Here is a 141,159-nt window from a genome sequence, read left to right as displayed (position 1 = left end):
AAGGAGGATGAAAGTCTCAAGGGAACAGAGCATTCAATGGGAGCAGAGGGAAACCATCCCGTAGTTGGGACCCTCCTCCCAGGGGATGTTGGGGTTTCCTCTCGCACTGGAACAGGCAGAGGAGGCAGAGGGAAGGCAAATGTGCCTGTCGATAGCAGGGCAGGTGCTGAGGAGGCTGCGTGGGCCGGAAGTGTCCCACACTTTGCTGTGGATGCCAATGGAGTGTTAAATGGGAGGGAGGGAGATGCTCTGTTACCACCTCAGCCCCCGAGTTCCCTTCCCCTCCTCCTGACAGGGCAGAGTGGGGTAAGGGCCCAGCCGGCTACAGTGATGGAGCCAGCTCCCTGCCGGGCACAAGGCTTCCCCTGCTTCCTGAGAGAAGATGCCTAGGCCCAGCCCCTGAGGAGCCAGCCCCTCCCCCTTCCCTTCCCAGGTGCAGAGGTGACAGCTCTCTGGAGACTTCCAGCAGGCTCCTAATTTCTGTGGGTCACCCTTCCCCCCCCCCCACTTCCTGCCAGCTCCACTAGAGGGGCAGAATAAGGCTTTGGGGATCATCCCTGCGTCATGATGTCTGGCTGCTCCTTATTGAGTGGGGGTGTGTCTACACTTGTCCCCTAGTTCCGACGAGGGAGGCAAATGAAGCATACCCAAGTTGCTAATGAAGCGCGAGATTTAACTGTTACTCCTCGTACAATGAGGAGTAACAGTGAAATCGAGGGAAGGGTTTTAAATCGAACTAATGTGTCTACACACGGTGAGTTAAATCCGGCGACTGGCATTTTAAAATGGCGACCGGCTGCAAATATGCTAATCAAGCACGGGATATTTAAATCCCACACTTCATTAGCAACTTCGGTATGCTTCATTTGCCTCCCTACTCCGAACTAGGGGGCAAATGTAGACATCCCCTGAGAGAAGTAGAAACAGCAGCAGCAGAAGAAGAAAGAAAACAGAAGCAGCCACAGAAGAAGCAGAAGCACAAACAGAAGAAGGAGAAGCAGAAAAACAAATAGGAGCAGCCACAGAAGGAACCATAGAAGCAGATGAAGCAGCAGAAACAGCAGCACTGCAGAAGAAGCAACAGCAGCAGCAGAAGGAGCAGCAGAAGAAGGAACAGAAAAAGAAGTAGCAGCAGCAGAAAGAGTAGCAGCAGGAAACAAACACCAGATGGAGAAGAAGAAGTAGCACAATAGCAGCAACAGCAGAAGTATCCACAGAAAAAGAAGGAGCAGCAGCAGCCAGAGAAGCAGCAGCAGCTGCAGAAGCAGTAGAAGAAACAGAGAAGAAAAGAGGCAGCAGCAGCAGAAGAAGAAAAGAGCAGCAGGAACAGCAGAAGAAGAGGCAGGAATAGGAGAAGCTGAAGAAGCAGCAGCAGAAGAAAGAGGAATTAGCAGCAGCAGCAGGGCTGTGTCCTGATTTTAAGAGGAATAAGGGACCTTTCGGAAAAGGCTTTTTTTCCCAAAAGATCCCTGTCTAGACTGGCCCTTTTTTCCGGCAGAGCCCCGAGCCGGAAAAAAGCGGCAGCCATGTTCATGCAAATGGAGCGGGGAAAATTTAAATCCCCGCTGCATTTGCAATTCCGACTTGTCTCATCTGCATCCCTTTCCGGAAAAGGGGTGCAGTGTAGACACAGCCCAGAAGAAGAAGAAAAGCAGCAGCAGAAGAGGCAAGAGCAGAGTAAGTAGCAGCCACAGAGGAAGAAGGAGCAAAAGCAGAAGAAGAATCAGCAAAAGAAACAACAGAAGAAAAAGTAGCCAAAGAAGCAGCAGCACAAACAGAAGAAGAAACATGAAAACAAGCAGGGGCAGGAGAAGGAGCAGCGACAGAAGAAGCGGCAGCAGCAGAAATAGTCGAGCAGTGGTCACCGAGCAGTGGATCGGGGTCTAATGACAGATCTCAGAGCCTCTGGCCGATGATCCTGGCTGGTTTGTCCAGGAAGCTCTCAAGGGCTAACGCTTCAGTTGCTCCTCTCCCCATTTTCATGCTGCTCCTGCCTTCTGCATTGAAGCTGCCCCCTTGGTATCCTCCTGCTTGCTGTGCAGGGTGTGGGAAGGAGAAGGGGGGGGCTCTGATGTCAGGGTGTTCCTCCCTCCCTCTACTCTTATGCCCTATCTCCACACAGAGAGCAGGGGATGGAGGGAGCTCGGCAATGCACAAATCTCTGTCACTCTCAGTGTGTGTCTCTGTCATTCTCACAAACACACACTGTCCGGTCTGACCTGGCTTTACCTCAGAAGTTCACACACAGGGTCTCCCTAGCAGGGGCAGACTCTGAGGGGTTTCCCTCGCAGGGTTTTCCCACCTGAGACGGGATAAAAGGCCGATAGCTGGACAGTTTGGGGATGTCCGTCCCAGAGGCAGGGTGCGCGGGGTTTTCCTCACAGGACATCAGACTCCGGATCAAGACAACTGCAGCCTTACGGGAGACTCCACTGAAGACCATCGCCAGCCACCCTGAGAACTACTTACCATCGGCAGGGAAGAGGACTCGGAGGGCTCTTCTCAGGGCTTCTCTCAAAGCTCTCGGTGAGCTGCCTGATTTGAGCTCCTGAGCGACAGTCTGGGAACTTTCAAGAAGGCTGCTATAAACTTTGGTTATTACACGGACCATGCCAATTGGACTCAGCCGAAATTTTCCTTTTCCTTGTGATTTTTGGAAATTGATTACTGTACTGTTTGCATCTGACAAAGTGGGTCTTTGCCCACGAAAGCTTATGCTCCTACACTTCAGTTAGTCTATAAGGTGCCGCAGGACTCCTCGTCGCTTGTACTGTTTATTGGTTGTCGTTAAACATTTTTTAATATCCGCTGAATCCCCTATTTTGTAAATTTACCCTTCATAAATTGGTCATATGTTCGATTCACCTTAATTGGCCCTTTGATGAATAAAAACGCGCCACCAGATGATAGTATCATAGAATTCAAGGACTGGGAGGGACCTCGAGAGGTCAGTGAGTCCAGTCCCCTGCCCTCATGGCAGGACCAAATACTGTCTAAACCATCCCTGATAGACATTTATCTAACCTACTCTGAAATATTCCCAGCGATGGGGATTCCACAACCTCCCTGGGCAATTTATTCCAGTGTTTAACCACTCTGATAGCTAGGAACCTTTTCCTAATGTCCAACTAAAAGCTGCCTTGCTGCAGTTTAAGGCCATTGCTTCTTGTTCTATCCTCAGAGGCAAAGATGAACAAGTTTTCTCTCTCCTCCTTATGACACCCTTTTAGATACCTGAAAACGGCTATCCTGTCCCCCCCACAATCTTCTCTTTTCTAAACTAAACAAACCCAATTCTTTCAGCCTTCCCTCATAGGTCATGTTCTCTAGACCTTTAACTATTCTTGTTGCTCTTCTCAAGACCCTCTCCAATTTCTCCACATCTTTCTTGAAATGTGATGCCCAGAACTGGACACAATACTCCAACCCTTAGATAGCTATTTGGGCGGCTCTGACAGTGTAACCGACCACTCTCCCCTCACCTGGCTGCACCAGAGGAAAGGGGCCAATGCCAAACTGCTGAGCTCTACGACATGGAGGCGGGCCCATGGGAAGGTGTCATGAACAGGAGGAGTGCTGACCAGCACCCGCTGATTAAAGGGTTAATTCAGGTACCTAGCAAAGGTGTCAGCCAGGGGGCCAGGAGAACCAATCGAGACAGAGGGTTGAAATGTGAATTGGATTTAGGTTCCCTGCCTGCTCTCTTTGGCTACGTCCATACCGCAACCTTTTTCCGCAAAAGCTTGTGCAAATGAAGCGCAGAGTAGACTATCGCCACGCTTCATTTGCATAATTAATTAGCAACAGTTGTTGCACGAGAGGCTTTTACACAAAAAGGAGCTGTGTAGATGTGAAATGCCTCCCCCCCTCTTGCGCAAGAGCCATTCTTCCGAAAAAAATGAGCATTGTGCCAGAGTGTTTTTTCTGTTTTAATTCGGTTTCCTCAGTTACTCTGTAACATCAAGGAAACAAGTACTCTTTATCACGTTTCTCTCCTGTTTTGTAACAAAAATCACTTCTTGTAAGGTGAGGATTTGATTCCTGTGTCCTGGAAGGTAGGTCTGTGGATCTGTGAGAGGCAGCCGTGGTGGGCGGGGCTGTGAGAGGCAGATGTAGTAAGCTGAGGGTCAGTGATATGGAGTCAGCAGGCCTAAGGCCTGCAACACGGAAACAGCAACAGGCCTGCAATCTAGTGAGCAAGACTTTGGTTCAGTAACACAGGAGCCAAGAAAGAAGCCCTATTGATAACTGTGGGATTGTGTAAGTTAGGTCGAGCATGGAAGGACACAGGGAGGCACTGGGTACAGACTGTGAGCCAAAGGGGAGTAATGGAACATCTGAAAAAGAAATGTCTTGGTACGAAAACTCCCTAAAAACTAATGCACAGACCGACCTAGGTTCAGGACCGGGTCGAGATTGACAGCATGAAGGATAGTAAGTGAGCCCCCCTTCCATACAGTGAGGGGTGGTAACTAGGCAACAGAGGGTGGTAACCTGGTACGTAAAGAAATGATGTAAGTTGTTTGTACCTGTCTATAAAAGGACACCGCAGAGGGTGCTCTCCGGCCGACCTTGGGGGGGGCGCACTAGGAGCCTGAACGGCAGGTGTCATTGCCTAAACTTACAGAGTGCACAGTAACTTAACTTTGACTAAGTGCTGTTAATATCTGTTATATGGCAATAGGCCTGCCCGGTGTTGGTACCGTGTCAACGCGGGCCATAGTGCCCAGTGGTGTCACATTGTACTGATCTGTGTTATCAACTGGTAGAGCTTCACATCTGACAATAAACCCGCTCAACTGATTTCAAACCTTGCCTGCATCTGTCGTTTCCGGGGCCTCTCAGAGATCTCTTGTGTTGACCCAAGTGCACGGGGTCTAACACGCTAGATAAAGGGAGTACCGATTGTTACGCACGCAGCCGAGAGTTTATTATCACCGACGGAGTAGAGGTCCTGTCAGGAGCGTGCCAGGACGACCCTGACCAGACGACGCTGACACTGACAGTCCAGACCACCGAAGGTACCGAGGTACAAAACACCGAGGTAGGACAGCAGACATGGCAGGCTGGGAGGGCTTGGGCCGGGGAAGCCCCAGGCCGTAAGGCCTGAAGACAGGGTTGCAGAGGTAGCAGGTCCGCACCCTTTGCCAGGGAGGAGTGGCCAGGAGGGACTGCAGTCTGCCCAGAAACAGGCTAGAGAGAGGGACTGGCAGCGGCCAGCTGAGGTCTGGAGAGTGCAAGGGAACTGGGTGTTCCTGGGGGGAGCTGGGTGCTCTCCAGTCCCCACGGCCCAGGGTGGGAGGCTTCAGGAACGTCTGTGAAGTGCTGGGGGATCATGAGCTGGGAGATGTCACCCCCCCACACACACATGGTCAGCTGTCTGGCCCAGGACGCCTGGGTTCTTGTGTGGCTCAGGCCGGGAGGGAGCTGGCCAGGGGCTGCAGGAGGGAGTTGCCTGTCCTATGGCCAGAGGCTGCGTTGCCCACGCTCACGGCTGTTCACGGCTTGTTGCAGGATACAGCTGCTGAGAGGTTCCTGGGGAGACAGGCCGGGCGGGTCCCCAGGCAGAGAGCTGCCTCCCCCCCCCCCACTGGGGCAGAAGCGTCCCCACGTCGCGCAGGAGCTGCTGTGCCTGGCATTGCTGGGCCTCTGCCCTGCTGAGACAATAGCTTCTGCAGATACAGTCAGCAATGCCTATTAATCCGTTTCTGCCTAACGCGGGATTTGTGTTTAACACAATACAGCACAAGGCAGCAATAAGACAAACCCCACAAGACAAACAAACATCAAACACAATCTTTGTCGCGACAGAGGAATTCACAGCCACGCAGGGTCTACAGCAGAGATACATTTATTAGTGCAGGAGTTCAGATAATTCCCCCGCGCCGCATATCCTCCATCCCCGGCCGCGCCCCGAGGCTGCCCCCAGCCAGAACAAGTACCGCTGCCCCTGCCCTGTGCCCCCTGCCGCACCTAACAAAGGTCATTCTGCACCTGAGAGGGAACGTGGCCCCGTAGCGCCGCCCCGAGAGTGGGTTTGACCGATGGGCCGGATCCTAACTGGCTCCCACCCTAACCCCTTTGCGGCGTCGTGCGTGGGAGTCAGCCCTGTCTAAGCGGAGCGCGCTGTGACTGCGGGTCTGTCCTCAGTGACTGGTGTAACGCAGCCAGGCTGGGAGTTGTCCCTCCGACGGGGGGCAGAGTGTCCCATTGGGAAGTGGGTCACAGGACCCCTCTGAGGACTCCTCTCCCCCCTCCACCAGTCACTGTGGCCCCTGCCTGTAGGACCAGCAAGGGAGGGGACTGCACCACATGGGGGAAGTGCCACGGTCTGGGTCCCTGCCCGCAAGAGGGTCCTGTGACTCCTCCAAGGAGTCTCTCCACCGTCCCCTCCCTACCAGTGAGGGTCACCCCCTCCCCCAGGCCAGCTCGGAAGGGAAACGTGCACCAGTCAGAGGGGCAGCCCGAAGGGCCAGGCGCTGAGTTCTGGAAAGACGTCCAGGGAGCGAGACGGGCTCTTCCTCGCACTGTTGCGCTGGGGCGTCCAGGGCGATGGTGCCGGCCGGCTGCTCAGCTCCAGAGATGGAGGCTTCTGGCCTAGGCTGTCGGGCACTGGCTGCTCTGACTGGTGCACGTTTCCCTTCTGAGCTGGCCTGAGGGGAGAGAGGGGGTGACCCTCACTGGTAGGGAGGGGACGGTGGAGAGACTCCTTGGAGGGGTCACAGGACCCTCTTGCGGGCAGGGCCCCAGACGGCGGCACTTCCCCCATGTGGTGCAGTCCCCTCCCTCGCTGGTCCTACGGGCAGGGGCCACAGTGACTGGTGGAGGGCGGGAGAGGAGTCCTCAGAGGGGTCCCCTGCCCCACTTCCAGATGGGTCCCTGCCCCGCACCCGTCACCAATCGGTGAAATCCATTCCCGAGGCAGATCCACGGGGATAAAACCACAAGAGTGTCCAAGACCCCTCCAAGAATTCCCCACGTGGCCTTCTGAGATGGGGGAGGGGTGAAACCCGCCCCAGTTGGCAGAGGGCTCTGTGGGGTTTCTTGGGGGTCAGAGGAGTCTCTTGTGGCCGGGGCACCTGACCAGAGCACTTCTGTGCCTGGGCACGTCCCCTCTCTCCAGGGCCTCTACCCGACTGGCAGAGAGCAGTGGGAGGCATGGGCAGCGGGCGAACGGCTGACGAGGGAAGGCAAACCTCAGCCCCGCCCCTTCTTCCCAAGGCTCCACCCCCTCAACCCCCCAGGCTGCAGCCCCTGCCCTGCCCTGCCCTCTCCTCCCCACACTGGTGGCTGCCCAGCCCCAGATTTCTACCCTCCCACACCAGCCCCCAGGCTGCCCGGTGCCCTGGCATCCCCGCAAGCCCCAGAGCAGCCGGGCAGCCTCAGCTTCCCACCCCAGTCCCAGAATGCTGGGCAGCCCCAGCCCCTCCCCCACCGCGGACCCCAGAACGCGCAACCCCAACCCCTCCCCCACGGCGGACCCCACAACGCGCAACCCCAACCCCTCCCCCACCGCGGACCCCAGAACGCGCAACCCCAACCCCTCCCCCACCGCGGACCCCAGAACGCTGGGAAGCCCCAACCCCTCCCCCACCGCGCACCCCAGAACGCGTGCAGTCCCAGTGCCCCCCAGGAGAGTGGTCCCACGCTGGTCTTTGTGGGAAGGCAGACGGACGACGAGAGAGACCCACCCAGATGGGCAGAGGCCGGTGGGAAGGGCCCGGAGATGGGTGGGTCTGATGGTGACTCACAAGCCATGTCCTGGGGTGTCGGGCAGGACAAATGTTGGGGAACAAGCAAAAGTCCACGACAGCTGCAAGTCTCTGGGCCAGGAGCGGATCCTCGGTTCTTGTGGACGCGCCGCAGGGCCGGGGAGGGGCTTGGCGTCCTCTGGCCTGTGGGTTGAACGGCTCCTGGTCCCGGTCGCGGCTGGTTCCCCGTCACGTGCAGCTCTGCCCCTTCTGGATCCTTGTGGTGTCCCAGCTGCTTGGTCTCCCGGCCAGGCCGGGGAGCGGTGGGCTCAGCCGGTGTCTGTCAGAGGAGACAGGGCAGGAGCACAGATGAGAAGGACACAATTGTCAAGTGGGAGAATCTGGACCAGGGCAGGTTCCCCCTTCTCTCCCCCTTTGCCATTTCCCTGAGAGCCGGCATCCCTGAGAGAGCCCAGCCCCTCCCCCGGCCGCTGCTCCCCTGGGGCTGGCGATGGCCGAAGGGAGTCCTGGAGAATCCCCCTCTCTCTGCGCGCTGCTGACCGAGGGGATCCCATGGAGAAGCTGTGGCTGGGGGGCTGGGCCATCGCGCATGGAGCCCAAAGGCGGGGGAGGGCTCTCTGGGGGGCTGGGCCATCACGCATGGAACCCAAAGGCGGGGGGGGGGGTCGTTTGTGGCAGGGCCGTGGTAGGAACAGTTTCCCTCAGCTCCAGCCCCCAGGCGAGAGGCCCCCGGTGACTCCAGGACGCCGCGTCGCTCCTGTCGCCCCTCACGGCCCCTCTCGCCCCACGGAACCTGCCTCCCTGCTCCAAAGAGCTGCTCCCGTCTGTGGTACCTACCGTGGCAGGAGGAAGAGTCCTTCTGTGTCGGTGCCGCTCCCAAGTCGTAAGAAGCACCCAACACGCGGTTCGCAAGCTTCTGCAGCCATTTGCGATGTTCATTCAGGATGAGCCACGTGTCCCTGTCCGATTTTAAAGGCTGTTGCTGAAAAGCTGAAACAAAGAGGAAACAGGTTGGAAACCCCACAGAGCTGCTGTAACTGATGCCTGGGAAACCTCTGCTTCCCAATGGCCTTTGCCCCGGGAACACGACAACAACCGTGACTCTGACATTCAGGCGCCGATCCGCAGAAAGGGTTTAGGCTCCTCACTTCTACTGAACCCTTTGTGCATTTGTGCCGCCTTCAGTGCTCCAGAGGTGGCAGGGAAAGGAGTTCCCAGGGGGCCTGGCAGGATACCGTAGGAGCTAAGAATCAATCTCTGGGTGAAGGTCCTTGGGGAGGAGACAATGCAAACTTTTCTGACAGGGTAAGAATCCTTCTCCTCCTACTAATGCCTCGTCATAGTGAGGGTCCTTTTCCGTTCTGGCCAGCTGTCCTTGAGGGCCTTTCTGTTCTTACCCCCATTTCATGGATGGGGAAGGTGAGGCACAGAGTTGCTCCTGGTGGCTCAAAGCTCCCGACTCCCATTCTTATGTCCTACCAGCAAGACCACTCTTCTCCCTTCAGCACTGTCCTCAGACCCAGAGGGACACTGTGACATCTGTGTTCAGGCCTCATACTGCCCACAGATGCCCAAACGCCCAGAGGTATTTCCTTACCTTCACACAGGCGGGTGACACCAGCTGCAGTCACTCTTTTTGACAACAGGTCACAGTAATGGTGGATGGTTTCTCCTACACAGACAAGGAATAGAATGGAGCTCACACTGTTTCAGTGTCATCCCTGCAAATTACTAAAGAGTCAGCCATTCCCATAAGACAGCCCTTGGGAAATTCAAGACAGTCCTTCAGTGTGATGCAAAACACAATGGAGAAAGCATCCGACCCCTGGAATCACTGAAAGGCCGATTAGGGAAGGAGATTGAACTCCATGGGGAGGTGCACACAGTTAAGCCTGCGATTAATCGCCATTGAATTTTTTAATCGTTCCCATAATTCTTCAAACAAGAGTGCAAATCTGAGCAGTAAAACAGAGAACTTTGGAATTCAAAGGGACCTTGAGACGCCATCAGGTCCGGCCCCCTGCCCTGCAGCAGGACCAAGCACCATCCCTGACAGATTTTCCCCAGATTCCTAAACGGTCCCCTCAAAGACTGACTCATAACCCTGGGTTCAGTAAGACAATGCTCGAAGCACTGAGCTCTCCCTCCCCCGTAATGTTCATTGAGAGCTCGGAGCAGCATTTCACGCCGTCCCAGAGGGCACACCGGGTGCAATTCTTTTAGACAACTTGACTTCTAGTCATTTAGGAAAGAGCACGTGATACTCCTTACCTGGGCAAGCTGCAGACCTAGCAGCAGTACGCCAGGGACGGGAGGAACGAAATCACACACCCAAACACAATAGCACTGATATTTTATTCAACTAACTCGTCTATGTTCCCTCCATGTTTCACAGCTGCAGTTGCAGCAGGCGCCTGAGGTGCTGGCTGATGCTTGTCCTGAAACCCCTTTTTGTTCGTGTGCAGATTTTATTAACTCTAACAGCCCCAGAAAAGTTCCCGGGGGCTGCTTTGCTTACCGATGAAGAGGGCTGCAGAATGTCTGATGGACACCTGGGAGCTTTCCAGATACTCTAAGGCCTGGAACAGGAACCTGGGGAAGTTCCTCTTGTAATTTTTCATCTAGGAGCAGAGCAGGAGACATGCTCAGACCAGACAAAGTGATCAACCTACAGCTGACAGGCCAGGGTCGCTGAAGCACAGAGGGAAGCCAGGGCAAGAGCCAGCAGGAGCCCAGATGTCTGGAGTCGGGCCCTTGGGGAAGAGCATTTCCAAGCTGGGCACAGGCAGACGGGCAGGAGCCCACGGGCAGGAGGCAGGGGCAGCGCTAAGTTTGGGAGATGGGGGCAGTGGAAAGGGTGGGATTGGAAAACAACTGAGGAAATGCCGAGCCCCTCTGGGGGGGCTGCCTCTGCTCCCTGCGTGACGAGCGGGGGAGAATCCCCCTGGGCACTCGGGGTGGGGGTAGAAAGGTCTCCCTGAGCTCCCCGGTCACCGCTCCCCGGGCCCACAGAATTCACCTACCAGGCACTTCCCGACGCCGGGCAAGAGCCGCGAGGAGCCATCCCAGGCCAGGCTGCAGAAGAGACTCTTGAGATGGGCCCAGCCGAGGAACACGGCGCAGCGGAAGAGCGTCGCTTTGCAGCTCTGCAGCACGAGGGAAGAGCGAGAGGGGCCTCGCTGAGAGAGGGAGCGTCTGGGGCGCGTCCCCTCCTCCCTGCCCCTTGGGCTCCTACTCTGCCTGCCTGGGAAGCCTCCTGCCCCTTGTTCTGCAGGGGACGCTGCTCGGGGGGGGGGCGGGGCTGAGCATTGGCTGGCGAGAGCCAGACGGGATCTCCACAGCTCGGCCCTTCTGCGCTGAGACGGCAGCGCCGGGGCTCTGGAATCCCAGAGAGTCAGAGCCAAGGGGCCCCCCTCAGGCCTCCCTGCACGTCCCCAATGGCCCTGGCTGGGCAGGGGCTCTGGAGAGGGGTGGGGCCCGGGGGACTCTGGCGCTTTGCTCTCCGGGACATACCGAGGGGGCACTTACCAGGATCACTCTCTGCTCCTCGTCTGCCAGGTGGAGCAGCAGCGGGAGCAGGCAGCGGGTGAGTTCCTGCCGCACGCGGGGTCTGTCCGGGCCCTTCACCCCGCCCAGCATTGTGCCCAGCAGTGAGATGGCGGCTGAGCGGACATTGCCCCTCTCCTGGTAAGGACACGCGGGGCGGGGAAGCCCGTGAGAGCCAGGCCGTGTCCCAGGCTCAGGGGCCTGACGGCCGCAAATCGCACACGGCTCCAGCACCCCGACCGGGACCCGCCCTGGCCCGCGGAAGCCGCAACCACCAGGCAGCCCCACAGACACTGTGCGCTGGCCAGGGCTGAGACCCAGAGGTCCATGGTGCAATGTGTGTGGAGAGCTTCCTGCACCCAGCCCCCCAGCCGCCTGGAGTCCAGAGAGGGGCCAATCTCTCCATGTTCTTCTCCCCCGTCCGCCCGGCCTGGAGAGACCCAGCCCACCCCTGTGCAGTGCCAGGCAGGAGAGCCACTGAGCATGGGGGGGGTGAAGGGTGGAAAGGGGCAAGTTACGAGGAATCTCCATCCTCACCTCATTCCTGCTGCACTTCCCGGGTCCCTCCGTCCCCGTCCCTCTTCCCCATCCCTCCCCTGCCCTCCCATCGCCCCTTCCCTGCTTCCTTCCCCAGCAAGGCCTGAGGGGGCTGAGGGAAGGCCCAGGTCCCTGGCCACAGAGGCTGCTCTGGCCTCCCCTCCCGGGGCACTGGGACCTGAGGCTCCCGCCTGCCTCCTTGGGGCTTGGGGAGGGGCTGGGCACAGGAGGGTGGGAGGGGAGGCTGCAGCAGGGCTGGGAGCTTGGCGCCCCCTTTCCCAGAAGGGCTCTTCCAGGGAGGGGCTGAGTAGGAGACTCCCCACCCTTGGCAAGGGCCCCCTTGGGTGCTGTGTGGCTGGCCTGGGGGGCGGGGAGGGGCTGGGCAGGGTCATACCAGGACATCAGGGGAGGGGGAATGTGCTTCTCCGGGGTCCCGGCCTTACGTGGTCAATGAGCGGGCGCAGGCTGACTGCCATGTCCTGGGAGATGGAGCCAAGCCCCTCCCCGGCGAGCAGGTAGCTGGCGTCTGCCGCGTCCTTCAGGGCCTCCAGGACAGTCCATGCGTTCCTGGCGCAGAACATGGCGATGGTCCCTGGCAGCTGGGCCCGTAACAACTGCCCCTGCAGGAAGGCAGAAGGCAGCTCACGCCTGGCCTGGGACAGAGCCTGGGCAGGGGCTGGACCATCCCCCCATCGGCCAGCCCCCAGCGGGGGAGAAAGTCGTTCTCCTGCCGCTCTGGCAGGTGCTTTGCACCCCTGGCCCTTGGGCAGAGTCGCCCTGTCGCCTGCCTGGAGCCGCTCCAGGCCCCGCCCCCCCAGCTCTGACCCCGCCCCCCGACTCGTCTGTCCTTGCCGAGCTTGGGCTTGTTGTCAGCCGACACTCTCCCCCCATTGCCCTGAGCGACACCCTGAGTCTCCTTCCCCTCCCCCACTGACTCCACCGACCATGCTCTGCCGCACCAGGGAGCAGGGACACCTCACGCCTGGCTTGCTCAGTAACGGCATAGAACAGGGGTTGCAACAGTGATGTGTCTGTTACCTCCCAGTGCAGCAACGTCTCACCTGGGCAAGCCCTGCCCCTCACCTTCTCTGGCTGGAAGATGATACTGCCCAGGCCCTGCAGACAGAGCCTCCGTATCTCCGGATTGGGATCTTTGGTCCATTCCATCAGCTGTTCCTGGAGCTCCGATCTGGTGACTGTGGTGAGGATGGAAGGACTCCGGAGAAACTGGAAAGAGAAAATCAACATCAGCTGCAGGAGCAGAAATCTGCCTCTCGGTCTGTTCGTGCACCAGCATCTTTGCCAGCTGGTCACTTCCTGCCACACAAAATCTCTGGGGGTAAGGAGCCAGCGGCTGGTGTTTGACATGGTCCATTCCCAGAGGGGCGACTAATGCACAAGCCCCTAATGAAGCCCAGGGAAAGGGGAATCTCTGGGCATCGCAACGTGTCCTGGAGCGAGCCGTGGCAGAAGAAAATGAAACCCCAGGCAAAGGAGAGGAGAGAGGCCCGGCCTCAGGGCGCTGGAGAAACATCGTCTCTTGTCACATGGTCCCACGGAGGCACATCCAGCCAGGAGCAATCTCACCCTGCCCCCCACCACTCTGCCCGGCCCCACTAGGATCCACGTGGGCAGAGGAGCCGGCTGGCTGTTGCGTTGCCGAGCTGCTGGCGATGGGCCCCGGTGCCTGCCTGCCTGCCTGGGACGGGACTGAGCTGCTCTGCATAAGCCCACATGTGCCTGGTGGCTCCGGAATCTCACCTCGGTGCAGAAAGTCAGGGCGATATTTCTCTGGGGCTGCTCCTCCTGACTCTGCATGATGTCAATGGCCTCTCTGAGCACCGCAGGGAGCTGTGGGGTCTGGTGCTCCACCATGGCCCTGGAACAGGACAGAGAAAATGCCCGGAGTTACCAAGGGGAGAGAGCGTCGCTCTCCCATGGCGGGGCTGAGAGGGCCGGCGGGGGCAGGGGAGGGTCTCCCACTGAGCTCCCATTGCCCAGACTCTACCTTGCGATCAAGCCCACCCCTTGGGAGAAGCGCTGGCGGGAGGCCATCATGTCCCAGCCCTGCTGCAACTGGATACTGGCAAATTCCTTCCAGTATCTGGGCATGGAGAAAAGGGTCTTCACGGCCTCCAGGGAGGTGCTAGAGGCAATAAAAAGTCCGGGTGTCAGAACTCGACCCCAGCCCCACGCAGCGCAAACCGCACAAGGCCTGGGACACCCGGCGTGGTCAGCAGCAGCCGGCCTCCCCCGGGATGGACCCAGCACCGTGTGAGGGCACGGCCCTGCCCAACGGGCCCTGGCCATGCCACAGACTCATCGAGTTTCTAGCCAGGTGGTTCCCTGGTTGTCCCCGTGGAATCAGCGTCACGGGCCCCTCCTCGTCCTGCCTGCCTGTGACACGGCCCCCCCGCTGGTCTTGTGCACTCTGTGTGTGCTCTGGCCACGCTGTCCTGGGGTGGGGTCTTGTGGGACAGAGGCCCAGCGGGCTCAACAGGCACGGAGAAAAGCCCTGACCCCTCGGCCGGGAGCACATGGGGACGTGCCGACGTGGCCCCTGGCCTGTGGTCGGAGTCAGAGGAGCAAGTGTGGCTCACACGCACACGGGCGCCCAGCACCGCTCCCTCCACACAGACCTGCCCAGAACTGCCCCTGGGTTGTAGGGACACGCACAGCAGAGGGCCAGGCAGGTCCCACAGGGGCTGAGCAGAACAAATCTGTCCTTCCCCTTCCTTTCCGCCGTTACCTCAAGGGGCTGAGGCGGCTGGATCCCTCCGGGCTGGATGTCTTCTGGGCCCTCCAAGTCCCTGGCAGGCACAGGTCCAGCACGTACTGCACCTGCCTGACGCAGACGAGGAGGAGCTGGGGAAACATTTCGAGGATGGCTTCTCGGTATCCCCAGAGGAAAAGGATCTCGTACAGCGTGTCCATTGCCTGGAGACAGGAGACAGAAATGTCACTGAGCTGTCCCCACCTGCCCATCCGCTCCCATGGCTTTGGCTGTCATCCTGCTTCCATTTTCCATTTCCTTGCGGCTTATGAGGAAGGAGGGTGAGATCCTCTGGGGGGAAGGGAGATGTGATGGCCCCTGAACCGTCTCCTGTTCTAGAATGGACGCAGATGGGAACCTCCTGGAAAGGTGGGAAGAGTCCGGGTGACGTTATTTCCCGTTCTCTGTCTTCATGGCCTAGCCCCGCCCGTCAGCTTGCCAGACGTGACCGGGGGGGCATCACTGCCCCTCTGCCGCCTGAGTAACTCCAGCGCCACAAGCAGCAGGGAGCCGGGGCGATGCCGGGAGGTCGAAGCGGTGTCGGTGCAGACCCCACGTTGCTCCCGGCGACTGGCTTTCCATCACATCCCGGGTTTCTGGTCCTCGTTTTCGCTCCCCCGTTGTACTGGGCTGCTTGTGCGTTCTGGGCTAATGCTCATGAGGAAGGTCCTTGCTGATCTGAAACCGGGATCCCTGGGTCCGGCTCTGGGGTTGACCATCTGTCTGGCTCGTGCCTGTCACTTGCTCCCAGGCCTTCCGAAGGTTGGATCGCTCCTTTGCTCTTCCACGAAATCCCCCCAAGATCCCAAACTACTTGACCTGGGTCAATGGGAACTTCTGTCGGGTCAGTTCCGATCCTCGTGACCCATTTGTAGGGACCCCGGCCGTGCTGCTTGTGTCACTCTCTCGGATGCTCCGGCTTCGGGTCTGGCTTCCCTGGCTCCTCTGCCACCATGTAGTCCTCAGTAGGGAGACAGTTTGGCTACGTCTAGACTACATCCCTTTTTCGTAAAAGGGATGTAAATTAGACGTATCGCAATTGCTAATGAAGTGGGGATTTAACTCTCCCCCGTTTCATTAGCATAAAAATGGCTGCCGCTTTTTTTCCGCACGGAGCTTTGTCGGAAAAAAGCGCCAGTCTAGACGCTGATCTTGTGGAAAATAAAGCCTTTTCCGAAAGATCCCTTATCCCTCTATGACAGAGGACTCCTTGGGGTGCTTCCCAGAGTGCTGGGAAAGCCACTGACACTTTCCTCTTGGCTCTACGGCAGGCATGTCCAAAGTCCGGCCCGCGGGCCAATTGCGGCTGTCGGATTTAATACGGCCCCCGCTTCTCCCGGCTCCCTGGTGCTCCTTTTTTTTTCATCTGGCCTTCAGATATGAAAGGCAGAGTGATTTAACACCTGTTTAGATTTGTCATCCATGTGACGAAATGAAAAGTATGCCGTTTGCAATAAACTTTGCATAAAATAGTTAATTTGCATTTAATTTTAATGGTTCAAAGAATGTCAGGCAAAATGGTCGGCCCTCACGCATGTTCACTTCTTCAAATCTGGCCCTCTTTGAAAAAAGTTTGGACACCCCTGCTCTATGGGGTTTCTCACCACCCCGTCCTCTGGGCCAGATCTCCTGGTCTCGCCCAGCCAAGGCACAGGAGCCCTCCCTCCCATCCACCCAAGAGCAATACAGACACTGAATCCCTGCGGGTCTGAGGAGAGTGCAGTTTCAGGCACAGCTTCTGGGACTCCAACCCCCAAATAAATTGTTCCCGCGAGCCCCCTTTAGCAGTGAAAGGAGGATGGACACACTGATTGCTCCCCAGGTCACAATTGTTCACACAACGCTTGCTAGTAAATACAAGTGAGTTTATTAAGTACACGCCGTGGGATTTTAGTGGTTGCAGGTGAGAAAGGGCAGAACAAAGTGAATTGCAAATAACGAGAAGCACATCGGTCGTTCTCACACACTCGAGCTTCTTACAAACTCACCCTCCAACTGTTCTTATTTCAGAAAAACTGGGGTATTTCTCTTTATTTTTTGTTTTGGTTTGAATTGCTCTGTGTGAATCTCTGCTTCCCCTCTGAAAACTGTTCCTAGAGATTTTCTCTGTGTTTTCATTTGTTTTCCTTACTTGCTCTGTCACAGCGCAACCAAGTCTGTGTTATCCAGTGTAGCTTTTCTTTGGTAAAAAAAATCACTTTTTTTAGGCCAATATTTGCTTCTTGTGTCCTGGAAGGTCAGCAGCTCTGTCTGTGTCTCTGTCAGTTAGTAAATCTTTGACCCTGGGGAGTTCTGGAAGCAGAGCCTGTAGAGACAACTTTTTCTTTCCGGCCTCCAAATTCTGCACTCAGAGCGGGGATCAGCCCCTGACACGGAGTGTCCCATCTCTGCACTAGAGCTGCAGAGGTGCAGCCTGGCTACCTGGCTGAGACAGTCCTACCCCACAGGCCTGCTGGGCAGGCGCCAGCTGGAGGTGGCTAGAAAGGCCGGTGGCGAGCTCAGTCAGGGCTGACAGACGGGGACGGAGGTGCTGCTGGGGCTCCTGAGGAGCAGCGCAGGGGCACCCAGACGCCATCGCCAGTCAGCAGGGAACCGCAGCAGATGCCCCAGTTTGGAGGAAAGAGACGGCGCAGACAACAAGAGAGGAGCTGGCAGAAAGCAGCTCAGGCGGGGAGTTGAACCCCAGGTGCTCGGCGAGCTTCTACTTGATTCCCCCAGAGCTAGTGGTGCCCCCTCCAATGCTGACAGGACGCTGGACTGGGACCCGGTGGAGAGGGCGCCCTAGGTCCCCTACCCCTCCGCACCAATCCCACTAGGAGTTATTGCTTCTGGCTGCTAGGCCACACTGCCCTGTGTGAAGGGAGCTGCAGTGCTGACTTGGAGCATCGTGGTGCATGCGGGGTTGACCACGAAGTGAGGGGCCTCAGAGGCCGGACACCCCCTCCGGAGGGGAGCAGGGGGGCTCTCCCCGTGACACGGCTGTGTGCCCAGTGCGCAGTGGGGCCGTGGCCTGACACTAAGAGGGGTTGAAGCCCCCTTCCCCCCCACAGATGCAGCATCCTCCCTGTAGTGGTGAGTTCCCTGCGGGACAGCTCCAGTGTCACTTACAGCCAGAGACACGCTGTGGCTCCTCTCCTCCCGGTGGCTCTTCCGGAGCGCGTCCAGCAGCTGCTGCAGCACCTGCCGGGGGAGCTGTGGTTCTTCCCCCACGGCCTTCCACAGCTCCCTGGCACCTCTGCAAGGTCAGAAACCAAAATCAGAACCTCCCTGCTTGGCCCCCTCCTGCCTCCCCAGGGAGAGGCTGGGAAGGGGGAGGGAAAGGGGCTCTCAAAAGAGACCCTGGGGGGCAGGGAAGCTGAGGCAGGAGAGTTCCTTCCACAAGCTCTGCATTTATTCCCTTCCCTTAGCAGCCGTCCCCTCGGGAGCTGGGCCTGGGCATCTTCTCTTAGGAGGCTGGGACAGCCCTGTGCCCAGCAGGGAGCTGGATCCATCCCTGTCTCCGGCCAGGCCCTTCCTGCGCTCTGCCCTGGCAGGAGGGGGGGAAGGGAAATCAGGGACTGAGGTGGTAACAGCCTCTCCCTACCTGTCCCATGGCAGCGCGTGGGCCACACAGGCGGGAACCACGTCCCGGGGGTGGGCGCGAGCCAGCAGGGCGATGGTCCCCAGCGCGGCTCCTCTGGCTCTGGGATCCCCGACGTCGCGCAGCCAGCTGAAAATCTTTCCCACGACGTATCCAATCTGGAGGGAGCCACACAGCTGAGGGGGGATTGATCGAGAGCGGCCTCCTGCCAGGCCGCCCCCCCGGCAGACGGCGCTGGGGGAAGGGCAGGAGTGTCGCCGGCGTGGGGCCGAGGGAGAAAAGGTCCCCTTGAGAGGCCTGTCGGGAACGTGACCCCTGAGTCTTTTCCCCAAGAGACCTGCCTGGCGAAGGGCCCAGGGCTCTGCCTGGCTGAGAATTCCCAGCACAGCCAACTGCAGCAATGCGGCCGCACGCCCCACGAGGCAGGTTGGTTCTAGGGGCCCTGGACAAGGCCTTCTCCTGGGGTCATTTGCTGACCCTGCCGCTGCCCCCAGCGCAGCCTTGGGAAGTCAACAAGCCGCTCTGGGCTCCAGTTCCCGGGTGTCTCGCGGGTCGAATTCCTGCCTCCCCGGCGGGCGATGGGGCTTAATTGAGCAGGGGAGCGACTGATGCTCAGAGTCTCCTAGAAAGGGGCTGAGCCGACCTGCCCCTCACCCTGACCCTGTGCCCCAGGGCCGGTTTCCTCAGAGCCAGTTCTCCCAGCCCCTGTCTCCACACGCCCTGCCCCTCGCCGGGCGTCTCTTACTCGCTCCATGCGGGCGCTGTGCTGGGACACGGTGGCTCTCGGCGCCTCCTCTGCCGCCTGAAAGCTCTCCAGGGCGGGGGCCGTCAGAGCCTTCAAGGCTTCCAGCAGCAGGGCTGTGGGCTGGGCTGAGGCAGGCGGCTCCCCGAGGGTCTGCAATGAACAGGGACAGAGCCTGTTGGGACTGAGCATTTCCACTGGGCAGCTGCCCTGGGACACTCGCTCCCTGGGGGCTGGCAGGGCCTAGTGAGCACGGAGGAGCCACCTGAGACCTTTTGTGGAGCAGCCTCACCCGGTGCCGAGGGTTCTCCCATCTCTCAGCCCTTCCCTGGTCCCCTCTGCCTGAGGAGAGATGGGAGCCTCTCAGCGGGGCAGGGACCCCAAGGGCCACCCCACTTCCTCCATTCCCTGCATCCCCCTCCATAGAGCCCCTTGTCCTAGGCAGGTTTCTCCCCTAAGTGACCGGGGAATTGTGACTGGTTCTTTGGGACTGGAAAGACCCGTTCGGGGTAGGTGGGATTGGGTTCTAGATGCCCTCACCTGTGTGTTAGGCCCAGGGCTGATTGGGGCACAGAGGGAACTGTGGTGTCTGAGGGGTTTTGCGCGGTCTGACTGGTTTGTGACCTGTTTGGGAAGGTCTCTGGTCTGGGGCTGTAAAGCGTCCTTGTGTTGAGCAATTCACCCTGAGCCAACACCCTTAGCAGTGCCCAGACCTGGCCTGGTCCGTCACAGTGGTATAGTCGGCAGGATCCTCAGATCTTGGTCAATTAAGCTTTGGATCAGAACCTCAAGCGGTTCTAAATTTTATTTTTGGGTGTAGAGAGTTTGATTGGTTAAAGAGCAGCTGCAATGAGTCAGCAACTACATGAGAGTCTTGACCGAAAGGCTCTAGAAGATTTGTGATTGGAGCCAATCACTGAATTCAGAGAGAAAGCTTTTAAGCCGGAACTGAGGTCTTTGCTAATACAAAATGACCTGCAGGGAAGGGAGCAGTGCCCACCCGGTGCCAGGGATGCTGTTGCAGATGAAATTAGAAAGCAGCAGGCATTGAAGGAATACAGCTGGAACATGGGAAGGCCCTTGCCGACGTGCGTCGAAAGGCGAGGGAGGCGGATGCCGAAGTGGAGCGAAAGGTGAAGGAGGCAGATGCTGAGAGGGAGCGAAAGGTGAAGGAGGCCAGGGCTCGCTGACAGGACATCGCATTCCATCCTCACTAGGCCCTGCCTTGCCCAGCGCCTAGCAGAGCCTATGGGGCCAAGGGGGAGATGCAGAGGCAGATTCAGGAGGCTGTGGAGAGCATGCTGGCCATGGGCATCCCCTATTGTGATGGTGCCTAAAAAGGACAGGACCACGAGGCTCTGCATGGACTAGAGGAAGCTGAATGCTGTCACGCAGCCTGACCCCTTCCCCACACTCAGAATAGAGGATCTGTTGGACACGCTGGGGGGAGGGGACTGTGTTTATAAGTACTCTGGTCCTGACTAGGGGTTACTGGCAGATTCCCCTAGATGCTGATGCATGGGACAAATCTGCGCTCATAGTGGAGTCGGGCCTGTGTGAGTTCAAGGTGCTGCCCTTTGGCATGCGGAATTCCAGGGCCACCTTCCTGGGGCTGATCACGGAGGTCCTGCAGAGCCCATTCCAGCACTTATTTTGATGACCTGGCCATCTTTAGTAACTCCTGGCGGGATCACCTCAGTCACATAGGGCCGGTGCTGCGGCGGCTCGGGGAAGCCAACCTGATTGTCAAGGTGTCCAAATGCAGGATGGGGGCTGCCGAAGTGACTGTCTAGGGCACAGGGTGGGCAGTGAGTTGGTGCGCCCTGAACCCCTGAGGGTGGAGGCCATTAAGAACTGGCCTATCCCCCAAATGAAAACGCAGCTCCAGTCATTTGTGAGCCTGGCCAGCTACTACAGGAGGTTTGTGAGAGGGGTCAGAGACGTCATAGCTCCGATCACAGACCTCACAAAGCAGGAGAGGCCGGACCGGGTGGTGTGGTCGGAGGCCCGTGAACAGGGGTTCCAAAGCATAAAGAATGTCTTGGCCAAGGAACCTGTGCTGGCCAGCCCGGACTTCAACATCCGAAATCGGGCTGGGGGCGGTGCTGATGCAGGATGGGGTAGGTGACAAAAGGCACCTCGTGACCTTCCTCAGCAAAAAGCTGTGCCCCCCGGAGAAGCATTATGCTACAATTGAGAAGGAGAGTTATGCCATCGTGTGGGCTGTCAAGCAACTCAAACCCTATCTGGACAACAGGAGGTTCACTGTGCTGAGCAGCCATGCCTCGCTGGCTTGCCTGCAGAAGGCCAACGGCACCAACTCTAGGTTGCTCCACTGGAGTCTGATCCTTCAGGAGTACGACACGGACATAGTCCACGTAAACGGGAAGGAGAATACTGTGGCAGAAGCCTTGTCTAAGGCGGGGGGACCCATGTGATGCCCTCACTGATGTTACTGGCATCACTTCCTGCATCAGTTTTGTGTTGGGGGTTTCACGGTACTGGATTTTAAGGTCACTGTGGCACCCAAGGGCAGGGGGAGGGGATGTCCCAAAGTCTGTACCAAGGAGGCCATGTGAGATGTCAAATGAAAGCTTGTGCTCTACTGATTGTGTTTATGTTATTCATCTACTTGTGTGATATCTGTAAGTGGATTTATAAATATGTAACCTGTGTTGATGCCGGAAGATTCTCTCTCTGAGAAAGAGCAATGGGCCAGAAATGGTCAGTCAGTGACTATGCTAATTAGCAAGTCTCCGGGGATAAGGCTCTCTGGGTATGTCTACACTACAAAGTTAGTTCGAACTAACGGACGTTAGTTCGAACTAACTTTCCTAGGCGCTACACTAGCGCTCCGTTAGTTCGAACTTAATTCGAACTAGCGGAGCGCTTAGTTCGAACTAGGTAAACCTCATTTTACGAGGACTAACGCCTAGTTCGAACTAGCTAGTTCGAACTAAGGGCTGTGTAGCCCTTTAGTTCGAACTAGTGGGAGGCTAGCCCTCCCCAGGTTTCCCTGGTGGCCACTCTGGCCAACACCAGGGAAACTCTATGCCCCCCTCCCGGCCCCGGACCTCTTAAAGGGGCACGGGCTGGCTACGGTGCCCGTGCCAGGTGCAAGCCTGCCAGCACCCAGCTAGCAGACCCTGCACCTGGCACGGCACAGAACCACCCACCCGATGCCCCCCAGCCCACCCCCTCTTGCCAGGACCAGGCTGGCGGCTCCCGGGAGCTTGCCCTGGACCGCAAGAGGCGGGCACCTTCCTGGGCTAGTGCGGACATCGTGGACCTCGTCCACGATCTCCGCACTAGGCACAGGAAAGTGGCCGGCTAGGGCAGGATAGCTGCCAGCCTGGCCACCCAGGAGCAGGTGTGCATGAAAATCAAGGGGGTCCACTGAGACCCCCGACCCTGAGCCCTGAGCTTACAATGGCCGTCCTGGGTCAGACCAAAGGTCCATCTAGCCCAGTAGCCTGTCTGCCGACAGCGGCCAACCCTAGGGACCTTGGAGGGGATGGACCGAAGACAGTGACCAAGCCATTTGTCTCGTGCCATCCATCTCCAGCCTTCCACAAACCTTGGGCAGGGACACCACTCCTACCCCCTGGCTAATACCACTCCATAGACCCAACCTCCATGACTTGATCTCACGTCCCTTTAAACTCTGTTCTAGTTGTAGCCTTCACAGCCTCCTGCAGCAAGGAGTTCCACAGGTTAACTATTTGCTTTGTCAAGAAGAACAACTCTCTCTTACTAGTTTCAAGCCTGCTACCCATTCCTTTCCTTTGCTGTCCTCTAGTCCTTCTTTATGGGAACTCAGGAAGAACTTTTCTGAATGCACCCTCTCCACCCAACCCCTGCTTTTAGAGACCTCTATTCTGTCCCCCCTCCGTCTCCTCTTTTCTAAGCTGAACAGTCCCAGTCTCTGTAGCCTCTCTTCACCTGGGACCTGTTCCCAACCCCTGATCGTGTTAGTTGCCCTCCCCTCTCCCAGCCTTTCTCTTCCCCTCTCCCACCTCCTTTTCCCAGTCTCCCCCAGTTTTGTTCAATAAAGACAGATTCCATTTTTGAATACAATTGTCCTTTATTTCGTACATCAAGAAAAGGGGCTAGGGAAGGGTAAGTGGAAGGAGGTGAGGGAGGAATGGGGTACGAGCCCCCGATGGGGAGGACTGGGCTGGCTCTGCGGGCTTCTGGGGGTGGAAGCTCTCCTGCAGCCCCCCAATTGCCCCCTCTCCCCAGATGGCAGCCTGCGGCAAGTGCAGCCGGGCTGATGGCTGAGTGGTGTGATGTGCCCAGTGTGGGTACTCCGGGCACTCCAAGCCAGAACTTCTTTGCAAGCGGGGCACCCCTTAGAACTGTCTGTCCGGGGTGGGGGTCGGGACCCTTTAAGCGCAGCCCTCGGCTAGCCTGAGACAGCATCTCCACGCTCTAAGTCCTCCTCTGATGCCCTGCCGGCACTGCTTCCGGCCATCCTTAAGCCCTGTTCAGAGTCCACTCAATGTGGACTTGCTAGTTCGAATTAGCAAAACGCTAATTCGAACTAGTTTCTAGTTCTAGACGCGTTAGTTCGAATTAGCTTAGTTCGAATTAACTAATTCGAACTAAGTTAGTTCGAACTAGCGCTGTAGTGTAGACGTAGCCTCAGAGAGGCTAATACACACCTGAGGAATGTGTCTGCAAACCAGCTAATATCATGACTGCTGACATGGGACACAGGGATAGGTCACTGGGCCATGTGACCTGCTCCAGCTTGGAAGAGACCAGGAATGGATATAAAGTGCTATGAGGCAGACTCCATCTTGCCTTCAATTCTGCTACTAATTCCAGATGCAGCCTTGCGAGGAACAGCGCGCCGGGAAAATCATTGGCCTATCCTGACATAGGATGTACTCCAGAGACTTTTAAGATAGCAGTTTGTAACATCTCTGCTAAGAGCCTGCGTCGAGAACTTGGTGATTCAGTGCATGTCATGTATTCTCCTTCACAGCCTTACGCTCGTGCTTTAGATTCTAAAGGATTGGCCCAGTGCGTTCTTGTGGGTAGATCCAAAGTGTAAAGTGACTGGGGATTTGTGGCTGGTTCCTTGAGAGAGGAAGACCCATTCAGAGTAGGTGGGATTGGGTACTGTAACCCCTCACCTGTGTGTTAGGCCCGGTGCTCATTGGGGCACAGTGGGAGCTGGGGTGTCTGAGGGGTTTTGCACGGTGTGACCAGTTTGTGACCTGTTTGGGAAGGTCTCCAGTCTGGGGCTGTAAAGAACATAAGAACATAAGAACGGCCATGTCACGTTGCTGGATCTTGAGGGGAGCAGCCAGATCACTGATGCACCCATAGGTGGGGGTGTTGGCCCCAAAAATGGTATAGGAGGGGGCCATGTGAGGTATTGAATAGAAGCTTATTATCTGATACTTCTATGTATGCTGTTCTTGTGTTTGTATAATGTCTGTGTGTGCAATTATTAGCATGTACTTGTGTGGACACTGAAGATTTCCCTGCATGTGGTTAAGCATTGGGCAGGGCCGACATGCTAATTACTGAGGCCCTGTGGAACAATGGCTCTCAATGGGCCAAGCACACACCCAAAGAATGGGGGCTGTCACCTGAGAGCAGCCAGCAGGGAACACGGAGATTGGCCTCTGACCAGGTGACCTGCTACATACTAGAAGAGGCCAGGAAGGAGGTATAAAGAGGCCATGTGGTCGATGCCATTTTGTTCTCAGCTCAGCACTTCATCCCAGAGGCAGCATTGCAGGGATCGAAGAGCCAGGAAGACCTGTGAACCCATCCTGATTGTAGGATGTGCAACAAGAACTTTTAAACCAGCAGCTGCAACACCTCTGCTAGAGCCTGCATCGGGGACTGGGAGATTCGGTGCATGTAATGTACTATCTGTCACGTTGCTGAATTGGAGGGAAGCAGCCAGATCGCTGCTGCACCCCTAGGTGGGGGTGTTGGCACCAGAAATTGGTGTGGGGGGAGCCATGTAGGGTATTGAATGGGAGATTATTGTTTGTTGATCTTATGTACGCTATTTATGTGAGTGTATAATGTCTATGTGTGTAGGTAGGAATCTGTAATCTGTGTGGAAGCTGAATATTTCTGTGAATGTGGTTGAGCATTGCTATAGACAGGCTGAGTAGTGAAGCCCTGTGGAACAATGGCACTTGATGGCCCAAAGACACACCTAAAGCAGGAGGGCGGAGACCCAAGAGCTGCCAGCAGAGAGAGGCTGAGGACCAGGTGACCGGCTGAGACCAGAAGAGGCCAGGAAGGAGGTATAAAGAGGCCATGCGGTCGATGCCATTTTGTTCTCAGCTCAGCACTTCATCCCAGAGGCAGCACTGCAGGGATTGAAGAGCCCGGAAGACCTGTGAACCCATCCTGATCGTAGGATGTGCAATAAGAACTTTTAAACCAGCAGCTGCAACATCTCTGCTAGAGCCTGCATCGAGAACTGGGAGATTCGGTGCATGTAACGTACTGTACTTTAATAACCTTACTCTCAGGCTTTCCTTCTTGTAATAATAAACCTTTAGATATAGATTCTAAAGGATTGGCCCAGCGTGATTTGTGGGTAAGGTCCAGAGGGTAAATTGACCAGGGATCTGTGGCTGGTTTCTTGGAACCGGACAGAACTTTTTCGGGGTAGGTGGGATTGGGTGCTAGGACCCTGCACCTATGTATAGGCCCGGGGCCATCTGGGGCACGGATATTGCTGGGGTGTCAGAGGGGTTTTGCTCGGGAGGGTTCAGGCAGGCTGCTGAAGCGCTCTGTGGGACGGGTTTGTGGCCTGTTTGGAGAGGTCACCAGTCTGGGGGCTGTAAGGAGCCCCGGATATGAGCAATTCGCCCTGAGCGGACGCCCTCAGCTGTGCCCAGACACGGCCCGGTCTGTCACAGGCCGTACTGGGTCAGACCAAAGGTCCATCTAGCCCTGTATCCTGTCTGCCAATAGTGGCCAGCACCAGGTGCCCCAGAAGATAATGATCAAGCGATCTGTCTCATGCCATCCTTCTCCAGCCTCTGACAAATAGAGGCCAGGGACACCAATTCTATCCTCTGGATAATAGCCTTTTATGGATCTAACCTCCATGAAATTATCTAGCTTCTCTTTAAACTCTGTTATAGTCCTAGCCTTCACAGCCTCCTCTGGCAAGGAGTTCCACAGGTTGACTTCGTGCTGTGTGAAGAACTTTCTTTTATTAGTTTTAAACCTGCTACCCATTAATTTCATTTGGTGTCCTCTAGTTCTTCTATTATGGGAACTAATTTGCTCTTGTTCTGAGCAGTTCGCCCTCAGCCAATGCTCTCAGTGGTGACCAGACCCGGCCCGGTCCTCCATTTTTGTCTTCATTCCTGTCTTCACTCTGGCAAATCCACGATGAAGGATCTCGGCCACAAACTGAAGCCTGAAGTGGCCCCAGAGTCGTCGGCAGGGAGACTCGCTCCTTCAGTCTCAACTACTTCCTGTCCTGCCCGTGATTCCTGCCAGTTCGGTGGTAGCGCCACACGCTGCCGGGTGGGGAAGGCAGAGGGCGCTTCAGAAATACATCCAGCCTAGGAGAGGACGTATTCCTGAAACTTGCCCTAAGACAGCCGTTCATTTCATCTCCTACACGCCGGCACAAAGAGCTTTGCAGTCGGTGAATGTAATTTGAGTCCTTTAACAATATTAGGCTCAACCTTTTTTTTCTTTCTTTTATTAATAAACCTTCCTATTTTCAATTCTATGGGATGGGCACTGCAAGCTCTTTTCGGTAAGCTCTGAGGGTTCAATTGACCTGGGCGGGTGACTGGCTCTTAAGGATCAGAGGAACCTGTTTGGATTTGATGGGATTTCTTTTCATAACCTCTCACCTGTATGTAGTAACAAAAGGGCCTGACCGTGGAGGCCTAGTGTGAGGCCTAAGGCCTGAGCAACCGTCAATGCTTTGCTAACATAAAGCAAAGCTAAGCAGTGAGCAAAAGGCAGGTCCTACAGACAGAAGCTTGGGAAGGACAGGGCTGCCGACATTGCAGAGGTCCGAGGCACAGGCCATGCCCGCAAACATTCCGGGAGGATGGTAACAGAACATTTCCCTGCAGAAACAGCTCGGTCCCAGCACACTCCCCGTAGACAAGGGACTTACCGACCCAGGTTCAGCACAGGGTCGGGATGACAGCACTATGGATAGGGATGTTTGGATCAAACCACCAGGTACAAGGTAATTGGTTGTGTCTAGTAGGTTCGTCTGGAGGTGTCAACCTAATACCTTTAAGGGTGGCAGCCTGGTACATAAAGAAGTGACGTGAGGGCTACTAACTGTGAGGGCGTCGCATTTGACAATAAACCTGCTGGTCTGATTGCAAACCTTGCCTGCATCTGTCGTTTCTGGGGGCTCGTGGAGATCTCCTGTGTTGACCCAAGTGCACGGGGTCTACCGCTCTAGATTAGTGGTTCCCAAACTTTTCAGCATCACGCCCTCTTTTTGATTTTTGAGAAACCCTCATGCGTCCCCCAATAGCAGAAAAACTTATGGGGGCAGAGGTTGATGGGGGGCTGGGTCGCCTTGTGCCCCCCCTTGGAATTTCTTCACCCCCCTAGGAGGGCATGACCCCGCAGTTTGGGAACTCACATCTAGATGACGGGAGCACAGGCACCCACACACGCAGCCGAAAGTTTGTCATCACCAACGGAGAAGGGGACCTGTCAGGAGCGCCCCGGGACAACCCTGACCAGACGACACTGAAATCTGGCAGTACGAGCCCTGGCACATACGACGCTGCAGAAGGGGCGGTGCGGCTGGTGGCCCAGAGGGCAGGAGTGTCTAAGGGGGTTGCTTGCAGGGCTTCTTACTAGCCAGGGTGGGGAACAGAAGTGCCGTTTGGGGCTGGTTTGGATCCTTGCAATGGAGAACCCCCCGTTCTGGGCTCTCAGTAGCCCTGTCTCTGAGCAAAGTGCCCTGACTGGCCCCTCGGTGCGGTGCCCCCATAATCCCCCGTGTTACAAGGCTTTATTCAGGGGAGCTGGTCACAAGGGTGAGTGTTTCCTTTCGGTCCCTGGGCCGGAGGGGGGCAGGTCATTCTCCTCTGAGAGACACCGGCTGGGGAGATAGTCACACGCCCCGCAGGGGACGCTTTCCACTGGCTCAGCCACAAGCCTCATTTGTGAGTGTTTCCTGTTACAGACTGGCTCGGCTATCCCTTTGAGACTTATCTACCCAATGTCCTCTTCCCCCCTACCCCTCAATTTTTTTCCTCCGCTCCGTCCCTTATTTGTTCTTGGCTCTGAACTTCCCACACGCTGGTCATCTGAACAAGTGGGCTGTGCCCCGAAAGCCCATGATCCCATCTACATGGTTTGTGAGTCTAGAACGTGCTACCGGACTCTGTTGTTTTTTAAGTTTTTACCATAGTCGTGTGGGAGCTGCTCCTTTCTAATGGGATGGGCTGGGGGGCTGGTTCCTCCTCTTCGCTCTGCTCTGCCTGGCTCCTCGTCGTCTCGGAGAGCTCCGTCTGCATCCCTGGAGCAGAAGGAAACACTGGTTTGAATGTGGTATCCCTGGGCGACAGGGAAGGGAACTGGGCCCAGAGCCCTGACGTGACTTGCCCAGGGTCACACACAAGGTGCTTGCAGGGCCGAGCAGAGAGCGCCGCTCTCATGACTCTGAGCTGGGTGCTCTCCCCACTGGGCTTCCTCTAACCTAGGGGCAGCGTCTCTCCCATGGCGTGTTCTGCTCTCCCAGCCCTCGCCCCCTTCCTGGCAGGGACGGGAACAGGCCTCATTTCGCCTGTGAGCCCCCAGGAAGTGATGGCCCAGCCCAGCCCAGTTCCCAGCTGTGAGCTGCTGAGCTGTGGGATGGGGTGACCCTCTGGCTCCTTTGTAATGGTTTTGTTCATTATATAAGCTCAGTTGCTGGTGTCCACACTCAGTACCCAGCACCCCCAGGCTGAAGCCTCGATCCCCAGCACGGGCTGAAGTCCCAAGGCCTGGGAACCCCTCGGGGCTCAAAGCAGAGGTTGAGGGGCTGAAGCCAAACGGGAGCTGGGATTGGCAGGGCTGGATCCCGAATCCCCAGTGCTCACCGTGCAGCAGAAGCCGCCTGAGCCCCTGGGCAGACCTGGGGATGGTGCCCCCGAACGTCAGTGGAAGTGCAGGGCAGTCGCAGGGACAGACCCACCCTCCTCTCTCCCTGCCCCTGGCAGTTTGGAGCCGGGAAGCCAGAGCCGGGCAGGGCAGGGCGGCTTCTCCTCTGTCTGGTGCCATGGTGCAGGCAGCCTGGCTGTTCCCTCCTCTCCAGCAGCTGCTGCTGGTGCAGGGGTTGGAGCTGCCCCTCAGCTCCCATGCAAGGTTCCCTGGAAGTCGCGTCCCTGCGCGGGCGCGAATCCCTTTTCTGCTCTCTGAGCCCCTCACGATCCAACCTGCAGCCCCTGACAAGTGTCGCATGGGCTGCCAAGAGAAGCACATGTCCCCCAAGCACCCTGGGCAGGGAGGCCAAGGGCCCGAGCTGGGGATGCCGCTGCCAGTGAGTGTGGGGGGCCATGGCCCTGCTGCCAGCCCCGGACCCTGCCCCACTAGTTCCCCAGGCCCCATCGGATGGAGAAAGCGGTGGGGCAAGGGCAGGGCAAGGTCACGGAGGAGGTGGGGCCTGGGGCAGAGGGCGGTTCTGTCCCTTTTACAGGCTGGGGAAAGGTCACGTGGCTGGTGGCCCCCGTGTCACCCTCACTGGTCACCCTGATTACGCCTGTACCTTAGGGACCCCCTTAGCCAGGCCCCCAGGACCCCCTTTCTCCCGCTGGGCCTGGCAGTTTTTACAGCACACGGGGTGGGGGAGGGGGAAGAACCCGCATCATTTTTATTAATTTCCTTGACTCGCTTGAATTTGAGCGATTTTACCAGGTGTCCCGCACTCCCCACAGGGCAATTGGTTCTCAAAGGTTTTGACCCTGGACCCATCCCCCTCAACGCACAACTTTCCCTGGATCACCAGCCACCCCCCCCAGGGGAACAAAATGCTTTCGCTTCGCTCTAAAAACCTTAACTACTCAATTATTCATATTAAACGACTGGAGCTATAATATGGGGGGGAGTGTTGGGGGGAGTATAACCGGTAAGAAAGGAGACTTTATTAATGAAAATCAAAATAAGTAACCAAATCAGGAGCTTTAACTTTATCATGTTAGTTCACCAAACATCAATTTATATAACTAAAATATTAATTTATGTCCAAATCAAGTGGCTTCAATATTCTCTTTATTTATGGCAGGGGTGGGGAAACTTCTCTGGGTTGGGGGCCATTGATCCCCAGAAAAATCAGTCGGGGACCAGAAAAAAGTGAGAGGGAAAAACCCTCCAAACAAGAAAAGCAATAAAACATCCCCCACTGCTGTGGCCACCACTGCAACACTTCACTCCTCTGCCGCTCCAGCCCCAAGGGGAGCAGGGGAGAGAAGAGAGGAGCAAGCGTCAAGGCTTCCCATGGGGCAGATTAACTCTTTTGACCGGGGATAGGAGATTTTGTGCTCCCTAGGCTTTGGGTGAGGCCAAAATGAGGGGTTCAGTGAGTGGGAGGTGGCTGCCAGGGCATGGGATGAGGACAGTGGTGCAGGCGGGCGTGCGTGGGAGGTAGAGTGCTGGAGCGTGCTGGGAGATTGGGTGAGGTCTGACCAGGCGAGAGGGTGCAGGAGACAGCTGGGAGGGAGGGTGTGCAAGGGGGCCAGCCCCTCTCTGCCAGAGCATCAGACACTCGCTGGATTCCAGCGTCTGAGGAGCCCATGGCTGCCCCATGAGAAGCCCTAACGCTCCAGGCTTGTAGAGTGACTGGTGGGAGTGTCCCTCACATGCTCCCCAGTCACCAGGCGGGTTGTAGACTCACCTGTGAGATCTTCCTGGCTGTTGTCTGGGCTCTCCTGCAGCTTGTCCTCCTCTCGCTCTTCCTGGTCCTCCACTGAGTTCTTCGTCTTCCTGGTCTTCTTCAGGGAGAAGTGTGTCCATCTTGTGGGCGAGGAAGCTGTTGTCTCCTCCTTAGCCTCTGCCAGGGAGCTGCCACACTGGCCACAGACACAGAGTTTTTTCAGGCCAGATAGGAGCTTCCAGGAGCCTCTGGTTTTCTTGGGCTCCTCTGGCAAGGCCTGCTCCTCCTGGCTGAGGCCGGAGCATGCCTCGGCTGCTGCAGGTTGGACCACCACCCTGAGCACCTGGCTGTGTCTGTGCTCCCTTGAGGTGAGTCTTCGCAAGAGGCAACGCAGCCTGGAAGAAAAAGAAGGAGCCAGTGGGGTTTTTCTGTCCTTCCGGAAAGGCAGGGAAATAGTCTGCCCAGGAGTCACACATAAGAGCGGTCTCCTGAACCCATCCGCTCCTGTAAGAGCCACAACTCGTCCATAGAACCCAGCCAAAGGTGAAGACACATGGGGCCGGCAGTGACACAGGGATTCTTGTGGGGAATTTCTAGGGCCTGTGTTGTGCAGGAGGTGAAACTCGGGGAGCAGGGCTGTGCCTTCCGGCCTTACAGCCTGGGACTCTAGGAGCTGATGACCCTAAAGTTGTCTTGAAGTGCTGGTGAGAAGGTTGCTGTTCATACGATAGGAGGGGCTTTGTCTGAGGTCTGTCTATCTGTTTGTTTGTTTGCTTGTTTGTTTGTTTGTTTGTTTATAAAAAGGGGATTTTCTACTGAAATGCTGTTATAGAAGTGGCTGAAGTTCATCCTACATTTATTCTTAAGCTTTGTCTAGACTACAGGCTTCTTGCGTAAGAAGCTTTTTGTGGAAGAGATTGTCTGCAAAAACTTCTTGCACAAGAGAGCATTGCTTTTTCACTACTCTTTTGGAGTAGGTCTACACTAGCCACCCTAGTTCGAACCAGGGTGGCTAATGTAGTCATTCGAACTTGCAAATGAAGCCCGGGATTTAAATATCCCAGGCTTGATTTACATGTTCCCGGGCGCCGCCATATTTAAATGCCCGGTAGTTCGAACTACCTGCCCGGGACCACAAGAGGCGGGCACCCACCTGGGCTAGTGCGGACATCGTGGACCTCGTCCACGATCTCCACACTAGGCACAGGAAAGTGGCCGGCTTGGGCAGGAGAGCTGCCAGCCTGGCCACCCAGGAGCAGGTGTGCATGAAAATCAAGGGGGTCCACTGAGACCCCCGACCCTGAGCTTACAATGGCCGTCCTGGGTCAGACCAAAGGTCCATTTAGCCCAGTAGCCTGTCTGCTGACAGCGGCCAACCCTAGGGACCTTGGAGGGGATGGACCGAAGACAGTGACCAAGCCATTTGTCTCGTGCCATCCCTCTCCAGCCTTCCACAAACCTTGGGCAGGGACACCACTCCTACCCCCTGGCTAATAGCACTCCATGGACCCAACCTCCATGACTTGATCTCACGTCCCTTTAAACTCTGTTCTAGTTGTAGCCTTCACAGCCTCCTGCAGCAAGGAGTTCCACAGGTTGACTCTTTGCTTTGTGAAGAAAAACTTTCTCTTACTAGTTTGAAGCCTGCTACCCATTCCTTTCCTTCGGTGTCCTCTAGTCCTTCTTTATGGGAACATGAACTGCCTTCTGCTCGCCTTATCATCCTGCCGGGGACTGCCAGTGTGGTTGAGTGTGTGAGTGAGATTCCCCTCCCTCCCCACTTTTAACTGAATAAACAAACCCTTTACACTGCTATGTGGTGATCCCCTCTCCTTAGTGTTTCAAGCAGTTGCAATCCACAACCTCTTGCAACACTACCCCATGCTACTCCTCCATGTGGGCACTAATGATCCTGCAAGGTGTGACCCTGAGTGGACCAAGAGTGACTACAGGGCTCTGGGAGCCCGGGTGGAGGAGTTTGGAGAGCCGGTGGTGTTCTCTTCATTCCTTCCTGTCAAAGGTCGGGGCCCAGGCAGAGGCAGGTGCATAGGAGGGGTGAAGATGGTGTTGCCAGGAGGACTTTGGCATCCTTGACCACAGGATGCTGTTCCAAGAAGAAGGACTGCTAAGCAGGGACGGGTTCACCTTTGGAGGAAGGGGAAGAGAGTATTTGGGCACAGACTAGCTAGCCTAGTGAGAAGGGCTTTAAACTAGGTTTGACGGGGGCAGGTGACCAAAGCCCATAGGTAAGTGAAAAACATGGAGACCTGGGAGATGGGTCGGAAATGGGAGGGAGCATGGGCTGCAGTAGCAGAGATAAAGGAGGCACAAGGGCAGAACTGGGGACAAAATCAAATCTGTATCTTAAATGCCTGTGTACAAATGCAAGGAACAGGGGAATAGGCAGGAAGAACTTGAAGTGCTAGTAAATAAACACAACTATGGCACAGTCGGTATCGCAGAGACTTGGTGGGATAACACACATGATTGGAATAGTGATAGAGATGTAGCCGTGTTAGTCTGGTGTAGCTGAAACAAAATACAGGACTATGCAGCACTTTAAAGACTAACAAGATGGTTTATTAGGTGATGAGCTTTCGTGGGCCAGACTCACTTCCTCAGATCAAATAGTGGAAGAAAATAGTCACAACCATATATACCAAAGGATACAATTTAAAAAAATGAACACATATCAAAAGGACAAATCACATTTCAGAACAGAAGGAGGATGTGGGGGGGGGGGGGAAGAAAGGTAAATGTCTGTGAGCTAATGATATTAGAGGTGATAATTGGGGAAGCTATCTTTGTAATGGGTAAGGTAGTTGGAGTCTTTGTTCAGCCCCCCAAATCTGCACTTAAAAGGGAATCCTCTGAACTGTCATTCATGCTAAAATTCGACACTCTCCGCGGGGGTGACCATTTTGCTAAGGTCTGCCACAGTAGCCAGTCCAATCAACAGGTGCATGTAGTTACAATACCAGATGTTACTGTGCTGAGTGTGGACAAAGTCACTATTGCACATATTCCAGAGCAGATAAGGTGCACTGTAAATGTTTCCGTCGCACCTTCAGACAAATCACATCCTATTCAGCTATGCTGGACACTGGTTCAGCAGTATTTATGCTACCTGATTCCATCTATTTGCATTACTTTAAAGATGTGCCTCTTACTGAACCCAAACTTCACTTGGTGTACTATTTGAAAAATCAAATTCCAGTGCATGGCTGCCCGTCACAACAGTGACTTTTGGTGATTGCTGTGTAAATGCAGAGCTCTACATTGTCCACCAAGGCACTCCTATCCTTGGCAGAGATTTATTGGCTGCTTTAAACCTCAGGGTAGTTAATGGATCTTTCTCAGCAAAGCACTCTTGCAGTACACACACCAGTTTCAGCTGGGCCCCAAGACCAGGTTGGGGAGAAACTTGGTTGTGCTTTTGGGTTTGTGCATAAAGTTAAAATGCGACAGAGTGTGATGCCTGTACGACAGAAGGTACGGTGCTTACCATTTCCAGTCAGGGAAGCCGTTTCAGAGGAACTTAAAAAGCTTGTTCAAAAAGACGTTATTGAAGGGATTGACTCCTCGGAATGGATTTCACCGATAGTAGTGACACAGAAGAAGGATGGAGGCATTCGCCTTTGTGTGGACTTCAGGGAGCCAAAGAAAGCTATTGTGATTGACATTGAATACCTCACCTTGAAGAAGTATTTGCAGAACTCCCTGGAGCAAAGATGTTTTCTACTTTTGATTTGCAGAGCGCGTACCACCAGGTTATGTTGCATGAAGATAGCAGAGACCTCACAGCATTTATTAAACATGAGGGACTATTTCGTTTTAAACAGGTTCCATACGGTCTTGCATCTGCCCCAAGGGCCTTCCAAAAAATGATGTAATTGATTCTGAAGAATCAACATGGAGTTCAGTGCTATCTGGATGATAGTATCGTGTTTGGCAATACTTCTGAGGAGCACGACAATAATCTGCAATCTGTACTAAACTGCATCAGCACAGCAGGCCTCAAGCTCAATATGTCTAAATGCAAATTTAGACAAACAGAACTCTCCTTTCTGGGGCATACAATGTCACCGGCTGGACTAAAACCTGATCCAGATCATATCCTAGCAATTTCAAATGCTCCTCCTCCAACTGATTTGCAAACCTTACGTTCCTTCTTGGGTGCAACCTCCTGGTATGTAAATTTCATTCCCAATTATGCTTCTGTCATTGAACCGTTACAAGAATTACTACGGAGAAGTTCAACCTTGGTGTGGACAACTTGATTGTACATAGTCCAGTACTTGCACTATTCAGTCCTGCGTTGCCCACAATTGTGACTACTGATGCTTCTGATTATGGACTTGGGGCTGTCCTCACACAACTTCATGAGGACAACACAGAGGACTGTTGCATTTGCTTCAAGGGCACTGAGTGATGATGAGAGAAAATATTCTACAGTTGAAAAAGAAGCACTTGCCTGTGTCTGGGCTAGTGAAAAATGGAGAACTTACTTGTGGGGCTGCACGTTCAAGTTGTGCACAGACCACAGCCCTTTGACAACATTGCTAACCACAAAGGGACTGGGAAGAGCAGGGTCGGCAAGACTACTCTCTTTCAATGATGAACTGGAATATAAGCCTGGAAACCAAAATGTGGGAGCTTATTGCCTTTCTTGCCTGCCTTTGTCTTTACAGATGGTCCACCGGAGGATGAGGATGAAGCAGTTGCGCTTATTACAAGCACTCTTACTGCAGTTACAAGAGAGCAATTCCAAGCTGCTTGTTCAGCATGTCCAATTCAACAAAAGCTACAGGAATTTCTGACAAAGAAATGGCCCAGTAACCCTAAAAGCCTTGACCCAGTTTTGCTGCGTTATTTTAGAATTCGGGATGAACTTTCTTTGCTTGGTGGCTGTGTGCTACGAGGTACACACTGGCTACTTGTGCCAGAAGAATTACAGCCAAAACTCATACACCTGGCACACGATACTCATCAAGGTATTGTCAGAACGAAAAACCGACTACGAGATCTGTATTGGTGGCCAGGGATGGACTCCCAAACTGAAGCAATCATAAAATCCTCTGTCACTTGCCAAATGCATGATAAGACAGCAGTGACATGTACCCCACCATTGCAGCCTGTTCCTCTTCCTGATTCTGCATGGGAAAAAGTTGCGATTGACATCGTATGACCCTTTGAAACTGCTCTCATTGACTGTCATTATGCCATCACTTTAATAGACTATTTCAGTAAATGGCCTGAGGTAGCGTTTACATCGCAAGTTTCTTCTGCTACAGTAATTAAGTTCCTCTCTACAGTTTTTAGCAGGGAAGGTAACCCCAAAGAACTGGTTTCAGATAACGGTAGTCAATTTAGTTCCATGGAATTTGAAACTTTTCTAGCAGAGAGAAACATTTTACATAGAAGATCGTCCCTGTATTACCCTCAAGCCAATGAGGAAATCAAAAGGTTTAACAGAAGTTTGAAAGAGAGTTTGCAAACAGCTAAACTGGAAGGGCGCTTGTGGGTAACCTTCACTACAGATTTCTTGCAAGCTTAAAGGGCCACACAACGTGCCACATCGCAAAGATCACCTGCAGAGTTACTGCATGGAAAACAGATGAATACTAAATTGAACATTGCTGAATTATTAAAGGCAAGGCCTGATGCACCAAATGAGGATGCTATGAGAAAAACAGTTGAACAGAAGCAAGCAAAGTATAAGGCTTTCACAGACAAACGACGGGGTGCTAAGGAACCGAAGTTTGAGCGTGGTTCCTTTGTTAGAGTAAGAAAACCTGGAATTTTACGCAAAGGGGACCATAAATTCACATCTCCTCTTAAAATCATAGAGAAGAAAGGACCTTACGCCTATCGACTTTCTGATGGGCGGGTATGGAATGCTTCTTCTCTTGCACCTAGAGGAGACGATGCCAACACACAGCCCGCATTGTATGACTTCACCATAGCACCAACACAAGAAGACATTGCACTGGACCCGGAGTTTGAGAGATGGTCTGTCAGACATAGACAACCACCTGTCTGGAGTAGAGACTGTTATGTCGTATTTACAGTGTTTTCAATGTAAACAGTATAGTGGCTTATTCCATATTTGTTGCTGTGGTTAGAACAACAATGTTTATTTTATAATTGGGAGAGCTTCTTAAGAGAGGAGGGAATGTGGTGTTTTAGATGCTGCTTGTAATTATTAGAACTGGGAGCACTGGCTGTTGGGAATCTGGAAGCCCAGGAAACAGGAAGGAGGAGGGAGGAGATGGGCCAAGCCTGAGTGAGAGCTACAGAGGGGAGCAGCAGCAGCTTTGGAAAGAGGTTTCACCTTTGTTAAATAAAGGCCTGTGGAAGTGTGTTACTACCTTGCTTGCATGATACAACAAGCTTGCTCAGGAATAATAGGCTCGAGAATGCAGGGAGCAATCAGGAATTCAAAATCACAACTGGATTTGTAGCTAGCAAGGGATGTGAAAGGTTTCTCCAGGCATGTTCGGAGTAAGAGAGCGATCCCTCTAAAAAGGGATGTAAATTAGACACTTGGGAACTGCAAATGAAGGCGGGATTTAAATTTACACCCCTTTGAGAAAAGGGATGTAGTCTAGACACAGCCCAAATGTCTAGAAAATGAGATTCACGTGGGAAGACTGAAAGAATTGGCCTTGTTTACTTTAGAAAAGAGTAGACTGAGAGGGGACATGAGAGCAGTTTTCAAGTATCTAAAAGGGTGTTACCAGGAGGAGCAGGTAGAAAGACTGTTCTCCTGGGCTTCTGAGGATAGTACAAGAAGCAATGGACTTAAATTCCAGCAGGGGAGGTTTAGGTTGGACATTAGGAAAAACTTCCTAACTGTCTGGGTGGTTAAACACTAGAATAAATTGCTGAGGGAGGTTGTGGAGTCTCCATCACTGGAGATACTGAAGAGCAGGTTGGACAGACGCCTGCCAGGGATGATCTAGACAGTGCTTGGTCCTGCCGTGAGTGCAGGGCAGGGACTTGATCTCCTGAGTCACTTCCAGTCCTAGTGTTCAATGACTCTAATCATTGCCTGCAACAGAGTTAGTTATCACAGCAGCACTCTCACAATTCTCTCAGGCAGACTCCTTTTTAATACAAGCTGTATATATCTCATGGGCTTCATGATTTTTGATTAAGAGCAGGATACATAATATTACATGATCCCAGCCCTTCTGCACGGTTTAACAGCCATGTGTAAAAAAAGGCAAAGAGGAATTTTCCTCCACGGTAGATTGGCAGAGGCTCTGGAGGTTTTTCCCCTTCCTCTGTAGCATGGGGCACAGATCACAGCTGGAGGATTCTCTGCATCTTGGGGCCTTCAAAGTATTTGAAGTCTTCAATATGTGAGATATAGGTGAGAGTATTATTCTGGGGGGGGAATGGGGTGAGATTCTGTGGCCTGCACTGTGCAGGGGGTCAGACAAGATGATCATAATGGTCCCTTCTAACCTTAAAGTCTATGAGTCTATGAGCATCAACCAACACAGGAGCAAACCCTAAGAAGAAATGCTGCCCCACGGTCAAAGGAGAATGGGTGAATGAAAGAGTTGAAGCAGAATCTCAACAATCTCAAGGCCAGATCTGTGTACAGAGCGGGGACATATTCCAGTACAATGCTGATGTGGGCTTGACCGGCTAAATTTGTATTCAGGCTAGAATATCCAGAGATTTCTCCACAGGCCACAAATGGGAAGTGGGAGGTCATTGGACAACATGAAGAAGATTTGTCAAGCAAAACTCATGAATCTGTTGCACATATTCTTAGGGGCAGAAATTCTCATCCCCTGGATTTTGACTTGTGAAGGATGCTCTTAGAAACCAGGATTGAGAAGCAGACGACACTGAAACTGAAGAAAAGAAACATTTAAAGCCAGAAGAACTTTTTGCTTCCAGTACAAATGAACAGCTCCAGAATAGAAATGCGCAAAATATAAATGAGCACATGGAAAAGCACCAGAATGTACAAGCTGGAACAGAAGTTTTGAGGTTTTGGACTCAATCAACAGCATTGTCCATGCAGAAATCATGTCAGCTATTCGCCTGTCTCCCTACCATACACTTATTACTGATGAAAGCACAGCTATTTCTGTCACCTGCATGTGCAGGGCAGAAGACTGTGTTTGGTGGAACGATTCAATTATCTGCTTGGAATGCACAAGCTGCTACAGCTGCTCTCAAAGCCTTTGACACTCTGAATAAGCGGGATCTGATGAAAACAGCGATGTGCACTTCAGATGGTGCTGCAGTCCTGCTAGGGAAAAACAATCGTGTTGCCACACAACTCAAGCAGTGCATCCTACTTTTAACAGCACAACACTGCCTGGCCCATCGAGAAGACCTGGTTTGGCAGAGGCATGGAACCAAGTGCCAGTGCTGAAGACAAGAGAGACACTTTTGAAGACCGTTTATAGAGACTTTTGCAGATCCTCAGTCCGAAGAGGACAATTTGAGGAAATAGCAAATGTCACAGAAAATGAGACCGTATCATTGAAACTTTTTAACTGAAGAAAGGTGGCCATCTAGACATTTTGCTGGAAGTGCTTTGCTGAGTAATTATGTAAATATTTGGACAGGAAATCTCAGAAAATAATGACCCAGCAGCCTGACTAAGTTCTCTGACACTAATTGCCATGTCACTGCAGCTGTATTAAATGATGTCTCGTGAATTAGCAGAACTGACCAAATGCTGGCAGAAGGGCTCTTTAACAACAAATGAGGCTGTGCAGTTAGCAAGGGCCCAGAGCCGCAGGATGAGAGGGCAGGATATTGGAGAAACAGTGTGAAAAATCGAACCGAATCAACCACAACCGATGACCAGTTCAGCAGTGAACCTATTCTATGTTTCATCTCCCTGCTGTGTGAGCCTCTGAGGAAGAGGTTTCCAGAGAATGAACTAAATGAATGGGAAGCTTTTGACTTTGCTTCACTTCCCCCACATCAAATCAGGGGTGAATCTGGCACTGAAAATATTAGCAAGCTAGTTGTCAAATACAGAAACATGTCAGATCTCAGTCAGGTGACATCATCAGCCCAAAGACCAGGGAGGAGGAGGAGCAGTTTGTTGCGAACCAGTACAAGGCTCCAAATACATAATTCCAGATAAACATGAAGCAAAGATGATGACAAATTTGCAGGAAATGGTGACTTTCATGTGACAGAATGCAGGACAATGCAGTGTAGTGTCACAACTGGTACATACATGGGCAACATTTCCAGCTTCCAGTGCTGACTGTGAATGTGGCTTTAGTCTTGTGGAGAATATTGAAACTAAATTATGAACCAGATAGAAAGATCACCTGGGTATGCTAACGAGGATCAATTTTCACTCTGCCAGTGAGGATATGTCTACACTACAAAGTTAATTCGAACTAATGGCCGTTAGTTCGAATTAACTTTCATAGCATCTATACATACAAACTGCTTAATTCGAACTTGGTAAACCTCATTCTATGGGGAATAATGCCTAATTCGAAATAGCTAACTCAAAATAAGTGCTGTGTAGACACTTATTTTGAATTACAGGGCCTCCAGCCCTTCCCAGTTCCCCCTGGTGGCCACTCTGGGCCAAACCAGGAAAACTCCTCTCCTCTCCCCCGGCCCCGGGACCCTTAAAGAGGTAGACTCTTGCCAGATGGCACTTACCAGAGCCAGGCCTGCCAGCAGTCTCTGCCCCTGACCCAGTGGCCCCAGGATGAGCCAGGCAGCCAGTGCCAGCCAGCTCTCCCAGGCCCAGTCCCCCAGCACCCAGGGGCCAGCCAGGGGCCGTAGACGGTGAGCGCCCTCCTGGACTAGTGCAGAGGTCATGGACCTCATTGAGGTTTGGGGCAGGCCCCCGACGTCCACGATCTCTGCACTAGGCAGAGGAACGCGGCCATCTATGGCCACATAGTGGCCACCCTGGCCCGAAAGGGACACAGGCGCACCCAGGGGCAGGTGCGCCTGAAAGTCAAAGAGCTGCAGCAGGGTACGCCAGGGCCACCAGGGGCGGCGCCGCAGCAGGGGCTGCCACCTGCCCCAATTTCCCCACCCTCGACCAACTCGTGGGGGGCGGGGCAGTCCACGCCAGCCCAGGAGGCAGCGAGCCGGGGCTGGAGGGCCCTGACCTGGGCACACCGGAGGGGCCACCGCCAGCTGTTCCGGCACCGCAGTCGGCAGGGTCGTCCAGGGAGGCCATACCACGTAAGTGCTAGCACTGTCCCCTGCCCGGGGGGGACGGCAGGCGGGGGGGAGACCAGGGACGGCGCATGTGGGCCATGCCCCCCATGGATCACACAGCCACCTGTGCATGTGCAAGCACGCGCCATGCCACCCTTGGGCAGGTGGCTCCAGCTGCATGACACCCAGGGGCCATGGCCCAATAGGCACATGCGTGTGTGAAGAGACCTGACACGCTCCCAGCCCCGGGGTGGGACCCAGAAGGATGCTCTCCCTTCACACGCCCCCTCTGCACAGAAGCAGGGGAAATCTCCCCCCCACCCCTGCCACACTATACACGGCACAGGGGCCTGGGTGCCGTCTTGGGGCAGCTCCCAGTCCCGGGGAGAGCCAGACATCCTGACCATGGCCTCTGTGCAAGCACAGCGGCTCTGACGGTGCAGGGCACGGTCACATCATCCACTGTGTCCCCAGGGAGAACTGACCACTTCTTTTCTTTCTCTACAGCTGCACCAGCTGCTCATACCACTCCGCCCGGGACATGCTCCCGCACCTGCAGCCTGCTCTGGGCCACCACCACACGGCAGGAGTACCGGGACCAGCACCTGGGGGCCCTGCGAGCCCTGCACCGCACTGTCCAGGCCTGGATGCTGAAGGACCTGAAGCTCCACCGGGAGCAGCTTGCAGAGGACCGAGCGAGGAACTGTCACCTGCAGGTCCTGCTGCAGAGCATGGTGCCCCGTGCCGGTCCTGCGCCTGCTGCCCCCCAACTACTGTCCCTTCTCCCACTCCTGCCCCCCTCCCACCAATTCCTCCTCAACCTTTACACCCTCCTCCTCAATATCCACACCCCCCACCTCAACCTCTGCACCCTCCTCCCCATCACCCCGGGGATGCCGAGGCCCCCTCCCTCGCCATGCTGGGAGGCGGTTGGCCCAGTGAGACCCCCACCCCTGATCCCTGAGCTTCCCCTCCCCCTTCTTCCCCTTGCTTCCCCCTTCCAGTTCCCTCCTCCCAATTTTCACCCTCCCCTCTCCTACCCTCTCTCCTGTCCTCTCCCGCCTCCTTTCCCCCATCTCCCCACAGTTTCATTTCCCCTCCCCAGTTGTGTTCAATAAAGAGAGCTGTTATTTTTGAAAATACGTGTCTTTTATTTGACATCAGGAAGGGGGGCTAGGGAAGGGTAAGTGGAAGGACGAGAGGAGGGAATGGGGCACAAGCCCGCAGTGGGGCAGACCAGGGAGACTGTTAGCGCTCCTCAGGGTGGAAGCTCTCCCGCAGGGCCCCCTGGATCCTGACAGCCCCTCGATGGTCTTCCCGGATGGCAGCCTGCAGACAGTGCAGCCAGGCCGCTGTCAACGTGTCCGCGAGACGCAGCAGAGTCCCCGGGGGCAGGTCTGGTTCCATGTTGCAGAGTGCCGTGGTGTCCCGAGTGAGGGCAGGCAGAGCACTCGGAGACACAAATGCTTTGCTGTCCCTCAGCGAGGTAGACCAGCAAGCAGAGAAACCTGAGAACTGTCTGTCCAAGATGGGGGGTCGGGTCCCTTTAAGCACAGCCCTCGGCTAACCTGAGGCAGCAGCCCCACACACTAAGTCCGACCCTGATGCCCTGCTGGCACTGGTTCCAGCCAGCCTTACCTTCGATTCAGGGTCCACTGAATGTGGACGTGCTATTTCAAATTAGAAAAATTCCAATTCGAATTAGTTTTTGTGTCTAGATGCGTTATTGCGAATTACCTTAATTCTCATGAACTAATTGAATTAAGTTAATTCGAAATAACGCTGTAGTGTAGACATACCCTGAGAGAGATGGAAACCCTGAGGCTGTGTAGGAACACTGGAAGAATTGGAACGGCAGAAAAGAAAAGGTTCGTCATGATGACTAGCAGCAACTAACTTCCCATCATCAGCTAGAAGCTGTGACTAGTGGTCTTCTAAATATAGCAAAGAAAAGAAGGAATTTTGTGTGTCAAAACCAAAAGTTTAATTTTACGTTTCACAAGTCACAACAACAACAGACTCTCGATGCACTTTTTGCCCATAGAAAGATGCTCACGTTTTTTTTCACATGTGTAAAGCCAAGAGACATAATCTTTAATTTCAAGCATAAACTGTAACAACTATTTCTTTTCACGTGTTAATACGAATGATAACAGAATTTGTTTGGTATGTCACGAAAAAGGTTAATTTTGAGTTATGTCTCAAAGAGAGAAAAACTTCTACGATACCAAATGGCTACTGAAAATTTTGCAATATTTATTTTCTTTGGTTTTGATTTCATATTCAACAAACATTTAAATTCAGGCACCTTGTCAATTTTCCCTTGCTGTCGTATTCTTTCTTCCATAATATTTTAAATATATCTAAGATATTTGTTAGTAACCTGTGGGTGCCACACATCCGAACAAGTGCCCATGACCTCAATATTGACCTGAAACCCCACAGCCAGCGAGGGGTCAAGGTCAAAGTGAGTAACTCTTTGTTCCCATCAAACCCAGTAAATGAAATAAAAGCTTGTTAAGTAGCAGGTTTGAAGCACCGGAAGGACAGATTATCAGGTGGAAATCCATGTAATTCCTGTCAAGCATTTCAAAATCTGGACCTCATTAGCATGGGGGAAAGAACCAGTGACCATTCAATGAGAAGTTTGACACGCTATCATTGAATCAGAAGTTAGGTTACCAAAAAATTGTGACCTAGCGCAGGGGACTGGAGTGCAGGGCTTTGGGATGTGACCTGGGTAGGAGGGGATTGTGATCTGGGGCAGGAGATTGGGAGGGGGGATGGATGCAAAGGGGGACAGGGAGTTTGGGTATGTTGAGAGGAAGGGGCAAAGAGTTGGGGCAGGAAAGGGATGTGGTGCCAGAAGCAGGCTGTGGCCAAGAGACTAGCCTGCCTACCTGGCCACTGTTCCATGAATAACTGAGCCAGGAGAGGGGGGGGGGGGTGGTTATTATTAGCTGCATGATATTCCAACAAGCAGTTTGCATTGGCTAGTTTCTGCCAGAAACTGGCAAATGGGAATATGCTGAGGGCGGGGAGGCTCCTAAAACATCCCCCCTCCCCTCCGTGTTCCTGCCTGGTTTGCGTGGCTAACTGGGGAGCCTGGCTGGGGCTCCCTGCTGCCTCCGTGGGCCAGATCCAGTGCACAGGCCGTATTTTGCCCAGGACTGTCTTAGCAGAAACACTGGTCACCATCTATTTTCTATGCTTCTTAGCGGGGCCTGCTCTTAAACCCCACAGCTTTGTGCTCAGAACGTTGGGACTCTGGCTACAGACAGGGGCCCAGTTGAGAATGAGTAACCCTCTGCTCCCATCAAAGCCAGTAAGAGAAATAAAAGCTTGTTAAGTAGCAGCTTTGAAGCACCGGAGGGACGGATTATCAGCTGAAAAGACATTTCATTCCTGTCAAGTATTTCAAAATCTGGAACCTATTAGCATGGGGAAGGAACCAGAGAACATTCAATGAAGAGCTTTACACACTACTTAGAACATCAAATCAGAACGTAGGTCACCAAAAAAATGATAAAGAAATCACAGCCAAGACTCATGACAAAATGAGGTAGCAGTTTATTTCAATCCGTTGCCTAGAATGGAACCTCACTGGTTATTTACAGAGATATTTTATAGTCTGGAGGGGGTAGAGAGGAATTTGTATGGAGTTTTGCATTTCTGAGAGAACTAGCCACATGAGAGCCTGGCCCTGGCAGTAGAGCGGTATCATTTTCACTAGAATTCAAATGGCACTTTGTTATTTCAAGTCTGCACATTCTGAGCTGGATGTTGTCCGAACACACGGATATTGGACAATCATTACTTGAGACCAAACATTTCTCTGCCCACCCTGAAGGCCGGGGATGCGTTAGGGGCACCTCCAAGAGGAATAAGCGTCATGGAGACATAAACCCAAATTCTACTCAAGTTTTGTGATGTTCCCTTTAGGTAAGAAACATGGAAATTCGCCCCCACGAGTCAGCAGTGAGAGAAAATCATCCCCATCTGCCTCAGGAGCGCGGGAAAGGCTGAGGCAGGAGGAGAGGGGAAGATGCTCTGAGTCAAATCAAAACGGAGTGTTGGGAAGCGCCTGTTGCAGCCCCAGCCCCCACCCGTCCCTAGGCCGAGGAGGCACCAATCTCTGTGGTGGGCTGGGAAAGGCTCCGGGAATTACCTTCTGTACAGACTCATCCTCTCTCCAGCGCCCGCGGGGACAGCGGCTGCCTGAGGTTCTTGACAGAGGCTCAGTTCTCGTCTCTCGGATCCTTGGGCGCCGGCCGTTGCCAGCCAGTTGGACTGGAGGCAGGACAAGAACGCTGCAGCCACAGTCTTTGTTGCTGTCACACATGACATCACAATACACTCAGGCCTCCATCCAGAGACCAGCCCCCCCGCCCAGGTAACTCTTCTCCCATCCCACAGCCAGGCCTGGGGCAGCGCGGACACCCACAGCTGGCTTGTACTGGAAAGCTACTGGGAAGGAAGGCAGGAGGCAGAACCTTCCCTTGGCCTAGCCCTGCCCCCTCCCCTCCATGCACGGTGGGTCCCACTGAGGGACAACAGAAATTCCCAGGGGTGGGGGCTGTGACTGTTGAGGAGCTGGCTGCGGTGGGCTCAGGGCGCTCTGCTTTTCGGGGAGCAGCCTCACGCAGACAAAAGCTGCCTTTCTTCTCTCGCTCTGCCTGAGCAGGGGAGGAAAAAGACACTCTCCTTCGAGCAGGCGTTGAACCAGACACCCAGGGGTAACTTGCTGAGTCCACCACTCTGCAGCTGAGCTACTGTTATTGTGTTTACTGCTTTGCCCTTAATAATGGTGGAGGGAGTTAGGACGAGGCAGCAAAATCTGATAGCCCTGGGGTGGGACCCAGAATGGTGGGTTCTGGGTCTTGCAGTATTGTGAGATATGTGCCCCTCCCCTCGAAAGGGGGCACCCAGTTTGTGGCATGGCTGAGTCATAAAGAAGACCCTGCAGCACCTGTAGAGTGGGGGCGGGGATCTCCTGACAGACAAGGCACCCTCAGAAGAGGGCATCTGAGCTCTGCAAACTAATTCCTGGGGCAACCAGCAGGTGGCGCTGCCCTGGGGAGTGAACCCCATTGCAGGGCCTAAGCCCTTTCTGACCAACCTCCACTAAGCAAGACCCAGCTGCTCTGTCAGTTCGTGGGGGGATCTGGTACTTGCTGGAGACGTGTGTCAGCGGCAATGCAGTACAAAGGTGACTGGGGCACTTTGCAGCTCCCACCGCTCCCTGACCGTCCTTTCCCTTGCGGCAGACAGGGAAGGCTCCAAACAAGACGAGGCCGAGGAGCAGTAATTCTCCCTGCCGTGTGAAACCTGCTCTCCTGCCTCTTGGTGCTGGGCCCCAGGGCAGGGTACAGGGAGTCACCGTCCATCATCCTGTGCCAGGGAGGTTGAGAGGGCTCCGTGCCCATTTGCACAAGGCCACAGGCAGCGGCACAGACCAGTGCCCCATGGAAATGGGGCTGGAGTGGCTGCCTGCTCAGGTGGGACTGTGGAAGCCCCAGTCTCTTACCCCGGGTCAAATGGATCCAGCAGTGTTTAACCTCCCACACAGACCCCCAGCCAGGCACAGGGTGGGGGGGCTCCACTCACGGGCTGGAATGAGGAGCAGCAATCAGGCAGTGCCAAGCACCCGGAGCTCAACTGGAGACAGGGGGCCAGATCCCAGCTGGGTCAATGGGCCCCGGGTCCATGGGTGGCCATGGGGTGGGGCCAAATCCCCACAAGCAGGAAGGCTGCTGGACCCGCCGGCCATGGGGCGGAGAGGGGAGGTTGGGAGGATGCTGATCCTGCGCAGTTTGCAGCCTGCGTGAATGTGGGGGGGCATTTAGCAGAGACCGACGCGCCCCGTCCAGCCCAACACACGGTGCTCGGCTGGGTGCCAGTGGCTCACCCACCCGCTGGCTCACCCCCAGCGCCAGCCAGCGCCGGGTTCCAAGCGCACCGCCCAGCACACGCCCCCCCAGAGAGCGGCTGTCGCTCTCGGGCGCCGCCCGGCCCCCAGGCTCTGTCTGGCCAGAAGGTTCCATTCAGGCTCCGGGGCGGAGCCAGCGAAGCCCAACCTGAAACTTTCCCCTGCTGGGGGGGACGGAGCCTCCCGAGTCGCCTCTGGAGCTTGGTTTGCACCTGTCAGGCCCTAGCCCAGGCAAAGCCCAGCTGCAGCTCCGCCAGCTAAAGCAGGAACAGGATGTTACTCTGGAAGGCAGCTGCCAACCGGCCACATGGAGTCGGGCCTGGCCACCACAAGGATGCTGAGCCTGATCTAAGCTCCACCGCTCCACAGCCGGACAGAGCCACCGGGACCAGGACGGGTGCTGGGTGCAGTGTGATGCGAAGGGGCTCTCCAGCATAGCGCTGGTCGGCACCCCACAGCTCAACAAGATGTGAGGCCAGCGTGGGGCCCCCAGTGCCAGGGCTGTGGCTGAGGTTACGTTCCTGTCTGCAGCACAGCTACCAACTGAATCAGAGGGCAAACTGCATGACAAGTGTGTCCTCATTTCCCTCTTCCTGCTGGATCCCAAATGCTGCCCACCCCTCGGACGTGTCTTTGGCCCCCAGAGTGTGTGATGCCTGGCACAGGGCGGTGGGTGTCCAGCGGGTACTGAAGCTACTTCTAGACCTCAGGAATTTGTTGGAGAGGCAATGCTGCTGAAAGGGATCTAGGAAGGAGTACTACTGAAAGGGATCTAGGGGTCATAGTGAACCACAAGTTAAACATGAGTCAACTATGTGACACTGCTGCCAAAAAAGCAAACATGATTCTGGGATGCATTAATACGGGCTGGATAATAATTTTTTGCTGTGGGCCTGTGACGGGGCATTTGCCCTGCACTTGCCCTTTAAGGGCAAAACCCCAGCCTTGAGCAAGGGCTGCGAGCAAAGCCCCAGCTGAGGCAGTTCTAGCTAACCAGGGCCCAGCTGGTGGCCATATAAAGGAGGACTCCAGGAGGCAGAGGGAGAACTGAGTGGTGGTGTGGAGAGTAGTAGGGGCCTGACTGCCAGGGAAGCAGGTGGTTTCCTGGAGGTAGGGCAGATCTGGGGAAGCGGTGGCCAAGCAAGGCCCCAGGCTGCAGAGCCTGAAGCAAGGCCTTAGGCTACTTGTGAGGTAGTGAGGCAGCCATGCTAGGCAGGGGCAGCAGGTCCACACTGCTTTGCCAGCGCTGAGTGGCCATTCCCGACTGTAGTTTGCCCCTCAGGGCTAGATGCAGACTGGCAGGGGGTCACTGAGGCAAGGTGGGTGCAGGGGACCTGGGTGAAGGGATTGGGGTGCCCTGGGAAGGGAGAACCCTGAAGTGCAAGCAGGATAAACACCAACCTCTGGAAGGGGGCTCAGACACTGGAGTGGGCCCTGCTGGAGGGCAGTGTCCTGGGGAGGATGCCAGGAACAAAGAGAAACATGGGGAGACCCCAGCTAGAGGGAAGTGTCCGGAGAGCCAAGCAAGCTAATTCCCAAGACTGGAGGCATCATGGTGATGAGTCTGCCCAGTGTCAGGCCACTTCAGAACTGTTTGAAGCTCTTTCTAGATCTTCTGGAATAGCTTTTCCCAAAATAAGCTTGCAGTGCGGCTGTACCCTAAGAAAGAAGAGGATTTCTATCATGCAGATCCGGCTGGCCCTTTAGCACTAGACCGCAGTGTTAGTGAGTGGGGAGAGGCAGGGTTTACTTTCATTTAGGAACAAGCTTTCAGAAGTTGGTGACTCTTATATGGCATCTTGTAGAGATGAGGCTGTTCACAATAGGGTGGTGGTCTATTGGGGGGACCAGTGATTTTTGCAGGGGGGCACTTTACAAATTTTGGGATGGGGTCATGGCTGGCTCCACCTCATGAAGGGCTGGGGCTTTGGGCAGAATGGGCAGGGCTGGAGACTTGTCTCTCCCCAGAGTTGTCTGGGGCCAGAGGCTTTGAATGAAAACACAGCAAAGGGCTCATGGCCTTACGGCTACTGCAGTGCCTGGGAGCTGCCCACAATTTCTGCAGCTATTTAAAGGCATCGCAGCTCTGACTCCTGCTGGTTTAGCCCTATAGCCGTGAGCCACAAGCCTTTTAAAAAGGATCCTGCTGCCTGAGCCACTGCCTGGAAACTCGGGGGCAGAGGCAGCAGGATATAAACAGAAAGCAGCCAGATGCAGTCCACAGGCCAGATTGAAGTGTTAGGTGGGCTACATCTGGCCCCTGGACGTACCCTTCATGTTTGTAGGAACCAACGTTTCTGCCCTGCCCCAACACACTTCTTACCAAATTAATAATAATCCTAACAACTTACCCTTTCTAAACGTCTTCCAATCAGAGTATTTCTGAGCACGTTATGAACATTCTTGAATTAGGCAGCATAATCTGCTGAGAGGTGGGTCAGATTCTCGATCCCCTCTTTTACACGACAAACTGAAGCATACGGAGGTTAAGAGAAATTACCCAACTAACATAGCAGTTCAGTGGCAGAGCTGGAAATGGAACCCAGAAATCTTCTTCCCAGCACGTCTGATCCATTATCCCACATGCTCATCTCAGAACTAGGAACAGAACCCACCTGTCCTAGTCTTTAGCCACCAAGACCATTTATTTCCTGATGGAAATGGGGAAGAGAATGAGGTACTGCTCTCTGCTCTGTGCCAGCAGCACCTTCTTTCAGCTTCTTTTAGAATCCTGGTTCTTTTCAGTAGGTTTCTTCCTGCACTGGAACCCTGAGCTGCTACAAGTTACTGTCTAGATGGCAAGTTCCACCAGTCACTCTGAAGAGCTTTGTTGGGAACAGGGGAATGAGGGAAAGGAGATGATGGCATGAGCCAAATGGAGCAGAGGTGAGGAGACAGACTGTAGGTGAAGGGTGGAGTCAGGGCAGAGGAAGGGGAGAGGGAGCATTACAGGTGCACCATTAATGGCATGGGATTTGCTAACTTCTGATCATGGTGCACTGTCCCAACTATAACTGGGTCAGAAATGCAGCTAATCTTCTATCCGGAATGAGACTGTCCCAGCTCTTCTAATAAAGTGCATTTTGTTGGGCTATTGTGTACGCTACCCTGAGATTCTAGTTGTCTGGGTGAGGGTATTGATACTTGAATGAGTTGAGCTGCCCTGTTCTTGGAGTGAATTAGATGGGTATTGGCTGTCACCACTGCTCTGGTGAAATGCGACTGGGTTTAGCACTCCAGAAACCTCAAATTCTCTCGTATCACAAAATAGATTTTTATTCTGATGTTCTGAATGGTGTTAATAGATGAAATTACATGTGTGTATGAAGTTGGGTTTTTCAAATCTGTTTTGAAATCCAGTGACTTCATCCGATCATACTAGCACCTGCTTAGCACATTAAAACTAGCAATTAAAACCAAATCCCTGATCCTGTACGGAAGGGCAGTTTTTGAGACTTTGGCTGCAGAACTGTAGTGGCTGCGTATTTCATTCCCTATTTATTCAAGTGCAATCTCCACACCCAAGAATGCCCACGTGAAGCACTGTGGGCCCCTCTTCTATAGGCTAAAAGGGGCAAAGAGTAGATGAAAATGGTTCATTTTTGCCCATCGTAGAACTGGAAGGGACCTTGAGAGGTCATTGAGTCCAGTCCCCTGCCGTCATGGCAGGACCAAGCCCTGCATCCGCACTTGCACCCTTGACGCACCAGTCCCAGGAGCGATACAGGTTGAAATCTCCATAGCTCTTCCTGCTAGAGAGACTCGCCAAAGAAAAGGGCCTTCGGCCCCTCATTTCCTTACCCTCTGAATGGGGGACATGCAGCCTGGGGAGGCAGCCAGGGCAGGCCTGAGCACCACAGGGGCTTAAAGGGAACTGCCCTGGCCCAGGTGCTATGGGGCTCCATGGTATCTTTTTCATCCTGCATTGGAGCAGCTGGCCCCCGTAGAGGGAGACTCTGAGCAGAGGTTTGGGCCACAGCGTGTCCCTCAGAGGCAGAGCTTCTGCAGGCACCTGGAGAATTCCCTGCCGAGGGGGATTTGGGCCTGGTTCCAGTTCAGAACTTTGTCTTCTCAACCAGTGGTTCCCTGACCCGCTACTTTAGATCAGCTGGAACTTCCTCAGGCCTGGCCCCGTCTCCGATGCCACTTTTACCTCACCACAGCCTCCTCCCCACTCCCTGTCCCTCCTCTTGATCCCTGAGCCCTGCCCCCTCATCATACAGAGCCTCGCTCACTATCCTCCCCGATCCCTCCTTGCACCCGCCGCCCCGGCCTGTCACCAACTGACCCTCGTGTCCTTCCCAGCTCCTGCAGGAATCATGGCTCCTCCGGACAATGGATGGGCCCTACCTCCAGGAGGGGGATGGGTTTTCCAGCCAAGTGTCACGCGAGCCAGCACTTCTCACTCTCACAGGACAGCATCATTGCTCCCCAAGCTGGGCCGGCTGCAGGCTGCACTGCTGTAGGCAACAGAGGGGGAGGGAGCCCCGGCTCATTTCCCATTCAGAGGCCTCATTGAAAGAGCCGAGAGGGGAGGGGAGAATGAAGGGCTGGCAGTGAAGTTGCCCATGTGGGGAGAGCACAAGAGTAGAAGCCAGGCTGATCCCCAGATTCCCTCCCCTCACATTTCTAGGGGTGGCCTGGAAATGCCCCTGCATCCCCGTCATTCCCTCTCTGTAACATGTGGCCAGTTTTCTCTGCAACCCCCAGAGAGGACAGGGGAGGACAGTTCCAATGTCTGAGGGCCTTGGCCATTCTGGGCATGGATTGTGCTGGAGAGAAGGAAGGGGCCCAAAGTTTGCTCCCTGGAGGCGAGGAAGGAAGGTGGGATAGGTCGGTGGAGGGGGATGGGCCATGGCCTGCTGCCACAGACAAGGCGTAGGGACCAGGGGTTCAGAACCTCCCTTCAGAAAACTGCTTCCCTACTGAACAGACTGGTCCCTCCTGTCATCAGCAGTCCACATCCTCTCAGAGTCCTTCTCCGTGTCCTTGGGGTCCCCCTTAGTTCTCTGGAACGCAGCAGAGCCCTGCACCAGTCAGCGAGCTGGGAAGTTCAGCGAGGCCGTTGGGATGAAGTCGGGGAGGTCAGGAGTTAGCAAAAGGAAGGTGTCGTTGGCATTGCGGTTTGGGGACTTGGAGTGGATGTGCTCTTGGCTGCGGATAAACGTTCACAGGGAGGTGAAGCCCACCATCTTGGTCAGGTAGTCTGTGAGTGTCAGTTCCATAGTGTGGCCATTTGATTCAGGAAATTCTACAGTGAAATCCCTGGTAATGGCTGCCCCTGGCCAGGGCAGGGTCTCAAAGCATGAGGTGAGAAGCTTGCTGCCTTGATGCAAGGGCAGAAGTCATGAGACAACTCACGTCTGAATTTCAGCTCACACCCGGCACCACCAAATGAAGCAGGAGCTTAGGCAGGAGGTTCTGAGGCCCCCGAAGTGCCCTGCCCTGCGGGGGAGTTGTCCTTGTTCAGATGCTGTAGCTTCAACCGGGGACATCCTAGCAGAACAGACAGTCTTCAAATGGCGATTTAATCAGACCCCACTAGTTCTCAAGGGTCCCCTAGTTTTGGTCTGTGGGGTGTGCTTCCAGAATGGTTTGCAGAGGCGTTCAGCGGGTGCTGGGGGCCAGGCCTGGGAGGCATAGGCCGTATTGATGTGTCTAGTGCATGGTGAATGCTGCAGCTGGAACGTGGCCCTTCAGAACCGATGCAGCAGTGGAGGCACTTCTGAGCTGTGAGAGGGCTTGTTGGGCCTTGGACAACCGGACAAAGGTGGCAGCCCTGTGGAGGGGAGCTCTTGTGGGGCTCTTTATTCTGAGAACAGAAACAGCAGTAAACTGGAGAAGCCTAGGAAGAATTGCTCTTCTTGACTACTGCCAACTTCCCCCAGTTGTGAATGGCTTCCACCTTGTTGGATCAGTCTTCACCCCTGCTGGGGAGAGGAAGTCCCTAACACCTCTGTGGAGAGTTGGCTGGAGGTACGTGCGTCCAGTTTTGTCTAGAGACCATGCTGCTGCAGCCTCTCCATGTGCTGCTCTCCATGTGCTGCTCCAAGATAGATGACATACTGGATAGCAATGTGTGGCTCTGGCATGTCCCCAGACACATCATGGAGCAAGTGTTGTGGATTCGGGGGCCGATACTTAACCCAAGTTAGTGACAGTTAAAATGTCCATAATGTGTGTTAATATCCGTCTTCCATTTGTCCCCTGCCTGAATGAGTGTTGGACTGAAGTCCTTACGGGCTCAGGTTTACGAATACCTGCCCTGATTTCACATGAGCCAACAGTGGTGGGAGTGAGAGAGGGACATAATGGTTCCAAACTTGCACTTTGTGTGGACAGCCAGCCCTGAACAGAGGCCGAGTAGGGTCCCCCACTTCTCCTTATTGGTGAGTCGGTGTCCAAGATCAGTGCAGGTAGAGCCACTATTTCTGGTTCAGAAATACAGCCAAAGGCAACTTTCAGAAGGCTTCAGGTTGGGGCCGGTCATCGTACTGGGGTGGAGGCACAGAGTCTGCATGTCTCGTGTGTCCACAGAATGTGGGAATTGATCGGGAATACCCGGTGTCCAAGCCAAAAATGGTGGAGTCATTCCAGGGAGGGAGGCTGGTTCCGGAAACCCAGACACTTTCAGTCACCTCGATTGTGCTCCAGTGGTGAGGCCATGGCTCCCAGCTGGTGTGATGTCCCCTGACAGGTGAAGAGCCTGCTTCTCTGCAAAAGGTTTCACCACCTCCTGTTACATGCTGTGTCTGATAATCGGGCCTAGTGGCTGGAGAGTAAGTCGCAGCAAGATGCAGGATTGCGCCTGGGCTAAGCATGGTGCCAGAATCCGGGTATATGCCACGGTCAAAACCAAGATCAGAGTCCAGAATCAAAGCCAGAGCCCGAGTGCAGGCCAGAGGTCGAATCCGGGTGGTCAGATCAAACATCGGCCAAATCGAAGTGAAGCCACAGTCCAGAAGCAGGCGGGGAAAGTCAAAACCAGGAAGTCAAATCCAAGGGCTTGGTGGGGAGGAGGAGGAGGCCAGGCTGGAGCAGGTCATCAGTGGCCTCTCTGCCTAGGAATGGAAGGAGAGTGGGATGACAGATACCTCTGGGCCTGGGCTGGGATCCAGGCCACGGCTAGTCTAGGTGGACGCTCTGTGCTAGGCCCTCTTCAATCCACAGCCAGAGCGTCCCGAGCAGGAGGGGAAGCTAAAGGGGATTTGGGAGCAGAGGGAAGACCCGACCCCCTCCCGAGGAAGAGGCTTCCTCTCAGTTCTGAAGGATCTCTCTCCGTCCCCCCAACCCTTCTCCCCATGGACAATGAGACCGAGCAGTACCTGCAGCAGAGCGTGGGAGCTGCTGGCCACATGAAGGGGGGGCCCATCCGGGGTGACCCACGGCGCACAGCCCCTGCAGTGCCTTGGGCACCTGGCGCGAGCAGCAGATGTAGAAGAGGGGCGCCAGGACCTTAGGTGTTACATCCTGCTGCAAGGGGGCCAGGGTCAGTCAGACTCGGCCAGCCATGGCAACAAAGGGTATTCACAGTTCCTAGAGCCAGCCAATCTCCCACCCACCCCCTCCCATTTCCGAGGGTCAGATTCCCCCACCCCACCCTCGAGATGGCCCTCCAACCCCCCACCCCACCACAGTGCAGTGAACCCCGTTCCCCTCAGTCCCCCAGCGAGAGTTGTTCTACGTCCAAACCCGGCTCGGGCAGCAGCTCAGTGGCCCAGAATCCCCTTGGCCACTCCCATTTCCTGCACGAGGGGCCGGGAGGCTTTGGGCTGCAGTGCAGTGGGCTGAGAGTCAGTGGCCACCTTTTCTCATGGGCCCTCCTTCCTTATGGTGGTGCCATGGACACTGGATCTGGGGAATGGGGCACAGGGGCAGCCTCTTCTGAGTGAACCCTCCTATTCCCCCAGCGCAGGCCCAGCCTGGCCAGCAGCAAGACAAGCCCCCGGCCACGTGCCCCAGGCCGGCCTGGTTAGTCCTCGTGACCCGGTCAGTCCTTGACTTCCACAGGGGACAGTGGTGGGGCAGTGCTGGGTGGTGGCTCAGGCACATGGACACTAGCGCTCTAGGAACCAGCCTGAGGCCCCAAGGGGCAAGAGAGGCTCACAGAGGTTACCAGGGCGGTTTGCAGCCCCTCACGTGAGCAAAGGCAGCTTGTCCCATCCATGGGATGCCTGTTAGGAAACGGCCTTGCTGGGGAGCTGGGTCTGCGCTGCTTTGAGCTGCTCAGGGGACAAGCTGGCACCCAGCTCAGCCCATGGGGATGGGCCGGGGGTGACTTGAAATGGCTTGGAGCTGAAAGGCCCTGGGGGTCCCTCGGCAAGAAATCCGTCCTTAGGTACCTCGTCGACGATCAGCTGGCCGGCATCCCCCAAGATGGAATACGTGAGCTCCAGCCCAGCCTGGCTGACACGCAGCTGGGAGCCGCCTGAAGGAAAGATCTTCTCTGGCCCGCGGAGAAGATTTCTCCAAAGACCTAAAACCAGCAGCACCAGAGCCCTTGGCAAGTGCCCGGAACCAGGCTCCAAATCCCTCTAGTGCCGCACCGGGAGCGTAAGATTCCTGTTGTTGCCAGTTTCCCCTGGGCCATGGCCTAGGGGAGCCCTTCAGTAAGAGGTTGGGGGCACGGAGAGATCTGCTAGCTCTTGCTGAAACAGGATTCCCCAGAGGGGCTGGAATAGGCCAGGACTGCGTCTGTGGGCCTGAGCCTGGCGCACTCTGGAATGCAGCTCACCCCGAGAACAAAGGAGCCCCCACAGCTCCCAGCAGTGATGTCTTCTGGCGCTCCCAGGCCAGAGCCATGGGCCTTTCAGAGCTGCCTCCCCCCACTCGCCAGCCCCCTGCCCTTCTCAGGCACCTTATGCATGGCGCAGTGTCCCTGACCCAACTCGCAGGGCAGGGCAGGTTCCCCTTCCTGACTCGCGCTGGCGCCGGGCAATCCTGTGTCCTGCCCGGGCTCCCACAGGGCGTAGGGATCCAGCGAGAATCTGGTCAGGCAGTAGTGGGGAGGGAGCAGCCCAGCTCACTGACCAATGGCTCCCTCTCAGCGGAGAGACAGGGAGTGGAGCCGCATCCCCTGAGAGACATCTTCCATTAACTCACCCTGGGGATTTCTTTATGCCACGTAGCCAGTCCTGCCAAGTGGGGCAGGGCAAGGGGGGCAATTGCTCAGGCCCCAGGCGACTTCAAAGGGCCTCATGGGGCTGGCTGTCCAGGAGAGCGTCACATGCTGCCTAGCTGAGTAGCAGCGCTGGCAGCTGCCCATCCTCTGCAATGTTTCTTCCTCTGCTGCCGGGACTGTGCAGAGCAGGAGGCAGTGGGGTGCTGATATCAGGGTGTCTCTAAGCTCTGTATCCCCACCTCCACAGAGCAAGGGGGAGGGAGCAAATGAGCGCCTGCCTTCTATTCTGAGCAGTGAGCGTGTGATGAAGGCTTGTCTTCACTCCCGGAAGGCTACGTCTACACTGAAGCCTTCTTGTGGAAAAGCTTATGCAAACGAAGCACGGCATGGAATATTGCCATGCTTCATTTGCATAATTAACAAGCAGCCAGTTTTGCACAAGAGGCTTTTGCTCGAAAAAGAGCCATGTGGATGGTTCCTTTTTGCGCAAAAAAACCCTCTTGCGCAAAGGCCGTTCTTCCTCAGCCTTCAGCTTCCTGCAGGGAGGTTCCAAAGAGGATGGAGAGAGGCTGTTCACAGTAGTAACGATGGCAGAACAAGGAGCAATAGTCTCAAGTTATGGTGGGGGAGGTCTAGGTTGGAAATCAGGAAAAACTATTTCACTAGCAGGGTGGTGAAGCACTGGGGCGGGTTCCCCAGGGAGGTGGTGGAATCTCCATCTCTAGAGGTTTTTAAGTCCGGGCTTGACAAAGCCCTGGCTGGGTTGATTTAGTTGGGATTGGTCCTGCCTTGGGCAGGGGGCAGGACTTGATCTCCTGAGGTCTCTTCCAGCTCTATGATTCTAAGACTCGATGGTCCGGAGATCAGTCTCCCAGGTTTGCTTTAGGAGGTCTAGTAAGGACCCTGCAAAATTGACCACTGATGGTGCCTCCATCAAACCCAGTTCTTCACCGGGTCACCGATGGGGGTGCCACAGAAGTTCGACCTAAGGTACGTCGACTGCAGCTACGCTGTTCTCATAGCTGGAGTTGTGTATCCCCCATAGTGCAGACCTGGCCTGAGTGCCTTTCTTAAAGACTGGCCCTGTTTCTGAGATTACCCCACCTCCACTCACACAGTCTCAAGTGTCTCTCTCACTCTCTCTCTGTTTCTCCTGTCAGACACACACTCTTCCCAACACATACTTGTATTACGGTAGTTGTTACTACTTGGTACTTTCTGCAATGCACATCTAGTTTATTTTATTCTAGTGCTATTTAGTGTATTTGTATTTCTCTTGTACTTAAAATGTAATCCTTTAAGTAGTGAATTCTAAAATGGTTAGCCTGTCCTGGCTGGAGTTATGACCCTTATGGTAACTTTTCAACCATATATTTTCCTGCTTGATTTCCCTTGTGTCGCTCATGTCCTCAAGTAAGGGTGGGGTGGTTTGTTTGTTTGTTTGGAAAATGCACATGCTTTATTTGAAGGATTGCATTTTTTCAAAACAACAGCTAAAGCTACATTTTATTTTGGGATTTCTTGAAAAGGGGATTATTAGTTTCTTTCTGGGGTTTTTTAAAACCTTTTTTTAAATGAGAATTCCATCAAGAGTATTTTTTCTTCACCGCTGTCTGTAAACTCTTATCATTTGCTGTATTTTAACAAAAAGGACTACAGTCGATTTGGTTTCTAATAACATTTTGTTCCAGTTTTCAAACCTTACACGTTAATTTAGCTACACCGAAACAGAGCACCACTGCAAATGTCTGTTTTATCTCTTTTCTGCAAGGCTTATAGAATCATGGAATATAAGACTGGAAGAGAACTCGAGATATTAAGTTTAGTCCACTGCTCTCATGGCAGGACCAAGCACCATCCAGATCATCCCTGATAGATTTCTGTCTAACCTACTCTTAAATGGAGATTCCACGACCTCCCTATGCAATTTACGCCAGTGTTTAACCACCCTGACAGTTAGGAAGTTTTTCCTAATGTCCAGCCTAAACCGCCCTTGCTGCAGTTTAAGCCCTTTGCTGCTTGCTCTGTCATCAAAGGCCAAGGAGAACAATTTTCCCCTCTGGTCCCAGTGACACCGTTTTAGATACCTGAAAACCGCTATCATGTCCCCTCTGTCTTCTCTTTTCCAAACTAAACAAGCCCAATTTCTTCAGCCTTTCCTATAGGTCATGTTCTCTAGATCCTTCATCCTTTTTGTTGCTCTTCTCTGGACCTTCTCCAATTTTTCCACATCTTTCTTGAAATGCAGTGCCCTGAACTGGACACAATCCTCCAACTGAGGCCTACTCAGCGCAGAGTAGAACAGAAGAAGAATTTCTCGTGTCTTGCTCACAATGCTCCTGTTGTCCCAGGATCGTGTTTGCTTTTTTTGCAACAACATCTCACTGTTGACTCATATTTAGCTTGTGGCCTACTATGACCCCTAGATCCCTTTCTGCAGGACGCCTTCCTACACAGTCACTTCTCATTCTGTATGTGGGAAACTGGGTTTTCTTTCCTAAGTGAAATATTTTGCATTTGTGCTTATTAAACTTCATCCTATTTACCTTGGACCATTTCTCCTGTTAGTCGAGAACATTTTGAATGTTGACGCTGTCCTGCAACGCAGCTGCTAACCCTCCCAGCTTGGTATCATCCGCGAACTTAATAACCGCGCTCTCTAGGGCTAGGTCTAGAGTGCAGCGCTTCTCTGGGATACTAGAAACATTTTTTGGAAGGCGGGTGCATTCTTTTGCAGAGCACCTGCATAGACCTTACCTCCCCCACCCTGGCCAGATGAAGGTAGCCTAGGCACACGGGATCCCAGAGCCCATCCCGACACCACAGTTCCTTGGCATCTCTGCTGTTCAGCCCTGGAGAGAGAGAGAGAGAGAGAGAGAGAGAGAGAGAGACCCATTGGTGAGGGCTGCTATTCTGATTTCAGAGCCAGTTTCTTCTGTTTCCATGGCTGGCTGCATCCTGGAATGGGCACTCGTGGCATCCATAGCTCCATTCCTGCCCCTTGCCAGCAGGCAGCCCCGGGCATGGGATGATTTCTCTGAGATGGGGACAGAGCCAGGCTCTGAGATGACACAGCCACTTGCCCCGGCGCTTTCCTGCTCATCTCCCTAATTCAGAGAGTGGAGAAGAGAAAATCAGCTTAGCTGGGGTGGGTCTGAGAGGAGGGGGCTTCCTGCTGTCGGGTCCCCATGCCCAGTGCAGCGAGACTCAAAGGAGGGGCCTTGTTTCCATGGGGGTCCCTCTGCCCCACGGCAGGGGGTCTGAAAGGAGAAGCCTCGTTCTCTAGGAGTCCCCATGGCCAGCGGGAGTTCCTCTCCGAGGGGCTTGTTTCCAGAGGGTTCCTTTGCCGAGGAGGGGTCCTTACCCCTGTTCTGCAGCAGAAGCCGGTAGAGCCAGGAAATCAAGGCAGAGCTGAGGTACAAACATCCCTGCTGGGCTGAACTGAGTCTGTCCTGCCCCTTGTTGCATTCTCCCCCTCCCCCAGAGAAGCCATCTTTAAAGTGTCTCTGCCATCTCTGTTTCCCTCAATCCCTAGCCCCCTTTGCAGGCAAATCTGCCCCCCCCCCCCACATTCCACATTGACAGGCGTTTCTCGGTTTCAGCCAGTGTAGAAGCTGGAGTAAAGGCCGGAGCCCTAGAGACTATTGCCTGGTGTCCAGCTGCTCTTGGTTTTGGGCCCAACAGCTGCTCCCCAGGCAGCTTCTGCTAGTTCTCTGCATTACTTCCTGTGAGGGTCTCAGGACCCCACTTCCAGAGAGAGCAGGGGGATGGGCTTCATCTCACGCCCTGTCCCTAGGGTGGCCCCTAAGCGCAATGATAGAGCCTATGCTGGGCATGGCAGCTCATCTGGAAGACAGGGTATGTCTACACATCAAAGTTAATTTGAAATAACAGCTCATTCCACAAGGAGTAACAGTTCAGATTAACTTTAAACTGCTGCATGTAGCCGCGGGCAGTTAGTTCGGACCAAGGGGGATTTAAAAATGGCGGCTGGACGGGAACATGCAAATAAAGCCCGGGATATTTAAATCCTGGGCTTCATTTGCAAATCCGGTTGCCTGATTTGCCTACCTAGCTCGAGCTAACGAGCTAGTGTAGACATACGCTCAGAGTGTAGAAGATGGGGGCCCGTGAAGAGCTTAAAAGAAAAAACAAACAAACCTTTGCCTCCCCTGGCTCTGGTTACCAAAAACTTCTCCCCAGAATCACCATACACAGATTTTGGGGAATTTGCTGCCACCATCGAGTGCTTTTTTATCCGTAAAACTGGGGGGTGAACACTTTAAATCACCCCCAGGAGTACCCCAGGCTGTTTTACCCTAAAAGAACTTGACAAAAGAACAGAGAAACACAAGCTGCAGTCTCTGGTAGCTGACCTCTCAGTCAGAGGCACACAGATACACACACAGAGACCCTCTAGGATACAGCCACTCCCCAACTTACGGCCACCTCCACTTAAGACCATCCACACTTATGACCAAAGTGGTCGTAAATGCGGATCCGAGTTACGAACGGCGATCTGCACTTACGAACAGATCAGTCGCCATGTAACTCTATGGGATCTGAGTTATGAACAATTCGAGTTACGGACCAAGTGTTGGTCCGTAACTTGTTCGTAACTTGGAGAGGGGCTGTACAGGAAACAACCCCTACCGGTTAATGAAAACAAACAGGAAAATACTTTTATTAACAAAACAGAACTTCTGTTGTAAACATAGTAAATGACTGGGTGTTAAAAGCCATGGAGTGAAATAGACTCAGGGGAAATCCCTGGGCTGTAATCCTTAATTACAAAACAGAAAAACACTTAACCAGCTCTGACATGATTTCCAACCCCCCCAAACAAGGAAAACAATAAAACCTGACAGACTCTCTCAACTTTTGCCTACTTACACGTTTCAAGGAGTCCATTCCTGGGAGAGCCCGACTCCATTGTTACCTGGGGAAAAACTGCTCTCATCTCAAACAGAAGAGAGAGAGGAAAAAACCCCTCTCCCGGTTTGAAATTCCTATCTGCATTTCATTGACTGAATACCTGAAGCCCCCTCCCTCAGATTTATCTCCAGAGTTGCTTAACCCTGCTCCCCTCCCCCGCTTTTAATGACAGAACTAAAACAGAGTCTATAAGGAGTCTTTTTATTATTTTAAAGTGCTCTTCCAATGGATGCTGGAATCTTTTGGCTGGACGGTGCTGTGGACCCAGACACGCTGACATCACAGAGAGCTGAAATCACTAGGTTTGGCCTAGAGCTAAATCCATCACAAGCAGCCAGCCAGCGGAATCAGTGACAGGCGGCTGGTGGGATCAGCAGCAGGAGTCCAGCAAAGTGGCGCCAGACAACAGCGAGCAGGTGGATGGCGAGTGACCAGCAGAGTGGGTGAGGTGCCTCCTACCCCCCGACGCACTCATGGGAGGAGGTGAATTCTGCAGATCACCTCTGAGCTCTGCTCTGCCCTGACCAAGGACAGCAACTGCGAGGGGGTTGCAGAGACAGGTTGGGCACGTGAAGGGGACACTTCTGTTGCTGGACTTGTGAGCCTGAGAGGCAAAGGACTTGGCCCAACTACTTGAGCTGGGACGTTGACTCATGGGCTGGTTATGAACTGTCTGTGGGGGCATTTCCCAAGTTAATGCCACGTCACGTCTCTCCCTCTTTCATTAAAAGTTTCTTTTCTCAGACTCTCTGCTTGCAGGTGGGGAAGCGTTGCCTCCCAGAGGCGCCCTGGTGTGTGTGAATTTCCCAGGTTACTGGGTGGGGGCTCGAGCCAGTTCTGTGTGGGATGGATGAAAAGGAACCCCCCGATATTGAGCTGAGCCCTGGCTACTGCCGGCGCTACCTGGCAGAAGGGTTACATTTGTCTTGTCGTTTCCTGTGAGCTCGTTTTCCAGTGATCCAGCATCTGCCTCTCCTCCATTCAGTTCCAGGGCTATTGCAGGTGCAGAATCTAGCAGGCTGGTTGGTCCAGATGGTGTTTTGGGTAAGAGGCATCTGAGAGCCCCATCTCCAGGTGAGCACTATAATCCCTGATCATCATATTGTCTGACCCCAGCTGTGGAAAAATGAGGCACGCTGAGTTAGAACAAAGAATGTCCCTACAGTACACGGATCCCATGTGTCCAAGTGGCTGCACTAGCTCCGCACATGCAATAAACAGGGCCTGTTGAACAGGCACAGGGCTAGGAAAAGATCATCGGTGCTGTGAAAGGGAGACCTGAGAGGTAACGGTCTTCAGGAATGTACAAGAAAGAGATCTGTGATGAGAGCCCTGCAAAGCCTTATATCTCCTTATGTCCATGGGTATCTGCAGAAGCGGGTGTGGGTACACATGGATCATTTTTGTGGATGCATGTGACGGGCCGCTCCCGTCACTCTTGCCGCGCCCTGGCGCGCCGGCCGCTCGCACCACGAGCGGGGAGCCGGGCAAGCGCCGGCTGTGCTGCCGCACATGCGTGGTAACCCGGCAGCTCAACGGGAGGAGGGACCTGCCCGCGGGGAGGAAAGCGGGGCTGAGGATGCCGAGGTGGGGAGGGAGGTGGAGGCGACCGGCGAGCAACGGAGGAGGCCACCGCAGGGCCACGGAAGAGGGGGCGTGGCCAAGACCAGGGGCGTCCCGTCCCACTGCCAGGGAGGTGGAATGCGAGCGGGAGGCAGAGCCGGAGCCAGAGCCAGAACCAGCAGGGGCCGTGGCAGTGGAGAGCTGGAAAAGGGGCGCCAACCAGGAGGTAACTAGCCCCGTCCCCGAGCAGAGCGTCGGGCTGCGATGACATCACACCCCCCTGAGCAAAGAGGAAGTCCCACGGCGCCGGAATAGCGTGTAGTACAGGTAGGAAGGGGGTCCGGACAAGGGAGCACCTGTAGGAAGAGCGACTTCGGGCAGTAGCCTTGAGGAGGGTGGTAAGAAACGAACATCCAGGCCCTGCCATGGGAGGACTCGCGGATTTCCGGAGACTATACTTTGCCACGCCCAGGACGGGGGAGTTAGGGGGCCCGGGGCAAAGGCAGGAGGGCTCCGGTCATATCGGGGTCACCCCGATATAAGGGAACCCTACTGCGCCCTACAGGCTTAGAGCAAACGGTCAGTAGACAAAGTAGGAGCGAGGGGGGGCCCCTCCGTGAACGTAACGCGGGCCCGCCCTGCCCCACAATCCTTTGGGACTAAGAGGGAGGGGGGTGGTCGGCCTCTGACAATGCAGAACCCATTTTGTGTCCACACGGGGCTCTACCTATGCTCTGTGCTTCCAACCCGGTGAGAAGCAGATTTCACGTCAGTGACAGAGGACCAAAGAGGCCAGGAACAGAGTCCCAGCCAGGCTTGGAGCAGCTTGGAGAGTGGAAGGCAGTGGAATGGGGAAGGGGCTCACAAGGAAAAGGCAGACGGACTCCACGTACAGCGCAAGCGAGGGGCCTGGCTCTGCCCAGTGACAGGACTTGGAGACAGTTCACTCACCCCTCCTTTCTGAAATCACGCTCTCGGCAACAAAAACCACAGCCAGGATTGTAACAAGGGCCGCGAGAACCATCCGGCTGATGAAAACAACGGTGGAGGCCCTGCTGCTTTTACCTGAAACCGAGAAACACCTGTGACTGCAGGATACAGAGGGAGAGAGGAGGGCGGATTTGCCTGCAAAGGGGGCTAGGGACACAGAGACGGCAGAGACACTTTAAAGACAGAAAAACAATTTCTCCTCTCCCCATAATGTCCCATCGCCTCCTGTGTCACAGGCAGTCTCTCTGGCCTCCCTCTTGGCCAGCAGCTTCTTCTTCCTCAGCCTGTTGTTGGGTCTGGGGTTGGTAGGAGTCTCCCAGAATCGGCCACAATCTCCTGGCTGCTATTGACAGCACTTCAGGAGAGATTCATCCAGTGATTGCAGGCAGGGGCAGGGCACAGAACTGCCTGGCCATCCCCTAGTGAAGGAGCAGCAGGGCCATGTGCCTTCCTTCTGGGAGTCGCTATGTCAGTGCTGCATGGCTGGAAACTGCACCCCCACACCTGCGCCCTCCTGGACCCCAACTCCTTTACCTGCACCCAACTCCCTCACCTAGCGCTGTGCCCTGCCTGCACCTCAACTGCCTCACTTAGCTCTGCACCCCACTGCCTGAGCAAGCTCTGCACCCCTCCTCCACTCCCACTAACCTAGCCCTGCACCCCTCCAACACCCCAACTCCCTCACATAGCCCTGCACCCCTCCTGCACCCCAACTCCCTCACATAGCCCTGCACCCCTCCTGCACCCCAACTCCCTCACCTAGCCCTGCACCCCTCCTCCACCCCAACTCCCTCACCTAGCCCTGCACCCCTCCTGTACCCCAACTCCCTCACATAGCCCTGCACCCCTCCTGTACCCCAACTCCCTCACATAGCCCTGCACCCCTCCTGTACCCCAACTCCCTCACATAGCCCTGTACCCCTCCTGCATCCCAACTCCCTCACATAGCCCTGTACCCATCCTGTACCCCTCCTGTACCCCAACTCCCTCACATAGCCCTGTACCCCTCCTGTACCCCAACTCCCTCACATAGCCCTGCACCCCTCCTGCATCCCAACTCCCTCACATAGCCCTGTACCTATCCTGTACCCCTCCTGTACCTCAACTCCCTCACATAGCCATGTACCCCTCCTGCACCCCAACTCTCTCACCTAGCCCTGCATCCCCCGCCCTGATGTAGCCTTGCACCCCTCCTGCATCCCAACTCCCTCACCTAGACCTGTGCCCCCTTATCCTTCCAGAGTCCCTCCTGGAGTCTACACCCCTCACTCCGTCCTGCTTCCCAACCCCCTGCCTTTGGCACATCCCAGAATCCTCTCCCACACTCCAACCCCTCGGCCCCACTGCCCAGCACAGAGCCCACTCCCCCTCCTGACTCCAGCTCTGCCCCAGCTGGGTGAAAGGGCAGGAGGGAGGGAGGGTGGGGAAGGGGCGACAAGGTGCCCAGCAGCCCAAGGCAGCTGAGGTTTGCGTAGGGCCATCGGCACGGATTCACCTCTCTGCCCGAACCTTTCCCCTCAGCCAGCCGCATGCGGACTCTGCCGCAGGGGAAGGGAGGCCCCCACGTGGCCGGACACTGCAGACCCGGCCAGAGCCCTTACGAGAGCCCCGCGCCGAGAACTGGCCCCATCGACAGGCCTTACAAAAGCTCTCCCAGGTCTCCTGATCCCAAGGGGAAACGGCTTCATTGGCGCAGCGCCTGCCACCCCAAAGGACCCAAAGACTCCACCCCCGGCTGGGGGAGGGGGTCTGCCCCCTGGTGTGTAGGGGAGGGGCTGGCTCAGCAGGGGGAGACCAGCCAGAAGCCCTGTGAAGTTTCTCTCTCTTCACACACTAAGGCTACGTCTAGACTGGCATGATTTTCCGCAAATGCTTTTAACGGAAAAGTTTTTCCGTTAAAAGCATTTGTGGAAAAGAGCGTCTAGATTGGCACGGATGCTTTTGCACTTTTTGCGGAAAAGCGTCCGTGCCAATCTAGACGCGGTTTTGTGCAAGAAAGCTCCGATCGCCATTTTCGCCATCAGGGCTTTTTTGTGCAAACCAGTTTTTACCTGTCTACACTGGCCCTCTTGCGCAAATGCTTTTGCGCAAGAGGGCTTCTCCCTGAGTGGGAGCATCATAGCATTTGCGCAAGAACACTGACAATCTTACATGAGTTCGTCAGTGCTCTTGAGCAAATTCAAGCGGCCAGTGTAGACAGCTGGCAAGTTTTTCCGCAAAAGCAATTGCTTTTGTGGAAAAACTTGCCAGTCTAGACACAGCCTAACAGAACAACAGGGGCCCTGCCTGTGCAAAATAGCTACAGCTTCTTGCCCATGGTTGCTATGACAACATCACCCTTTCCAGCAGTCAGCACAGGCGGAAGGTGCCGTGGGACGTCCTGACACTTGGTGCTGAAATCTGGTGCCAGCTCCAACTAGAACTGTCCTCGTTCACAAACCAGTCACCCCGTTGGCCACTGCTGAGTGGCTGAGTTTACACCAGCCTCAGGTCCAGTTAAGTGTGTTAACAGCCCTATTGCAAATGCCCCGCTGCACACCCAGTCCCCCCTCTTGGGAGAGGCCAAGAGAGAAGGAACAGCCCCGGCAGGTGCCAGTCCCGGGCGGGATGCTCACCGAGAAGGGGCCCAGTACAGACGTGTAGAGGCAGGTGGGCCCTGCAGTGCCGAGTGGAGCAAAGCCTGTGACTGAGCTGCCTACGTTTCATTTTCAGAAGTGACTTAGCTGCCCCCAATGACGTCTGATGGGAGAAGCACCTAAGTGAGGTGTATCCGGGAGGCATAAGGATCTTGTGCAAAGATAACGTCCGCCTGGGTGGCTGCACCTCCAGTGTGGAACAATGGAAACCGGCAGCAGCCCAGTGGATTTATGCGCAATGGGCTAACCGGGGAGTGGGGGTGGGAGGGGGGAGAACTAGCTTACACCCTCGCCCAGAGTCTAACTGGGATCTGTGCCGAGATTTAAAAAAATACATTATTCCAGGGGAGCCCCCAGCCTGCAAGGGGGGCAGTTCCGTGCCTCGAGCAGCGGGGGCGGGAAGAAAGGCAAGCCAACCTCCTCATCACCCAGAGCACACCATGCCGCCCCCCTCCGCCCCCAACACCCAGAGCCACTCAGAGCACAGCGCCCACCCACACAGCCCTCAGAGTGCACAGAGTGTGTGGAGTGTCGCTCCGGCGGTGACTGAAAAGGCCCAGAGCTCCATCCACTGCCACAGCAGCTGCGGCTGGGATCCCCAGGCCCTTTTCAATCGCCAGACCCCAGGGTAACTGCCCCATCTGTCTCCTCTTCCCCCCCCCCCCCCACCCCGTCAGCAGGCCTGCAGTATTCTACAGCAATGAGCCAAAAGCACTGCCCCTTACGATAGCGGCACTGCCGTGGGTGGGTTTGGGGCTGGCCTCTAGGCACTTCTGGGTTTGTCCAGGCCTGAAAGCAGCATCAGCAATATACAGCGAGGCATTTCTGTCCCTCTCACAACTGGGCAATGCTGGGCATCCCGGGAGGGGCTGTCATGGGGAAGTTTATTGTCAGCAGGGTGAGACGCGCTTCCCGCCCCTGAAGGGCTCCTCTGAACCCTGGTGATTCACCCAGTCGGAAGGAACTGAGGATCTGGGTGAGCAAAGCTGCGGTGTTACACACGAGAGATCAGGAAAAGGGAAAGGTCGCAAACACTTGGATGGCAGAAAACACTTGGGGGTCGGATCTGGAAAGCCCCCAAGAATCACTGACTTCTCCCTGCCAATCCTCTCCTCGTGTTTGTCAGCAGCTCCTGTCCAGCCACTACTGGACCAAGCAACTATCAGCTCTTCCTTGCCTTGTCCTTGTTCTTCCCTAGGGAGCACGGCGAAGACCTGAGAGAACAATGGGGCTATTTACCGTAGATGGTCACTCTGGTTCCATTGCCACCACCACTTTTACCAAAGTCACATCTGTAGAGCCCAGAGTCATTCCTACTGATCTTCACCAAGGTGAGAGAGGCCAGGCCCATGGAGGAATTTAGAGCTGTTGCGATGTTGCCTGTTCCATTCTTCAGCTCCGTTTCATGTCCATCCGACCCTCTCTTATACCATGTAACGCTGTACATGGACTCTTCCACCACCTTGAATCTACACTCGATCGTGAGCTTTTCTCCTTCCGCTCTAGTCAGCTCTGCAGGGGACTGACTCACCAGCAGGTCAACAGCTGCAGAGAGAGAAGCAGAAGTGACTCTACCTGGGTGCAGGAACATTGCAGCTGACTGCTTATACAGACTGAACATCAGGATAGAGATGACTAGGCAAGATCTCCCAGGGAGACAGCAAGATTGCTCCTCTGGGTGCAGAGCATTTCTGCAGGGCTCTGCCGCTAATTCATTCTTTTTTTTCTTCTTCTGGTTCCCCTTTAGTCAAGTAGCATGTTGGGATCCTTGGGTGCCTTTTGATTCTGTCTGGCTAGAATTACAGGTCTTTAATGGACAATAGGTTCTTTTTTCACACTGGGAGACTCAGGAAGAGTTCTTGCTACAAGCCTCGCACTTGAGGTGGGGGGGAGGAGTAATTTTAAAAAGTCTCCATGACAGCAGGGGGTGTCTGACTCAGTGTTTCTTCCTATCCCTGTGGTCAAGTTTCAGAACCAGAACCTCAGCTGGGGCCAATCAGCCTCTTTCCTGTGGTATCAGCTAAGGATTTGGCTCTCAGATCTGATCTGAAGGACACTATTCGCAAGCAAGGCTTGACATTGTAGGACAGTCATTGAAATGTTCTCAATTTCTCTGGTCCTATTTCAACCCAGCTTATTCACCACTATCCAGAATACACTGCTCTGCACTGGAGATTCTTCCAGTTTCTGGCTGTGGGCAGAGGCAAGGGCCTTAGAATACTTGGGTAGGTTGTCACCTCAGCTACTGACTCACATCTTCAAAAGAAATCTAGACCCTCTAGCTTCAGACAGCATCAAGAGCTCTGAACAAATGGGAGGCTCTGCCCATGTCCTTCTGGTCCTACCCATTCTTGTTCATCCTCTTTACTTATACAACATCAGGCCTCATGTTAAAACACGGGGCTCTGACTGACATCCATGGAAAAGCCATCGCTCCCTGCAAGCAAAGAAGGGTTGTGGGTTCCTGGTATTAGACACAGTAATACATTCTTCCTTTTACAACAGCCCCAGTGGTATGTTGACATCTCTTATTATGCCACATTATGGATCCATATAGAACTGGAATTCCTGCACTGTTGTGGTGCTTTAGGGCCACATACCACCATATTCACAAGAATGATCACTGGCAATTGATGCTACCCAGAGAATAGCCAGAAAATGTAATATTCTAATAAGATGGAATTTTGCAGATATAGTAAGGGTAGGTCTACACAGCAGGGCTAAAGTCGAATTAAGCTACACAACTTTAGCTACATCAATTGCGTGCTTTAGCTACATCAATTGTCTACACAGCACCAAATTTCAAAATAAAGCACTATTCCGAAACATCCCTTACTCCTTGCAGAATGAGGTTTACAGGGACATTGGAATAGCAAGCCCGAAATAATGGGCTTGCTGTGAAGACGCAGGATAGCTATTTTGGGATACTCCGGCATCGCAAAATATCATTGCAGTGTAGATGTAGCCTTAATAACTCTCCATCCTACAGAGGAAAGAAAGGTGGGGAACTGTCGGCGACATCTTAGTGGGTTATAGTTTATAGTAATAAGCCATCAATCCAGAGTGCCTTTTTGAACCCAGGATTGTTAGTGTCCAGCAAAGCTATATCTATGCTCCGAAGCTTGTCTTTAGATAGTGTTTTGCAAGTCTCCTTTGAAGATGAGATCAGACACAGGGTAATTGCTTTGGCTGGGTCTAGACAACGCTGAAGTTTTGAAAGAGAAAATTTGCATATCTTCTTCTGATCTCACTTTCAAAAGTGGAGCTTTCGAAAGTGAAAGTAGTCGGGACACAGTTTTTTTCGGAAGCCCCCCTTTTTCAAAAAAATGAGGTTTATGAGGTTTCAAAAAAAGGGGGTGTTCAGAAAAAGCTTTATCGAAAGCTCTGCTTTCAGAAGTGAGATCGGAAGAAGATATGCAAATTCCCGTGAAATTTGCACATCCTCTTTCAAAACCTCAGCATAGTCTAAACGTACCCTTTGTGAAAAGGGTTCATCACAGGTGATGGTGTTTTTGTCTTATCTTCCTGTGAGTGGTCCCTTGCAATGTGGTAACTATGGCTGCTGACTAATCTGCTCCACCTTGAGTTTAGGTGTCACTCCGAGCAAGTTTCCCAGACCTGTGTAAGTTCAAAAGCTTCTCTGTCACCACCAGAAGTAGGCCCAACAAAAGATATTGGCTCACTGTGATGAGAGAGAGATAGGGTCATCTCTGGTGAGTGCCTAGTGTTGGTGGAGTGTGAACCTGCACTCTGATCCTGGCACGCCCGCTTGGATGTTACCCTCATCAGGTAGCTCTTAGTGACCCAGCCCTCCGGCCAGGTCACGCGCAGTCAACACGCACTAACATTGTCAGTCTCTGGACTCAGAGCTCAGCCTCCCGCGGCTAGCGTTACGTTTGTGCCTGTCATGGTCGAGAGCGCGGCCTCCAAGGCTTTCTCCCTGGAGACTTTGCCTTATCGGGTCTCATTGCCCCAGCTCTCCAGCCACGTCCAGCCACGTCCCTCCTTCAAGCTCAGTCCCCTGGAGAGTAACCAAGTCCAGCAATGGCCCTCTGCAGGGTCTTTAGCCCTTTACATTCTAGCCCAGTGCTTGTGCTTCTACATAAAACTTGTCCCCTTCTCCGGCGCTGGCCACCTCCCAGGGAGCAGTCGGCCCTGGCCCACCCACTGCTTCAGATCCCACCAAGGGACCAGGGCCATCCTTAGGCATACGCAGAGTAGCAGTTGCATAGGGCACCACTCTGCCGGGACGGACGGGAAGCATAGGTGTGTGCTCTGCACCGGAGCAGGGGCTGTGCCGGGGGCGGGGTCACGCGTGGCGTGCCAGAGGGGGTGGTGCCATTGTTTCCACGGACCTGGAAAGGAAGAGGAAGGAGGCGCGCAGCGCGGGGCATGGGGGAGCAGAGCCTGGCCAGAGGCGGGATGGTGGCTGGGCTGGGGCTGTGAACGCTGCCGGGCAAAGCAAGCAGCTGGGCCTCTCCGCCTTCCTGAGGCCTGTCCCTCCTCTGCCGGGGGCGCAACCCCCCGGCACTCCTCTCCAGCGCCGCGCTCCAGGCAGCAGGGCGGCATGCCCCGTGCGCTCCGGCCAGAGGCAGGGCCCCGGGCGCGACTCCCATTGCGCAGGCCGAGGAGGCGGACCCCACAGCGGCTGGTGCATGCTCCAGCCATGGCTGCACTGGGGGAGATGCTGAGGAAGAGGAGGGGGTGGAGGGAGCTTCCATGCTCCCGCAAGCGCCCTGCCACGAGGAGGGGGAGCAGGCCCCCCCGCCCGCCTCCCGCTGCGCCCAGGCACCTTCTGGCTGAGCAGGATCGTGCTCCTGCACTGCTCTACTGTGAATCTCTGTGCCCACCCCAAGTGCAGGCAGCGCGCAGTGCTCCCCCTCCCCTGAGTGTGCAGGGGTGGCAGGGCTCCCCACAAGCCAGACTGCCTGCAAGCAGGAGCCCTGCTGGCAATTCAGGGGCTGCCCCCTCCCCCCAAGCACGTGGAGGGAACTTTGCTCACCTGCGAAGTCTCTGCCCCCTGCTCTGTCGGTGCCCACCCATGTCTAGCCAGAAGTGCAGGGATTTCCGGGGCTGGATCGCTCCAGCCCTGCAAACTTGGAAGGCGGAAGGGAGGGATGCGGGAAAAATAGGGAGAAGGGGTGGGAGAGGAAGGGGCTTGAGCTGAGGGGCGGGGGACAGGTCAGGAGAAGAAAGGGGAAGGCACCAAGGGACAGGGTGGAGGAGAGAGACAAATACGGGGGTGGGGGAGAGTTGAGACACTGAGGAAAAGGGCAGGGGGAGGGGGACAGGGTGATGCTGGGAGAGGAGAGGGGAAGGGCATTGGGGGCTGGAGGGGGAGGTGCTGGGAGAAGGCTTGAAAGAAGGGGTGGGCATGAGAGAGGTGGGGATGGAGCAAGGCTTGTGTGAGGTCTTGGGGAAGGAATGTGATTGGTGGGTTTTTCTTTTCTTTTGCTCGACAAACCTAGGCACAGGGGCACCATAACCCTACGGCCGGCCCTGCAAGGGACCCTGCAAATAGCAGCTCTGTGCTGCTCCCTTAAAGAGCTGCTGCTGCTGCTGCTGCTGCTGTTCTCGGAGCACTTTCCTGTGTAACCCCTTCCTCTTCACCCTCATCCTAGGGCTGAATTTCTTCCCTCTTCTCCGTTACCACAGGCCACCTGCTGCCTCTCCCTCGAGCTCCATCAAGGAGCTTCTTATTCACCTGGTCCTGGCCAGGAACTGACTCACTCAGGGCCAGCAGCTCCTTTTAACCGAGTCTGTTGTTCTCTGATTGGCTGCTTCCCCGCGGCCCTTCTAGGCAGGTCTGGAGGATCCACCTTCCCTGCTCCTTTTCTGGGAGCTGGTGCACCCATCACACTCACCCATCTTGTCCTTCTAATACCCTGGGATCGACACTGCTACAACAACAACAACGTTCTACGGGTGACACACAGCTGAGATAACACCGTCTCCCCTGCACTGGCCTAGGAGGTGGCCATAGGGTTCCAGTTTCCATGTGAGCCAGTGGCGACCATTCTGACAGAGCTACTCTGCGCAGAGAACGCTGCTACTTACCGCGGATGGTCACTGTGATTTCAGCCCCACGGCCGTATTTACCAAAGTCACATCTGTAGCGCCCAGAATCATTCATCGTGGCTTTTGTCCAGACGAGGGACGCCTGGCCCGCTGAGACGTCGAGAGCTGTCGTGACTGAGCCGCTTTCATTCTTCATCTCTTTCTCACCGTCGTCAGTTCCATGTTTATACCACCTGAGTTTCAGTGCGGAGCAGGGGCTCTCGGGAGCCCTGAATCTGCATGTTATGGTGAGCTGCTTCCCCTCCTCTGCATTGACTGTGGGAGGGGTTTGATTCACCAGCAGGGCAAGAGCTGCAGAGAGAGAGGGAGAAACATGAGGCACTTCACCTTGGTGCAGAAACATGTTAATCAGCTGCAATATTTTTTTTAAAAGTCAGCTTCTCATTCCAACATTTTCATGCCCATTTGTAAAGCTTAGCCATAGAACTATCCCCTGCAGGTGTAAAGAAGTTAACTGATGCTCTTCTTTTGTGTCCATAACAAGATTCTGTTTCTCAGAGACAACTCTGGCTATTGACAAAAAGCAAGAAAGTTACAGCTGCCTAAACATTTTCTTCAAACCTCTCTTTATATAAAGCCCTTCAGTACAAGTCTCAGGCAGGGCTCTGCCAAATTGGAGACAAAATACCATACGCATTCTGTATGGCCTGCAAAAGTTTTCTGGCCATTAGCAGGGATGACGCTTCCTCTTCTGAGTGGCACAATGAGTAAGTCTGACCTCTTTGCTGTCTTGTGTTCTAGTTCCACTGGAGATTTCATTTTTCCCTGCGGAAAGTATATCTGAACTTTCAGAGTCATATGTGCTTTAAAGAGAACAATAGGGATTTAATGTGTGGCAGCCACCAAATTAGAACCACAGAGAGCCACACTTGGCATGGTTAGTATTAATAGGGTAGTATTAATGTGGCTGAAGCTAATTTTCACTTTTCAGCATCATGGACCATTCCAGAGCATCAGAGACTAAAGTTGATGGTTTGGCTTCAACCCCGCAAGCAAAAACTCTGTTTAGGTGCATTAGAATCTTTGGGAAAGATGAATGTGGATGAAATGGAAACACATTTCTCTCTCCTCCCCACCTGACAAGAAAATGATCTTAGCTGGGCAGAGTCTTTAGTCTGAAATGGAGTCTAATTGCAGAAAGAGTCCACACAATTAACGGAGAAGGGCAACATACAATTAACCTCTGGAACCTACCGAGTCAGGATATAATTCAAAGGATTCACAAAGGACTAGATCAGTGGAGCAACAGTAAATCCCATTTTGGCCCTTGGGACATTTTGTTTACTGTTGCTCATAATTTTGCTGGTTTCCATCTGCATCGTTTTTTTTCTTCCCGGGGGTCAAGCACCTAAAGCACGGCCATACGACATGAGGTGGGTGCCTATTGACTGCGAGAGCTGGGCGCTCCCTCTCCATTCAAAGCGCTGCTACGGTTCAATCGGTACATCCTGCAATTTCTAGGTACGCAAGCGCAATTAGCAAAACTTCCCTATCCCAAGAAACCATCTTGCCTAGGACAGTCTTGCAGCCCACTGAGATGAAGAGGCCACTCATGCAGCCCACTCACTAGCCCAGGTTGCCCTACTTCAAAGTAGGAATAAGATCCTCCGGAAAAGGGCGCTTTTTCCAGAGGATCGGGGCCAATGTAGACACTCTTTTCCGGCTTTTCTAAAAGCCGGAAAAAAGCGGCGGACATTTTTATTTAAATGCCGCGGGGGATATTTAAATCCCCCGCGGATTTCCCTATTACGATCTCTGAAATTAACATGCCCCTTTCGGGAAAGGGGCCAATGTAGACGTAGCCATGCACTACAATATCAGCTAGCATGGCAGTTATACCGCTAGGGGGATATTATTAGAGCCACCCGTTCTAAATCTTCAGGCTGAAATCTGCTCTCTAGCAGGAGCCAGGAAAACATTTCTCTCCATGATTTAGTATTTCAGATAGAGCAGGTGTGTGGGGGGAGGGTTATGCCTGCTCTAAAGAGTCTGGCATTGCACACGGACCTCTGATCACTCTTAGTACAGCATTTCCTGCGTCAGAGAGCTTCCATAGGGAATGTTGAGGTTCCACTGTCTGAAACTTGAGAAACGTATATGAATGACCATTACCCAGCCTACAGCTGTCCAGGGCCCCTCCTGCAGTGGATACTAAACTAATACGATGACGCTCTCGGTTGCAAATTTGGAAACTAAGGGGGATCCCTTAACCCCACTAATATCACTGGGAGTGTTGCTATTGACCAGCACAGGCCAGCATTCCAATCCGGATCTTCATCACTGCTCCTCCGAGAAACACTCTCCAGCATAACACTGAGCAGACCTGCCCTGTCCTAGTCACTGATCCTGAGTCTTTGGAAGGGTTGGATCAGCTCAGGCCAGAAATCCTTGCACTTGATCTGAGCCTGTTCTTCCATAGATGCCCTTCCCACCTTTCCTGCCATCCAGCAAAATCCACGGTGAGTTCTTTTCAATCTGACTGGCTCTACTGGGGACTTGGGATCAGCTGCTGACACAGGCTTCCTCTGGAGCAGAGGCGTACGACGTGTTCTGAAAATATCTGCAGACCGGGGTCTTGCAGAGACCATCAGAGTAGCTCATTCCCCGGGGTTGGATGGGGTTCAGGAGAAGGAAAAAGGCTTGGGAAGGGCACAACCATCCTTAAAGGAACGTGGGGAACTGGGGAAAGGAGAGATGAGGAGGAAAAAGCGACAGAAGACAGGTGTGGGTGAATGGGGTGTGTGCGGATCCACATGGGAGGAGGGGCTTAGAAGGGGGCGTGTAACCGAACCCATCCCAAGAGACTAGCAAAGAGCTGAGTGTTGGAGAGAGGGAAGAAGGAAGAGGAGTAAACCTGTGATATTTCAACACAGAAAAGGAAAACCTCCAGCTGGCCCACGCCAGCTGACTTGGACTCTTGGCTCAGGGTGACGGGCTGGTTCATTGCTGTGTCTGTCCGGGCTCAGGCTGGAGCCCAGGCCCTAGGTCCCGAGAAATGGGAGGGCACCGAGGAGAAACAATAAGCCACACAGACTGAAGGCAACCTCCTAAGGGTTCAGATCGGTTTGGAGGATAATCAGCTAAACATCCAGAATGTGAAAGAACAGGCCAAATCTTTCAAGCGTTGTCCATCCCATCTCATGCCCTCTCTAAAGGAGACGCAAGCTACCAGAGCATTGCCTAGGGTTATGGAGACGCTCTTAGAGAAATGTGTGGATTCCTATGGAATCCATTTGGATGTGGGTGAGAGGGAAACTCGAGCTCAACATTGTTACTGAGGAGCACTAGTGCATGAGCGGGTGAATGGCAGGGGACAAACTAAAATTGGCCGACATTGAAACATGCTCAAGGAGCGTTACTGAGTCTTCCGGGAGCAGGGGATGGGGTCTCTGGGGCTTTGCCCACTAACAGGGGCTGTAGTAGACGGGAAGTGACAAAGGAACCAAGATTCGAACCAAGATCCCTCTGTTTTTAGAGTGACAGACACTTTGTCCTCAGACCAATGTGTCAGGAAACACACTTGAATTCACATCTGCAAACAAGTCTTCTCACTTCTGTTCATGCATTAAAACGGCCACCCGCCGGCATTTCCAGCTGTGACTCTGACCTGCCACAGCTGCCACGTGTGGGGTTTTTTCAGCTGTCAATCTACGCTCCAGGGTGAGGCCTGACCCTTCTCACACATGGCTATTGGCTGGGGTCTGATTCGCCGTCAGCCTAGTACCGTCTGCAGGAGAGTCGCAGTGGCCAAGGCTGGCGCGGCTGGGGACGTGTTACGATGAATGTCTCCCCCTCCAGTGTTCCGGCCTGGCCACGCCCCAGCCCCTGGTTCCCACAGTTCCCAGTGCGGCGTCCCTTAGCTCCACTCACAGCTGTGAGCTGCCCGGCAGGGTTCTCTGTGTCTGGCCAGGGACCAGCAAACCCCCATGTGCACTCTGACTGCCCCTGCAACGTGCATCCTTCGCTCAACAGCTCCACACATGGGTGGCCCATGAGCCCCCTTTGGGGAGGCTCCCCCACAGCCCCGCCCCTTATGCCAAAGGCTCCTCCCCCGGCCATTGCAGCCCTGAGTGTTCCCCCTTCTCTCCCCATGGCCAGAGCCGCCCTGGCTGCCCAGCCAGACTCAGCACTCGGCAGCCCCATTGGCATCCTACTGGTCGCCCCCCACACCAGTCTGCTGGCCTCTGGCTGGCGCAGAGCTGAGCTCCCACCAGCTTCGGCACCAGCCCAGGGGCAGGCCAGGGAGTGGCTTAGCCCCCCCCATTGATTTAGACCCGCTGCCCAGGAAGCAGCTCCAGGCTCCTCCCACCCCCAAACGGAACATGAACTGGCTGAATTCCAGAGCCCAGGGGCACACGCAGGCTTTGACTGTGCCAGTGGGTGTGCGGGCAGCATGGACAAGCACACGGCTAGAGAGCAGCCTGCGACCAAGTGAAACATTTGGTTGGAAAAGACCTAAATGGGCCCAGTGTCCCCGTGTGCCAGTGCTAAGGAGGGACGATCGTGCCAGGAGCTTAGTGCTTCTGGGAGGCATTGAGCATCCTCAGCTCCCTCTGACGGTGGAACTGGAGGCTCAGTGCACCTCTCGGGGACCGGGAGCCCCTGTGCTCTCTCGCCCGCATTGCCCCGCCCTCGCAGGGCAGGGGGGAGGTTCTAGCTCTTACTCTGGATGGTCACGTGGGTCCCTGCTCCAGTCCCAGAGAGATTCCTCGCTGTGCTCCCCACCTCGCACACGTAGCGCCCTGTGTCAGACGACTTCACGTTCTTCAGAGTGAGCGAGGCAAGGCCACTTTCCAAACGCAGAGCTGTGAGCACATCGCTCCCATTCACCAGCTCCTTCTGCGGCCCCTCGGCCTGGTACCATCGCACATACATGGTGCTGAGACTAGTGACGGTCTGGAACGTACAGTGCATGGTGAGCTCTGAGCCTTCTACAGCACAGACACTGCCCGGGGTTTGAGTCACCGTCAGGTCGGTCATTTCTGCAGAAAGAGAATCACAGAGGAAGGCGCCTTCATTGGGAAATCCGTCAACGGGGGCAGATGTATCCAATGGATCTCTCCAATCCTGCCACTAGCGCCCTTTGCAAACCTGCCTGGTGTAATCTCCCCGGCTTGCTAAGGGTATAAACTGATCTTCTGTCACGTGCTCCCATACAGAGCAGTATCACGCATGTCGACACTGTTCTGCTGCGTGTAGTTCAGGGGTGGGGAACCGTAGGCCCAGGGGCCAGATGCCGTCCCCGACTTGCCTGGATCCAGCCCTCAGGGCTCCTCCCCCCAGCATTGGGGAGCCTGCACTGGCACTCCAGCCCCTGCTGCCTCTCACATCCCTGATTTTTTCAGACTCAGCAATCCCCAACCACAAAAAGGTTCCCCCAGCTATACCCCTCCGGTAACTCCAGATGCTTCACTCTACAGAAATCCCCTCTGACAAGGACTTTGTACCTCAACCGTGGGTACCAGGAGTTAAAGTTCCCCACATCCTTCCCTGTTGGGCCTACTCTAGCCTCTGGAGGGCACTAGAAAATGGCCTGATCCCTCAAACTGCTGACAGGCCACTGGGGTATCAGCCATGGGCTTTAGGCTTTGCCAGGCAAGGGTGGAGTGTCGGGAGAGCAGGGTGGCGGATGCCGTGGGCACTGGGACGCAGCTTGCTTTTCTCCCCGGTCCCCTGAAGATAAGGGAGTGAGGGGAAAGTCCTTGGATTCCGTGATTCACACCTCTTCCCCCTCCCTTCACTGGCCAGGAGTGAGAGGCAGGCCCAGAATCCAAGTACTTTCCACTCGCTCCCTTACTGTCAGGGGAACGGCAAGGAAAAGCAAACCGAGTTATATCAACTGCCCCCTTCTCCACATCCTCATCTGTCCCTGACACCACGTCCTAACGACACCTAGGAGCCTAAACCAGCCAATGGGAGCTGCAGGGGTGGTGCTTGTGGGTGCAGGCGGCGTGTGGAGACACCCTCTCCCCCTCCCCCAAAGGGCGCACAGACACCAGCAGCCTGCCTCTTCCTGAGCGCCTGATGGACTAACTACCAGACGGGAGATGCCTGTGTGAGCCCCTCCCAGATACAGCCAGCCCTTTGCACCCCCTCCTGCACCAACCCCCATGCCACGGGTCAGAACCCCCTCCTGCACCCAAACCCCATGCCACGGGACAGAACCCCCTCCTGAACCCAACCCTCATGTACCCAACCCCCATGCCATGGATCAGAACTCCCTCCTACACCCAACCCCCATGCCACGGGACAGAACCCCCTCCTACACCCAACCCCCATGCCACGGGACAGAACCCCCTCCTACACCCAACCCCCATGCCACGGGACAGAACCCCCTCCTACACCCAACCCCCATGCCATGGGACAGAACCCCCTCCTACACCCAACCCCCATGTACCCAACCCCCATGCCACGGGTCAGAACCCCCTCCTGCAGCCAACCCCCATGCCACGGGTCAGAACCCCCTCCTGCAGCCAACCCCCATGCCACGGGTCAGAACCCCCTCCTGCACCCAACCCCCATGCCACGGGTCAGAACCCCCTCCTGCAGCCAACCCCATGTACCCAACCCCCATGCCACAGGTCAGAACCCCCTCCTGCACCCAACCCCCATGCCACGGGTCAGAACCCCCTCCTGCACCCAACCCCCATGCCACGGGTCAGAACCCCCTTCTGCACCCAACCCCCATGTACCCAACCCCCATGCAAGGGTCAGAACCCCCTACTGCACCCAACCCCCAGGTACCCAACCCCCATGCCACAGGTCAGAACCCCCTCCTACACCCAACCCCCATGCCATGGGTCAGAACCCCCTCCTGCACCCAACCCCCATGCCATGGATCAGAACCCCCTCCTACACCCAACCCCCATGCCACGGGTCAGAACCCCCTCCTGCACCCAACCCCCATGCCACGGGTCAGAACCCCCTCCTACAGCCAACCCCCATGCCACGGGTCAGAACCCCCTCCTGCACCCAACCCCCATGTACCCAACCCCCATGCAAGGGTCAGAACCCCCTACTGCACCCAACCCCAATGCCATGGATCAGAACCCCCTACTGCACCCAACCCCCATGCCAGGGGTCAGAACCCCCTCCTGCACCCTTCCTCCTGCTCCCAGCTACATCCCAGACCCTGCACTTCTTCCATTAATACAGCAGAAATGTCTGGCCTGGGATGATTTACCAAAGTTCGTGGAGTGGTGCCCCTGCTGTAAGGCCTTAGCCAGTTGGAAACCTGCCCTCACATCCCAACTTAAAGCAGTTTCTTGACTAGATAGAGCTTGACCCTGGATTCCTTGTGCAGCCAAAACTCCCACAGAAATCCCTGGGATGCAGAACTGGGACCATTTTGCATATCACAGAATTTACCTCCATTCTCTGGAACCAGGCCAGTGTCCTGAGCTCCCCTGAAAGGGTTTGTAGACCAGGCAGGGAAATGCGGGTACTTACCATCAATGGTCACTTGGGTTCCACTCCCAGGTAATAGCTCATTTAGGGTACTGGTTCCAATCACACATACGTAGGTTCCAGAATCAGAGACATCGGCTTTCTTCACAGTGAGGTAAACAGTCATATATACTTCATCTGCCAGTGTGATTCGATTTGTTCCATTGGAATTGGGCAGCTTTTCAGTTACATTGTTTCTGGTTTTATGCCATTCACCAAACCACTTCTTTTGATTGCTTATGTTGAGTGCACACCTGATGGTGAACTCTGACCCTTCCACTGCACGGATATACGGGGGTGTCTGATTCACCACAGCGACAGCCATGGAGCTTCGACTGGCTCCTGCAACACAAAGTTCAGAGTCACTGTTGGAAATTATTGCAAGAGGAAGAAGGATGAAATCAGGCAGAATGGTTTGCCAATGAGCCGCTGCCAAAGGTTTCCGTGTCAGACTCCTAGACCCCGAGGGCTGACAGAGACCTCAGCAGGTCATCGAGTCCAGCCCCCGGCGCGGGGCGCTCAGGAAGGGGCAGGCTGCTGGTGGCTGTGTGCCCTTTGGGGGAGGGGGCGAGCGCGTCTCCATGTGCTGCCTGCACCCGCAAGCAAGCGTTTCTGAAAGGAAACCAAGTGCACGCGCATGAACTCTGCTGAATGTCCTGACATGAGCAGTGAGTGGGGAGGGCTCAGACTGGCCAACTGGAACAGGCCTGCCCTAGGGACACCGTCAGCCAGCCTGCCACCCTGGCTCCAGCCAGCCACACCAGCTGCACTCGGGCCACGTCTACACTATGAGATCAGGTGGAATTTATTACGGTCTACGTTTTAGCAGCCGATTCTGTGAAGTCGAAGGTGCACGTCCCCGCTCTCTGCAGGAATCGGACATAGCCCTGGCTGGGTTGATTTAGTTGGGATTGGTCCTGCCTAGAGCAGGGGTCTGGACTTGATACCTTCTGAGGGCTCTTCCAGCTCTATGGTTCTATGATTCTATGCAGTTATTGTAATGAATTCATTGTAGGTTTGGTGCGTTAAAGTTGGTTTTCCCTAAGCCACAATACTAATAATTTTTCAAATGTTCATTTAGAAAATTGTCAAATTCACTAAGATATTTAAAAAAAACAAATAGTCTGGTAGCACTTTAAAGACTAACAAAACATGTCGATGGGATCATGAACTTTTGTGGGCACAGCCCACGTCTTCAGATGACGTGTGCCCACGAAAGCTCATGATCCCATCAACATGTTTTGTTAGTAAAGTGCTACCAGAGCATTTGTTGTTTGTTGAGTAAGGACCCAATTTGCTGATGAAGTGAAGGATGCCAAGTACTATTCCATAATAGTCGATTCAACACCAGATGTGAGTCATGTAGACCAATTAACATTAATTTTAAGATATGTGACTGGCAATGGTGAAGGTGTAGAGAGATTTCTTTGCTTTGTCCCACCAAAATCCCACACGTCTGAATGTCTAGAGACAATGGTTTTGGAAATCATTGAAAATTTAGGTTTGGACATCAAAAACTGTTGTGCACAGAGCTTTGATAATTCTGCAAATATGTCAGGAAAATATTCAGGACTACAGGCAAGACTGAACCATGCAAATCCCTCTGCTTTATTTATACTGTGAATAAATTTAAGCCATTCCTTAAATTTTATCTGCAATGCTGCAGCCACATCTTGCGAGGGAGCTACACCTTTTTTTAATTTGTTCAAAGCACTCATGCCTTTTTTTCGGTTTCCACACTTTGGTGGAGTATGCCACAATCACTCTTGGAGCAGGCAAATGGAAAACATTTGACAGAAAAGAATTTGTGACACCAGGTGGTCTGCTTGTGCAGATGCATTTTTAACTTTGAAAATGAGCTATGATATTATAAAGAGAACTTTATTAGACATAGCCACATCAAATTCTAAAAAAACACATGCAAAAACTGAAGCAAAATCCTTTGCAGAAAAGTTTGAAAAGTATGATATTGCTATTTTTACTATAGCAGCAAATCAATGTAAAAAGTTGCTACCAATTTATTGAATGTTACACAATTGTTAGCCTCAGTTACAAGTTTTGTCATGAAAGTTTAGAATGACTATAGGTTGGTGGAAGTAGAGGCATAAACATTAACAGAAAATATAGGTTAATCTGCTATACCTGATGAGAAGCATAAAAAATACAGAAAGCTATTTTTTGATGAAACTGGAAACAATGAAGTCACTTAGAAAGGGAAAGAGATCATTGTTGTGACCGTCAATGTTATTTGTGACACAATAATAGTGCAACTGCAGAGTAGAGGTGAATCTCTAAAGAAAACTGATTATTTATTTTGCATGTATGGATGAAGATGCTAAAAGCCACTACAATGAGAAAATAAGCAAATTCTACCAAGAGGAGGACATAGACACAAAACTTTTTGAAGATGTAGTGAAACATTTCATTCATTTTATAGCAAACTGTGAGGTCTGTGCTTCAAGATCACCAGTCATTTCTATAGACTTGTACGTGGAAGTTTGCAGGCAACCCTTCCAAATGTAGAAACCATTCTGAAAATATTTTGAACAATACTTGTCACAAATGCTTGTAGCGAATGTTCTTTTTCTGTACTGCAACTAGTTAAAATTATTTGTGAAATACGAGTCAGAAACATTTGACAAGTTCAGCAATATTGACAGGTGAAAGTGCCTTTAGAGAATATTACTTACAATGACCTAATAGATGATTTTGTAAAGAAAAAGTGTAGAAAGACAGCTATCTGAATAAATATACTTTTTAAATTGAATAAGTTTTATAAGAGGAAGTTAACATTTATGTTTTCATTCATGCGTCTCTATACATTTTATTTTCATACATTTTTTCACATTAGCTTAATGCAAATACAAACTTTCATCTAGATCAGAAGTTCTCAAGCTGTGCTCTGACAACTGCATTCAGGTGGATTGAGGAAAGTTTACTATAATTATTATTTTTTTTTTTTGTAAAGCACTATTATCCAAAGCACTTTACAATAAAACTTAAAAAAAATGAGTGGTCCTGTAGCACTTCAGTATGTTGTACCCATGAAAACTTGTGATACTAATATCCAGGGCTTGACAAATTCTGGAAAACCCTACTTGCCAGGCAAAAAAGGGACTCGCCACCCTCCCCCCCCAAAAAGTGTTTTTTTAATGGCATAAATTCCTAACAAGAATAAGAACAGTAATTACTAATATATTATTAACAAATATCTTATAAACCTCTGCCTTTTCCCTCTGCTGCCATGTCTCCTCCCCTTGCTCCATCAGCTCCCCTGGTGACTGCTGCCCCCCAACCCCTCACCCTCCTCTGCTGTCCTGACTCCTGCCCTTCTCACTGCCCTCAGCCTTCCTGAGACCTGCCCCCCTCCACCAGCCCTTCTATCCCCCCTGTGCCCACTCCTCCAGTAGCCCCACTCTGATCATGTGACCTACCCCGCCTCATCCCCTCTCCTAACACCTCCCTCTACACACCTGCCCTGCCTCTCTCCTCTGGTGCTGGTCCCTCCCCTGCAGGTGTCTGCCCTTCTGCTTCACCCCCAGAATCCCCAGGCACCTGCACCCTCCTGGTGCCTCCCCCTTCCTTCACTGCCCCTCCCCCTTTGCACTCTTTTTCCCTGATACCAACCCCCTCACCACCCTGGGTATGTCTACACTACCCCGCTAGTTTGAACGAGGCGTACAGATAGTTCCACGAGGCGTACAGATAGTTCGGAATGGCTACCTTGTTTCAACTATCTAGCCCGTGCCGCGTGTAGTCGCGCGGCACGGGGTTCACACTAGCCGGCTTTTAAAAATGGCGGCGCCGGCTTTATGCTAATGAAGCCCGGGAAATTCAAATCCCGGGCTTCATTAGCAAGTTCGGTATGCATACATTACCCCGCTAGTTCGAACTAGGGGGGTAGTGTAGACATACCCCCTCTGCCCCCATTCTCCTCATGCCCCTGTGCCCTCACACATGCCTTGCTCCATCCCTGCCGTCCTCATGCCCACCCCTTCTTTCAAGCCTTCTCCCAGCACCTCCCCCCTCTAGCTCCCAGTGCCCTTCCCCTCTCCCCTCCAAGCATCACCCTGTCCCCCCTCCCACTGACACCTCCCCCCTGCCCTTTTCCTCATTGTCTGCACTTGGCCCCCCTGGCATTTGTCTCTTCTGCACCCCTGTCCCTGGGTGCCTTCCCCTTTCTTCTTCTTCTTCTTCTTCTTCTTCTCCTGACCTCCTCCCCTCTCCTCCCCTCCCCTCAGCACAAACCTCTTCCCCATATTTTTCCCCTCCTCTAGCCCAGCCACTTCCCCTCCCCCTTCCCCTCCCCCTTCCCTAGGGCCAGCTCTAGGTTTTTTACTGCCCCAAGCAAAACATTTTTTGGCCGCCCCCTTTTTTTGTCTTTTACACCTTTGCATTTTGCAATGGGGTTTGTTTGTTTTAGTTTTTGTCCCGGCATTTTACCTCTATAAACAGCAAATAGCATTTTCATTTGTTTTTTTCCAGAAAGGCAAAGGTGCTTCAAGTGAACTCCCCCTTTCGCTCTGCTGGGTCACAGCAGCCTTTTCCCTGCCCTGCCCAGCCCCTCCCTATGGACAAGCACCCCTCACTCCCGACCCACAGGGGAGCAGGGTGCAGGGTCAGCACAGAGCCAGAGGGGTGGAGGGAGCAGTGGGGGGGGGGCGCGGGGAATGGGAGGCACAGAGTCAGAGGGACGCAGGGATCGGAGGGAGCAGGATGCGGTGGAGACGCGGGGAACGGGACGTGGGGAACGGGAGGGGCAGAGGGATTGGGGTCTAGGGGCAGTGCAGGGAACGGGCAGCATTGAGCTGGGGGGAGGGATAGGAGCAGGGTGCAGGGGTGCAAGGGCGGCGCAGAGCCAGAGAGTCACAGGGAAGAGGGAGAGCAGAGGGTCCGGGGTGCAGAGGGTCCGGGGTGCAGGGGAGCAGGGGAATGGGCGGTGCGGAGACAAAGGGGCATGGAGTGGGCACAGGGAGCCAGGTGGTTGACAGGGAGTGGTCTCTCGCCGGCGAGGGGGCTGTGGCAGGACGGGAGCCGGTGGGGCGAGGTATGGCTCGGCTGCACCACAGCCAGCTCCCGGGGACACACGGCCACAGCTGAGCTGCCGCGGCCATTTAAAATGGGCGGGGCCATGTCACGCCAGCGTCCCGCCTTCTCCCGGCGCTGAGAATCACCACACTCTCCCCTCCCCGGCGGCGCTCTGCTCCTCCGCCGGCTGGCGGATCGGATGGAGCCGCGCCGCCTGTAGTACGGGCTTCGGCCAGCCCGCCCCTGCACTTGCCAGCTGGTAAAATCTACTCGCCATGGGTGAGCAGGCAAATGTATTTGCTGAGCCCTGCTAGTATCTATCTATATATTATTGTGGCAGCCTGAGGGCAGGGGGCTACAGAAGCCTGGGAGGAGGCAGATACACAGGGATTTGGGGCTGTGGGTTTATGTTCCCTGAGGAGGCTTCCAGAGACTGCGACCCAGCCACTGGTACTCCTGTAGCTCATCTGAAGTCAGCCTGGAGGGAAGGCTGATTAGAACTAAAGATACTAAGGACTAGTCGATTCCCCCCTCCCTTGCTGTCATACAGAGCTGACCTGAGCTCCATGCGGCGCTGCCCCTTTGAAATGCCGCCGCAGCATTTCAATACGGCAGTGCTGCGTGGAGCCAAGGGTCAGCTGGGGACTCCAACTGACCCCGGGCTCCCTGCAGTATTTCCATGGAACCCGGAGTGAGCTGGGGACTCCCCAGCTGCTCCTGCACTCCAGTGCGGCATTTCAAAGTGCACAGAGCCCGGGGTCACCTGGGGGGTCCCCAGCTGATCCTGGGTTCCAGCGCAGTATTTCAAAGCAGCAGTGCAGCATGGAGCCCAGACTCAGAGGGGGGACTCTGAGTCCCCCACTGACCCCAGGCTCCATAAGGGCGCTTCTGCTTTGAAATGCACAAGACCCCCATCTGGGGACTCTTGTACATTTCAAAGCAGGCACATCCGCATGCAGCCCGGAGTCAGGGGGACTTCCCGCTGGCCCCGAACTGCACACAGTTCCTCATTCTTCCTTTGAAATGTACAAGAGCCCCAGCAGAAATGCCCATTGACTAGTTGAATAGGCAATTCCATTGACTACTTGACTAGTAAATTACTTGTTAGTTAACATCCTTAATTAGAACACCTGCTGCCAGTTAAGGCTCATAGGCACACCATAAAAACCTTCCCTCAGACAAGGCAGGGAAGGAGAAAAGGGACGGACCAGAGGAGAGGAGAGGCTGAGCGGAAGACAAACTCGGAAGGCAGCAAACTAACCAGGCCTGTTCCAAGACACTAGAGAGGAGATACCCAGGGAGTGGTTGGGGAAGTGATCCAGGGAGGAGCCGCTATTCAGTGGGACAAGGGACAAGCCTCACAGCCCCTTTTGGGGCTACCCCATAGGGCCCTAGGCTGGAACCCAGAGCAAGTGGGTGGGACTCGGTTCCCCCAGCCCTCCTCCTGGCTGGTGAGCTTCCAGCAAGGAAAAGACAGACCCTTGGACTATCGGAGGGACTGACCTCCAGACCCCTGACTGGCCGATGATGAAAAGGGCTCCTGAAGAGGGGGTAGCCTGGCCTTCTGGGCAGTGGTAGGGACACTGAGCCTCAGAGGCGCATGCAAAGATCCGCCAGGAAGCGCAGGACCCAGTAGGCTTATCCCAGACTTGCCACCATATATATTCATCTCTGGGTGCATCTATACTGCAGGGCAAAAGTCAAATTAAGCTACGTCAATTTCACAGCTGAAGTCAAAATAGCTTAATTCAGCTTTTGGCGCTGTCCACGCAGCAGGAAGTTGAAGGAAGAACACTGCTCCTTCAACTTCCCTTACTCCTCGTGAAATGAGGGCTACAGGAGTCAGAGTAAGAAGTCTTCCAGCTCGACATTGTTTTGAATTAATGTGCTGTCTAGACGTGCACTATGTTATTTTGAAATGTCTGTTATTCTGAAATAATTCTGCTGTATAGACATACCCTAAGGTGCTACAGGACCACTCATTTTTTAAGTTTTTTCTAAGTTACAGGCTAACATGGCTACTGCTCTGGCACTTTACAATAGTTAGCTAGTGGTTCAAACAATATTTGGAAAGTTCATTAAGTGGCCCACCGAGACCCTCAGCAATTTTAAGTGGCCTGTGAAAATTAAGTTAGACTACACAAACCACCTTCTTTATTTCCATTTACTTCTTATTTCTTATGTATGTGAGGAGGATGAAGAAAAAAGACGGAAACATGGCAGGGGTAGGAAGAAAGAATGTTCTTTTCCTTGACTAGGTCTCCAGCGAGGCCCAAAAATGAAGCTGAGCACAGAACCCTCTAACTCTAAATCCGCCACTGCCCCCATCACAGAGAGTTTGGGAATCGGAGGAAATCCTATTGAATGGGGACTGCACAAAAAGACTTATTCAGAACCCAGATAGTTTCCCTCAGAAGAGGAACATTCAGACACCACCTGTCCCAGGGTACCCAATACTGCACAAGGCAGAAATACGCAGATAAGCGAAGGCCCCATTTTGCAGAATAAACCTCATTCCACAGTAATTAACCTTTGACCTGCTTTGTCTCTTAAAACAGATTTGTCAGCTGAAAATGCATTATGGACTCTGCAATTTTAGATGGCATTCAGATGTTTCTAGAATATTTCTTGTATCAGATTGTATCATATGTCCTGCCCAACAAAGCAATAGCAAAAACCCAGTTCCCAGTGTTCCAGCTGCTTGGATTTAAAGAGACATGGTCACCTTCAAATCTGGTCAATGGGCAACTGATACAATTAAAATATTTTTGGAAATTACCGTCTAAGTCCCATTCCCCTCCACCACCATCCCACCCCCCCCCCCCCCACCACCATCCCACTTCCGATCAGTTCTGGGGGTTATAGTCACATTAGCTTACTTTTAAAAAATGGTCTCTTGCTTATTCTGAGTGAAAGAGTCATGCAAATCACAAGGCCGTGATCCTGAAATCACGTCATACACACAGACCCTTGGGCCTATGCAAATTTGAAACTGATCTACCCAAGCAAGGGAAACCGCGATACTGACTGTGCACAACTTGTTTCAATGCATCGACGCCACCAACTTTAAAAACAAAGACAACGAAACATTTTTTCTCTCTTTGTTCTTCTTTCTCTTTTGTTCTCTTCAGCATCTGAGGAAGTGAGTTCTAGCTTCCAAAGCATATACTGTAATAACCCCAGTATATAGTTAGACTTTAAAGTGCCACCGGACTCCTTGTTGGTTTTGCTGCAACAGACTCTGAGAACTATACGTGTTTATCTCTAATCTCGCTCATTTACATCACTGGTGACGCACTACAGACAATCCAACAGCTCTCATACAAAGACATGCACTTTTTTTCTTCTTGGTGGAGTCCTAAATGGACCAAGAAATTGGGGACCTTGGGGCGGCTCAAGAGTCTAATTCTGCACTCTGTGTAAACAAAGGCAAAAGCCCCGAAGCCAAACAAACCAGGAGCCTTATTGGCTCCGACCATTCACTCTGCCGGTCCCCCTGTGCTATTGGGGTCACCCACTTACAGAGCTGCTGTGTCCTGGGAGAAAGGGTTTTGTTGTTGGGTTTCTTCCAGAAGCGTTTCCAGTGCCAGCCAGGGAGACTCCTCACCCTCACCCAGCCATGAAAACACATCGCGCAAAGGGGAAACTCACCCATACACGGACAAAGGAGACAGAGCAGAGGCAGCAAGATGTTTGCCAGCTGGAAGCTCATGTTGGCTTGTCTGATGCAGTCTTTCCTTGAGGCTAATTCTGCAGCAGCCACACAGTACACAGGGTCTTCTATGTGCCACAGGCTGGCTCTCAGGTTTCCTGTCTTTCTCTCTCTCTCTCTCTCTCTCTCCAAAAACGTTCACTTATTGAGCCTGGGTCGTCAGTGAAAACTTAAGAGCCCTCTGCTGCTGCTACTGTTGAAATCGCAGATCGAGAATGCTCTGCTCCCCCCTTTTCTCAAAGTTACTTCCCCTTTCCTCTCACACATTTCCTCTTGTGCTGGTTTCTTGCTGCCTCCTAGGATTTTCATAGATGGCTTTCTATTTACCATCAGGTTTTGTCTGCAGTTTCAAGCTTGGTCATGTACTGTCAGAGAGAGAGTCAAAACCAATCTGAGGAGAAGGCGGGAGCACAGGGGAAGGGAAGAGATGAGTGATGCTTGGCAGAGGGGATGAGCAGTAAGAGGAAAGAAAGGGCTGTGAGGATTTTGTTGGAAGATGGGATTTGGTGTCAGGCTGGATTGGAGCGAGAAAGTTGGATCAGAGTTGAAAGTAAATCCTTCAATTGGAACTGGAGAGACAGGAAATGGGTGGAGGCGTGTTGACCCTAACTGGAGTAGACAACCAGAGGGGAGGATTTCAGGCCACTGAGTTTGAGGTGTGGTAGGACATCCAGAGAGAGGACGAGAGGTTGAGGCGTGAGAACGTGAGGGAGGAGAGGTTGAATTGCAGTGCACAAGTAGCAGTGGAGGCTCGGGAACAGAGAGGGTCACACAAGGACTGAGGATTGTGAGAAAAGAGAAGGGGACTGTGGCCAGAGGTGGCAGAGAAAGGAGCAAGAGCAGGCACTGAAGGTGGTGCTGAGGGAAGGGGAGAGGGAGAAACGGGAAAGCACAGAAGAGCTGAAGACAGAGGAATAGCCAGTACCAAAGGGCACAGCTAGAGCGAAGGCAGTGAGAGAGAGAGGCCTTTGGATTTGACCAAGAGACGTTCACTGAACTCCCAGGAGCAGTTCCAGTGAGCGGGAAGGGCTGGAGCAGACTGTGGCCAGTCCAATAGCGCGGTGCAGAAGAGGCCAAGGCAGTGGGTGTGAGCGGCATGGTGAGGGAGCTGGGTAAAAGGAGAGGGAAGCGATGAGGCAATCCTTGGAGAGGGGACAGGGTCAAGTGAGGCTTTTCTGAGGGAACCGGTGACTGTTGTAAGGGGGTGGAAAGGTTTGGTACTAGGCACATCATCGAGAGGGTGAGGGAGAGGGAAGCCGTGAGAGAAGAAGCTCGTAAAGTCAGCGGGGAAGGAAAAAGGGCAATGGGCCAAGAGGAGGACTCAGGAAAAGATGGACAATCTCCTGGTTAAAGAAGCAAATGGAGGAATGGGAGGAACCGGAGGCAAGCTCAGGAGGATTGTAGAGAGACAAGGAAAGGTCCCACCAGAGACCCTCCATGTTCTCCTTGGGAAGCTGGTGACACCATGGTGGGAGAGAGCAGGGTGCAAGTGGCATGAAGGAAGAATCCCAAACTGAGCTAGAGCCTCCAGATTTAAAAGCAAGGAGGCTGCTGGCAGGGTGTTTTCCATGACAGGACCAGGACCCGCTCCCTTGGCACAAAATAACCCAGATGTGTGGCCCTTCCGGGCATGGGCCAAAGCCCCTCACGTTCCCCAGGCATGGGGGGGGGGAAGGAAAAGAGGGGCATGCGTGTGCTGTGTAACTTCTATCCCGTCCCGGGCAGGGGCTGGTCATTTCAGCTGGACTGTTTAGTGCCTGTCAAAAGTGACGAAGGATCAGCCGAGAGGCGCTGTCCGAGGATACTGAGAGAGTTGGCAAATCTCATTGCAGAGCCTTCGGCCATTTTCTTTGAAAACTCATGGAGATCGGGGAGGTCCCGTATAACCAGAAAAAAGCAAATTCAATGCCCGTGTTTAAAAAGGGGAAGAAGGTGAATCCAGGGAACTACAGACTTTATCTCAGTCCCTGGCAAAATCATAATAGAGATGTAGCCGTGTCCGCCTGGTCTGGCTGAAACAAAAAATAGGACTGTGCAGCACTTTGAAGACTAACAAGATGGTTTATTAGGTGATGAGCTTTCATGGGCCAGACCCACTTCCTCAGGGTATGTCTACACTAGAAAGTTAGTTCGAACTAACGGACGTTAGTTCGAACTAACTTTCCTATGCGCTACACTAGCGCTCCGCTAGTTCGAATTTGAATCGAACTAGCGGAGCGCTTAGTTCGAACTAGGTAAACCTCATTTTACGAGGACTAACGCCTAGTTCGAACTAGCTAGTTCGAACTAAGGGCTGTGTAGCCCTTTAGTTCGAACTAGTGGGAGGCTAGCCCTCCCCAGGTTTCCCTGGTGGCCACTCTGGCCAACACCAGGGAAACTCTATGCCCCCCTCCCGGCCCCGGACCCCTTAAAGGGGCACGGGCTGGCTACGGTGCCCGTGCCAGGTGCAAGCCTGCCAGCACCCAGCTAGCAGACCCTGCACCTGGCACGGCACAGAGCCACCCACCCGATGCCCCCCAGCCCACCCCCTCTTGCCGGGACCAGGCTGGCGGCTCCCAGGAGCTTGCCCTGGACCGCAAGAGGCGGGCACCTTCCTGGGCTAGTGCGGACATCGTGGACCTCGTCCACGATCTCCGCACTAGGCACAGGAAAGTGGCCGTCTAGGGCAGGAGAGCTGCCAGCCTGGCCACCCAGGACCAGGTGTGCATGAAAATCAAGGGGGTCCACTGAGACCCCCGACACTGAGCCCTGAGCTTACAATGGCCGTACTGGGTCAGACCAAAGGTCCATCTAGCCCAGTAGCCTGTCTGCCAACAGCGGCCAACCCTAGGGACCCTGGAGGGGATGGACCGAAGACAATGACCAAGCCATTTGTCTCGTGCCATCCCTCTCCAGCCTTCCACAAACTTTGGGCAGGGATACCACTCCTACCCTCTGGCTAATAGGACTCCATGGACCCAACCTCCATCACTTTATCTCACTTCCCTTTCAACTCTGTTCTAGTTCTAGCCTTCACAGCCTCCTGCAGCAAGGAGTTCCACAGGTTAACTATTTGCTTTGTCAACAACAACAACAACTTTCTCTTACTAGTTTCAAGCCTGCTACCCATTCCTTTCCTTTGGTGTCCTCTAGTCCTTCTTGATGGGAACTCAGGAAGAACTTTTCTGAATGCACCCTCTCCACCCAACCCCTGCTTTTAGAGACCTCTATCCTGTCCCCCCTCCGTCTCCTCTTTTCTAAGCTGAACAGTCCCAGTCTCTGTAGCCTCTCTTCATCTGGGACCTGTTCCCAACCCCTGATCATGTTAGTTGCCCTCCCCTCTCCCAGCCTTTCTCTTCCCCTCTCCCACCTCCTTTTCCCAGTCTCCCCCAGTTTTGTTCAATAAAGACAGAGTCAATGTTGGAAGAAACGTTATCTTTATTTTGTACATCAATAAGAAGGGGGGCTAGGGAAGGGCAAGTGGAAGGAGGTGAGGGAGGAATGGGGTACGAGCCCCCGATGGGGAGGACTGGGCTGGCTCTGCGGGCTTCTGGGGGTGGAAGCTCTCCTGCAGCCCCCCAATTACTCCCTCTCCCCAGATGGCAGCCTGCGGCAAGTGCAGCCGGGCTGATGGCCGAGTGGTGTGATGTGCCCAGTGTGGGCACTCAGGGCACTCCAAGCCAGAACTTCTTTGCAAGCGGGGCACCCCTTAGAACTGTGTGTCCGGGGTGGGGGTCGGGACCCTTTAAGCGCAGCCCTCGGCTAGCCTGAGACAGCATCTCCATGCTCTAAGTCCTCCTTTTATGCCCTGCCGGCACTGCTTCCGGCCATCATTAAGCCCTGTTCAGAGTCCACTCAATGTGGACTTACTAGTTCGAACTAGCAAAACGCTAGTTCGAACTAGTTTTTAGTTCTAGATGCGTTAGTTCGAACTAGCTTAGTTCGAATTAACTAATTCGAACTAAGTTAGTTCGAACTAGCGCTGTAGTGTAGACGTACCCTCTGATCAAATTGTGCAAGAAAATTGGCACGACCATAAATACCAAAGGATACAATCAGAATTCTAACCCACGAAAGCACATCACCTAATAAACCATCTTGTTAGTCTTTAAAGTGCTGCATAGTCCTGTATTTTGTTTCTGGAAAAATCATGGAGGGGATCCTCAAGGAATCCATTTTGAAACACTTGGAAGAGGGGAAAGTGATCAGGAACAATGAACATGGATTCACCAAGGGCAAGAAATGACTGACCAACCTGATCAGCTTCTATGACAAAGTAACTGGCTCTGTGGACATGGGGAAGTCAGTGGATGTGATGTACCTTGACTTTAGCAAAGCTTTTGATATGGTCTCCCACAATATTCTTGCCAGCCGGTGAAGGAAGTATGGATTCTAGCGGAGTGCCGCAAGGATCAGTTCTAGGGCCGGTTTTGTTCAACATCTTTATTAATGACCTGGATAAGGGGATGATTTGCACCCTCAGCAAGTCTGCAGATGACACTAAGGTAGGGGAAGAGATCAATACGTTGGAGGGTAGAGATAGAGTCCAGACTGACTTAAACAAATTGGAGGTTTAGGCCAAAAGAAATCTGATGAGGTTCAACAAGGACAAGGGCAGAGTCCTGCACTTGGGACAGAAGAATCCCAAACACTGTTACAGGCTGGGGACCGACTGGCTAAGTAGCAGTTTGGCAGAAAAGGACCCGGGTATTACAGTGGATGAGAAGCTGGATATGAGCCAACTGTGTGCCCTTGTAGCCAAGAAGACTAATGGCATACCGTATTTGGGCACATTAGTAGGAGCATGGCCAGTGGAATTAGAGAAGTGATTATTCCCTTCATTCGGCTTTGGTGAGGCCACACCTGGAGCACTGCATCCAGTTTTGGGTCCCCCACTATAGAAAGGATGTGGATGCAAACAAAGAGATTAGGGGGCTGGAGCACATGACCTATGAGGAGAGGCTGAGGGATCTGGGTTTGTTTAATCTGCAGAAGAGAAGGGGGAGGGGGGATTTGATAGCAGCCTGCAACTTCCTGAAGGGAGGTTCCAAAGAGGATGGAGAGAGGCTGTTATCAGTAGTGGCAGACAGCAGAACAAGGAGCAATGGTCTCATATTGCAGCGGGGAAGGTCTAAGTTGGATATTAGGAAAAACTATTTCACCAGGAGGTTGGGTAAGCGCTGGGATGGGTTACTTAGGGAGGTGGAATCTCCATCCCTAGAGGTGTTTAAGTCCCGTCTGGACAAAGCCCTGGCTGGGATGATTTAACTGGGCAGTGGCAGGAGCTGAGGCCGCATAGTGGTGGCAGGAGCTGGGGCCGGACCTGGCTTACACTTCTAGCTGCCCTCCCCCCCCCCACACCTCTGGTGTGTGGGGCAAGTGTCCTCAGAAGATGAAGTTCAGGGTGGCTGAAGATTTGCAAGACCCAGAGGATGCACCAGCAGGGTAGGTGGATGCTGAGGTGGGGCAAGGGGAGCAGGCGGCACGGCTCACGTGTGCAGGGAGGAGAGCCAGGACAGGAAAGTGAAGCAAGGGGCAGGTGAGGAGGGGCTGGGGGAGGAGATGAAAAGCCACCTTCTCCCTTGCAGCAGCTGGCAGTGGGCTGAGTCGGGAGTGACACTGAGAACCAAGCGGCATTGGACTGTCTCTTCCAGGCTGCCATGGCAACGCCCAAGGTGACAGGACGATGGCACAACAGGACCGTCCCTGTGCTAGGCCAGCAAGTCGCCTTGTGATGGGTCTTGGTCTCTCCTCGATGGCAGCATGGCTCTCTCCAGCCCATCACGTCAGGGCCTGACTAAGCTGGGCCTTCGGGCCCCAGTCACCAAGAAAGACAGGCCGAGCTGCGGGGGCCTGCGTCCGTGGGCACAAGCCCTACTTCCCTAGGAGGAGACTTGTGCTGAGTGCGTGGCTGCTCCTCAGACAGCCCTCCTGGCGCGCCACCAGCTGGGCTTGTTCCTGCCTCCCCAGCCTGGGCATGCTCGCCTGCTCTCTCTGTCCCTCACACACCCTCACCCAGGCCTATTTTTACATTTCCTGCCGTCTGCCACCTGAGGGAGATGCAAATCAATCTTCCCTCCAGCTGGCCAATCAAGAAATCCAGTCAGCTCCTCCTACCTGAGGAAGGAAATGCGAAAGCAAATGGGTGCCTCCTTTTCCTCCCTCCCCCCTCCCTGGCTGAACTGCCCTTGGTTTTAATGCCCGACTATTGAATTTGGAGGCTCCAAGGCATGAAAATGTTGGCCAGTCTCCTACCTTGCTTTTTAAGAGTGTGGGGTTACAACCAGCGTTTCCTGTAAGGTGTGTGCTTGTGCAACTGCTCAGGAGAGTTTCCAATGCTTCCCAGCTGATTAGCAGAGGGCCCACACCTAGGTTCTCTGTTTCTACTGGTAGTGCACATCTGCACATGCCTTTGTGCACATAAAATTTATTCTGCACATGTATGGAAAATATTAGTGGGAACATTGGTTTCAACACAGCACATGGGGGCCTCATTCCAATTACTCCCCCATACATATTCCCCCTGAAATTTGTTCTCTATTTCCAACTTGCAGAAGAAACCATGGGAAGCAAAACATAAGTTAGAGCAACCATGAGGCTGCTCTAATTGGCAGGTCACACGAGAGCCACAGGATACAGGGACTGTCAAGGTTGCTTAAATGTTGCCTAACTTGAGCTTCTGCCGCAGCACAGGCCCTAAGAATCGGTGGGAGCCTTGTAGTCCACGGCAACTCCCAAGGGATGTTACGCCTGCTTCAGCCTGGACAGCAACCGGGGAAACCTTCCGCCCTGGTGTAACCTGGTGCAACTCTACTGAAGACGCATCGTGTGCTCACTTACAGCAGGGCCAATTGTGGACAAGGAGCACACCGTGCCTTGGAGGCTGCTTTTTGCAACAGCAGCCAAATGAATGCAACAGCATCATCCCCTTTTTTTAGCTGCCCAGTGCTAAACTGAGAACTGGCTTTGATCAGAAAACCCAGCACGTGCCTTTCGGCTACAAGCTCCTCTGAAATGTTACCTCCCCTTTCACGTTGAGCCCTAAACATCTTAGCGCTTGAAATAACCTGAGCGCGGGAGAGACAGGCATGAAAAGGCAGCCAGGAGTAGAAGGCACAAAGCAAGCAGCCAGTGAGACTTCCCTTTGCCTGCTAACCACCGTTACCAGCATTGTTTACTAAGCTCCAGTCAATGACCCTTGTGCGTGTGCACAGAAGACAACAGGACTGCTGCACAAGTGCCATGGGGACTGTCATGAATAGGATCTGCTGAGGAGAGTCTGACTTACCCGGAGAGTGAGGAAATGGTTAAGCAACTCTGGAGATGCACTTGAGGGAGGGGGCTTCGGGCATTCAGCCAATGAAATGCCAGGTAGGAACTTCGAAATGCCAGAGGATTTTTTGTGTCTCTTCCTTTGGTTTTAGATCAGAGCAGTTATTCCCCAGGTAGCAGGAGAGAAGGGCTCTCCCAGGAATGGACTCCTTGAACTGTGTAAGTAGGGAAAAGTTTAGATCGTCTCTCGGGTTTTACTGTTTTCCTTGTTTGGGGGGTTGGAAATCATGTCTGAGCTGGTCAATTGTTTTTCTCATCTGTAACTAAGGTTTACAGCCCAGGGATTCTCCCTTGGTTTATTTCACTCCATCACTTTTAACACCCCGCCATTTAGTCATTTACTGTGCTTGCAACAATAGTCTTGTTTTGATAATAAAAGAGTTTTCTTGTTGTTTTGAGTAACTGGTGCTGGTTGATTTCTGTGTCCTTACACCGAGGTGACTAAGTTACCTGGGAGGAGCAGAGTCCCATTCCTCTCTGCAGATTACCTCAATCAACAATGGAAAATTAGACACCACTCTCTACAGAAAACCCACCGACTCATACAGTTACCTACATGCATCCAGCTCCCATCCAGAACACACCACACGGTCCATCGTCTATAGCCAAGCCCTTCGATACAACCGCATCTGCTCTAACCCCACTGACAGAGACCAGAAGCTTCAGGATCTCTACCAAGCATTTATAAATCTCAACTACCCACCCAGAGAAATAAAAAAGCAAATTGAAAGAGCCAGACGAATACCTAGAAACCATCTACTTCAAGACAGACCCAAGAAAACCAACAATAGAACACCACTTGTCATCACCTACAACCCCCAACTTAAACCTGTCCAACACATTATCAATAAACTACAGCCTATATTGGAACAGGATACCATACTCAAAGAGGCTCTGGGAGACAGACCCATAGTCTCCTATAGACAACCACCTAACCTCAAGATGATTCTTACCAACCACCACAGGACATACCACACTAATACCAACCCTGGTACCTTCCCTTGCAACAAACCCCGTTGCCAGCTTTGTCCACATATTCATTCTGCTGATACCATTATTGGACCTAACCAAGTGAGTTATAAGATCAAGAACACATATTCCTGCGCATCCAGAAATATAATCTATGCTATCATGTGCCGAAAGTGTCCGTCTGCTATGTACATTGGACAAACATCTCAGACACTTCGCCAAAGGATTAATGCCCACAAAACAGATATCAGACAAGATCACAAAGAGAAAACAGTTTCTTGCCACTTTAAACAGAAAGGACTCTCTAAATGACTTAGCCACCTGCATTCTGCTACAAAGACCTTTTACATCTGCACTTGAAAGGGAATCCTCTGAACTGTCATTCATGTTAAAATTCGACACTTGCCAACAAGGACTTAACAAGACTTTGAACTTTCTCACCCATTACCAAGACAGTTTCCCCAATTATCACCTGTAATACCATTAACTCACAAACATCCCACTCTCCCTACCTTTAATATCAGCAATTCACAGACACTTACCTTCCTTCCTCCCCCTTCCCACCCCCCCGCATCCCCCTTCTGTTCTGCAATGTGATTTGTCCTTTTCATATTTGTTCATTTTTTTAATTGTATCCTTTGGTATATATGGTTGTGACTACTTTCTTCCACTATTTGATCTGAGGAAGTGGGTCTGGCCCACGAAAGCTCATCATCTAATAAACCATCTTGTTAGTCTTTAAAGTGCTACATTGTCCTGCATTTTGCTTCAGATTACCTCTGTTACTCTTCCCAACTCCAAGCAAAATGGAGGTTGCGGGTAGGGGGAGAGTTTTGCCTCAGGGACGGGATTCCAAGAGATCTCTTCCTGGGAAAGGGCTTTTTTTATTATTTACACTTGGTGGGGGCAGCGACCAATTGTCTTTCTTTTGGGTCCCAGGGAAACTGGGACCAGATAAGTTTGTCTCTGAGAGTTACAGAGACAGGTTCTTACGGAGTTTATTCTGCTAGCCGGCCCCCATATCCACACTCAAAGTGCCAGGTTTGGGAATTGAGCCATGACTGGGACCATAAGTGAACCTGCTGGCCCTTTAGTGCTGCCAATGAGGCGGAAGGAGCAAAAAGCCCAGCTTGATCCTCAGAGTCCAGGCTCAGTTTACAAGACTTTCTGCAGCTGGAGGCCAATGGAGCGACGGGCCCTGCAGGGCGGGAGAGCGGCTGGTGTCAGTCGGCCTGCGGGGCCGTGGAATGGGAATGGGCTGCTGTGCTGGAGACAGGCCAGACGTGGGCAGCAGAGGCTCAGCAATGGCAAACGAACTGCTACTGGGCAAAGTTAGGAAAAGCCGCCTCTGCCCATGTTGGGACTGAACCATCAGCACAGGGAAGAGCCCGACCCCTCAGAGTGTGCCCACTGGTTTGTTCCAGCCCCTGGCAGCTGCCTTCATTTGCTGAGGTGTCCTGTGTTTGGAGCAGCTCAGGGAACCCGCAGCTCCTCAGCAGGGGACACTGGCCGACGTGTACCCCGCATCCGGCCCCTCTCCTGAGGGGATAAGTGCAGCCCGGCCCTGGTGCAATCGTGCGGCTCCGTCGTTTGCTAGGCCCCTTGAGGAGAGCTCCCCTGCAGAATCGCTTGCTATCAGGGCCCTGCAGCCAGCCAGCACGCCTATCTAGGTTGGCCACTTGCCTCTCCATCCAAACTGTGCTGTCCACAGGGGGATAAACTCAGGGCTACTCCAGGGATGGGGAGAGGTGTGCAAAACGGGAGAGGCATGCAAATATAGCCCCGCCCATCGTGACTTACACAAGGCCTCCCCCACAACCACACGCTCCGGAATGTTTCTGGAGTGTCCTTTGGATGCTGGGATCACTCCAAGCACTTTTCCCTTTCTGAGAGCAGCAAACAGCCCAGGCCCTCTGCATGGCTGCATGAACAACCAGAGCCGCGGCGCTGGAACAATACTGGGACTGGGCTTGCTGAGCTGCACCCCCGCCCTAAGCCCCGACTGTGCCCCTCACAGCTGGGACCCCGGGCCAGTGGCCGAGCCCCTGGGTGAAGGGCATTGGGTAAGCAGGAACGCCCCCCACAATCCCAATGCAGGTCCGGCTGCAGAGCAGAATGCCAGGCAGGCAGCTGGGAGCTCCGCATGTGGGGCTGGCAAGCAGGATTCTGGGGCTGGCAGTCAAACAGGATGCAGGGCCCGCAGTGAAATCTCCGGACAGCAGCCAGGACGTCGGGCACAAAACCAGGGATGCTGCAGCAGCTCCAGCACCCCGTTTCCCGCACCTGTGACCCAAAGCACTTCAGCACTAGCACCCGAGAATCAGGCTCAGAGCCCCAGCCTGGTGCTGAGATGTTAGCACATGTATCTGTTAGCTGGACTCAGCCTGGCTCCCTGGGCATGTGTGGGCCGCAATCCCATCCATTACCAACCCTCGCTCATCCTGTCGGCCTCCCGCCTTAGAGATCAACAGGGTCCGCTTGGTCTGTGCTGCGCACCCTAGCCAGCTCACGCTGCCCTGGCATATCGCCCTGCTTATGGGGCATGTGTGGTGGGGGTCTTTTCTCTAGGGTTGCCAGATGGGTTGCTAAAAAATACCGGACACACGTGATTACAGAACGGGAGGGGGGGACTGGCCGGGAGGGGGTCAGGAGGAGTGGGGCTGACCGGGAAAGATTGGGGGGGACCAGCTGGCGGGAAGCAGGGCTGGCCAGGAGGGGGTTAGGGGGATATCGGCGGGGGGGAGGGGGAGACCAGTCAGCAGGAAGAAGGGCTGGCCGGGAGAGGGTGGGTAGGAGTGGGGCTGGCCGGGGGGAACCAGCTGGCGGGGAGCAGGGCTGACCCGGGCACATGCAAATCCTGGGGTGCTGCCTGTCCTGTGCACAGTCCCAGCAGGGGACACGGGCAACTTCGGCCCCGGGGATTCCATCCCGCCCCGGCCCTGCCCATCTCCTCTCCTCTCCTCTCTACTGCGTAGGGGTATGTCTACACTACCACCCTAGTTCGAACTAGGGTGGTAATGTAGGCAACTGGAGTTGCAAATGAAGCCCAGGATTTGAATTTCCCGGGCTTCATTTGCATATTGCTGGCACCGCCATTTTTAAATGTCCGCTAGTTCGGACTCCGTGCCACGCGGCTACACGCGGCACGGACTAGGTAGTTCGGATTAGGCTTCCTATTCCGAACTACCGTTACTCCTCGTGGAACGTGGAACGAGGAGTAACGGTAGTTCGGACTAGGAAGCCTAATCCGAACTACCTAGTCCGTGCCGTGTGTAGCCGCGCGGCACGGGGTCCACACTAGCGGACATTTAAAAATGGCGGCGCCCAGCAATATGCAAATGAAGCCCGGGAAATTCAAATCCCAGGCTTCATTTGCAACTCCGGTTGCCTACATTACCACCCTAGTTCGAACTAGGGTGGTTAGTGTAGACATACCCTAGCTGTGTACTGCCTGGCTGGTAGACGTGCTCACACAGTGTGAATGTGTCTACCGGCCAGGCAGTACGCAACTAGGTACTGATACTCCTGATAATAAAATGTACTTAGTTAGAAAATACCAGACATTGCTATGTCCAGTATTTTCTCAATTTGTTTCCTGGACAGAAAGCTCAAATACTGGACTGTCCAGTTCAAAATCAGACACCTGGCAACCCTAAATGGGGCCGGGGTGGCTGGGTTTAGCCGAGACGCTGAGGAGGGAGAGGAGTTTCTACAATCCCTGCTGACAGGCAGGGCCTCTTTCCGGGGAGCTGGGGGGAAGAGGGTGGGCTGCCGGGCTGTGTCCTCCTGTGTAAGCACTGCCTGGAGAAGCTCAGCTGTCCCCCGGCCCACGGGACGACAGTCTGGCCTAAAGTACAGGGCGCTGGCCTGGGAGTCAGGAGACGCCGTGTCTTGTCCCAGCTTTGCCTGTGGCCTGGGCAGCCTGTAACCCCCCAAAGCAGCTATTCAGATGGCAAACATCCCACCACTGCCCAATGAATTCTGGGGCTGTCAAACATCTCCTTCCCCCCAAGTGTGTGTGTGTGGGGGGGGGGTGGGTTCCATCAGTTGTGTTTGAATTGAATTCTGCCAGCAGCAGGCAGGGGTTCTATGGACACAGAAATACACTCAGAGGATTTTATGGCTCCCCTCAGGCCCATGGAATAGTCAGGGATCCTGGAGCCTGCTACCCTACAGCTGTGGTTGTACACCTGGGGGTTCCCGCTGCTCCGCTGAACTCCCGACCCTCCAAACCTCTACGCAGCCTCCTGGAGAGAAATGGCAGCCCCTCCGTTGTGCGGAGACATATGGGGTGTAAAGGGGTGCAGCGGAGGCGCAGGGAGGGAAATCTGCGGGACAGACCTATCAGGAAAATGGCCCGGCCGTGGCAGTGCAGTCACATGTGGGGAGGACACATCCCCGGCCCTGTCTAAAGATTGCGCTAAACTCCGAGGCACCATGTTTGCAGACAGGTGCCAGAGCTGAGAAGCTGGAGGCCAGGCAGCCTCCCACTGCTCTGGAGCTTCCCCTCGTCAAACACCTCTCGGGCAGGGAACCAGTTGCCATGGGCCATGAGGAATTGCCTTTGGTTGGGTGGTGCCTTATAAAAGAAATTCCTACCCTGGGCCAGCCCTCTACCGGCCTAGAAGGTCACCAGAAAGGAGTCCCCCGCCTCTGCCCCCCTATGTCCCCACTTCCTGATTGTGGGTCTTTCAGTGAATCAGCAAACTGTAGCCCTAGGAGCCGTTAATACCAACCCGTGAGGATCATGAACAGTCACCAACACTGAGAGGGTAGCAATGGAGCTTTAATATCTGTGCGCCTGTAACAGCTTGTGGCTGTTCTTGCAAAGACAAAAAGATTCTAAAACAACCTCTGCGGCTGTCCTGCCCAGAGTGTCTTCCTCTACATGCACACGGCTAGCTCGCGCTCTCACAGCTGAGCTGTTTGTCCATCTGTCAGTGTTGCAACAAGAACAGTCCAGTGAGGTAGGTGGAATGAAGAAAAGAGCAGAGATTGCAGAAAGTAGCAGGCTCTGCCGGGGCTTTGGGCGGAGCATTTATCTGCGATGCGCTGACTGTGATTTTTGTTCCTTCTTTGCCTCCAAGCGGCTGATTGCTCTCTTCACCCAAGGCTTTGAGGGGTCAGCACAGACCTTGCGGTCAGCACGGGTCTCCAACCTGCAAACGGAAAAGCAAGGGAGTCAGTAAGGAGGGGCACCTTTGTATTGGTATTTGGAAACGTCATGCCCTTTCGTTTTCTTGCACCAGTTTCCCGCGCCCTTGTCTGCCTTGTGCATTTAGACTGAAAACTCTTTGGGCCTGGACTGTAATTTATATACATCCCTACCGCACCCAGCAATTTGGGCCCTGATCTACACTGGGGCCTTTTGCTCAGTTGTAATGCAAAATATTATCCATAAGTGTGACACCGCTCATGCAGATAGCTCAACCTCTCCAATCCTGCTAGGCTATTTGTGCCTATAACACCCTGCCCCAAGCCTAATGACCCTTCTCACTACTGGAGATTGCCCGCTCCTGCACTGTGTATAAAGAAAACCTCCCATACATAGGGGCAGAGCCTGACTTCATGGCCGTCAGTCATCTCTGTGACCTGATGTGACAGCTGGAATCTCAGGCTGACACCTTCTCTGACTTGCTGGTGAGGGGCACCATAACGGGGTAGCGGGAGAATCAGCCCTGGAGGGAATGGATGCTACTTACACGACAGCTTGTAAGTGGCAGTCGCTGGAAGTCCTGTAGAAATCCACCAGTTTAGTGAACTGAATTGGGCCAGTCACGTAATCAAAGCAGCATTCCTTGGGAGTGTCAGGTCTCGCTGTGAAAGAGAAAGCTGGTGAATACCAAAGTCTGTTCTTGCACTTTCTCAAGCTCTCTGCTCTCCCTTTCAGTCGCCTCTGAAAACTGCATTAAGACTGAGAACTGTGGCTGATATTCAACCCCAGCCCCCCAGCCCCACCTCCCACTGCCTTCCAGGGATGGGGATTCCCAGACGAACATGCAGGTACCGCGCACAATTAAGTTTCAGAGTGTCTGACTGCACAAAGGTGTAGCTGGGAACACACCTGCCATGGGGTCCTTCCCTGGTGTTGCTCTGGGGTGCACTGTGGCTACAATGAATTTCATAGCTACCCTGAGATAGAGCTCAGCTCTGGCCAGGCTTTTCCAAAGTGCCTTATGATTTCAGGTGTCTCCGGTTGTGGGTGCACAACCTGACATGCCCTCAAGAGACCTGATTTTCAGAAATTGCTGAGCACCAGTCATCTGAAAATTAGGCCTCTTTAAAATGACTTTTTAGTGTTCCCAGAATTTTAGGTATCCAAACTAACTTCTTGCTTTGGAAAATGTGGGACAGAAACTTCTGCTTCAAAAAAAAGCCCAGCTTTGTATTGCTTAAACTAAGGGAGACTCCCCATTAACTGTCAGCAGTATGGGACACCTAGCACATGGTTGAATAACTCTAATTCCATCCTGTAGGGGGCAGTGGTACAAATAATCTGTTGCCATTACATATAAGGCCAGAAATAAATCTGCTGGTGTGTGTTAGTCTGGCTTTCTCTCCCTGTATTCTCCAGTACTTAAGGATCCTTCCATGAAAGTCAGAATCCTGAGTCTGTCCTGTCACAGTTACCTGACCTGGGAATGATCAGAAGGTGACAGCAGGATTGTGGCAATCAAATGGGGGACTAGTGGCAAGAGGAGATGAACCCTTAAACACAGATCCTATTTACTGACAAACCTCATCAGAAAAGAGAAGGAATAAAAACTTAACCATCTCCAGCCCTGCCAGAAGTGGGCGCAGTTTCTATTGACTCTGTGGGGAGCGGGACCGGCTCAGTTCAGCACTGAATTGTGCCTTTTCCAGTTGTCTCCAGGGTGGTTTCCATAACCCTCCCAACAGCCCCTGCTGCAATTCCAGACACTCGGGGCTAGAACCTTGGCCGATGTAAAGGGACATCGCGCCGTAGATTTCAGTGGAACTTCTCCTGTTACACCAGCTCAGGAGCTGAGCGCGGCTCCCGTCCCAAGGGTCCTACTTACCTGTTACATATCGATACGAAACGGCCAGGAGGAAGGTGGCCAGCAGAGCTGTCCTCAGGCTGATCATGGTGTGGAGTGGAGTGGGCTCTCTGCTCCGCTCCGCTCTTCTCCTGCTGGCTGGGAAGTTAGATCTGAGCGGCCACACCAGGCAATTTATTCTGTCTGTGCAGCCCACACAAGCCATGGTTCAGAGAATTTCCCCAGAGTTCACGAGAAAAACCAACCCAGGAAGCAGGGCGAGATTCCACAAAATGTGTCTGATTTTAACTCAAGAGGAAGGACCCCCAGGAACAGCACTGGAAAAGAGAACACATCACTTCTGCATTCGCAGGAAACTAGCTAGTGAGCTCAGCCAGCCTGGCTTCCGACCGCTATGGCTACCTCTCGCGGGGTGGCCCCCACAGAGACTCCCAGTCCCAGAATGTGTTCTGCACCACCCAGCACTTTCCTGCACAGGTCAGCGACTTTAGATCCTGTAAGGGGACAGTATCCACAGTGTGTTACCCGCACAAATTTCTCCATCCCTTCCACACTGTGGGGACACACACCTTTACCCAGTTCCTAGGGCTCAAGGTGCAACCCTGTTAATTTATACACCCACCCTTACCCAATTCCTACGGCTCAGGGCGCATCCTCCTGCAGGTTTTGCAATGCAGAGAGCTCACTACCCAGACTTTCCACTCTGAGCTTAGCTGTTCACAGTCTCCCATTTTTGCTTGCAGAGTGGTTGCATTCTGTAATACTGAGGCTACACTGGCACACTCAGATGCCTTATACCGAGCCAGCATGTCCTTGACTATAGCCAAATCAAATCTGTAAACCTCTAGTTGTCTTTCCTGGAGTGCTACCAGGATGGAGAGATTGGTGACGGTTTTCCACAATGCCCAGGCTGCTGCTGCTTTCACAGGCCTTTCCTTTTGTTTCGGTTTCATGCACTTGCAGAACGCTTCAAACCCCTCACATGCAGAATCCAGGGCATCCCTCCCCTGGAACGAATCTTGTCCCCATAGGCATGGACCCTGTTCTGCTACCCATTTAGCAAGGAGAGGGGGCCCCTCAGCTAATACCCACCCTCCTGGTCCCTTCGCTTAGTTTCCATTCCCTCCTGTTGCTTTATTCTGCCAAGCAGGCGGTGACCCCTTGACACAAAGCCACAAGTACTCTGCTGTTACTGTGTTTGGCTGGATGAATTCGGTCTAAACGACCTTAGGCTGCCCGCATTCTCCACCAAATCTGTTTCCCGCACAAATTTCGCTATCCCTTCCACACTGTAGGGTATGTCTACACTACCCTCCTATTTCGAAGTAGGAGGGTAATGTAGGCATACCGCACTTGCAAATGAAGCCCGGGATTTGAATTTCCCAGGCTTCATTTGCATAAGCCGGGCGCCACCATTTTTAAATCCCGGCTAGTTCGAACCCCGTGCCGCACGGCTACACGTGGCACGGAGTAGCTAGTTCGGATTAGGCTTCCTAATCTGAACTAGCTGTACTCCTCATTCCACGAGGAGGGACTCACACCTTTACCCAGTTCCTAGGGTTCAAGGTACAACCCTGTTAATTTATACACCCCCCCTTACCCAATTCCTAGGGCTCAAGGTGCAACCCTGTTAATTTATACACCCCCCTTACCCAATTCCTATGGCTCAGGGCGCATCTTCCGGCGGGTTTTTCAGGATCTTTAGCCACTGAAAGAGCCTCATACAGTAATATCCTTATCCTTTATTTACTGACAATTCCCAGACAAGCAGAATACACATGCTAAGCACACGGTGTCATGCTCACCAATCCGGGTGCAAGTAGACTTCCCCTGTTGGCCAGGAAATATCAGTCTCTCTGGCCTTAGGCTGTGTCCCAGAGGTGAGTTCTTCTTTCCAGGTCTTCCCCCTTCTCCTAGTCTTCTTCCAGCCTTTTCTTCCTTCTGTTACTTCTGATCTTCCTCTTCTTAGACCCCAGTTTATATAATGAAACCTGACTCTTGCTTAGCTAGACCTTAACCAATTATTTTAGTATAATTTTACTAACCAATCATAACAAAATTACCTAACTTAAATTAAAATTACCCCTTAATTGATTTACACCTAACAAAATTAATTATACAACTGACAGAAACAGTTATAAACCAGACAGAGATCACACAGACAATTAATAATTGTAATGACAATGAGCATAGAATGAGGATTCCACAACAATCTCTAGTGATAAGCAGTTTCTTGCAAGACAGAATGGTGTTACTTAAGTTTTCTTTACCTATCTTGAGATCTGTTTCTTTATCTGGTGACAGTGGGCGAGCTAACAGCGGAAAGTCCCCTCCTCACAGCCTGGTGTGATACTTTTTAACACAAAGTAGATGGAACGTGAGTATGTGCCTAGCACAGGCCTTGCAACATGGCTACAGAAAAGCCATATTGTTACAGGTGTGCTACTTGAAAGAGAGTTACTGCCCAGCCCAGTTTCAGCAATAGGGCTGATCACAGTTCAGGTCAGGATCTCTCCCAGCGTCACATGGACACTTCCTTTGTCATCATATGTGGAAAAGAAAGAAATATTGATGGGCCATGTCACCTTGGGGGGGGGGGTTGGGTCCTCTTCTTTGCCGCACAATGGCCACTTGCCCAGTGACTGGCCATCAGCTTCGACACCTGGCTAGAGCGTGTCCAGTGTCTTTGAGAAACAGGTTTGTTCATTCCCCACTTGCCCACATGGCAGCAATGGCTCCAGCCTCGCTCCCTGTCTTTACCCGTAAGGGTGCTACATGCATTGCACCGTATTATTGGGCAGGGAATTCAAATGACACCTCCCAAGGCAGATTTTGTACAATGACGTGCAGGGTGTGGACACAGGGGTGCATCCAGTCCAGCCTGGGAGGCAGTGCCCTAGGGAGCAGGCTGTGACCAGGAGAGGGCTGCTCAGGGTGGTGAATTTATTGCATAGAATATGACTATAGGAGGCTAATTTGCTTGAGTTTGGCAATTGAATCCTCCATTTTTATTGTATTTGATCTGATCAATAGGGGTCGCAGTTTCATTCCTCCTGGGAGCAATGGTTGCACTTAGCCTGAACGAAATGAATATCTGTACATTTGAGCTTTGTATTTGACCAGCTGGAGTTACCCGGTGTTGCTTGGGAAACTGGAGGAACAACATGTAGAAAAACAGTCGTCCATTCTCTTTGTTTGAATGGTAGAAAAGTTGCACTGAATTCTATAGGGATTCAAATATAGGCCCATGTCATCCTTGGAGGGGAGGGTGCGATCCTGAATGGAGGGGAGGTTACACATGGGAGTGTCGCCCCATCTCTTGCCCGGGGCTTCAGGTGCCGCAGGGGACGGCAGGCCGCAGGTGGGTGTCGCGTTGTCAGAGGGCAGGGGCGAGTCAGGCACATAGCTCCGAACAGGTGGACTTCCGCATGCGGAAGTTTTGGAGCCACTGCTGGTCGTCCCACCGCTCCATGACCAGCCGGTCCCACCACTCGGAACAGGTGTCCAGCCTCCACAAAAGCCTCTCCACAGGGAGATGCGGTTGCTAGAGTGGAGCACCCACACCCACAGAGAGGGTCCCCAGAATGAACTCAGGGTGGAGCTCGGTCAGGACCAGGAAGGCAGCTGGCACAAAGTGCTGCAGAAACTTCAGCATGGCCGTGTGAGGCCATCGCATGCCCAGGGGCAGCTCCGGCTCCATGGCACCAAGAGAAAAGCTGTGGCATCCAAAAAAGCAGGGCAACCACAGCAGGCACTGCGAGAGCTTTGCTGTCCCGCCCAGAGGTAGCAAGCGCACGGCAGGAGCAGAGACACGGCTGCCCGGCGGGGTCCCTTTCAGCGCGTGTCTCTGCAAGGCTCCGGCGCCGGCACTCGGAAGCAGCTGGTGACCTAAAGCCCTGGCTGAAGTGGTTCTGGGTGGCCTTTTGTGCAAGAGAGCGTCCAATCAGTCTGGACGCTGTCTCTCAAAAAAACAGATTGATTTCTCGATGCGCTTTGGCAGTGTGGACGATCTTAGGAAGAAGTTTTTTCAGTAGACATACCCTGAGCCTGCACAGCGGGGAGAGGGGAAAGTTTGACTGGGAGTATCCATGGGAGCCACGCTCCTGTTCATTGCTGTGGGATGACTCCTGTGTTTTCAGCAGTGCCCGGGCGAGCAAGGCGCTTTCCAGAACACAAGGGGAAGTGGCTCCTATCCCAAGAAGCAAGGAGGCTAAGTCCCATAAGAACATAAGAACATAAGAACGGCCATACTGGGTCAGACCAAAGGTCCTTCTAGCCAAGTATCCTGTCTGCCAACAGTGGCCAGCGCCAGGTGCCCCAGAGAGGGTGGACAGAAGACACGATCAAGCAATTTGTCTTCTGCCTTCTCTCCCTAGCCTCTGACAAACAGAGGCCAAGGACACCATTTTATCCCCTGGCTAATAGCCTTTTATGGACCTAACCTCCATGAAATTATCTAGCTTGTCTTTAAACTTTATTATAGTCCTAGCCTTCACAGCCTCCTCTGGCAAGGAGTTCCACAGGTTGACTACACGCTGTGTAAAGAAGAACTTTCTTGTATTAGTTTTAAACCTGCTACCCATTAATTTCATTTGGTGTCCTCTAGTTCTTCTATTTAGGGAACTAATAAATAACTTTTCTTTATAGGCCCTCTCCACACCACTCATGATTTTATAGACCTCTATCATATCCCCGCTCAGTCTCCTCTTTTCTAAACTGAAAAGTCCCAGTCGTTTGAACCTCTCCTCATATGGGACCTGTTCCAAACCCCTAATCATTTTAGTTGCCCTTTTCTGAACCCTTTCTAAGGCCAAAATATCTTTTTTGAGGTGAGGAGACCACATCTGTACACAGTATTCAAGATGTGGGCGTGCCATAGTTTTATACAGGGGCAGTAAGATATTCTGGGTCTTATTTTCTATCCCTTTCCTAATAATTCCTAGCATCCTATTTGCCTTTTTGACCGCCGCTGCACACTGTGTGGAAGTTTTCAGAGAACTGTCCATGATAACTCCAAGATCTCTCTCCTGATTTGTCGTAGCCAAATTTGCCCCCATCATACTGTACGTATATTTGGGGTTATTTTTCCCGATGTGCATTACTTTACACTTATCCACATTAAATTTAATTTGCCATTTTGTTGCCCAATCACTCAGTTTGGTGAGATCTTCTTGGAGTCCCTCACAGTCTGCTTCTGTCTTGACTATCCTAAACAGTTTGGTATCATCTGCAAACTTTACCACCTCACCGCTTACCCCTTTCTCCAGGTCATTTATGAATAAGTTGAAAGGGATTGGCCCCAGGATTGACCCTTGGGGGACACCGCTAGTTACCCATCTCCACTCTGAAAATTTACCATTTATTCCTACCCTTTGTTTCCTGTCTTTTAACCAGTTCTCAATCCAAGAAAGGAGCTTCCCTCTTATCCCATGGCCTTGTAATTTACACAAGAGCCTTTGGTGAGGGACCTTGTCAAAGGCTTTCTGAAAATCTAAGTAAACTATATCTACTGGATCCCCCTTGTCTGCATGTTTGTTAACCCCTTCAAAGAACTCTAATAGATTAGTAAAACAGGATTTCCCTTTACAGAAACCATGTTGACTTTTGTCCAACAAATTATGTTCTTCTACGTGCTTCACAATTTTATTCTTTACTATTGTTTCTACTAATTTGCCCGGTACTCAAGTTAGACTTACTGGTCTGTAATTGCCAGGATCGTCTCTAGAGCCCTTTTTAAATATTGGTGTCACGTTGGCTACCTTCTAGTCATTAGATATGGAAGCCGATTTAAAGGATAGGTTACAAACCACAGATAATAGCTCAGCAATTTCCCATTTGAGTTCTTTTAGAACCCTTGGATGAGAAGAAAAGTCAGGAAGGGAACAACTGAAGAGATTTTACATAGAAATTAAGCAGATTTCACTTCAGTGAAAGCAGAAGTGCTGAAATCACAACATCTGTTTTGAAGCAGTGTTTGGTCCAGGCAGCCGGTTCCCCTTTCCTGGGTGTGGGGGAGAGCGAACCTTGGACCAGGATCCTTTAAACAGTGATAAATCCAGAGCGACCCTATGGAGTCCATGGAAATGAGATCAGAATCCCTCAGCACTTCCTGATATTGCGCACGTTGTTCTGAGTTCTGGGCTCACGTCGACCTGTGCAGCCAGAGAAGCTAATGCGGAGCAGCCTGGGCAACCAAGCACTGAGTTTGCCTCGGTATTTCCCTGCAGAACCCTACGACAAGCTCTCCTGCCTCCTGCCGTGACGGCCAAGCAGAGAAAAGGTGTTGGAAAGCCAGGTGGGTTCACGCGTTCGCTCTTCGCGCCATCTCTCTGTTCCCCCTGGGCTGCCTCCACTCCCCAGAGCCACGCACCTCCCTGCTGCAGATTACCCCAAGGGGCCGGGCAGGGAGTCGACACACACACCCAGCTCAAGGACTCTCCCTCTGAACAAAGAGTTTAGTCGCTCACCTGATACTTCCCCAACCTCCCCAGGGTGGCCCTCCCCACCCCCGAGATCCAACTCCTCTCAGTTCTCTGACAGAGGGGCCCTTGTCTGCAACTCCCTGGGCCCTATTCTCAGGCCCACCACTGCCCCATGGTACCCGCCGGCTCCGCCACACTTCCCCCGGAGCAGGGCAAATACTGGAGCAATACGGAGCGGACGTAGGAACTTTATGCCACTTCTCTCCTGGGTGGGGGCTGAAGAAACGTGAACAAGCGTCGTTCTAGCTGCTGCAATAGCGGCCGGGCTGCCGGGCACAGGTTAGAGCAGCCCTGAGGCCTGCAGCCGATGGCAGGGGTCACGGTGCCTCCCGGGTGGCCTTGGAATGATGGATCCACAACTGCTGTAAAGCCCTTGTTCCAGCTCCTCCCCCCCATCCGCTCTTCATGCCCTGCACTGACGGCCGCACGCCAGCAGTGGGAGCGCTCTCTGGCCTGCTGAACGGGGGTAGCCACAGAGCAGCCGGCCCCGGGGACCTGCAGAACCCATTCCCCACGGTGCAGCCGCACTCCTAGGCTCACTCCAGCTGTTGCGGCTCCGCCTCAGACCTCACCCCCCAGGCCTCGTGGGTCAGCAGGAGGGGCTGTGGGCAGGTGCAGTTCTCCAGGTGGTCACCGGGAGATGCCATGTCCTGGGGGAAGGCCAGCACGGCTCCCAGCTCATCCCAAGGGCAGCTCCTGGGACTAAAGAAATTACCACGACAGAGCAACCTCTGCCTGCATTGCAGTGGATTGACCCTCCCCTGGTTACCAGTGGGCATTGGGTGTCCTGTGCCTTCGCGGGGCTAGCACGGCCCCGGCATCACGGCTGCCACCCCCCAGCAACGGAGACCCCCTGCAGGGTGTGAATGGCTCCCCAGGGGACAGGGATGAACCAAGCAAGGGTGCAGGCTGAGCAGCAGGCAGGCCCTGCTGGAGGCTGGAGCATGCGGCCTGCACCGCAGGAGCGCTGGCTGCCCCGAAGCAGCAATATGGCGACCGGCAGGTCACAGAACATTTGCCGTAGGGGGCTCGGCGGGAGGTTCGTGCAGGGTCAGCAGCAGTGAAATCATCAGCAGATTTCACTTCAGTGAAAGCAGAAGTGCCGGGGGATCATGAGCTGGGAGATGTCACCCCCCCACACACGCAGGGTCAGCTGTCTGGCCCAGGACGCCTGGGTTCTTGTGTGGCTCAGGCCGGGAGGGAGTTGGCCAGGGGCTGCAGGAGGGAGCTGCCTGTCCTATGGCCAGAGGCTGCGTTGCCCACGCTCACGGCTGCTCACGGCTTGTTGCAGGATACAGCTGCTGAGAGGTTCCTGAGGAGACAGGCCGGGCGGGTCCCCAGGCAGAGAGCTGCCCCCCCCCCCTCCCTGGGGCAGAAGCGTCCCCACGTCGCGCAGGAGCTGCTGTGCCTGGCATTGCTGGGCCTCTGCCCTGCTGAGACAATAGCTTCTGCAGATACAGTCAGCAATGCCTATTAATCCGTTTGTGCCTAACGCGGGATTTGTGTTTAACACAACACAGCACAAGGCAGCAATAAGACAAACCCCACAAGACAAACAAACATCAAACACAATCTTTGTCGCGACAGAGGAATTCACAGCAACGCAGGGTCTACAGCAGAGATACATTTATTAGTCCAGGAGTTCAGATAATTCCCCCGCGCCGCATATCCTCCATCCCCGGCCGCGCCCCCGAGGCTGCCCCCAGCCAGAACAAGTACCACTGCCCCTGCCCTGTGCCCCCTGCCGCACCTAACAAAGGTCATTCCGCACCTGAGAGGGAACGTGGCCCCGTAGCGCCGCCCCGAGAGTGGGTTTGACCGATGGGCCGGCTCCTAACTGGCTCCCACCCTAACCCCTTTGCGGCGTCGTGCGTGGGAGTCTGCCCTGTCTAAGCGGAGCGCGCCGTGACTGCGGGTCTGTCCCCAGCGACTGGTGTAACGCAGCCAGGCTGGGAGTTGTCCCTCCGACGGGGGGCAGAGTGTCCCATTGGGAAGTGGGTCAGGGGACCCCTCTGAGGACTCCTCTCCCGCCCTTCACCAGTCACTGTGACCCCTGCCCGTAGGACCAGCGAGGGAGGGGACTGCACCACATGGGGGAAGTGCCACGGTCTGGGGCCCTGCCTGCAAGAGGGTCCTGTGACCCCTCCAAGGAGTCTCTCCACCGTCCCCTCCCTACCAGTGAGGGTCACCCCCTCCCCCACGCCAGCTCGGAAGGGAAACGTGCACCAGTCAGAGGGGCAGCCCGAAGGGCCAGGCGCTGAGTTCTGGAAAGACGTCCAGGGAGCGAGACGGGCTCTTCCTCGCGCTGTTGCGCTGGGGCGTCCAGGGCGATGGTGCCGGCCGGCTGCTCAGCTCCAGAGATGGAGGCTTCTGGCCTAGGCTGTCGGGCACTGGCTGCTCTGACTGGTGCACGTTTCCCTTCTGAGCTGGCCTGAGGCGGGGAGGAGGGGGTGACCCTCACTGGTAGGGAGGGGACGGTGGAGAGACTCCTTGGAGGGGTCACAGGACCCTCTTGCGGGCAGGGCCCCAGACCGCGGCACTTCCCCCATGTGGTGCAGTCCCCTCCCTCGCTGGTCCTACGGGCAGGGGCCACAGTGACTGGTGGAGGGCGGGAGAGGAGTCCTCAGAGGGGTCCCCTGCCCCACTTCCAGATGGGTCCCTGCCCCGCACCCGTCACCAATCGGTGAAATCCATTCCCGAGGCAGAACCACGGGGATAAAACCACAAGAGGGTCCAAGACCCCTCCAAGAATTCCCCACGTGGCCTTCTGAGATGGGGGAGGGGTGAAACCCGCCCCAGTTGGCAGAGGGCTCTGTGGGGTTTCTTGGAGGGTCAGAGGAGTCTCTTGTGGCCGGGGCACCTGACCACAGCACTTCTGTGCCTGGGCACGTCCCCTCTCTCCAGGGCCTCTACCCGACTGGCAGAGAGCAGTGGGAGGCATGGGCAGTGGGCGAACGGCTGACGAGGGAAGGCAAACCTCAGCCCCGCCCCTTCTTCCTAAGGCTCTGCCCCCACCACCTCCCAGGCTACTGCCCCTGCCCTGCCCTGCCCAGCCCTGCCCTCTCCTCCCCACACTGGCGGCTGCCCAGCCCCAGATTTCTACCCTCCCACACTAGCCCTCAGGCTGCCCGGTGCCCTGGCATCCCCGCAAGCCCCAGAGCAGCCGGGCAGCCTCAGCTTCCCACCCCAGTCCCAGAATGCTGGGCAGCCCCAGCCCCTCCCCCACCGCGGACCCTAGAACGTGCAACACCAACCCCTCCCCACCGCGGACCCCAGATCGTGCAACCCCAACCCCTCCCCACCGCGGACCCCAGAACGCGCGCAGTCCCAGTGCCCCCCAGGAGAGTGGTCCCACGCTGGTCTTTGTGGGAAGGCAGACGGATGACGAGAGAGACCCACCCAGATGGCCAGAGGCCGGTGGGAAGGGCCCGGAGATGGGTGGGTCTGATGGTGACTCACAAGCCATGTCCTGGGGTGTCGGGCAGGACAAATGTTGGGGAACAAGCAAAAGTCCACGACAGCTGCAAGTCTCTGGGCCAGGAGCGGATCCTCGGTTCTTGTGGACGCGCCGCAGGGCCGGGGAGGGGCTTGGCGTCCTCTGGCCTGTGGGTTGAACGGCTCCTGGTCCCGGTCGCGGCTGGTTCCCCGTCACGTGCAGCTCTGCCCCTTCCGGATCCTTGTGGTGTCCCAGCTGCTTGGTCTCCCGGCCAGGCCGGGGAGCGGTGGGCTCAGCCGGTGTCTGTCAGAGGAGACAGGGCAGGAGCACAGATGAGAAGGACACAATTGTCAAGGGGGAGAATCTGGACCAGGGCAGGTTCCCCTCCCTCCCCCTTTGCCATTTCCCTGAGAGCCGGCATCCCTGAGAGAGCCCAGCCCCTCCCCCGGCCGCTGCTCCCCTGGGGCTGGCGATGGCCGAAGGGAGTCCTGGAGAATCCCCCTCTCTCCGCGCGCTGCTGACGGAGGGGATCCCATGGAGAAGCTGTGGCTGGGGGGCTGGGCCATCGCGCATGGAGCCCAAAGGCGGGGGGGGGGTCGTTTGGGGCAGGGCCGTGGTAGGAACAATTTCCCTCAGCTCCAGCCCCCAGGCGAGAGGCCCCCGGTGACTCCAGGACGCCGCGTTGCTCCTGCCGCCCCTCACGGCCCCTCTCGCCCCATGGAACCTGCCTCCCTGCTCCAAAGAGCTGCTCCCGTCTGTGGTACCTACCGTGGCAGGAGGAAGAGTCCTTCTGTGTCGGTGCCGCTCCCAAGTCGTAAGAAGCGCCCAACACGCGGCTCGCAAGCTTCTGCAGCCATTGCCGATGTTCGTTCAGGATGAGCCACGTGTCCCTGTCCGATTTTAAAGGCTGTTGCTGAAAAGCTGAAACAAAGAGGAAACAGGTTGGAAACCCCACAGAGCTGCTGTAACTGAGGCCTGGAAAACCTCTGCTTCCCAATGGCCTTTGCCCCGGGAACACGACAACAACCGTGACTCCGACATTCAGGCGCCGACCCGCAGAAAGGGTTTAGGCTCCTCACTTCTACTGAACCCTTTGTGCATTTGTGCCGCCTTCAGTGCTCCAGAGGTGGCAGGGAAAGGAGTTCCCAGGGGGCCTGGCAGGATACCGTAGGAGCTAAGAATCAATCTCTGGGTGAAGGTCCTTGGGGAGGAGACAATGCAAACTTTTCTGACACAGGGTAAGAATCCTTCTCCTCCTACTAATGCCTCATCATAGTGAGGGTCCTTTTCCGTTCTGGCCAGCTGTCCTCGAGTGCCTTTCTGTTCTTACCCCCATTTCACGGATGGGGAAGGTGAGGCACAGAGTTGCTCCTGGTGGCTCAAAGCTCCCGACTCCCATTCTTATGTCCTACCAGCAAGACCACTCTTCTCCCTTCAGCACTGTCCTCAGACCCTGAGGGACACTGTGACATCTGTGTTCAGGCCTCATACTGCCCACAGATGCCCAAACGCCCAGAGGTATTTCCTTACCTTCACACAGGCGGGTGACACCAGCTGCAGTCACTCTTTTTGACAACAGGTCACAGTAATGGTGGATGGTTTCTCCTACACAGACAAGGAATAGAATGGAGCTCACACTGTTTCAGTGTCATCCCTGCAAATTACTAAAGAGTCAGCCATTCCCGTAAGACAGCCCTTGGGAAATTCAAGACAGTCCTTCAGTGTGATGCAAAACACAATGAAGAAAGCATCCGACCCCAGGAATCACTGAAAGGCCGATTGGGGAAGGAGATTGAACTCAAAGGGGAGGTGCACACGGTTAAGCCTGCGATTAATCGCCATTGAATTTTTTAATCGTTCCCATATTTCTTCAAACAAGAGTGCAAATCTGAGCAGTAAAACAGAGAACTTTGGAATTCAAAGGGACCTTGAGACGCCATCAGGTCCGGCCCCCTTCCCTCGCAGCGGGACCAAGCACCATCCCTGACAGATTTGCCCCAGATTCCTAAACGGTCCCCTCAAAGACTGACTCATAACCCTGGGTTCAGTAAGACAATGCTCGAAGCACTGAGCTCTCCCTCCCCCGTAATGTTCATTGAGAGCTCGGAGCAGCATTTCACGCCGTCTCAGAGGGCACACCGGGTGCAATTCTTTTAGACAACTTGACTTCTAGTCATTTAGGAAAGAGCACGTGATACTCCTTACCTGGGCAAGCTGCAGACTGAGCAGCAGTACGCCAGGGACGGGAGGAACGAAATCACACACCCAAACACAATAGCACTGATATTTTATTCAACTAACTCGTCTATGTTCCATCCACGTTTCACAGCTGCAGTTGCAGCAGGCGCCTGAGGTTCTGGGTGATGCTTGTCCTGAAACCCCTTTTTGTTCATGTGCAGATTTTATTAACTCTAACAGCCCTGGAACAGCTCCCGGGGGCTGCTTTGCTTACCGATGAAGAGGGCTGCAGAATGTCTGATGGACGCCTGGGAGCTTTCCAGATACTCTAAGGCCTGGAACAGGAACCTGGGGAAGTTCCTCTTGTAATTCTTCATCTAGGAGCAGAGCAGGAGACATGCTCAGACCAGACAAAGTGATCAACCTACAGCTGACAGGCCAGGGTCGCTGAAGCGCAGAGGGAAGCCAGGGCAAGAGCCAGTAGGAGCCCAGATGTCCGGAGTCGGGCCCTTGGGGAAGAGCATTTCCAAGCTTTGGCACAGGCAGAGGGGCAGGAGCCCACGGGCAGGTGGCAGGGGTAGCGCTAAGTTCAGGAGATGGGGGCAGTGGAAAGGGTGGGATTAGAAAACAACTGAGGAAATGCCGAGCCCCTCTGGGGGGGGCTGCCTCTGCTCCCTGCGTGACGAGCGGGGGAGAATCCCCCCGGGCACTCGGGGTGGGGGTAGAAAGGTCTCCCTGAGCTCCCCGGTCAACGCTCCCCGGGCCCACAGAATTCACCTACCAGGCACTTCCCGACGCCGGGCAAGAGCCGCGAGGAGCCATCCCAGGCCAGGCTGCAGAAGAGACTCTTGAGATGGGCCCAGCCGAGGAACACGGCGCAGCGGAAGAGCGTCGCTTTGCAGCTCTGCAGCACGAGGGGAGAGCGAGAGGGGCCTCGCTGAGAGAGGGAGCGTCTGGGGCGCGTCCCCTCCTCCCTGCCCCTTGGGCTCCGGCTCTCCCTGCCTGGGGAGCCTCCTGCCCCTTGTTCTGCAGGGGACGCTGCTCGGGCGGGAGCTGAGCATTGGCTGGCGAGAGCCAGATGGGATCTCCACAGCTCGGCCCTTCTGCGCAGAGACGGCAGCGCCGGGGCTCCGGGATGCCAGAGAGTCAGAGCCAAGGGGCCCCCCTCAGGCCTCCCTGCACGTCCCCAATGGCCCTGGCTGGGCAGGGGCTCTGGAGAGGGGTGGGGCCCGGGGGACTCTGGCGCTTTGCTCTCCGGGACATACCGAGGGGGCACTTACCAGGATCACTCTCTGCTCCTCGTCTGCCAGGTGGAGCAGCAGCGGGAGCAGGCAGCGGGTGAGTTCCTGCCGCACGCGGGGTCTGTCCGGGCCCTTCACCCCGCCCAGCATGGTGCCCAGCAGTGAGATGGCGGCTGAGCGGACATTGCCCCTCTCCTGGTAAGGACACGCGGGGCGGGGAAGCCCGTGAGAGCCAGGCCGTGTCCCAGGGTCAGGGGCCTGACGGCCGCAAATTGCACACGGCTCCAGCACCCCGACCGGGACCCGCCCTGGCCCGTGGAAGCCGCAACCACCAGGCAGCCCCACAGACACTGTGCGCTGGCCAGGGCTGAGACCCAGAGGTCCATGGTGCAATGTGTGTGGAGAGCTTCCTGCACCCAGCCCCACAGCCGCCTGGAGTCCAGAGAGGGGCCAATCTCTCCATGTTCTTCTCCCCCGTCCGCCCGGCCTGGAGAGACCCAGCCCACCCCTGTGCAGTGCCAGGCAGGGGAGCCACTGAGCATGGGGGGGTGAAGGGTGGAAAGGGGCAAGTTACGAGGAATCTCCATCCTCACCTCATTCCTGCTGCATTTCCCGGGTCCCTCCGTCCCCGTCCCTCTTCCACATCCCTCCCCTCTCCTCCCATCGTCCCTTCCCTGCTTCCTTCCCCAGCAAGGCCTGAGGGGGCTGAGGGAAGGCCCAGGTCCCTGGCCACAGAGGCTGCTCTGGCCTCCCCTCCCGGGGCGCTGGGACCTGAGGCTCCCGCCTGCCTCCTTGGGGCTCGGGGAGGGGCTGGGCACAGGAGGGGGGGAGGGGAGGCTGCAGCAGGGCTGGGAGCTTGGCGCCCCCATTTCCCAGAAGGGCTCTGCCAGGGAGGGGCTGAGTAGGAGACTCCCCACCCTTGGCAGGGGCCCCCTTGGGTGCTGTGTGGCTGGCCTGGGGGGCGGGGAGGGGCTGGGCAGGGTCATACCAGGACATCAGGGGAGGGGGAATGTGCTTCTCCGGGGTCCCGGCCTTACGTGGTCAATGAGCGGGCGCAGGCTGACTGCCATGTCCTGGGAGATGGAGCCAAGCCCCTCCCCGGCGAGCAGGTAGCTGGCGTCTGCCGCGTCCTTCAGGGCCTCCAGGACAGTCCATGCGTTCCTGGCGCAGAACATGGCGATGGTCCCTGGCAGCTGGGCCCGTAACAACTGCCCCTGCAGGAAGGCAGAAGGCAGCTCACGCCTGGCCTGGGACAGAGCCTGGGCAGGGGCTGGACCATCCCCCCATCGGCCAGCCCCCAGCGGGGGAGAAAGTCGTTCTCCTGCCGCTCTGGCAGGTGCTTTGCACCCCTGGCCCTTGAGCAGAGTCGCCCTGTCACCTGCCTGGAGCCGCTCCAGGCCCCGCCCCCCGAGCTCTGACCCCGCCCCCCGACTCGTCTGCCCTTGCCGAGCTTGGGCTTGTTGTCAGCCGACACTCTCCCCCCATTGCCCTGAGCGACGCCCTGAGTCTCCTTCCCCTCCCCCACTGCCTCCACCGACCATGCTCTGCCGCACCAGGGAGCAGGGACACCTCACGCCTGGCTTGCTCAGTAACGGCATAGAACAGGGGTTGCAACAGTGATGTGTCTGTTATCTCCCAGTGCAGCAACGTCTCACCTGGGCAAGCCCTGCCCCTCACCTTCTCTGGCTGGAAGATGATACTGCCCAGGCCCTGCAGACAGAGCCTCCGTATCTCCGGATTGGGATCTTTGGTCCATTCCATCAGCTGTTCCTGGAGCTCCGATCTGGTGACTGTGGTGAGGATGGAAGGACTCCGGAGACACTGGAAAGAGAAAATCAACATCAGCTGCAGGAGCAGAAATCTGCCTCTCGGTCTGTTCGTGCGCCAGCATCTTTGCCAGCTGGTCACTTCCTGCCACACAAAATCTCTGGGGGTGAGGAGCCAGCGGCTGGTGTTTGAGATGGTCCATTCCCAGAGGGGTGACTAATGCACAAGCCCCTAATGAAGCCCAGGGAAAGGGGAATCTCTGGGCATCGCGGCGTGTCCTGGAGCGAGCCGTGGCAGAAGAAAATGAAACCCCAGGCAAAGGCGAGGAGAGAGGCCCAGCCTCAGGGCACTGGAGAAACATCTTCTCTTGTCACATGGTCCCACGGAGGCACATCCAGCCAGGAGCAATCTGACCCTGCCCCCCACCACTCTGCCCGGCCCCACTAGGATCCACGTGGGCAGAGGAGCCGGCTGGCTGTGGCGTTGCCGAGCTGCTGGCGATGGGCCCCGGTGCCTGCCTGCCTGCCTGCCTGCCTGCCTGGGACGGGACTGAGCTGCTCTGCACAAGCCCACATGTGCCTGGCGGCTGCGGAATCTCACCTCGGTGCAGAAAGTCAGGGCGATATTTCTCTGGGGCTGCTCCTCCTGACTCTGCATGACCGCGATGGCCTCTCTGAGCACCGCAGGGAGCTGTGGGGTCTGGTGCTCCACCATGGCCCTGGAACAGGACAGAGAAAATACCCGGAGTTACCAAGGGGAGAGAGAGTCGCTCTCCCATGGCGGGGCTGAGAGGGCCGGCGGGGGCAGAGGAGGGTCTCCCACTGAGCTCCCGTTGCCCAGACTCTACCTTGCGATCAAGCCCACCCCTTGGGAGAAGCGCTGGCGGGAGGCCATCATGTCCCAGCCCTGTTGCAACTGGATACTGGCAAATTCCTTCCAGTATCTGGGCATGGAGAAAAGGGTCTTCACGGCCTCCAGGGAGGTGCTAGAGGCAATAAAAAGTCCGGGTGTCAGAACTCGACCCCAGCCCCATGCAGCGCAAACCGCACAAGGCCTGGGACACCCGGCGTGGTCAGCAGCAGCCGGCCTCCCCCGGGATGGACCCAGCACCGTGTGAGGGCACGGCCCTGCCCAACGGGCCCTGGCCATGCCACAGACTCATCGAGTTTCTAGCCAGGTGGTTCCCTGGTTGTCCCCGTGGAATCAGCGTCACGGGCCCCTCCTCGTCCTGCCTGCCTGTGACACGGCCCCCCCGCCGGTCTTGTGCACTCTGTGTGTGCTCTGGCCACGCTGTCCTGGGGTGGGGTCTTGTGGGACAGAGGCCCAGCGGGCTCGACAGGCACGGAGAAAAGCCCTGACCCCTCGGCCGGGAGCACATGGGGACGTGCCGACGTGGCCCCTGGCCTGTGGTCGGAGTCAGAGGAGCAAGTGTGGCTCACACGCACACGGGCGCCCAGCACCGCTCCCTCCACACAGACCTGCCCAGAACTGCCCCTGGGCTGTAGGGACGCGCACAGCAGAGGGCCAGGCAGGTCCCACAGGGGCTGAGCAGAACAAATCTGTTCTTCCCCTTCCTTTCCGCCGTTACCTCAAGGGGCTGAGGCGGCTGGATCCCTCCGGGCTGGATGTCTTCTGGGCCCTCCAAGTCCCTGGCAGGCACAGGTCCAGCACGTACTGCACCTGCCTGACGCAGACGAGGAGGAGCTGGGGAAACATTTCCAGGATGGCTTCTCGGTATCCCCAGAGGAAAAGGATCTCGTACAGCGTGTCCATTGCCTGGAGACAGGAGACAGAAATGTCACTGAGCTGTCCCCACCTGCCCATCCGCTCCCATGGCTTTGGCTGTCATCCTGGTTCCATTTTCCATTTCCTTGCGGCTTATGAGGAAGGAGGGTGAGATCCTCTGGGGGGAAGGGAGATGTGATGGCCCCTGAACCGTCTCCTGTTCTAGAATGGACGCAGATGGGAACCTCCTGGAAAGGGCGGAAGAGTCCGGGTGACGTTATTTCCCGTTCTCTGTCGTCATGGCCTAGCCCCGCCCTTCAGCTTGCCAGACGTGACCGGGGGGCATCACTGCCCCTCTGCCGCCTGAGTAACTCCAGCGCCACAAGCAGCAGGGAGCCGGGGCGATGCCGGGAGGTCGAAGCGGTGTCGGTGCAGACCCCACGTTGCTCCCGGCGACTGGCTTTCCATCACATCCCGGGTTTCAGGTCCTCGTTTTCGCTCCCCCGTCGTACTGGGCTGCTTGTGCGTTCTGGGCTAATGCTCATGAGGAAGGTCCTTGCTGATCTGAAACCGGGATCCCTGGGACCGGCTCTGGGGTTGACCATCTGTCTGGCTCGTGCCTGTCACTTGCTCCCAGGCCTTCCGAAGGTTGGATCGCTCCTTTGCTCTTCCACGAAATCCCCCCAAGATCCCAAACTACTTGACCTGGGTCAATGGGAACTTCTGTCAGGTCGGTTCCGATCCTCGTGACCCAGTTGTAGGGACCCCGGCCGTGCTGCTTGTGTCACTCTCTCGGATGCTCCGGCTTCGGGTCTGGCTTCCCTGGCTCCTCTGCCACCATGTAGTCCTCAGTTAGGGAGACAGTTTGGCTACGTCTAGACTACATCCCTTTTTCGTAAAAGGGATGTAAATTAGACGTATCGCAATTGCTAATGAAGTGGGGATTTAACTCTCCCCCGTTTCATTAGCATAAAAATGGCTGCCGCTTTTTTTCCGCACGGAGCTTTGTCGGAAAAAAGTGCCAGTCTAGACGCTGATCTTGTGGAAAATAAAGCCTTTCCCAAAAGATCCCTTATCCCTCTATGACAGAGGTCTCCTTGGGGTGCTTCCCAGAGTGCTGGCAAAGCCACTGACACTTTCCTCTTGGCTCTATGGGGTTTCTCACCACCCCGTCCTCTGGGCCAGATCTCCTGGTCTCGCCCAGCCAGGGCACAGGAGCCCTCCCTCCCATCCACCCAAGAGCAATACAGACACTGAATCCCTGCGGGTCTGAGGAGAGTGCAGTTTCAGGCACAGCTTCTGGGAACCCAACCCCCAAATAAATTGTTCCCGCGAGCCCCCTTTAACAGTGAAAGGAGGATGGACACACTGATTGCTCCCCAGGTCACAATTGTTCACACAACGCTTGCTAGTAAATACAAGTGAGTTTATTAAGTACACGCCGTGGGATTTGAGTGGTTACAGGTGAAAAAGGGCAGAGCAAAGTGAATTGCAAATAACGAGAAGCACATCGGTCGTTCTCACACACTCGAGCTTCTTACAAACTCACCCTCCAACTGTTCTTATTTCAGAAAAACTTGGGTATTTTTCTTTATTTTTCGTTTCGGTTTGAATTGCTCTGTGTGAATCTCTGCTTCCCCTCTGAAAACTGTTCCTAGAGATTTTCTCTGTGCTTTCATTTGTTTTCCTTACTTGCTCTGTCACAGCGCGCAACCAAGTCTGTGTTATCCAGTGTAGCTTTTCTTTGGTAAAAAAAATCACTTTTTTTAGGTCAATATTTGCTTCTTGTGTCCTGGAAGGTCAGCAGCTCTGTCTGTGTCTCTGTCAGTTAGTAAATCTTTGACGCTGGGGAGTTCTGGAAGCAGAGCCTGTAGAGACAACTTTTTCTTTCCGGCCTCCAAATTCTGCACTCAGAGTGGGGATCAGCCCCTGACACGGAGGCTACGTCTACACTGGCCCCTTTTCCGGAAGGGGCATGTAAATTTCACCAGTCGTAGTAGGCCGCTTTTTTCCGGCTTTTAAAAAAGAACGTCTACACTGGCCCCGATCCTCCGGAAAAAGCGCCCTTTTCCGGAGGATCTTATTCCTACTTTGAAGACAGGGCGGTGGACTGGGACCTGGTGGAGAGGGCGCCCTAGGTCCCCTACCCCTCCGCACCAATCCCACTAGGAGTTATTGCCTCTGGCTGCTAGGCTGCACTGCCCTGTGTGAAGGGAGCTGCAGTGCTGACTTGGAGCATCATGGTGCATGCGGGGTTGACCACGAAGTGAGGGGCCTCAGAGGCCGGACACCCCCTCCGGAGGGGAGCAGGGGGACTCTCCCCGTGACACGGCTGTGTGCCCAGTGGGCAGTGGGGCCGTGGCCTGACACTAAGAGGGGTTGAAGCCCCCTTCCCTCCCACAGATGCAGCATCCTCCCTGTAGTGGTGAGTTCCCTGCGGGACAGCTCCAGTGTCACTTACAGCCAGAGACACGCTGCGGCTCCTCTCCTCCCGGTGGCTCTTCCGGAGCGCGTCCAGCAGCTGCTGCAGCACCTGCCGGGGGAGCTGTGGTTCTTCCCCCACGGCCTTCCACAGCTCCCTGGCACCTCTGCAAGGTCAGAAACCAAAATCAGAGCCTCCCTGCTTGGCCCCCTCCTGCCTCCCCAGGGAGAGGCTGGGAAGGGGGCGGGAAAGGGGCTCTCAAAAGAGACCCTGGGGGGCAGGGAAGCTGAGGCAGGAGAGTTCCTTCCACAAGCTCTGCATTTATTCCCTTCCCTTAGCAGCCGTCCCCTCGGGAGCTGGGCCTGGGCATCTTCTCTTAGGAGGCCGGGGCAGCCCTGTGCCCAGCAGGGAGCTGGATCCATCCCTGTCTCCGGCCAGGCCCTTCCTGCGCTCTGCCCTGGCAGGCGGGGGGAAGGGAAATCAGGGACTGAGGTGGTAACAGCCTCTCCCTACCTGTCCCATGGCAGCGCGTGGGCCACACAGGCGGGAACCACGTCCCGGGGGTGGGCGCGAGCCAGCAGGGCGATGGTCCCCAGCGCGGCTCCTCTGGCTCTGGGATCCCCGATGTCGCGCAGCCAGCTGAAAATCTTTCCCACGACGTATCCAATCTGGAGGGAGCCACACAGCTGAGGGGGGATTGATCGAGAGCGGCCTCCTGCCAGGCCGCCCCCCCCGGCAGACGGCGCTGGGGGAAGGGCGGGAGCGTCACCGGCGTGGGGCCAAGGGAGAAAAGGCCCTGTTGAGAGGCCTGTCGGGAACGTATCCCCGGAGTCTTTTTCCCAAGAGACCTGCCTGGCGAAGGGCCCAGGGCTCTGCCTGGCTGAGAATTCCCAGCAGAGCCACCTGCAGCAACGCGGCCGCACGCCCCACGAGGCAGGTTGGTTCTAGGGGCCCTGGACAAGGCCTTCTCCTGGGGTCATTTGCTGACCCTGCCGCTGCCCCCAGCGCAGTCTTGGGAAGTCAACAAGCCGCTCTGGGCTCCAGTTCCCGGGTGTCTCGCGGGTCGAATTCCTGCCTCCCCGGCGGGTGATGGGGCTTAATTGATCAGGGGAGCGACTGATGCTCAGAGCCTCCTAGAAAGGGGCTGAGCCGACCTGCCCCGCACCCTGACCCTGTGCCCCAGGGCTGGTTTCCTCAGAGCCAGTTCTCCCAGCCCCTCTCTCCACACGCCCTGCCCCTCGCCGGGCGTCTCTTACTCGCTCCATGCGGGCGCTGTGCTGGGACACGGTGGCTCTCGGCGCCTCCTCTGCCGCCTGAAAACTCTCCAGGGTGGGGGCCGTCAGAGCCTTCAAGGCTTCCAGCAGCAGGGCTGTGGGCTGGGCTGAGGCAGGCGGCTCCCCGAGGGTCTGCAATGAACAGGGACAGAGCCTGTTGGGACTGAGCATTTCCACTGGGCAGCTGCCCTGGGACACTCGCTCCCTGGGGGCTGGCAGGGCCTAGTGAGCACAGAGGAGCCACCTGAGACCTTTTGTGGAGCAGCCTCACCCGGTGCCGAGGGTTCTCCCATCTCTCAGCCCTTCCCTGGTCCCCTCTGCCTGAGGAGAGATGGGAGCCTCTCAGCGGGGCAGGGACCCAAAGGGCCACCCCACTTCCTCCATTCCCTGCATCCCCCTCCATAGAACCCCTTGTCCTAGGCAGGTTTCTCCCCTAAGTGACCGGGGATTTGTGGCTGGTTCTTTGGGACCAGAAAGACCCGTTTGGGGTAGGTAGGATTGGGGGGACCCATGTGATGCCCTCACTGATGTTACTGGAATCACTTCCTGCATCAGTTTTGTGTTGGGGGTGTCACGTTACTGGATTTTAAGGGGATCAGACAGGTTACTGTTACACCCAAGGGCGGGGGGGAGGGGTTGTCCCAAAGTCTGTACCAAGGAGGCCATGTGAGATGTCAAATGAAAGCTTGTGCTCTACTGATTGTGTGTGTGTTATTCACCTACTTGTGTGATATCTGTAAGGGGATTTATAAATATGTAACCTGTGTTGATGCTGGAAGATTCTCTCAGAAAGAACAGTGGGCCAGAAATGGTGAGTCAGTGACTATGCTAATTAGCAAGTCTCCAGGGATAAGGCTCTCAGAGAGGCTAATACACACCTGAGGAATGTGTCTGCAAACCAGCTAATATCATGACTGCTGACATGGGACACAGGGATAGGTCATTGGGCCATGTGACCTGCTCCAGCTTGGAAGAGACCAGGAATGGATATAAAGTGCTATGAGGCAGACTCCATCTTGCCTTCAGTTCTGCTACTAATTCCAGATGCAGCCTTGTGAGGAACAGCGCTGGGAAAATCGTTGGCCCATCCTGACATAGGATGTACTCCAGAGACTTTTAAGATAGCAGTTTGTAACATCTCTGCTAAGAGCCTGCGTCGAGAACTTCGCTATTCAGTGCATGTCATGTATTCTCCTTCACAGCCTTACTCTCGTGCTTTAGATTCTAAAGGATTGGCCCAGTGCGATCTTGTGGGTAGATCCAAAGTGTAAATTGACTGGGGATTTGTGGCTGGTTCCTTAAGAGAGGAAGGCCCATTCAGGGTAGGTGGGATTGGATACTGTAACCCCTCACCTGTGTGTTAGGCCCGGTGCTCACTGGGGCACAGGGGGAGCTGGGGTGTCTGAGGGGTTTTGCACAGTGTGACCAATTTTTTGACCTGTTTGGGAAGGTCTCCGGTCTGGGGCTATAAAGAACATAAGAACATATAAGAACATAAGAACGGCCGTACTGGGTCAGACCAAAGGTCCATCTAGCCCGGTGTCCTGTCTGCCAACAGTGGCCAGCACCAGGTGCCCCAGAGAGGGTGGACCGAAGATAATGATCAAGCGATTTGTCTCATGCCATCCTTCTCCAGCCTCTGACAAATAGAGGCCAGGGACACCAATTCTATCCCCTGGCTAATAGCCTTTTATGGACCTAACCTCCATGAAATTATCTAGCTTCTCTTTAAACTCTGTTATAGTCCTAGCCTTCACAGCCTCCTCTGGCAAGGAGTTCCACAGGTTGACTACGTGCTGTGTGAAGAACTTTCTTTTATTAGTTTTAAACATACTACCCATTAATTTCATTTGGTGTTCTCTAGTTCTTCTGTTATGGGAACTAATAAATAACTTTCCTTTATCGGCCCTCTCCACACCACTCATGATTTTATAGACCTCTATCATATCCTCCCTCAGTCTCCTCTTTTCCAAACAGAAAAGTCCCAGTTGTTTTAACCTCTCCTCATATGGGACCTGTTCCAAACCCCTAATCATTTTAGTTGCCCTTTTCTGAACCCTTTCCAAGGCCAAAATATCTTTTTTTGAGGTAAGGAGACCATATCTGTACACAGTACTCAAGATGTGGGTGTACCATAGTTTTATACAGGGGCAGTAAGATATTCTGTGTCTTATTTTCTATCCCTTTCTTAATAATTCCTAGCATCCTATTTGTCTTTTTGACCACCGCTGCACTGTGTGGAAGTTTTCAGAGAAGTATCCACGATAACTCCAAGATCTATTTCCTGATTTGTCATAGCCAAATTAGCCCCATCATACTGTACCTATAGTTGGGGTTATTTTTGTATCATCCACAAACTTTACTACCTCACTCCTTACCCTTTTTTCCAGATCATTTATGAATAAGTTAAAAGGGATTGGTCCCAGGATTGACCCTTGGGGGACACCACTAGTTACCCTTCTCCAATCTGAAAATTTACTATTTATTCCTACCCTTTGTTTCCTGTCTTTTAACCAGTTCTCAATCCAAGAAAGGACCTTCCCTCTTATCCCATGGCCTTGTAATTTATACAAGAGCCTTTGGTGAGGGACCTTGTCAAAGGCTTTCTGAAAATCTAAGTATACTATATCTACTGGATCCCCCTTGTCTGCATGTTTGTTAACCCCTTCAAAGAACTCTAATAGATTAGTAAGGCAGGCTTTCCCTTTACAGAAAGCCACGTTGACATTTGTCCAACAAATTATGTTCTTCTACATGCCTCACAATTTTATTCTTAACTATTGTTTCGACTAATTTGCTCTTGTTCTGAGCAATTCGCCCTCAGCCGACGCTCTCAGTAGTGACCAGACCCGGCCTGGTCCTCCATTTTTGTCTTCATTCCTGTCTTCACTCTGGCAAATCCACTATAAAGGATCTCGGCCACAAACTGAAGCCTGAAGTGGCCCCAGAGTCGTCGGCAGGGAGACTCGCTCCTTCAGTCTCAACTACTTCCTGTCCTGCCCGTGATTCCTGCCAGTTCGGTGGTAGCGCCACGCGCTGCCGGGTGGGGAAGGCAGAGGGCGCTTCAGAAATACATCCAGCCTAGGAGAGGACGTATTCCTGAAACTTGCCCTAAGACAGCCGTTCATTTCATCTCCTACACGCCGGGACAAAGAGCTTTGCAGTCGGTGAATGTAATTTGAGTCCTTTAACAATATTAGGCTCAACCTTTTTTTTCTTTCTTTTATTAATAAACCTTCCTATTTTCAATTCTATGGGATGGGCACTGCAAGCTCTTTTCGGTAAGCTCTGAGGTTTCAGTTGACCTGGGCGGGTGACTGGCTCTTAAGGATCAGAGGAACCTGTTTGGATTTGATGGGATTTGTTTTCAGAACCTCTCACCTGTATGTAGTAACAAAAGGGCCTGACGGTGGAGGCCTAGTGTGAGGCCTAAGGCCTGAGCAACCGTCAGTGCTTTGCTAACATAAAGCAAAGCTAAGCAGTGAGCAAAAGGCAGGTCCTGCAGACAGAAGCTTGGGAAGGACAGGGCTGCCGACATTGCAGAGGTCCGAGGCTCAGGCCATGGACGCAAACATTCCGGGAGGATGGTAACAGAACATTTCCCTGCAGAAACAGCTCGGTCCCAGCACACTCCCCGTAGACAAGGGACTTACCGACCCAGGTTCAGCACAGGGTCGGGATGACAGCACTATGGATAGGGATGTTTGGATCAAACCACCAGGTACAAGGTAATTGGTTGTGTCTAGTAGGTTCGTCTGGAGGTGTCAACCTAATACCTTTAAGGGTGGCAGCCTGGTACATAAAGAAGTGATGTGAGGGCTACTAACTGTGAGGGTGTCGCATTTGACAATAAACCTGCTGGGCTGATTGCAAACCTTGCCTGCATCTGTTGTTTCTGGGGGCTCGTGGAGATCTCCTGTGTTGACCCAAGTGCACGGGGTCTACCGCTCTAGATTAGTGGTTCCCAAACTTTTCAGCATCACGCCCTCTTTTTGATTTTTGAGAAACCCTCATGCGTCCCCCCAATAGCAGAAAAACTTATGGGGGCAGAGGTTGATGGGGGGCTGGGTCACCTCGTGCACCCCCTGGAATTTCTTCACCCCGCCAGGAGGGCATGCCCCCGCAGTTTGGGAACTCACGTCTAGATGACGGGAGCACAGGCACCCACACACGCAGCCGAAAGTTTGTCATCACCAACGGAGAAGGGGACCTGTCAGGAGCACCCCGGGACAACCCTGACCAGACGACACTGAACGCTGGCAGTACGAGCCCTGGCAGATACGACGCTGCAGAAGGGGCGGTGCGGTGCGGGTGGTGGCCCAGAGGGCAGGAGTTTCTAAGGGGGTTGCTTGCAGGGCTTCTTGCTAGCCAGGGTGGGGAACAGAAGTGCCGTTTGGGGCAGATTTGGATCCTTGCAATGGAGAACCCCCCGTTCTGGGCTCTCAGTAGCCCTGTCTCTGAGCAAAGTGCCCTGACTGGCCCCTCGGTGCGGTGCCCCCAGAAATCCCCCGTGTTACAAGGCATTATTCAGGGGAGCTGGTCACAAGGGTGAGTGTTTCCTTTCGGTCCCTGGGCCGGAGGGGGGCAGGTCATTCTCCTCTGAGACACCGGTTGGGGAGATAGTCACACGCCCCGCAGGGGACGCTTTCCACTGGCTCAGCCACAAGCCTCATTTGTGAGTGTTTCCTGTTACAGACTGGCTCGGCTATCCCTTTGAGACTTATCTACCCAGTGTCCTCTTCCCCCTACCCCTCAATTTTTTTCCTCCGCTCCGTCCCTTATTTGTTCTTGGTTCTGGACTTCCCACTGGCTGGTCATCTGAAGAAGTGGGCTGTGCCCCGAAAGCCCATGATCCCATCTACGTGGTTTGTGAGTCTATAACGTGCTACCGGACTCTTTGTTGTTTTTTAAGTTTTTACCATAGTCGTGTGGGAGCTGCTCCTTTCTAATGGGATGGGCTGGGGGGCTGGTTCCTCCTCTTCGCTCTGCTCTGCCTGGCTCCTCGTCGTCTCGGAGAGCTCCGTCTGCATCCCTGGAGCAGAAGGCAACACTGGTTTGAATGTGGTACCCCTGGGCGACAGGGAAGGGAACTGGGCCCAGAGCCCTGACGAGACTTGCCCAGGGTCACACACAAGGTGCTTGCAGGGCCGAGCAGAGAGCGCCGCTCTCATGACTCTGAGCTGGGTGCTCTCCCCACTGGGCTTCCTCTAACCTAGGGGCAGCGTCTCTCCCATGGCGTGTTCTGCTCTCCCCGCTCTCGCCCCCTTCCTGGCAGTGATGGGAACAGGCCTCATTTCGCCTGTGAGCCCCCAGGAAGTGATGGCCCAGCCCAGCCCAGTTCCCAGCTGTGAGCTGCTGAGACTGTGGGATGGGGTGACCCTCTGGCTCCTTTGTAATGGTTTTGTTCATTATCTAAGCTCAGTTGCTGGTGTCCACACTCAATACCCAGCACCCCCAGGCTGAAGCCTCGATCCCCAGCACGGGCTGAAGTCCCAAGGCCTGGGAACCCCTCGGGGCTCAAAGCAGAGGTTGAGGGGCTGAAGCCAAACGGGAGCTGGGATTGGCAGGGCTGGATCCCGAATCCCCAGTGCTCACCGTGCAGCAGAAGCCGCCTGAGCCCCTGGGCAGACCTGGGGATGGTGCCCCCGAACATCAGTGGAAGTGCAGGGCAGTCGCAGGGACAGACCCACCCTCCTCTCTCCCTGCCCCTGGCAGTTTGGAGCCGGGAAGCCAGAGCCGGGCAGGGCAGGGCGGCTTCTCCTCTGTCTGGTGCCCTGGTGCAGGCAGCCTGGCTGTTCCCTCCTCTCCAGCAGCTGCTGCTGGTGCAGGGGTTGGAGCTGCCCCTCAGCTCCCATGCAAGGTTCCCTGGAAGTCGCGTCCCTGCGCGGGCGCGAATCCCTTTTCTGCTCTCTGAGCCCCTCACGATCCAACCTGCAGCCCCTGACAAGTGCCGCATGGGGTGGCAAGAGAAGCACATGTCCCCCAAGCACCCTGGGCAGGGAGGCCAAGGGCCCGAGCTGGGGATGCCGCTGCCAGTGAGTGTGGGGGGCCATGGCCCTGCTGCCAGCCCCGGACCCTGCCCCACTAGTTCCCCAGGCCCCATCGGATGGAGAAAGCGGTGGGGCAAGGGCAGGGCAAGGTCACGGAGGAGGTGGGGCTTGGGGCAGAGGGCGGTTCTGTCCCTTTTACAGGCTGGGGGAAAGGTCACGTGGCTGGTGGCCCCCGTGTCACCCTCACTGGTCACCCTGATTATGCCTGTACCTGAGGGGACCCCCTTAGCCAGGCCCCCATGACCCCCTTTCTCCCGCTGGGCCTGGCAGTTTTTAAAGGACATGGGGTGGGGGGAGGGGGAAGAACCCGCATCATTTTTATTAATTTCCTTCAACTCGCTTGAATTTGAGCGATTTTACCAGGTGTCCCGCACTCCCCACAGGGCAATTGGTTCTCAAAGGTTTTGACCCTGGACCCATCCCCCTCAATGCACAACTTTCCCTGGATCACCAGCCACCCCCCAGGGGAACAAAATGCCTTCGCTTCGCTCTAAAAACCTTAAATACTCAATTATTCATATTAAACGACTGGAGCTATCATATGGGGGGGAGGGTTGGGGGGTGTCTAACCGGTAAGAAAGGAGACTTTATTAATGAAAATCAACATAATTAACCAAATCAGGAGCTTTAACTTTATCATGTTAGTTCACCAAACATCAATTTATATAACTACAATATTAATTTATGTCCAAAACAAGTGGCTTCAATATTCTCTTTATTTATGGCAGGGGTGGGGAAACTTCTCTGGGTTGGGGGCCATTGATCCCCAGAAAAATCAGTCGGGGACCAGAAAAAAGTGAGAGGGAAAAAACCTCCAAACAACAAAAGCAATAAAACATCCCCCACTGCTGTGGCCACCACTGCAACACTTCACTCCTCTGCCGCTCCAGCCCCAAGGGGAGCAGGGGAGAGAAGAGAGGAGCAAGAGTCAAGGCTTCCCATGGGGCAGATTAACTCTTTTGACCGGGGATAGGAGATTTTGTGCTCCCTAGGCTTTGGGTGAGGCCAAAATGAGGGGTTCAGTGAGTGGGAGGTGGCTGCCAGGGCATGGGATGAGGACAGTGGTGCAGGCGGGCGTGCGTGGGAGGTAGAGTGCTGGAGCGTGCTGGGAGTTTGGGTGAGGTCTGACCAGGCGAGAGGGTGCAGGAGACAGCTGGGAGGGAGGGTGTGCAAGGGGGCCAGCCCCTCTCTGCCAGAGCATCAGGCACTCGCTGGATTCCAGCGTCTGAGGAGCCCATGGCTGCCCCATGAGAAGCCCTAACGCTCCAGGCTTGTAGAGTGACTGGTGGGAGTGTCCCTCACATGCTCCCCAGTCACCGGGCGGGTTGTAGACTCACCTGTGAGATCTTCCTGGCTGTTGTCTGGGCTCTCCTGCAGCTTGTCCTCCTCTCTCTCTTCCTGGTCCTCCACTGAGTTCTTCGTCTTCCTGGTCTTCTTCAGGGAGAAGTGTGTCCATCTTGTGGGCGAGGAAGCTGTTGTCTCCTCCTCAGCCTCTGCCAGGGAGCTGCCACACTGGCCACAGACACAGAGTTTTTTCAGGCCAGATAGGAGCTTCCAGGAGCCTCTGGTTTTCTTGGGCTCCTCTGGCAAGGCCTGCTCCTCCTGGCTGAGGCCGGAGCATGCCTCGGCTGCTGCAGGTTGGACCACCACCCTGAGCACCTGGCTGTGTCTGTGCTCCCTTGAGGTGAGTCTTCGCAAGAGGCAACGCAGCCTGGAAGAAAAAGAAGGAGCCAGTGGGGTTTTTTTTGTCCTTCCGGAAAGGCAGGGAAATAGTCTGCCCAGGAGTCACACATAAGAGCGGTCTCCTGAACCCATCCGCTCCTGTAAGAGCCACAACTCGTCCATAGAACCCAGCCAAAGGGGAAGACACATGGGGCCGGGAGTGACACAGGGATTCTTGTGGGGAATTTCTAGGGCCTGTGTTGTGCAGGAGGTGAAACTCGGGGAGCAGGGCTGTGCCTTCCGGCCTTACAGCCTGGGACTCTAGGAGCTGATGACCCTAAAGTTGTCTTGAAGTGCTGGTGAGAAGGTTGCTGTTCATACAGTAGGAGGGGCTTTGAGGCCCAGAGACACAGAAGCTGCATGTGGCTGATCCTAAAAGGAGAGAGGGACAGACACACAGTGGGTTGACCATCAAGCGGAGCCTCCCAGAACGCCCTGCGCTCGGATCGCCTGGCCAGTGGATCTGCTTGGGAGCCAACTTGGGAAGATCAAACAACATGAACTGCCTTCTGCTCGCCTTATCATCCTGCCGGGGACTGCCAGTGTGGTTGAGTGTGTGAGTGAGATTCCCCTCCCTCCCCAGTTTTAACTGAATAAACAAACCCTTTACACTGCTGTGTGGTGATCCCCTCTCCTTAGTGTTTCAAGCAGTTGCAATCCACAACCTCTTGCAACACTACCCCATGCTACTCCTCCATGTGGGCACTAATGATCCTGCAAGGTGTGACCCTGAGTGACCAAGAGTGACTACAGGGCTCTGGGAGCCCGGGTGGAGGAGTTTGGAGAGCCGGTGGTGTTCTCTTCATTCCTTCCTGTCAAAGGTCGGGGCCCAGGCAGAGGCAGGTGCATCTGGAGGGGTGAAGATGGTGTTGCCAGGAGGACTTTGGCTTCCTTGACCACAGGATGCTGTTCCAAGAAGAAGGACTGCTAAGCAGGGACGGGTTCACCTTTGGAGGAAGGGGAAGAGAGTATTTGGGCACAGACTAGCTAGCCTAGTGAGAAGGGCTTTAAACTAGGTTTGACGGGGGCAGGTGACCAAAGCTCATAGGTAAGTGAAAAACATGGAGACCTGGGAGATGGGTCGGAAATGGGAGGGAGCATGGGCTGCAATAGCAGAGATAAAGGAGGCACAAGGGCAGAACGGGGGATGCGGGGGAGGGGGGGGGAAGGTAAATGTCTGTGAGCTAATGGTATTAGAGGTGATAATTGGGGAAGCTATCTTTGTAATGGGTAAGGTAGATGGAGTCTTTGTTCAGCCCCCCAAATCTGCACTTGAAAGGGAATCCTCCGAACTGTCATTCAAGCTAAAATTCGACACTCTCCGCGGGGGTGACCATTTTGCTAAGGTCTGCCACAGTAGCCAGTCCAATCAACAGGTGCATGTAGTTACAATATCAGATGTTACTGTGCTGAGTGTGGACAAAGTCACTATTGCACATATTCCAGAACAGATAAGGTGCACTGTAAATGTTTCCGTTGCACCTTCAGGCAAATCACATCCTATTCAGCTATGCTGGACACTGGTTCAGCAGTATTTATGCTACCTGATTCCATCTATTTGCATTACTTTAAAGATGTGCCTCTTACTGAATCCAAACTTCACTTGGTGTGCTATTTGAAAAATCAAATTCCAGTGCATGGCTGCCGGTCACAACAGTGACTTTTGGTGATTGCTGTGTAAATGCAGAGCTCTACATTGTCCACAAAGGCACTCCTATCCTTGGCAGAGATTTATTGGCTGCTTTAAACTTCAGGGTAGTTAATGGATCTTTCTAAGCAAAGCACTCTTGCAGTACACACACCAGTTTCAGCTGGGCCCCTAGACCAGGTTGGGGAGAAATTTGGCTGTGCTTATGGGTTTGTGCATAAAGTTAAAATGCGACAGAGTGTGATGCCTGTACGACAGAAGGTACGGTGCTTACCATTTCCAGTCAGGGAAGCCGTTTCAGAGGAACTTAAAAAGCTTGTTCAAAAAGACATTATTGAAGAGATTGACTCCTCGGAATGGATTTCACCGATAGTAGTGACACAGAAGAAGGATGGAGGCATTCGCCTTTGTGTGGACTTCAGGGAGCCAAATAAAGCTATTGTGATTGACATTGAATACCTCACCTTGAAGAAGTATTTGCAGAACTCCATGGAGCAAAGATGTTTTCTACTTTTGATTTGCAGAGCGCGTACCACCAGGTTATCTTGCATGAAGATAGCAGAGACCTCAGAGCATTTATTAAACATGAGGGACTATTTCGTTTTAAACAGGTTCCATACGGTCTTGCATCTGCCCCAAGGGCCTTCCAAAAATGATGTAATTGATTCTGAAGAATCAACATGGAGTTCGGTGCTATCTGGATGATATTATCGTGTTTGGCAATACTTCTGAGGAGCACGACAATAATCTGCAATCTGAACTAAACTGCATCAGCACAGCAGGCCTCAAGCTCAATATGTCTAAATTTAAATTTAGACAAACAGAACTCTCCTTTCTGGGGCATACAATTTCACCGGCTGGACTAAAACCTGATCCAGATCATATCCTAGCAATTTCAAATGCTCCTCCTCCAAGTGATTTGCAAAGCTTACGTTCCTTCTTGGGTGCAACCTCCTGGTATGCAAAATTCATTCCCAATTATGCTTCTGTCATTGAACCCTTACAGGAATTACTACGGAGAAGTTCAACCTTGGTGTGGACAACTTGATTGTACATAGTCCAGTACTTGCACTATTCAGTCCTGCGTTGCCCACAATTGTGACTACTGATGCTTCTGATTATGGACTTGGGGCTGTCCTCACACAACTTCATGAGGACAACACAGAGGACTGTTGCATTTGCTTCAAGGACACTGAGTGATGCTGAGAGAAAATATTCTACAGTTGAAAAAGAAGCACTTGCCTGTGTCTGGGCTAGTGAAAAATGGAGAACTTACTTGTGGGGCCGCACGTTCAAGTTGTGCACAGACCACAGCCCTTTGACAACATTGCTAACCACAAAAGGACTGAGAAGAGCAGGGTCGGCAAGACTACTCTCTTTCAATGATGAACTGGAATATAAGCCTGGAAACCAAAATGTGGGAGCTTATTGCCTTTCTTGCCTGCCTTTGTCTTTACAGATGGTCCACCGGAGGATGAGGATGAAGCAGTTGCGCTTATTACAAGCACTCTTACTGCAGTTACAAGAGAGCAATTCCAAGCTGCTTGTTCAGCATGTCCAATTCAACAAAAGCTACAGGAATTTCTGACAAAGAAATGGCCCAGTAACCCTAAAAGCCTTGACCCAGTTTTGCTGCCTTATTTTAGAATTCGGGATGAACTTTCTTTGCTTGATGGCTGTGTGCTACGAGGTACACACTGGCTACTTGTGCCAGAAGAATTACAGCCAAAACTCATACACCTGGCACACGATACTCATCAAGGTATTGTCAGAACGAAACACCGACTACGAGATCTGTATTGGTGGCCAGGGATGGACTCCCAAACTGAAGCAATCCTAAAATCCTCTGTCACTTGCCAAATGCATGATAAGACAGCAGTGACGTGTACCCCACCATTACAGCCTGTTCCTCTTCCTGATTCTGCATGGGGAAAAGTTGCGATTGACATCGTATGACCCTTTGAAACTGCTCTCATTGACTGTCATTATGCCATCACTTTAATAGACTATTTCAGTAAATGGCCTGAGGTAGCGTTTACATCGCAAGTTTCTTCTGCTACAGTAATTAAGTTCCTCTCTACAGTTTTTAGCAGGGAAGGTAACCCCAAAGAACTGATTTCAGATAACGGTAGTCGATGGAATTTGAAACTTTTCTAGCAGAGAGAAACATTTTATATAGAAGATTGTCCCTGTATTGCCCTCAAGCCAATGAGGAAATCAAAAGGTTTAACAGAAGTTTGAAAGAGAGTTTGCAAACAGCTAAACTGGAAGGGCGCTCGTGGGTAACCTTCACTACTGATTTCTTGCAAGTTTACAGGGCCACACGACGTGCAACAACGCAAAGATCACCTGCAGAGTTACTGCATGGAAAACAGATGAATACTAAATTGAACATTGCTGAATTATTAAAGGCAAGGCCTGATGCACCAAATGAGGATGCTATGAGAAAAACAGTTGAAGAGAAGCAAGCAAAGTATAAGGCTTTCACAGACAAACGACGGGGTGCTAAGGAACCGAAGTTTGAGCGTGGTTCCTTTGTTAGAGTAAGAAAACCTGGAATTTTACGCAAAGGGGACCATAAATTCACATCTCCTCTTAAAATCATAGGCTATGTCTAGACTGCAGGCTTCTTTCGAAAGAGAAATGCTCTCTTTCGAAGACGGCCTATTCACATTGAAGAACGCCTTCTTTCGAAAGAGGAACTTTCGAAAGAAGGCGTTCTTCCTCGTAAATTGAGGTTTACCGCCATCGAAAGAAAAGCCGCGTTCTTTCGAAATAATTTCGAAAGAACGCGGCTTGAGTCTGGACGCAGGGGAAGTTTTTTCGGGAAAAGGCTACTTTTCCCGAAAAAACCCCTGAGTCTGGACACGGCCATAGAGAAGAAAGGACCTTACGCCTATCGACTTTCTGATGGGCGGGTATGGAATGCTTCTTCTCTTGCACCTAGAGGAGACGATGCCAACACACAGCCCGCATTGTATGACTTCACCATAGCACCAACACAAGAAGACACTGCACTGGACCCGGGGTTTGAGAGATGGTCTGTCAGACATAGACAGCCACCTGTCTGGACTAGAGACTGTTATGTCGTATTTACAGTGTTTTCAATGTAAACAGTATAGTGGCTTGTTCCATATTTGTTGCTGTGGTTAGAACAACAATGTTTCTTTTATAATTGGGAGAGCTTCTTAAGAGAGGAGGGAATGTGGTGTTTTAGATGCTGCTTGTAATTCTTAGAACTGGGAGCACTGGCTGTTGGGAATCTGGAAGCCCAGGAAACAGGAAGGAGGGGGGAGGAGATGGGCCAAGCCTGAGTGAGAGCTACAGAGGGGAGCAGCAGCAGCTTTGGAAAGAGGTTTCACCTTTGTTAAATAAAGGCCTGTGGAAGTGTGTTACTACCTTGCTTGCATGATACAACCAGCCTGCTCAGGAATAATAGGCTCGAGAATGCAGGGAGCAATCAGGAATTCAAAATCACAACTGGATTTGTGGCTAGCAAGGGATGTGAAGGGTAACAAGAAAGGTTTCTCCAGGCATGTTAGGAGGAAGAGAGTGATCCCTCTAAAAAGGGATGTAAATTAAACCCTTTGGAATTGCAAATGAAGGCGGGATTTAAATTTACACCCCTTTCAGAAAAGGGATGTAGTCTAGACACAGCCCAAATGTCTAGAAAATGTGATTCACGTGGGAAGTCTGAAAGAATTGGTCTTGTTTTGTTTAGAAAAGAGTAGACTGAGAGGGGACATGAGAGCAGTTTTCCAGTGCTGACTGTGAATGTGGCTTTAGTCTTGTGGAGAATATTGAAACTAAATTATGAACCAGATAGAAAGATCACCTGGGTATGCTAACAAGGATCAATTTTCTCTCTGCAGTGAGGATATGTCTACACCACCAGCTGTTCCGGCACCGCAGTCGGCAGGGTCGTCCAGGGAGGCCATACCACGTAAGTGCTAGCACTGTCCCCTGCCCGGGGGGGGGGGGGGGGGGGAGGGCAGGCGGGGGGGAGACCAGGGACGACGCATGTGGGCCATGCCTCTCACGGATCACACAGCCACCCTTGGGCAGGTGGCTCCAGGCCTGGATGCTGAAGAACCTGAAGCTCCACAGGGAGCAGCTTGCAGAGGACCGAGCGAGGAACTGTCACCTGCAGGTCCTGCTGCAGAGCATGGTGCCCCGTGCCGGTTCTGCGCCTGCTGCCCCCCAACTACTGTCCCTCCTCCCACTCCTGCCCCCCTCCCACCTCTTCCTCCTCAACCTCTACACCCTCCTCCTCAATATCCACACCCCGCACCTCAACCTCTGCACCCTCCTCCCCATCACCCCGGGGATGCCGAGGCCCCCTCCCTCGCCATGCTGGGAGGCGGTTGGCCCAGTGAGACCCCCACCCCTGATCCCTGAGCTTCCCCTCCCCCTTCTTCCCCTTGCTTCCCCCTTCCAGCTCTCTCCTCCCAGTTTTCTCCCTCCCCTCTCCTACCCTCTCTCCTGCCCTCTCCCGCCTCCTTTCCCCCGTCTCCCCACAGTTTCATTCCCCCTCCCCAGTTGTGTTCAATAAAGAGAGTTGTTATTTTTGAAAATACGTGTCTTTTATTTGACATCAGGAAGGGCGGGCTGGGGAAGGGTAAGTGGAAGGACGAGAGGGGGGAATGGGGCACAAGCCCCCGGTGGGGCAGACCGGGGAGACTGTTAGCGCTCCTCAGGGTGGAAGCTCTCCCGCAGGGCGCCCTGGATCCTGCCAGCCCCTCGATGGTCTTCCCGGATGGCAGCCTGCAGACAGTGCAGCCAGGCTGCTGTCAACGTGTCCGCGAGACGCAGCAGAGTCCCCGGGGGCAGGTCTGGTTCCATGTTGCAGAGTGCCGTGGTGTCCCGAGTGAGGGCAGGCAGAGCACTCGGAGACACAAATGATTTGCTGTCCCTCAGCGAGGTAGACCAGCAAGCAGAGAAACCTGAGAACTGTCTGTCCAGGATGGGGGGTCAGGTCCCTTTAAGCACAGCCCTCGGCTAACCTGAGGCAGCAGCCCCACACACTAAATCCGACCCTGATGCCCTGCTGACACTGGTTCCAGCCAGCCTTACCTTCGATTCAGGGTCCACTCAATGTGGACGTGCTATTTCGAATTAGAAATATGCTATTTCAAATTAGTTTTTGTGTCTAGATGCGTTATTTCGAATTACCTTAATTCGCATTAACTAATTGAATTAAGTTAATTCGAAATAACGCTGTAGTGTTTTTTTTCACATGTGTAAAGCCAAGAGACATAATCTTTCATTTCAAGCATAAACTGTAACAACTATTTCTTTACACGTGTTAATACGAATGATAACAGAATTTGTTTGGTATGTCACGAAAAAGGTTAATTTTGAGTTATGTCTCAAAGGAAGAGAAACTTCTAAGATACCAAATGGCTACTGAAAATTTTGCAATATTTATTTTCTTTGGTTTTGATTTCATAGTCAACAAACATTTAAATTCAGGCACCTTGTCAATTTTCCCATCCTGTAGTATTCTTTCTTCCCTAATATTTTAAATATATCTAAGATATTTGTTAGTAACCTGTGGGTGCCACGCATCCGAACAAGTGCCCATGACCTCAATATTGACCTCAAACCCCACAGCCAGCGAGGGGCCAAGGTCAAAGTGAGTAACTCTTTGTTCCCATCAAACCCAGTAAAAGAAATAAAAGATTGTTAAGTAGCAGGTTTGAAGCATCGGAAGGACGGATTATCAGATGAAAATCCATGTAATTCCTGTCAAGCATTTCAAAATCTGGACCTCATTAGCATGGGGAAAAGAACCAGTGACCATTCAATGAGAAGTTTGACACGCTATCATTGAATCAGAAGTTAGGTTACCAAAAAATTGTGACCTAGGGCAGGGAGTTTGGGTATGTTGAGAGGAAGGGGCAGAGAGTTGGGGCAGGAAAGGGCTGTGGTGCCAGAAGCAGGCTGTGGCCAAGAGACTAGCCTGCCTACCTGGCCACTGTTCCATGAATAACTGAGCCAGGAGGGAGGGAGGGAGGGGGGGTGGTTATTATTAACTGCATGATATTCCAACTAGCAGTTTGCATTGGCTAGTTTCTGCCAGAAACTGGCAAATGGGAATATGCTGAGGGGCGGGGAGGCTCCTAAAACATCCCCCCTCCCCTCCGTGTTTCTGCCTGGTTCGCGTGGCTAACTGGGGAGCCTGGCTGGGGCTCCCTGCTGCCTCCGTGGGCCAGATCCAGTGCACAGGCCGTATTTTGCCCAGGACTGTCTTAGCAGAAACACTGGTCACCATCTATTTTCTATGCTTCTTAGCGGGGCCTGCTCTTTAACCCCACAGCTCTTTGAGCTCAGAACGTTGGGACTCTGGCTAGAGACAGGGGCCCAGTTGAGAATGAGTAACCCTCTGCTCCCATCAAAGCCAGTAAGAGAAATAAAAGCTTGTTAAGTAGCAGCTTTGAAGCACCGGAAGGACGGATTATCAGCTGAAAAGACATTTCATTCCTGTCAAGTATTTCAAAATCTGGAACCTATTAGCATGGCGGAAAGAAGCAGAGAACATTCAATGAAGAGCTTTACACACTACTTAGAACATTAAATCAGAACGTAGGTCACCAAAAAAATGATAAAGAAATCACAGCCAAGACTCATGACAAAATGAGGTAGCAGTTTATTTAAATCCGTTTCCTAGAATGGAACCTCACTGGTTATTTACAGAGATATTTTATAGTCTGGAGGGGGTAGAGAGGAATTTGTATGGAGTTTTGCATTTCTGAGAGAACTACCCACATGAGAGCCTGGCCCTGGCAGTAGAGCGGTATCATTTTCACTAGAATTCAAATGGCACTTTGTTATTTCAAGTCTGCACATTCTGAGCTGGATGTTGTCCGAACACACGGATATTGGACAATCATTACTTGAGACCAAACATTTCTCTGCCCACCCTGAAGGCCGGGGATGCGTTAGGGGCACCTCCAAGAGGAATAAGCGTCATGGAGACATAAACCCAAATTCTACTCAAGTTTTGTGATGTTCCCTTTAGGTAAGAAACATGGAAATTCGCCCCCACGAGTCAGCAGTGAGAGAAAATCATCCCCATCTGCCTCAGGAGCGCGGGAAAGGCTGAAGCAGGAGGAGAGGGGAAGATGCTCTGAGTCAAATCAAAACGGAGTGTTGGGAAGCGCCTGTTGCAGCCCCAGCCCCCACCCATCCCTAGGCCGAGGAGGCACCAATCTCTGAGGTGGGCTGGGAAAGGCTCCGGGAATTACCTTCTGTGCAGACTCATCCTCTCTCCAGCGCCCGCGGGGACAGCGGCTGCCCGAGGTTCTTGACAGAGGCTCAGTTCTCGTCTCTCGGATCCTTGGGCGCCGGCCGTTGCCAGCCAGTTGGACTGGAGGCAGGACAAGAACGCTGCAGCCACAGTCTTTGTTGCTGTCACACATGACATCACAATACACTCAGGCCTCCATGCAGAGACCAGCCCCCCCACCCAGGTAACTCTTCTCCCATCCCACAGCCAGGCCCGGGGCAGCGCGGACACCCACAGCTGCCTTGTACTGGAAAGCTCCTGGGAAGGAAGGCAGGAGGCAGAAC

General features: G+C 53.9%; 2 protein-coding genes across 3 annotated transcripts; both read right to left on the bottom strand.

Annotated features, from left to right (window-relative positions):
• Positions 1–59,541: 59,541 nt before the first annotated feature.
• On the bottom strand, positions 59,542–88,555 carry LOC142831090 (polymeric immunoglobulin receptor-like). Of its 2 annotated transcripts, XM_075940362.1 has the most exons (7): positions 88,283–88,552; positions 79,607–79,945; positions 76,822–77,139; positions 72,137–72,448; positions 67,319–67,624; positions 63,405–63,518; positions 59,542–62,006 (listed from the first exon to the last, which is right to left on the bottom strand). In XM_075940362.1, exons 1-7 carry the CDS (start codon positions 88,341–88,343, stop codon positions 61,972–61,974), a joined length of 1,485 nt encoding a protein of 494 aa, XP_075796477.1. In that variant the 5' UTR covers positions 88,344–88,552; the 3' UTR covers positions 59,542–61,971. The 2 variants fall into 2 exon arrangements, with proteins under 2 accessions (XP_075796477.1, XP_075796478.1); XM_075940363.1 differs by lacking the exon at positions 67,319–67,624 and having other exon boundaries at positions 88,283–88,555.
• Positions 88,556–101,277: 12,722 nt separating this feature from the next.
• Positions 101,278–103,941, bottom strand: LOC142831169 (C-C motif chemokine 17-like). The gene is made up of 3 exons (XM_075940710.1): positions 103,664–103,941; positions 102,326–102,440; positions 101,278–101,782 (listed from the first exon to the last, which is right to left on the bottom strand). Exons 1-3 carry the CDS (start codon positions 103,845–103,847, stop codon positions 101,662–101,664), a joined length of 420 nt encoding a protein of 139 aa, XP_075796825.1. The 5' UTR covers positions 103,848–103,941; the 3' UTR covers positions 101,278–101,661.
• Positions 103,942–141,159: the final 37,218 nt, after the last annotated feature.

This window comes from Pelodiscus sinensis, chromosome 12, assembly GCF_049634645.1.
Source record: "Pelodiscus sinensis isolate JC-2024 chromosome 12, ASM4963464v1, whole genome shotgun sequence".
In the NCBI taxonomy this organism is placed as follows: domain Eukaryota; kingdom Metazoa; phylum Chordata; order Testudines; family Trionychidae; genus Pelodiscus; species Pelodiscus sinensis.
The sequence above is the reverse complement of the archived record's forward strand: the minus strand, read 5'-3'. Positions and strand labels throughout refer to the sequence as shown.

Excerpts from the sequence above, each read along its gene's own strand:
- LOC142831090 (XM_075940362.1), bottom strand. The coding sequence starts at position 88,343 with ATGAGCTTCCAGCTGGCAAACATCTTGCTGCCTCTGCTCTGTCTCCTT. Across the intron at positions 79,946-88,282 it reads TCTCCTTTGTCCGTGTATGG|GAGCCAGTCGAAGCTCCATG; the intron begins GTGAGTTTCCCC and ends TTTGTGTTGCAG. Across the intron at positions 77,140-79,606 it reads AACCCAAGTGACCATTGATG|AAATGACCGACCTGACGGTG; the intron begins GTAAGTACCCGC and ends CTCTTTCTGCAG.
- LOC142831169 (XM_075940710.1), bottom strand. The coding sequence starts at position 103,847 with ATGGCTTGTGTGGGCTGCACAGACAGAATAAATTGCCTGGTGTGGCCG. Across the intron at positions 102,441-103,663 it reads TTCGTATCGATATGTAACAG|CGAGACCTGACACTCCCAAG; the intron begins GTAAGTAGGACC and ends TCTCTTTCACAG. Across the intron at positions 101,783-102,325 it reads TGCCACTTACAAGCTGTCGT|GTTGGAGACCCGTGCTGACC; the intron begins GTAAGTAGCATC and ends TTCCGTTTGCAG.